Source organism: Leptonychotes weddellii, chromosome 6, assembly GCF_054177405.1.
Source record: "Leptonychotes weddellii isolate Sample4059 chromosome 6, ASM5417740v2, whole genome shotgun sequence".
NCBI lineage: Eukaryota > Metazoa > Chordata > Mammalia > Carnivora > Phocidae > Leptonychotes > Leptonychotes weddellii.
In genome coordinates this window covers 90,083,305-90,202,663 of record NC_138374.1, presented here as the reverse complement: position 1 = coordinate 90,202,663, position 119,359 = coordinate 90,083,305, and the positions used below count along the sequence as shown (strand labels likewise).

General features: G+C 36.3%; 1 protein-coding gene across 4 annotated transcripts; it reads right to left on the bottom strand.

The window, feature by feature from the left end:
• Positions 1–2,579: 2,579 nt before the first annotated feature.
• On the bottom strand, positions 2,580–87,728 carry SUCO (SUN domain containing ossification factor). Of its 4 annotated transcripts, none has more exons than XM_081824616.1 (24): positions 87,430–87,728; positions 64,513–64,621; positions 62,334–62,444; positions 60,077–60,231; positions 58,338–58,475; positions 57,961–58,111; positions 54,152–54,275; positions 53,253–53,389; positions 52,147–52,214; positions 39,352–39,459; positions 37,634–37,739; positions 35,482–35,502; positions 35,240–35,295; positions 34,659–34,750; positions 34,109–34,174; positions 28,111–28,179; positions 27,246–27,336; positions 23,485–24,648; positions 20,392–20,479; positions 17,396–17,500; positions 15,649–15,803; positions 15,083–15,174; positions 5,660–5,715; positions 2,580–4,612 (listed from the first exon to the last, which is right to left on the bottom strand). In XM_081824616.1, exons 1-24 carry the CDS (start codon positions 87,489–87,491, stop codon positions 4,169–4,171), a joined length of 3,768 nt encoding a protein of 1,255 aa, XP_081680742.1. In that variant the 5' UTR covers positions 87,492–87,728; the 3' UTR covers positions 2,580–4,168. The 4 variants fall into 4 exon arrangements, with proteins under 4 accessions (XP_081680742.1, XP_081680743.1, XP_081680744.1 ...); XM_081824617.1 differs by having other exon boundaries at positions 53,253–53,377; XM_081824618.1 differs by lacking the exon at positions 35,482–35,502.
• Positions 87,729–119,359: the final 31,631 nt, after the last annotated feature.

Here is a 119,359-nt window from a genome sequence, read left to right as displayed (position 1 = left end):
AAGAAATTAGAGAGGGAGACAAACCACGAGAGACTCTGGACTCAGGGAAACAAACTGAGGGTTGCAGGAGGGAGGGGGGTGGGGGGATGGGGTAACTGGGTGATGGGCATTAAGGAGGACATGTGATCTGATGTGCACTGGGTGTTACACAACTAATGAATTATTGAACACTACATCAAAAACTAATGATGTACTATATGCTGGCTAATTGAATTTAAATTAAAACTAAAAAAAAAAGAAAACACATGCTTAAGTATTTAGGGGTGAAGGGTCTTACTGTCCCAACTAACTTTCAAATGGTTCACCCAAAAGAATGTGTGTATTGTGCGTGTATGTATGCAAATAGACACACACACAGAAAAAAAAAAAATAAAAATGTTAACTGCTGAATCTGGGTAAAGCTGCACAGATATTCAACTGAAATTTTTCAAATTAAAAAGCTGGGGAAGGGGCGCCTGGGTGGCTCAGTTGGTTAAGCGACTGCCTTCGGCTCAGGTCATGATCCTGGAGTCCCGGGATCGAGTCCCGCATCGGGCTCCCTCCTCGGCAGGGGGTCTGCTTCTCCCTCTGACCCTCCTCCCTCTCATGCTCTCTGTCTCTCATTCTCTCTCTCTCAAATAAATAAAATCTTTAAAAAAAAAAAAAAAAAAAGCTGGGGAAAAGCATGAGGTTTTTTTTTTTTTCCCTAAATAGGACGAGTTTATTTTCAGTATTAATGAGATTAACAATAGTTCTCATTATTCTGACTTACCCATATTCAAACTCACCTGCTCAGAAAGTTGCAGGCCCAGTTTCTAACAAGTCCTACTAATCATTAAGAAAGGACTTACAATAAAGGTTATGTACATAGGAAAGATCAAAGAGTAGAAAATGCCAAACAGAGGTATCCAGAGAGAAAGAAGGCTTTCTGTGACTGAAATATTTTGGGTCCATGGTTCAGGAATAAGATGCTTCTGCTGGGAGCTGAGAAATCAAGATGAGAAACCTTTGGCATCCCAATTGGATGTCGGAGTTCTCTGCGGTGGTTATTTGTGGCTAGTTTAATGCAAACAGTGGGAGAAAGAGACCTGAGGAGGAGGAGGAAGAAATTCTCAACCTCTACTCAATCACCAGCTGCAGGGTGACTGCAGACTGAGAACCGACTGCGAATACACTCAAGGCCTGACCTTGAAGGGCACTGGGACAACTCGGAAAACGAATCACTTAGTACTCAAGTCAAGCCTGTTGTGAATGAAGGGCCAGCTCAGTTGCAGCCCAGGGCCCTTGTACTGGAGACCCTCAGAAGAATGGGCACCAGAGGTGAGGATGACGCAGCTAGTTATGTGATTTAAAAGGTAGTAACCCACAAGGATGGAAGTAATAGCCCTCACCACTATTCTGCAGATAATCGACAGGACTCCATCCTTAGGGCAACAGGACTAAATCCTAGTAATTTCATGTTAGGCAGGATCGTGGGTCATAGCTCTAAGTAGAAGCTATAGATTCTACTCTATAAAAATCAATGTACAGTATAGATCCAGGAGGCTGGGACACTTAGAGAGTGTGGCAGAATACATGGTCTTCAAAGATCTGCTTCTCTTTTGCTGGGAAGGTCTTGTCACAAACTGGACAATTCAAACAAAGGGTCTGCATGAGGTTCTTAATAAATCTGATGACTGACATTACTTCATATGCCATGCTCTTACGTAGATTTGTTCAAGCAGGTTAACAAATATCCATTTTGTATTTCATATATGTAAGCCTGTATCTTCAAATTGGGAACACCTCTAAAACTGGAAAACCAGTAGGTGGTAAAAGCAGCACACCAACTGGGGACAAGAGTTGCAGGTTGCTGTTGAGGAGCAAACTGTCCTTGGAGGGGCCCCCGGGGGCAGTGGCAGACAGTAGAGAACTCCTGTTTTCCCATGTAAGGCTTATCAAAAAGCTATTTAATTCCACAAATTATATGTAACACAGTACTTTTAAAAATCCAATTAAAATAACTGTTTTACTTGGCATCTTTGCTCTTATGATCCCTCAGTTTCCTTTTATTTTATGCTGTTTTAATGCTAACTTTTAGAAGAAAGAAGATGAGGCCAACTATCAAGCCACACTGAAAGCCTATTCTGCATACGCAGCTTCGCTTCCTACCAGGCACACGTCTACAACTGGCAAGAACTCTTTTTTTTCCTCATGTAAGTATAATCTCAGAGAGGAAAAATAAGCCCCAAATTGTAAAATGCTATGCTCTGGTTAGATGTTTAAAAGTTGAAAAGTAAATTGTAAAGCATTACACTCTATTTAGATGTGGAAAAACTTAAAAATTAGTAGTCCTCAAGATGACACCTGATAAGAATATACATACATGTATTCTACTACATAAAGATCAAAAACTCTCATTTTAGTGTTTGAAATGGTGAAATTACAATTGTATAGGGAACAAAATGTTTACGTGTAAGTTCAATCAGTTTAGAGTTGGCTGAAATGTGATCAATTATGTAATGAGATGTTGCTGTAGTTTTTAAAGTGGCAAAAACTTCATTCTATGTTCCGAGTAATATATTTGTAAGTTCTCCTTCAAAGAACAGAAGAGCCAGTAATTAATAAAGACAAGTGTTCAGATTTATTTGGAAATTCACAGTTTCTAATGGCGCTACAGCTCCGTAGTTACAAACTGAAAGTCATCTTTCCACAACCCTGGGTGCTGCACGCAGATTGTGTAACTCCCGGTCTCCCTCCACTCTCATCTGGACCTCTTCTCAATGATCCATACAATCAGGCCCTCTTGCTCTGAATGGCTAATTGTACAGACTGGAAAAAAATTTAAATCATCTAAAACATACTGTTAACCTAAAAGCAGCAACTTAAACAAAAAAAGGCTTTAAATAGGTCACATTACAAACAATACCCCCAGAAAGGTATTAGACAAGTTTAAAAAGTTATTACTAAAAGTGCTCAATAAGTTATAACTTAAATCTTACAACACAAAATGGTCAATTCTCTCCCTTTCAAAAAGAAACTTCCCACTTTCACTCATTACTGTACAAACACACACTAAGAAATCATTTTACTCAAATACAGTCGCTGCCCATTATTTTTAAAGAAAACAAAAGACCAAATGAAGACAGACACATTGACATCACATGTATACCTCTGCACATTTGTAGCCAATACAAAGCAAACATCAAGGAATAATGATCCCTTTAGACTTGACCAATTAGACGAGGTCTGGCAAACTCACTCACTGGTTCCGTGTTTATGTACATAGGCAGTGATTCTATCATATGAGACCTGGACTCATCTGACAAACCTTCAAATGTTCTACTTGTAGTAACAGGAAACAATTACCTAAAAGTCTGGAGGATTAGTGCTTATTGTGAATGTTTAAAATGTAATGTAGCTAACGAAAACCCTTTCAACAAGTGGTTAAATGTGTTTAAAAGGTGAATTTATAAAAAAATTTAGTTGCAAATACCAGTCATTTGCAAGAAAAAATCTTGTAGGCTTTTTTCTCATTGAGTCAGTAACTAGAGAAAAATGAGTGTGAATAAGTTAAATGAAAATATCAGTATTGCCGTTTACCCAAAAGAACAGAAAAAATTCCAGCAAGTTTTTGTTTCAAGTGAGTTTGCTACGCAGAAGTCTATTTGGCAAGTCTGCAGGATCTTTATACTGTCTGACCCACATTACTGAACTTCAGGTACAGATCACCTTAAAGCCTTGTAGTGTTTGCAGCTTCAAAAAACTAACAAAGTTATAAAAGAAATCAAATGACAGTATAAGTTCTCCCTCCTCTTCCAGTGGCATTATAAATAGACAAAAGGCACATAAATATGGGAAGGTGCAAGAAATAGGAACAAAGCTAAAGGAAGAGGTTTAGGCTTTCATTCCTATCCCACCCAAAGGAACTGGGCTTCCAAATTACGTTTGTCCCAGTAATTAATCTGTGAAAAAACATCTTTATAAAATGTCTACCATTGTCCTTGTAGGACGTGATCAGCCTTGTAAAACTGCAGCTCATTAACCAAGATTGACACAATCCCACCTACTTTTTTAAAAAGGCAGAAACCATAATTTCTGAATACTTTTCCCATTAATATTTCTCCCTCCCCCAAACCCTTCAAATACCACAGACTGTTCTTCAAAGAACAACAACAAAAAGTCTCCAGTATGAAAAGTTCTATTCATTTTAGATATGTCCCGAGACCGCTGTGACACCAAATGTTCCCACGGTGATCTCTTTGTTTCCTTTGATTATGTCATGCAGGCTCGGCAATGATCCTGACTTAGTCTGTATTAGAGTTTTTATCAATTTTCCTTGGTCTTGGACTTTAGATCGCCTTCGTTTTAAAGCCCTCTTCTCAGTTTTTGTCTTTTGGGACTGTCCATTGCACAGACTTGTGCAAGCGGAAATGCCACAAAAGTAAGACTCTTCTGACTGTGATGATGTTTCTGAGCTTCCTTCAGACGGAGGACCCTTGTAAGAAGAGTGATAAACTTCTCCCATATTAGAAAAATCTCTCTGGTTCATAAAGGGCTTCCTTCCTTTTAGGTCTCCATTGGCTACAGGGTGCAATGGATCTGCTGGCTTTATGGTTTCAATTTTTTCAGTCTTGTACTTGCAGCGTTTCTTCTATAACATTAAAACAAGGTAGTAATGAGACCTCCAACAGTTACCTCATCAAAACATCTAGAGAGCTGAGCTAATGGAGAAAAGTGCCAACTCCCGGTGAAAAGTAAAACAGTATTATGAACAGCATACATACTGTTACGTTCTGTATAGATATTACCATTACCTTCCCATTTTGTAAATGCTACTCAATCAAAACTCTTTACTTAGCTGCCACCTCTGAAAACAGATTTAGGGGGTGATAACTAACATCTGAGTACTAGTTTACTACGCATCAGGTATTATACTAGTTGCTTTCATGTGTATCTTACTTCCTGAGAAGTGAGTATTTTATCCCTGGTTACTAAATGAGAAAACCAAGGTCCAGAGGTTTGGTTCCCTCCCCAAGTTACAACACAGTAAGTGGTCAGGTTGGGATTGAATCCTGGGCTATTTGGCTCTAAAAGTCCAAGTTCTTTCACCTAGAGATCATTACCTCTAATCAAAATGAGTACAACTTACTTTGAGAGGCAAAATGGAAAAAGCACAGACTTTGTAACCAAAAAGCCTAAGTATATTTTGAGGTTTACCATTGATTTAATGAATCATTCAAAGACGGACGACATAAACCCTCTGAGTTTCAGTTTTCTCATATCAACTCGGGGACACTACCATCTCCAGGCTGCTGTGAGGAATACAGGAACAGCACACACACACACTGTGCCTAACACACACTGATACTCAATAAATAAGGACTATTAGCCAGAGTTCAGCAAACCTTTTCTGTAAAAGGCCAGGCAGTAAATATTTTAGGCTTTGCGGGTCTCTCTTGCATATTCTTTTTTATATTGCAACCCTTTAACGATAGCTCCAGGCTCATACAAAACAGGCCACAGGCCAGATACAGCCTGTGGGTCATAGTTTGCTGACCTCTGTAACATTTATTTATCATCATTACTATGATTGGAAATAAACAGTAAATTTAAGGACCACTTAAAGATCATATCAAACCTTTCTACTTAGTTCTTCATCTACTATCACATAACACAATACACTTAATCAAAATATTACCTTTTTTTCTGGAGAGAACTTGAGGGGTTCTACGATGTACAAATCATTTGGGTCTACTATAAGTAAGAGAAAGTAAAAAGCAGATGTAAACTGTAAAGTAGGTTATGCTATGATAAACATTATGAAAATATTATATATTGTCCCTTAGTGATTATTTTCCTAACAGATCCAATGAATTTATAATAATAGATTAAGCATATATTTATGCATTTTAAATTAGTGAAAAGCAACAAGGTGGTTCTTATTTTGGGCTTGACTGGTCTCCTTCAAATAATTTCCCTAAGATTTTAACTGACAGCTAGCCATCAGCCAACACAGTAAGCATCCTTCTTTGGGCCCAGCCCTACCCTCTTACCTGATGAGAAAGACACCACCACCAGGTAAGCTAATAACAAACCTAGAGATCATCTGAGTATTTCCCTAGAGAAATACTCAAACTAAACTACACTGTGTCACAAATGTGGGTTATGTGCAACAAGCAGTTGTGACCAGGTACAAAAGCCAGTTAAAGGAACATACACATAAAAAAGAGATTTAAGAAGTTTTTTCTAATTGTATTTTACTGTGACCAAAACTATGAACGCCAAAATCTAAAAACAGCTTGAACATGCAATATAAATGACAAAGCAATAATGAATAAACACTGCTGGCAAGGTGAGTAAATTAGAAATATTCGCTTTAGGTTTCTAAGATTTCATTACTTTAAGCACATTAAAGACAGCTGTATACCACTCCCACACTGACAAGATAAATGTCTTGACAAGATATCTGACTGACAAGATAAATGAGATTTCAGTCCTACTGAACCCATTAAAAGTAAACAATATGTGGTCTGACAGAGCCAGAAGTTTATAAAAGCTGCAAAATTCACTATAAAACTTTATGCTGCAAATTTACTAGTAACGTGATTCAACCAATTATAATTTTTTTGCATTATGTACTAGAAATCTGTTGAGAAAGTCATCAAATATATAAAAATATCTAAACATTCCTCTAAATAGCCATTTCTACCAGGGTACTAATCTCACTCAAATTGATTTAAAAAAAAATGACACTTCTAGGAATGGTTGTTAACTGTTACTCAGATCACCCTCTCTACTGAAAGCAACTAAATGTGGATTTAACAAGTCAGGAAATGACAGATGTTGGCGAGGATGAGGAGAAAGGGGAACCCTCTTATATTGTTGGTGGGAATGCAAGCTGGTGCAGCCACTCTGGAAAACAGTATGGAGGTTACTCAAAAAGTTGAAAATAGAGCTACCCTACAACCCAGCGATTGCACTACTCAGTATTTACCCCAAAGATACAAATGTAGTGATCCGAAGGGGCACCTGCACCCCAATGTTTATAGCAGTAATGTCCACAATAGCCAAACTATGGAAAGAGCTGAGATGTCCATCGACAGATGAATGGATAAAGATGTGATATATATACACAATGGAATATTACACAGCCATCAAAAAAAAAAAAAAAAAAGAAATCTTGCCATTTGCAACGATGTGGATGGAACTAGAGGGTATTATGCTAAGCGAAATAAGTCAATCAGAGAAAGACAATTATTATATGATCTCACTCATATGTGGAATTTAAGAAACAAAACAGAGGAGCATAGGGGAAGGGAGGGAAAAATAAAACAAGACGAAACCAGAGAGGGAGACAAACCATAAATGACTTTTTTTTTTTTTAAAGATTTATTTATTTATTTGACAGAGGGAGAGAGAGCACAAGCAGGGGGAGCGGGAGAGAGAGAAGCAGGCTTCCCGCAGAGCAGGGAGCCCGTTGCGGGGCTTGATCCTAGGACCCTGGGATCATGACCTGGGCCAAAGGCAGATGCTTAAGCAACTGAGCCACCCAGGTGCCCCAAATGACTCTTAATAATAGGAAACAAACTGAGGGTTGCTGGAGGGGTGGGGATGGAGGGATGGGGTAAATGGGTGATGGACATTAAGGAGGGCACGTGATGTAATGAGCACTGGGTGTTATATAGGACTGATGAATCACTTCTAGCTCTGAACTCTACCTCTGAAACTAATAATACACTATGTTAATTAACTGATTTTAAATTTTTTAAAAAATCACTAAAAGCACTGAAGAGCAGCCAAGATTAAGTAGGTAATCTCTAGGCCAAATCTGAAGTAAAAGTAGGAAGCCAGACAGTGAAATGGAACACAAAAGTCATTTTTGTCCTGACAGCATTTGCCAAAGCAGGAGTATGCGAACTTTAGCTCTGATGGTATCAAGGGAATGAGTCAGAAATAAAATCTCCAGACCCACCCAAAGTAGTAGTCTAATAAGAAACCTTCACTCTCCCCTCTGTAAGCTAGGACTCTAAAGAACTACCCTCAGAGAAAGAATTAACCCATGCAATTCAGGAACTTACAGTCCAAATTCCCATCATCTGGTGGTCCAACTAACCTCATGCTACAAACATAAAATATTCCTGAATATAAAGCAAACACAAATTTTCTCTGGAATAAGACCTACCTCCTAGCTCTCTAATTATCTCTACAAATAATTTTTCAAAGAGAAGGACCAACACACAAAGGTAACCAAGCACAGAAAGACACAAGGCATCTTGAGCAAGAGCCTGCAGACACAACCAATGAAAAGATTCATAAAAACTTAAGATATCAGAATTATCAAACATAAGACTATAAAGACAGTTATACTTACTATGTTTAATAAAAAGCTTGAAAATATCTGCAGGAAACATAAAACAAAAAAGGGACCCAGATGTTTAAAAAATACTAAAAGAACTCCTAGAAATGGAAAATGTAGTAACTGACATTAAAACCTCAATGGAAGAATTTAATAGCAGACTACAGATAGCTGAAGAATGTGTGGTCTGGAAAACAGTTTGGAGGAAATCACCCAAATACAGCACAAAAAGGCAAAAAGAATGGAAATAAGAGTTTAGGAGGATAAAGTGAGAAGGATGGTAACATACTGAATTAAATGGGGACTCTTAGAACGAGGCAGAGGGAATGTTTTTGGGGAAAAAATAATGGTTAAGAATTTTCCAATACTGATAAAATATACCAACTGAGAAATTCAAAGAGCCCAACAAATTTAAACAGGAATAAAGAAAAAAAGATAATGTTTCAGTATGAAGGGGAGTAATGGCATATGGAAAGTCTTAGAAAGCAGACCTGAAGAATTAAGAAATCAGTATATATGTGGATAAATGTAAATGAACATTAGTGTAAAAAATAATAATAGTATATCTTGTTGAATTACAACTAAGCAAAAAAACAGAATTTAAATACACAAAACATTAACATGTAAGTCAAGTTGGGGATAAAAGATCTTGGTACTGTCCAAGAAGAGGAAAAAGTACTGATTAACTGCCGACTTTGACAAGTATTTGTAAATTCTAAAGTAGGAAAAGATGTCAAAGATAATGCACAACTTCTAATGACAGAAAAAGAGAAGAATCTCTTCCTAGCTCCAACAAAAAATCTCTTTAGGAAAGGGAGGAAAAATAAAAAGAGTTAATAGGTAAAAGATATGTGAATACCTTTATGCTAATAAATTTTAACATTTATTTATTTTATTTATTTTTTTAAAGATTTTATTTATTTATTTGAGAGAGAGAGAATGAGAGACAGAGAGCATGAGAGGGAGGAGAGTCAGAGGGAGAAGGAGACTCCCCGCCAAGCAGGGAGCCTGATGTGGGACTCAATCCCGGGACTCCAGGATCATGACCTGAGCCGAAGGCAGTCACTTAGCCAACTGAGCCACCCAGGCGCCCCTTAACATTTAGATGAAATGGAAAAAATTAATGGAAATTTTTAATTTAAAAAATTTAATTTTTAATTTAAAAAAATCAGGTTCCTATAACCAAAACTCCTCTTACAAAAACAATTCTGGACCTATGTGACTAATAATTCACTTGGCATTATACTCTCCAGGTCCATTCATGTTGTTGCAAATGACAAGATCTCATTCTTTCTTAAGACTGAGTAATGTCCCATTGTGTATGTATATATATACACCACATCTTAATCCATTCATCTATGGATGGACATTTGAGTTTGTTTCCATATCTTGGCAATTGTAAATAATGCGGCAATAAACACAGAGGTGCATATATCTTTTCGAATTAGTGTTTTCATTTTCTTTGGGTAAATAGCCAGTGATGGAATTACTGGATCATATAGTAATTCTATTTTTAATTTTTCTGAGGAACCTCCACACTGTTTTCCCCAATGGCTACACCAGTTTGCATTCCACACAACATGTATGAGGTTCCTTTTTCTCCATATCCTAACACTTGTTGTTTCTTGTGTTTTTGATTTTAGCCATTCTGTCAGGTGTGAGGTGGTTATCTCATTATGGTTTTGATTTGCATTTCCCTGATGATGAATGATGTTAAGCATCTTTTCATGTGTCTGTTGGCCATCTGTATGTCTTCTCTGGAAAAATGTCTATTCAGGGTCTCTGCCCACTTTTAATAAAGAGCCAATAATGGCCAAGAAACCTGAAGCAACTGAAAATTCATTTAAAATTTTACATTGGAATTCCTATCTAACACCAAACACAAAAAAATAAATTCCAGGTAGATTAAAGACCTAAAAATAAAAACCAAAGTAAACATTTAAAAGAAAATATAAGAGAATATCATCCATAAACTTGGAGCAAAAAATTCTGTTTAAACAGGAGATAAAAAGCACTAACCATAATTGGAGAAAATTTATACATTTGATTACACTAACAGGAGCTTCTCTTATTTAAAAAACTCTATATAAAACACAAGTTTCAGAGCAAAATAAGATATCTGCAACATACTTAATCAATGACTAGGATCAAAATCTTAAAAATAATTATAAACCAGTACCAAAGAGATAAACAAACCAACAGAAGAACAGGCAAAAACCTTAAAATTGCCCAAGAAAGTCATATGACTAAAAGGCATAAGTATATTTGTTCAACTTCATTAGTAATCAGGTAAATGCAAACTACAACTGCACTGAGGTTAATGAATACCTTAAACCTGAGAATCCTAAGTGTTTGTTGGCAAGAATGCAGAATAATGGAAATTCTCACAGCACTGGTGGAAGCACAAACTGTTTTATGACCACTTTGGAAAAGCCTGCCATTATCTAATGACTTGCAGATAAGCATACTCTACAACCAGCAGTTTTACATCTAGGCAATATTCCTAGAGAAATTCATACAACTATGTTCCAGTATACAAACAAATGTTTACAGCAGCATTACCTGTAAAGCCCCAAATTGTAAGCAATAGTAGAATAGATATATACACTGTGAATTAGCTACTGAAATAGGATGGGACGCAATCGTGTATATGAATCTCCCAAGAGAACGCTGAAGAAGAAAAAAAAGTTTACATGTGGTATGATTCTATTTTATCAAAAGCTCAAAATCAGGCAAAACTTATACTGTGAGAAATCCAAAGACCAATGGTAAAACTATTAAGAAAATCAAGAATATGATTATTTCAAAAGTCAGGATAGCTACCTCTGGGAGAAGCAATACCAAGAGTGCTGATCTTGTTCTACTTCTTGATCTGAATGTTACACAGGCATTCACTTTATAATTACTTTGCAAGTTGTACATTCTAGTTTTATGCACTTTTTGGTTTTTTTTGTTTCCCTTATATTTCATAGTAAAAATGTGTCACAAAAATCAAAACAATTTTGATCCACCTAGTTTGTCAACAAAAATGAGAGTTGCAAATCAAAGTATAAACCTGATGAAAAGAGAGAAGGACACTAAGAAAAGAAAACTTATAATGAATTAATGTAAGTTACAACATGAATTATCTAAGCCCCATTATTACCTCAAATGCTTAGCAGGCAAGAGATTATGTAATTTGTCAATTTTGTATTAATTCATATCAACTTTGTACAAAACTCCTAGCTTTATATAAAAATAAGACATGGAGCATTACAACCAAGCCACAGAAAAATGATTATAAGAGACTACTATGAACAACTGTATGCCAAAAAATTGGGAAATGGATAAACTCCCAGCAACACACATCAAGAATGAATCATGAAGAGAAAGTATCAACAGATCAATAACAAGTAAGGAGACTGAATCAATAATCAAAACCTCTCAACTAAGAAACGCCCCAAACTAGACAGCTCCATCAAAGAATTCTACCAAACATTTAAAGAAGAATTAACACCAATTCCTGAAACTCTTCCACAAATTTGAAGGGAACACTTCCAAGCTCATTCTATATAGCCAGAATTACCCTGATACCAAAGCCAGACAAAGGCACTACAGAAAAACTACAGACCAGTATCCCTAATGAATACTGATATGAAAATCTTCAACAAAATATAAGCAAAGCAAATTTGATAGCACATTAAAAGGATATTACACAATGACCAACTGAGATTTATTACTAGAATAACAAGGATGATTCAACATATGAACATCAATCAATGTGATATACATTAAAAGAATGAAGGACGAAAGCCACATGATCATCCCAACTGATGCAGAAAAAGCATATGACAAGATTCAACACCTTTTCATGATAAAAATACTCAATAAATTAAGAACCGAAGGAAACCTCAACATATTAAAAGGTCATTTATGAAAAAGCCTATAGCTAATATAATAATGATAAAAGACTGAAAGCTTTCCACTAAGATCAGGAACAAGGCAAGGATGTCAGCTCTCATCACTTCTATTCAACTTAGTACTGGAAGTCCTAGCCAGAGCAATTAGGCAAGAAACGGAAATAAAAGGCATCCAAATTGGACAAAAGGGGGGCACCTGGGTGGCTCAGTCAGTTAAGCGTTGTACTCTTGATTTCAGCTCAGGTCATGATCTCAGGGTTGTCTCACAATTTATTTTTTTGTGTTTGGTGTTAGATAGGAATTCCAATCTCAGAGATTTGAGCTCTGTGTTGGGTTCTATGCTAGGCGTGGAGCCTACTTGGGATTCTCTCTCCCTCTCCTTCTGCCTCCCCTCCCCCACCCCTCCCCCCATCAATTGGACAAAAGTAAAATTATCTCTGTTTAGAGATGACATGATCTTATATGTAGAAAAACCTAAGAACTGCATTAAAAAAACTGTTAATGGATTCAGAAAAGTTGCAGGATACAAAATCAAAGCACAAAAAACCAGTTGCACGTCTATACTTCAGTTGCACGTCTATACTTTTAACAATGAACAATCCAAAAAGGAAATTAAGAAAACAATTCCATTTACAATAGTATCAAAAAGAGTAAAATACTTAGGGATAAGCCTAAGAAAGTGTAGGAAAACTACAAAATATTGATGAAAGAAATTAAAGAATATACAAACAAATAATAAAAGAAGACACAAATGGAAAAACATCTCACGTTCATGACTGGAACACTTAATACTGTTAAGATGTCCATACTACCAAAATGATATACAGATTCAGCACAATCCCTATCAAAATCCCAACAGTATTTTTTTGCTGAAATAGAAAAATACATCCTAAAATTTGTATCGATTCTCAAGGGACCTCAAATAGGCCAAACCATTTTTAAAAAGAAGAATAAAGTTTGAGGACTCACACTTCCTGATTTCAGAACATGTCACAAAGCTATAGTCATCAAAACAGTGCAGTACTGGGATGCTTGGGTGACACAGTCAGTTAAGCGTAGGACTCTTGGTTTCTGCTCAGGTCATGAGGTCAATCCTGGTGTCGGGCTCTACACTCAGTGTGGAGTCTGCTTAAGACTCTCTCTCCCTAACCCTTTGTCCCTCCCCACCACTATCTCTCTCAATTCTCATTCTTAGTTTCGGCTCAGGGTGTGATCTCAGAGTTGTGAGATCGAGCCCCACATGGGTCTCTGCATTGAGCAGAGTCTGCTTAAGCTTCTGTCTCCCTCTCCTTCTGCGCCACCCCCCCACTGTTTTTTTCTCTCTCTCAAATAAATAAATAAATAAATAAATCTTTAAACAAAGCAAAACAGTGTGGTACTGGTATAAAGACTGGTAAGTAGACCAGTGGAATAAAGGACCCAGAAACAAACCCTCACACATACGGTCAAATAATCTTCAACAAAAGTAATAAGACCAGTCAATGAGGAAAAACAGTTTCTTCAACAAACAGTCCTGGGAAAACTGGATATTGACATGCAAAAGAATGAAGCTGAACCCTATCCTTACACAATATACAGAAGTTAACTCAAAATGGATTAAAGATCTAAATGTAAGATGTAAAACTATAAAATTCCTATAAGAAAACAGAGGAAACTTCATGACATTGGAGAAATTAACAACAACAAAAAAATTAAATAAAAAATCTTTTAAATTGGGCAAAGGATATTTCTCCAAAGATGATTTACAAATGTCCCCCAAGCACATGAAAAGATGCTCAACATCACTATGTCAAAGTCAGAGGTCAAAACAGTGGCTATCCTGGGAGGGGGTGGACAGTGACTAAAAGAGCACAAGGAAGTTGCTGGGATGCTGGAGCATGTTCTCTATCTCAGTCTGGGTGTTGGTCACACAGGTGTGCTCATTTGGTTTATGAAAATTCATCAAGCTTTACATATAACGATTACACTTTTCTTACATGTAACACTTCAATTAAAAATTTCAGTTATAAAAGAAAATCAGCCAAAAGAAGAAAAAAAGAAAGAAAAAAGCAGGAAGGAAGAAGAGATTTACTAGTCCTAAGCAAGCACACATGTAATGGGTTAAATTTGTGAAGCTTTGTGATAACAGTAAACCAGCAATGCTCAGCAATGATTACTTGAATTATTTAATCAATTGGAACATGCTGCTGTTAGTAAATCCTGAAGAAAGAGAAGCTAACAATTATTAAAGAAAGCAATCCTAATTGAAATATACAATTAACTTGGTTATTTTAATACTGCTATAAAGTTAAGTCTCTCAGTAAGCGCTAATTATAAAAAAACTAATACAGAAAAATAGCTACTCAGTACAAATTCATTCATTTAAATTTAAGTATTCACTGAAGTGTTAGATGATGGAATGCTATTATACACCCTGGCCTATAAAAAAGAGAGAGACTAGATCTTTTTTTTTTTCAGAAAGTGCCTCACAGTCCTAAACTAGAGACAAAAGGGGTCCTACCTGTACAAGAGGAGGAGGCAGATAAGCACAGGATGCTATGGGAGCACATTCAGGTTTTCCAAATCTGTTGAACTTTCTCAAACATTCCTTTCTAAAAAGAAATACTTCTAAACAGGAGCATGTGCAAACAAAGCTACCAATGGCTAATTAAACTAAGCCCTCCTTCCCCACCCTCTGGGCTTTCAGGAATAAAGATAGATATAAAGTGTGAAAATGATAAGGTGGTTTTGGCATAGCACAAACACAAAGGTTACTTATACCCATTATTCTGTTGCAGATGGTTTTGAACACAACACTGACATTCTACTTCTGCCAGAAGTAAGCTGGATTCCTGTTTATATATATGTATATTGCATAAAAATCTACCTTCTTTGCCAGTTAACTGTAGAGACTTGGATCTGATGAGTGGGAATGAAGTTCTCCTTTTCAAATTCATATCATCATAGGAAGAGAAACATCTAAAACATGAAGAAAAATCAACATCGGGCACAATGAGTAAACTACATATAATTTACTCTGCAGCTGGGGCTTGATGGAAGCTATTGAGAACTGAACATGCCACAGAATACTAACCTCTAATGTAACACACCAGTTATTACTATTACATGTTAAAAAAAAAAATTAAGGATCATTGTCTAAAAGGTGCTATATTAAAATACCTATTATCCTCTCCCTTTGAACTCCACATTCAAGCATCCTTCACAACCAAAATATTTCAAGGGTTTATGCACTTCCTATTAATGTTTTCTTTATTCCAGTCTACAGAACCTCCCAGATATAGGACTATCTTGCTAGTTCCAATAATGTTTTAACACTGCAATTTTAAGATATCATACGGGGAAAAGAAATTATCTCAGTATTCCCTTATTCAGTCAAATTTCTCAAAAATATAAAAAAACAGTAAAAAATGTGAAATAAAATGCTGATATTACCTTTTAGGGCTTGGATATTGATTACTTTTAGGAAGTTTTGAAATATAATCTCCATCAAATTGAGAAGTGTTTCGACAGCGTTGCATACAAAGCATCAGTCCCAAGACAACACAGAGAACCAAAGATATGACAAGATAGCTTTGTCGATCTGAAACCTGAGAGGAGAAAAGGATTTAATTATTATATATTGTATATATTATAGTAATATTAAATATTACATTATTATATTTTGTTATTATAATTTAAAAATTATATTAGGAAAAATACAGTGGGATATAAAATTCAAAGGACAATTCATTTTAAACATTTTTTCATGTGTTTCAAAACCATAAAATGCAGGGCATGCTCTTAGAAAATGTACTACTGAGGTAATGTCTTACTCTGTCTTCCTTTCCCCCTCCAAATCTTTGAACATTTTCAAACCTATAGAAAATTTTTAAAAATAGCAATGAACATATTCATGCCTTTCACCTATGTTTACCAATAATTAACATTTTGTCACATTTGCTGTGTTTTCCATCTGTACTATCTCCTACTTGGGGAGAAAAAAAAAATCTTGCTCCTGCCTAGTCTTTGCCATCTTTTAATACTGAACCAGCAATCACCCAGTTATTTAAGCCAAAAACATGGGGGTCATCCTTAGTTCCACATCCCACATATCCAATCTTTCATCAAGGCTTGTCTTTCTCTTAAATATTTCCTGAATTCAACAACTTCGCACTGTTCTCCACTTCTAATACCCTAGTCCAAACCAACATCACCTCACCCAGGTTACTGCGACTGTATCCTAGTTGGTCTCCTCCCCACTTCTGCTTTTGCTGTTCCTTAAGAGGCAATTCTCCACAGAGCGACAAATGGGGAGTTTCTCCAAGTATTATCAATGAGATGACCCCTGTCACTTCTTAATTCTTTCCAATGAGTTGCAATGATTAGAATAAAATTCAAATTCTAAATTGCCTACAAAGGCCTACAAGACCCAGTTGCCATGATATCCTGAAGGTACTTCTTACCTTCCTTCCCCTCATTCTGCTCCAGCCATGCCAACTTTCTTTCTGCCCTCAGATATATTACACTGTTTCTAATCGTGGGTCCTTTGCCCTAGTGCTGCTAACAGGTTTGTTCTGACCCTAGGCCGCATGTGGCTGCTCTCCTCTTGAGCAGTCAAGTTCTAATGCCACTGCCTCAGATAAGCCTTCCAAAATCACTCTAGCTAAAGGAGCAACTCTTACCACACCACTCCACACACACACATTTCATTTTCTATCCCACTGTCCTTCACATATATTTACTATATTTATTCCCTCACTCCCCCAGAAGAGAGGCTCTGTGCGGCCAGGGACTACTCATTGTTGTATGCCCCAAGGACTGTACAGCTCACACCCACATACAATGGATGCTCAATAAATACTTATTAAATCAATAAAATTTTTTGCTTTGTTAAACAACTCAATAAGCCTTTGTGAACTGAAAATGAAGTATCAGTGGTTTGCAAAAGGCCTAATAGAATTGCTTTATAATCATATTTTAGGTAAGACCTAAACTATGAATGCCTTGTTTTCCAAAAAATTATCATAATTAGTATATTTCCAAAACTTTAAAATGCCACATTCTGGTATTCTAAACAAGTTCTCTATAAATGACCATTTTGTTTGGTTGAAGTTCTTAGATACCATGTTCTTAACAAGCCTGCCTTTATGACAACCTCTATATATGCAGTGTGTCTTACAATACCAGCAAATAACAATACCTCGTGTTTTAATTCTGCCACTGTTGTTGATAAGTTTGAAACAAGCTGTGTCATGTTGGTCAATTGTGCCTGTAGTAACTGGATGGCTTCAGTCTGCCGCTGATCCTATCATAAAGGAAGAAATATTATTTTTGTGTGTGTGAAAGTTTCATCTGTACATTAAATACACTGTAAGTTCCAGTAAAATTACTAAGTTCCTTAAGAAAAAAAAATATTAATAGGAAGCTTCTAATGAATGAATAAAGTGTGACCAGAAATTTAAAAAAAAAAACAAAAAATGAATCTGAGACTGTTGAACCCTCCTCTCCTACCCCTCCAAAAAACCATTTTGCCACTTACTGCTACCATTTGGATTACCATCTAATAGACATTAAAAAATTGCTTTTCAAGTTAATATGGGCTCTACATGTATAAACCAGCATATAGTCAGCTGTATGCAAAACAATCACTTTGTCAAATATGTATTTTTAAACCAAAGCAGTCAGCACAAAAACATGTTGAAAATTTTTGAAAAATGTTTTTGGATATAAAGCAGGCTCATACCAAGGAGCTTTTAAAAGTTCTAGTCTATTGTACACTAGGATGGAACTTAGGATGTCCCATAGTCAAAAACCTGCAATAGTTTATCTAGTCAACGTTGGATATCATCAACGAAAATAAATTAATCGAAAACATCCATCTTTCCAGCTTTAGATTTTTAAAACTTTTATAATCAACAAATATGCCTTTATGTAAAATATCTGCATGCGTATTTTAGGGAATTATGCATCATACTCATGGTCAGGAACCTATATTAATAGGAAGACTGTATTGAAAATTTCAACTTACTACTGAATTTGGGGAGGGGGAAGAGGGCAGATGTAAAGAAAATCTAACACTCTATGTAGGATCATTATGAAATAGCTATATAACCATTTATCACTTTAGACCTAAGTTTTTCAAATTTAGATTTAAATAAGTTTTAGGGGCACCTGGGTGGCTCAGTCATTAAGCGCCTGCCTTTGGCTGAGCATGATCCCAGGGTCCTGGCATTAAGCCCCACATCGGGCTCCCTGCTCAGCAGGAAGCCTGATTCTCCCTCTCCCTCTGCCTCCAGGCCCCCTGCTTGTGCTCTCTCTCTCAAATAAATAAATAAAAATCTTAAAATAAATAAGTTTTAAATCTCAACTCTGTGTGTGTGTGTGTGCGCAGTATGGATACATAAAACTGTAACAAAAAGTTTCACTTACATCCCTTACTGCAATACTGTGGTACTTTCTATCCTACTTCATCTGTTTCAAATGCTGAACCTGACTCATTAAACTGTTTCTTCTGACTCACATTTGACAAATACTGATAAATTCCAGATAGTTATAATCATTTAAAGAAAAAACTATGAAATTTAATAAGTTAGTCAACACTTCTAATCAAGGTTTACCTCCAATACTGTTAATAACACACAAATTATTTACAAGTATTTAAATAAGTCTTTGAGATGAGAAAATATAGAGGGGAAATCATTTTACCCATTAAAATTAATGAAGAACTAAATAACTACTGTGCTCATGGGTCAGAAGACAATATTGTTAAGATGTTAATTCTACGAACTGATGTATAAATTCAATAAAATCTAATCAAGATGCAAACAGGTTGTTTTTTGTAGAAATTGACAAGCTGATTCTAAAATCAATATTAGCCAAAACAATTTTGGAAGAGATGAACAAAGTTGGAAGATTCATACTATGTGATTTCAAGAGTTCCTATAAAGCTACAATAATCGCAACAGTCTGTTATCAGCATAAAAATAGATAAACAGAACAAAAGAGAAGCCCTGAAACAGACATATGTAATATATATATAGAGAGAGAGAGAGAGAATTGATTTATATTTTATTTATCAAAAGTGCAAAGGAAATTCAGGGGGGAAGGGTAGTCTTTTCAACAATGATACCGGAATAAAGGGAAATTTATTCACGTTTCTCTATCCCCCTCCCCACCAAAAAACTTTGAGCCATACTTCAGAACATGTAAAAATTAAAATAGATTATAAATCTAATGTAAAACGAAAACTATAAAACTTTTAGAAGAAAACTGAGGAAAAATTCTTTGTGACTCTGGGTTAGGGAAAGATTTTATAGAGCAAAGAGAAAATAGATAAACAGGCTTTAACAAATTAAAAACTTCTGCTCTTCAAAAGGCACTTTTAAGAGAATGACAAAAGAAATAATGAACTGGGAGAAAATATTTGCAAAGTATATCTCTAATAAAGGACTTGTATTCTGAATACATTTTAAATAACTCTCAAACTTCAATTAAAAAAAAAAAAAACTAAAGGAGGAAATCTGTATGGAACCACGACTGGATTGTGTTAGGAACTAGCAGTAAGATGCAACTAAACTCTGAAACCTCAGGCCTCCTCACTTCATCTCACCATCCCCTAGTCCCAGAAAAACTTTTAGCAAAGTATAAAATTTCTTCATCATAGTAACACACTGTAAAAACTTTTAATAAACATCTGGATATTGCAATACTGAAATTGTGCAATACTGAAATTGTTTCCTTAAAATCAAGAAGACAGGGTAATGGCCAATATTACCAGTCATACTGCATCACAGGCAAGAGATAGAGGGGGAAAAAAGAAGAAATGAAAAGGTATAAGGATTAAAAAGAAGAAACAGAACTGTACTTATTTGCAATCAATTAGATTATCTGTGTAGAAAACCACAAAAGATTTGAGTTTAACAAAGCTGCTTAAAAAAAAGCCACTGCCTTTCCACCACATATACACACACAAACTTAGAAATGTAATAGGAATAATGCTCAAGAAAATTTTCTCTAGAGGAGATATAGATGCTAATAGCTAGGTAATTTTCCAAACATGACATCATATAATAGGCTTATCATCACCTATCAGGGGAAAAAAATGAACCAACACTACTTATCCTTCTTACCAGCAAGAGCCTACAAAATTCAAAAGCAATTTATATAAAAAGTAAATAAGGGTTGAAGATGACCAACCTGCTCCTCTGCTATTCTTGAAGTATTCTGAAGTTTTACTATTGTTTTATTGAAAGCCTTTTGCATTTCTTCCATTTGTTTTCGGTACCTATGGAGTAAGAAAGGATTTATTAAATTAGCTTTAATTTCTTATTTCTTAACTTATTACTGGAAACACACTTCTGATTGCAATACAGGAGATAAATCTACTTTTTTGAAAATGACTCTTATTGAGGCCTGGAACACTTACAAAGGTAAAATAAAGAGATCCCTTGAGGTATTTGCTACCTTACTACTATGTAAGATTAGTCACATATATGATCAATCAATTTATGACAAAGGAGCTAAGAATATAAAATGGGGAAAGAACAGTCTCTTCAATAAATGGTGTTGGGAAAACTGGACATCCACATTCAAAGAAATGAGAGTGGATTGCTATCTTACACCATACACCAAAAGTAACTCAAAATGGATTAAAGACTTGAATGTAAGACCTGAAATCATAAAACTCAGAAGAAAACACAGGTGGTAAGCTCCTTGACATTGATCTTGGTGATGGCTTTTTGGACTTGACAACAAAAGCAAAAATAAACGAGTACATATCAAACTAAAAAGCTTCTGTATAGCAAAGGAAACCATCAAAAATGAAAAGGCAACTTGCCAAACGGGAGAAAAACTTTGCAAATCATAGATCTGATTGGAGTTAATATCCAAAATACATAAAGAACGTATACCTCTGAATAACAAAAAATTAAAGAATCCAATTAAAACAGTGGCAAAGGATCTAAACAGGCCTTCTCCACAGACATACGATGGCCAACAGGTACATGAAAAGGTGCTCAACATCACTAATCATCATGGAAATGCAAATCAAAATCACAATGAGGGATCACATCTGTTAGAATGGTTATTATCAAAAAAGATAAGACATAACACATGTTGGCAAGGATGTAGAGAAAAGGGAACCCTTGCTGGTAGAAATGCAAATTGATGCAGCCACTCTGGAAAACAGTTAGGGAGGTCCTCAAAAATTAAAAATAGAACTACTTTATGATCCAGCAACTCGACTTCTGAGTATTTATCTGAAGAAAATGAAAAACACTAAGTTGAAAAGATGTATGTACCCCGATGTTCACTGCAGCATTATGTACAATAGCCAAGATGGCAACAACCTAAGTGTTCATCGAATGATAAATGGATATAGTAAATGCGGTATCTGTACACAATGGAATATTATTCAGCCACAAAAAAAGAAGGAAATCTTGCCATTTGCAACAACATGGATGGATGGACTTGAGGACGTTATGCTAAGTGAAATAAGTCAGAGAAAGACAAATACCATATGATCTCACTTATATGTGGAATATAGTAATAATAATGATGACAGTAATACCCTCAAACTCAGAGATAGAGAGAACAAATTGGTGGTTATCAGAGGCAGGGGATGGGAGATGGGAGAAATGGGCAAAGGGGGTCAAAAGGTACAAACTTCCAGTTATAGAATGTATGAGTAATGGGGATGTAATGTATAGCATGGTAACTATAGTTAATAATACTCTATATTTGAAAGTTGCTAGGAGAGTAGATCTTGAAAGTTCTTGTCACAAGGAAAAAATCTTATAATTGTGTGGTAATGAATGTTAACTAGACTTATTGTGGTGATCATTTTACAATATATACAAATATCAAATCATTATGTTGCATATCTGAAATTAATGTCAATTATATCTCAATAAAAAATTAAAAAGAATCAGTAATTTCTGTGGTTCCCTTAGGGGGGCAATTAGGGTAGGGAGAAGCAGGTAGGAGGTACTTTTTTTTTTTTTTTAAGATTTTATTTATTTGAGAGAAGAGAGAGCACAAGTGGGGGTGGAGGGGGAAGGACAGAAGGAGAGGGAGAAGCAGACTCCCCACGGAGCAGGGAGCCTGATGTGGGGCTCGATCCCAGAACCCCGAGATCATGACCTAAGCCGAAGGCAGACACTTAACCAACTGAGCCACCCAGGCGCCCCAGGTAGGAGGCATTTAAGTGGGCATGCATGCACATGCACACAATTTGCCAATAAATTGTGTGGATTAGGAGGAAACCCATTAGGATATAATGATGACTTTAGTGACATCTCAGTAGTAGCATTTTAATTTAAAAGGAGTAGGGAAAGGTGGTGTTTCAGACATTCTGGACACTTAGTGCCTAGGTGGTTGCAAAATGTTGGAAAAGCCCTGAGGACACTGGACACTTAAGGGATAAAAAGAGTAAACAGGTATAAAAAAATGGAGAATTGTGCCTGGGGTCCCTAATCACTGCATAAGCACACTGGCACTTATGAACACAATAGCATAAATTATCACAACTACAACTAGGATTCTAGGACTTCTTTGAAAGACTGCAAATGTTGCCTAATCATCCAGTTCAGTCTACTCTTCACTTTTTTTTTTTTTAAAGATTTTATTTATTTATTTGACAGAGAGACACAGTGAGAGAGCGAACACAAGCAGGGGGAGTGGGAGAGGGAGAAGCAGGCTTCCCGCGGAGCAGGGAGCCCGATGCGGGGCTTGATCCCAGGACCCTGGGACCATGACCCAAGCCGAAGGCAGACGCTTAACGACTGAGCCACCCAGGCGCCCCTAGTCTTCACTGATTTAAACTCTTACTTGTTCTTGTCTAATTCCAATAAAAGCTTCACTATGTAATGTTTTTTATAGATATTACATATACAGTGTGTGTGTGTATATATATGTGTGTGTATGTGTGTGTGTGTATATATATATATATATATATATGTTATATAATACTATAATTTTCACATGAGTACTGTGGGAGCCAAACAGTAAAAGTGGCTCAAGTTAAACAAGAGAAGATAGGAAAAACTGATTAAAGATAATTCAAACTTGTGGTCACCCAAGTCACCACTATTTAAAGATATTACATCACTTAGTACTTCTAAAAAAGAAAATCAATTCTTTAAGTCATTGATCAACATCTAAGTAACACTCTCTCCAGCTAAAATGGTACTGATTACTACTATATCATGAGATAATTAATCCTCTACTCAGAAAACATACTATGCTACTTAAGTTGCAAAGGAGAATGTGCTAATTGATAATAAAGCTTACCTTTGGCTAAGCTCCTCCAGATAGCGGCCACTGAGAGACATGTTAACTTCTAAGGCTTTTATACGATTATTAAGTCTCATAAATACTGACTCCTTTTGGTTTGATCCATGTACAAGATTTCCATTAGTGTACCCTAGATCTGTCGAATTTTGCAATTCAGCATAAAAGTCTGTAGCCGTCCTCTGTAGCCCTCTTAAAAGGGCATCTTCCGGAGACTGTTCTTCCTCTCTCACTTCAGGTAATGAAGAAGAATCCATAACAGGAGTCAAAATTTGCTTTGGTGTGTCAGCTATGTTCATTTTGGCTTCCCCATCTTCACTGTCTGGCATAGTAGCTGTGTTTACAGGTGGCACTATTGTTTCAGATAGCTTTGTGATAATGTGCATGGAGTTTATATCTTCTTTTACAATATTATCCATTACTTCACTAAGTTTATTTGTTTCATAGATCACAGCTGGCTTCTCTATAGAACTAAAACTCTCAGACTTTTTTTCTGTCTCATTATCAAACTCAACAGAATTCTCTTGAGGGATCACTTGAGATGGTGTAGGTCCTGCCTCATATTTACTAGGCTCAGACACTTCTGTTTTAGGTAATGAATGGATTTCTGGAGTAACATCTAAGAGAAGAGACTGAGAAAGAGTTTGAGGATGGCTTGGTTCAAGTTCAATTGCATCTGCACTGTGATTAATCAAATCACCTTGGTGCATACTACTTAAGTCACCTAGAACAATAGTTTCAGCATCCTTTTCCTTTCTCTTACTGTCCAATTCTCCACTCGGAGGTTGCAATACTAAAATATCCACTGATTCTGCAGGAAGTGGTAATGGTGGTTGAGCCAACATGAGATGATCTTTTTCTTTACTCACAGCAGTTCTGCTACGTTGCCGAGAAAGAGCAACTCTAACTGAACACCATTTATATACGTATTCCGAAAAACTAGAAATACAACAAACTGTGGTCAATTCACTGCAAAATATTTGTGTCTCTGACTCAAACCAGGGTGATGATTCGTCCTCCTGTTCACCACTACCCAGAAGGGTCACTGTAGATGGACTTGCCTCCTCTTCTTCCTCTTGAACCAGCTGTACAATTGGACTCTCTTTTGGAGTATCGGGTGATGATAGCTCTGTATCATGTATGTGTCCTTCAGTGGTTACAAACCTAGAAATACATATGATAATTACATATCACTTTAATTAGAAATCTAAAGTTAAAATTATGCTAAAACATCAATGTATCATACATCAAATAAAAGGAAGACTAGAAATATAAAAGAAACTGAAATTTTTTTTGGATGAATTTTTCCCCTTTAAGTCAGTTTTATTATAAAAACAAGTATTATTCAGAAATGGTAACAGAAAGACCATTTATCAAGTGATCAGTCAGATGACTCAAATCAGTATTTACTAAATCAAACTTGCTTTTTAAAAATATCTATTTAAGAATTGCTTATATGCGGAGTCTAGGAACTAGAATCTGGGATTCTTAATATATGAATGCACTTTGTATTTGAATATCATACTTTTAAAAGGTAGCTAGATTTCTCAAAGAAAATTTTTCTGTGGATGACTTGAGGAATTCCAGGGTAGCATTACACATACACACATGATTATCTGCATCCCTCCCTCCCCAAAATAGTCTTAACATCATCTGGGCTAATTTTCTATTATTTAAAGCCAAATACTTAACAACTCTAATGAAAGTCCTGGCTAATAATAAATAGTGCCCCATCTATAACTTAATACCATCTGTAGGATCTAGAGTATGTATGTAAGGTAGGGGAGTAGGGGGATGGAGCTGGTAGGAATAGTGCTGTAAATTATAATGTCTGTGGTTCATTCCAAGATAAAAATAAATTTCCAGGTGCAACCCTTACAGTACAAAAGGTACAAACTGAAAAAATAAAGTCACTTGAATACCAAAAAGAAACATCTTCATATATAATTTTCCTACTCTGAAAAATTACTAAGAATGCCAGGAAATGTCTTTGAGTAAAGACTAATATCATAGTAGCAAAGGTAGGAATAAAATAGTATCTAAAAGCTAGATTTTCATCTTGTTGAGAGTAAGTAAATGGACAAAACTAAAACACAATTAGACTACACTTCTCTAAATAGATGATATATAGATAGATGGTCTCTAATAACATTTCTTACATCTTTATTGCTTACTATCTACAACATAAATTTAGACAGTAAAAGGAGCAGTGTCTGAAGAAAGGGAGGGAATTTGGTACAAATTAAGTTATATACCATCTATATATACCCTAATCAGAGCTATACTTTAAAAAACTCAAATGTAACTAATGATGTAATGTATGGGGATTAACATAAGAATAAAAAAAAAAAAAACTCAAATGTGGGAAAAGAAAATAAGTCATCTTTTCATAGGAACTTTAACAGTGACACCCTATCATGGATTCTTTCATTTTCATTTATCTTCTTCAAAGGATTGCATATAGTAATCAAAAAGAATTTAAAACAAATATAAAGAAACAAACTAAAAAGTAAGCAATTATATTAAAAAATCTATTAAAATCAAACTAATAGAGAAAAGTAAAAACTACTATATAAGCCTGATGTGGTATCTTTCAATAAATATTCATATGTCTATATGGAGGAGAGTGTGTATATATGTGTGTGTGTGCGCACATATATAAAGTGAAATCAGTTTCCTTTAGTTCTGAAAAATAAGACATACTATGTGTTGTTTACTGAAGAAGCCTAGTCCTAAAACTGGGACTAGCTGGCACAGCTCCACATAATTAGAAACAACACCAAGAATGTCCCTATCCTAAATAGATTTCTTAGGTTCTTCGAGGGCTCAATGACATAGAATGCTATATTTTCTCTCTAGTCATCCAATAAACAAATATCTTTAGTCACTTTCCAAATAAACACAGAATACAAGTATGTCACTGTGCCCTTCAAAGCACAAAAATCTCATTTTTTATTTAGTATGGTATTTAGGAATTACAGCTCAAACCATACCCACTGCACGTTTCATTACATATTTCCTGTTCAAATATCTCATCCTGTCAAGCAGAGTTCTGAGACAAAAGGCTTTCAACATTTTACAGAGTATATCTAATGAAATACACATAAACTTACAATAACTATACCCAATTATCCAGTCTATGAGCTTATCTCTTATAGATAAGAAGTGGCAAAAAACCTTAATCATCTCTGGTAGAAAAGACTAAAGAAATGAGGATATTTTATGTTAACTACATGACAGACATTCCTGTCCAAAGTGCCCCACTGTAATCCAGGAGAAGACGTCTATCTAATTCAATTTAAGAAAGTGAACACTGTAAGAGTTTGTTTTGAGACAAATACATAATTTAAGAATCACTGCTCTAGGAATATCAGGCACCTTTGTAGCTTTTGAGGCACAGCACAGGTACTTAATCAATGCTTTTAAATTTGAACTTAATAAATGCAAGCTTTTAAAATGTGTCCTCAAACCTATACCTGCAGAATTAGGCCAATTCTTTGCAATAAGAAAAAGATTCAGTATTGTGAATAATAGAAGTAATATATAATATCAAAACAACAAACATCTGGTCTGGAGTGAAGTGCATTCCTGGTACCCAAGAAGCAACTCAAAGATATTTTAAGTGGCTGTGGAATGCTTGCCCTATGATTCAGAGCTTTCTATAGATAATCATTTCACACATAAACCGCAAGTACCTTTCTATGTACTAGTACATTTAGCTCTCCATTTTAACAGAACTCTAATATCACAATATAACTTACTCAGGTGATGGAACAGGAGTTGAAACAGGAGCTAAGTCAGGCATTTTAGGTGCAGCTGTGGCAGTGGCATTCTCAGATATACTTTTATTTCCTATTTTAAGAAAGATACCCATGTTGAGTTTAATTTTAAAAATCTATGCCATGACGATATTTCACTATAACAAATAAAGAACTTTAGTTTCTGGGGGAGAAAAAAAGTCAAATAGGTTTGCTACTGCAGACTTTATTTTCTTTCATCAAGGTTCTTTTAGAAAGAAATGATCATACAAAGTCAGAACTACAAATAATGCATATTCTCAACTTCTCAGATAATTAAAGCAAGTCAATGACTATAAATTCTGTGTAATCTTACATGATTAACATGCCTTCTAGACACCTAAAGGAGTTACTAAAGAGAGTAAGAAGAAATGTATGGGTCATTTTAAGTTCACACTTGGAACTAAGTATTTTCTAAGAACAAAAAAAGGCCAGGTGGTTTCTCCTTGCTATTAATACTCTTATTTGGCATTCTGTAGAGGGAAAAAAAAAAATCACTTTGTAAATTGAGTAGTTATTTGATAAATAAAAGCATGCATGAAGTACCACTAGAAAACTTCAGGAAAGAGATAAGGGATAAAATTATTACTTCTACAGCAGGAAGAGTCAAAAAAGAAATTCATGAATTTTATATAGACAGGATCGTATTATAAGAGAGAACTTGTGAAATTCAAATAAACAATGAATAATAGAAGATTGGTAAGTCCCTTTGATTCATTTCTATATTTCTAAATGAAAATTAAGTTCCTTGGCTTATTAATTAATTTTCCTAACTAGAATGACCCTTGGAGTATCAGATATTTAAAAGACCCATAAAATGATTAGGTACCTTCTGTCAGGTCTTCAGTTTTTGCTCCCAGAATATTAGCGGCAATATTCACCATATTTAGAATGGCATCTAAAACAAAATTCAATCAGAAAAAAATACCAATACACCTAAAAATTCTTATATAGCTTAATATCAGATAGCCAAAAAACCATTTATAATGGTCTTTTTGCATTTTTTTTGGACTAATTACCTTTTTGTTCATCTTACTATGTAAGTCCAATATAGGACACAAATTTCAGCCAAAAAGTATAAAACATAAATCTGAATTTTTATGTTCAGAAGGAATTTAAAACTTAATTATACTTTTTTGGTTAACCTTCCCCAAACCTTTTGCTAAAACACTATCTTCAGCATATTACAAAATTCAAGTAAAATTCAACATATAGCCTCTACTGGGGCAGGGAAAAATACGTGACAACCAAAATTAGTATTTTACAGAAAAGCTTGTTTTTCTTTAAAAGTTTCTACCATTTAAAACAAAAACAAAAAAGTCTGAAGAAGTAGTTTTTCCTAAACAGGTGATTTTTATAGATATAAACAAAATGTTAAGATTATTATCCAAAGGAGTGCAGGAAAATTTTATTTTCAACTATGAACATATCTTAGGAGAGCAGGAAAATTTTATTTTCAACTATGAACATATCTTAGGAGAGCAGGAAAATTTTATTTTCAACTATGAACATATTTATTGATAATATGGTTAAATCCCAACTTGATACTGCACAGAATCAAATTTCTTTGGTAACTTTTAATGATGTTTAATGGATAACACATGACACAAAATCTTTTGTGAATTGGGTGGGTATGGGCATGGGCAGGTCATAAAAGTCATAAAAGTCATAAAACTCTCAGTGCTGTAGGTAAAGCAATCTGCATACCTGCAAATTCTGCCTCTTTCTAAAGAGGATACTTGGATGATGAGTAAAGTGGTACAAACTTTAACATCTGAATAAATAGCCAAAGGCACATGAGTATCACAAAATACCTGACTCCATAAAAAGCTGGTGCTGAGAATAGGTGGCTTCCTTCTATGATGTAATTTTAAGAGAAATTAATTTCCATCCCCAATCTAATCTCTAACATTCCACTAGAAGTTAACTCACCAGTTATCAGGTATTTCTCCTATTAAAATATTAATATCTGGCAAGGGCTACATATTAAGTCTCATCAGTTATTTCTGTCTTGTTTTCCTTTCCCAAGAAATCCATAGGGTTTTCATCACACTTTCAGTGAAAATCATAGATGTGAAAAGTAGGAAAGGCTCTAAGGGAGGAAAAGCTAACACCCTATTCAGAAAATTGAGAGGAAGCCAAGCACTGTCACCTGGAGCTGATCCTGTAGATACATGTTTTATAGTAGGAGAAAATACTAAGAAATTTTAGACAGTTTAAAATGATAACTGGTAGTCATAAATTTCGATATTTACAAAGTACAGGAATGGTACTTTGTTCCAATCACTGGTACAACACACAAAAGCTTTGCACTTGCTTTGTAAATGTCTAGGACTATAGGTCAACCTTGCCCCTCCTTTGACCAGACAAACTGGTAAACAAAGAAGCAGCGTTGATTCTTAGGCTAAAGCATGAGATAAAAACAAGAATGGAAACACATATTTCCACACAAACCAAAATAAAGTAGCAATGGAAACTCTTTTATTTCCACATAAATCCACTTTTAATGTCAATCAATACTGCAATAGTATCTGACCTGCCAGCTGAAGTTCAGTCAAAATGGACTGCTTCATGGAATCCAAATTCTGGAATCAAATCTATAGTCTGAAGTTCTTGTGCTTCAAAGGGCAATCTGACCTCAGATAACAAATTTTTTGGCATTTAAATTTTGGGGTATTTATTGTTAAAGAATTCAAGAACAGAACACATCTACAGATCTGTGTAAAGAGAGCAGCTTTAGAGTATTACTTTTTAACCTAAACATAAAGATTTACACCATCCTTCATTTAAAAATACTATTTATCATCATTTCAGAAGGCTACTTGGTAACAAAAGCAAAATTTGGCAAATTTCTACATTCTCAGTCCATCTAAAAATTAATTTTGCTTCTGTTCACAGAACACTGCCAAATGTAGTCTTATTTTGTCTTTTGAGAGAAAGCAACTTTGTGTATATTCTATTCTGACCATTCCCAATTTGCATCCAAACACATGATAGTTTGTCACAATCATAATGTGGCCACTAAAAGACCTTCTGAATAGGCTAAGGTAATAATTTGGAATATAGTACCAAACTAGACATTTGTCCTTAATTTCTCCCAGATTAGCCAACTCCTTTATCTTTGAGCTGGGCACTATTCATCCAATCTCATTCTTTTAGGAATGAAATTCTCCCCAGGGACCATCAACATGTTATACTCAGTCTCCAGCCACTAAGGCTCCTTTTGATATGGAAAACAAACTACCTACGCTACAACATAACAAGACAAACCACCAGAAGAACTATTTTCTACCACTTGTATTTAGATACCTCTGCTGCATGCCCACCCTCATTCTCACTTCTCCTTCTAGATCTATAAAATATATACATTCATAAAAAATACTCTGATGTAAGAGAACACAAAAACTGTATTTTGTCTTAAACATATACACAGAAACCTGGCCTTTAAGCGATTCTAACAAAATGCAGACCATATTTAGAAGTAAAGGCAGACTTGTAAGAAAATCCAAGTAGAGAGTGGTCTGGAAAATCCACATGACAAAGTACAAGGAAAGCAGAATGATATTAAGAATTTTTTGTTGAAGTAAAATATTTAAATGTTCTGGTTAAAGAATGTAAATAAAAGAATCAAGCAGAAGAGCTGCCATAACTGGCATGAATACAAAGTCAAGAATGCTGCTTTCCCCAACATCGTAGTTTCCCCCTTTTTGGTAGTTAAGAAAATTATATAATGTCAAGAATGTCCAAACATTCAGTATGTATGCTCTTTGACAACCAAGTTCCAACAGAATCAATGTACTCTGGTGACATATATTTCCTGTAACTACTAACTGCTCAATACCAAAAGGAAAAGGGAGTTTCTATTAATATTAAAGTCACAGGGAAAAAAAGGGTGGGGGCCGCCTGGGTGGCTCAGTCAATTCAGTGTCCGACTCTTGATTTTGGCTCACGGTTGTGAGATTGAGCCCTATGTTAGGCTCTGTGCTGGGCATGGAGTCTGCTTAAGATTCTCCCTCTCCCTCTGCCCCGGCTTTAAAAAAAAAAAAAAAAAAGATTAAAGCCATAGAATTCTTTTTTTTTTTTAAAGATTTTATTTATTTATTTGACACACAGAGAGAGAGAGAGAGAGAGAAGAGCAGGGGGAGCAGCAGAGGGAGAGGGAGAAACAGGCTCTCCGCAGAGCAGAGAGCCTGATGCAGGACTCGATCCCAGGACCCTGAGATCATAACCTGAGCCGAAGGCAGACACTTAAACAACTGAGCCACCCCAAGCCACGGAATTCTGTTTTGGTGCCACTATCTAAATTTAAAAAGTAAATCAGGTTCAAAATTGGCCAATTTCAAGCTAATTCATAAAGTGTGATGATGATAGTAAAATTCAGATATTTCAGTGCCAGAGACTAGCTCTTTGGCCTGATTCCACTCTGTTATTTACTCCTTAAATATTATACCACCTTAGAGGCGGGAGCAAAGTCAGGCTCAGAAACAGTCCCAGACTCTTCAAAAGGACAAGTACAGAACATAGCTGTGTTAGGTCATGTCTATAATCTTTATGACACCAAAGTCTTATCACTGCCAGCTACTATGGCCTCTCTTTTTTTTCTGAAACTTCAAGAGATGGAGATCTTTTTAAACCCTACTATATTTAGGCTTAGCTGACATCTTCCCACCCTCCCTCCCTCTCACTAGACAAATTTTGTCAACACTAGAACACTGAAAGGTAAATAGAGAGATCCATAAAAAGAAAAATAAATGATATGTTACCAAAAAACACATCTTTGAGGAAAAAGATCCCAAAAGTGGGATATAAAGAAGATTCTTTATCTAATTAATACAAATAATACCTTGGTCACAGAAGTGATTACAAACAGGGAAATGCCCTCCATTGTGATATAAACTAGGTTTTGTCTAGGAGTTAATACCGTAAGAATACAGAAAAAGAAACCAAGAATATTAACAGGATTTTCCTTTGCCTACAACTATGGTAAGGCATACACTTCCCTAAGGTGCCCCTTCCTCTCCAGCAACCATCAGAAGCTAGAGATCTTTCAGTCTGGGGCTATTTTCTGACTCCATAAAATAACAATGCTTCCACACAGCTAACTAATACAACATCATTGAGTTATGATGATTATTACATAGCACAGAATTTTTAATACATATTTAAGGACATGAACAATAGTATTAATATCCAGAGAGATAACACAGCATCATGTTTACACTCCTAAAAAACTATATCCCATAGCAGTGAATGAAGAACCTATTTTTAATACTATTATCAACTAGATAGCTAAGAATCCTACTTAAAAGTAGTCACTAATATATAGATAGTCAGTTGACTAGCAATAGAGTGAAACAAAATATATTGAGCTAATATGCAACGAAGTTACATATTATATAAAGGGTTCCTCTTCTACAGGTACTTTTAGCATTCTTCTCCCTATGCCTTAAAAAGCCCACTGAATACATTATATGTTAAAAAAAGAAAAGGAAGAAGACAGTAGGAAGGGTAAAATGAAGGGGGGAAATCGGAGGGGGAGACGAACCATGAGAGACTCTGGACTCTGAGAAACAAACTGAGGGTTCTAGAGGCAGGGGGTGGGTTGGGGGGATGGGTTAGCCTGGTGATGGGTATTAAAGAGGGTACATATTGAATGGAGTCCCGGGTGTTATATGCAAACAATGAACCATGGAACACTACATCAAAAACTAATGATGTAATGTATGGTGATTAACATAACATAATAAAATTAAAAAAAAAAAACAGCCCACTGAAGACTAGTTTTCTATGGAGAGGAAAAGGGGAAGAAGGGAACAGAAAAAATAAAAGATGAAAAAAACCAGAGGTAACTCCTAGCTCCATATACTGTAGCTATACAAAATATCTACCTAAGTATATATACTACTGATGGATTAACTTAAAAAGGTATAAAGACAATGTACACCATGAGACTGGGATTGAAGCAACTCAACTCACTAAGGGCAACAAGGGAAAGGGACAAGAAATTGGTCATTGATTTTACAAAGATTTACTTTTATTATAATCAATCATTAATCTCCAAATAAAAACAAAACTCCTTCCAGTATTTTATGTTCTTTATGAATAACCAAAAATAACCACCATTAAAATATACCTACCTGAATTATAACAATAAAAATTAAGTGTCGGTTGTTAATGGTCTTTCCAAGAGTCTCCTTAGCCAGCTTACCACTAGGTTCAGAATTTAATAGGCTGGCATGACAAAAACTAAACTACTAGTATCTTAGTCATTATTTCTTTAGTTTACAAAGAGTGTATTATTATTATTGTTCCTGCTCGAGAATCATTATTATTATGAATAAGAACAGCCTTTATATTTGTAATTAATTAGGAAACTAACCACATCCATAGATCAACGATTTCTTGTTTGCTAAGATTTCACTGATGCCTACTACCTCTGAACTACCATTCGAATTCCCTTCCCACTTAGAATGACTACCCAGATACTTCTACTCATATGGTCTGGAGCTCTTTAATAATTCTTTCCCAAAGTAAATTTATAGCCTATTCTTCTAAGGAATCTGCTTAAAAATATAAGCACTTAGTTAGGGTAGAAGAACCAACTTGTGCTTGCATTTTTTCCTCTCCTCTTTCTTTTCATTCACCCCTCCTATTTTATCCCTAAGGAAATACATTTCAATGCTAGTATCTTTGATTTCAACTCAAGTTAAACATTGGGAGGAGGAGCTTCCCAAACCATATACCACAACAAAATATCCACATATTTCAGGGGGAAAAAAAGGTTGGGAAATATTTTAATAGTGTCTAGAAAAATCCCAAATACTCACTTGTAGCAGAACCAAGAAGATTTTTTGAGGATTTATCCTCCACAGTATTATAATCCAACGGATAATCTGTTTAAAGAGAAAATGAAGGTAATTACACTGTGAACTACCTTCAGTAATATGTTTAAAAGCTCAAATTATGTCCTGTCGAAGTCAGCTGTCATTTAAAGCATATTTTATAATAAATATTCACTATACACCTAAAATATGTTCACAAAAAGAAAATGAGATTCAGAAGCCATTTATCAAACAGATGTTTTAAGCCAAGGAAAATAATTCCACTGTTTACCAGAATTTTAATCACATTTATGAGACTTTATTAAGTTTTCCATGTACTTTACCAACCCCTGATAAATATCTTCATTTCACTTATAGGAAAATTAAGGAAGGGAAAAATTCTCTTTTTCAGGCTATGATTTAAGATCTCTTAAAACAAGGACTTAATAAAGTAGAAATGGAGGGTGTCATAAAACCTTCTCCTATCCCTTCAGGCTATTAGACTTTAAAAAACAAAAAAATATACATAATAGTCACATGTCTTAAAGTCACTTACCATAGTCCTCATCAAATAATTCTTGACGTTCTGACTGATACTGGGAATCAGCAATCTCTTCATATTCTTCGACCATGCTAGTGCCAAATACCCTATTAACAACAATTGCATTAAAGACTTTCAAAATAAAACTAAATTGTTAAGACTCATCTCTTCATAATACATGACAAAATACATTAACTTTGGTCATTTTTTTGAGGGCCATTAGCTTTTGGACTCCAAAATAATGACTGTTTCTTACACTGTAGTCATCCATCCACTGTTTCCCTTAAAATTTTATCTATTTAAGGCATTTAAAATTTGACGGCCAGTTTTATCAGTCTAAGAATTTTCCATATACTATCATCATAGCAAAATAGCAAGCAAGCTAGGCCAGACATACATAATGGTTATTTTTTCTTAGAGCAAATTTTTACGTTTTTCTAAAACGGATTCAAGGACAAGAAGGGCTTAACAGCTTATGTTTCTATAGTATTAACTTCACATAGGAGAAAATTATTTCTTCACTTTAAATATGCTGGGATTTTTGTGTATCACTTTAAAAAAAAATCACTCAATAAATGTCTGTTGTTCTGTATTACCTTATAAGGCTTAATGGACAAAAGTGCTCTGATCCAAAATGTGATACCAACTCTACCTAAAGAATAAAAGCACAGCGCACATGAGATTATCTAACAATATATGCAGTTTCTTTCATTATAACATTTCTAAAAATAAAGTCCTCATTTCCCCAAAAATCAATAATTGTAAAGTTTTGCTTTTTTGCCATGCAGTAATATGCCATGCCCTGTTATTCAATATTGCAAAAGAGAAGGTTGCTAACCTTTATGTACTTGATGAACATCTGAAGCAAGAGAAAGGAAAAGAAAAAGAAATCAGTTCCAAAGTCTGGATAACATGCCATAAGCAACATTTAATATTTGTAAATTATATTGTTTAACTATAGAAAGCAATGTACTGTGATGGATAACATTGTAGTACTCTCATTTCTTTGCAGAAATCAAATCAGTGGTTTAAATTTTTACCATCACAGCTAGAAAGTATAATCTAACTGTAATGAAATTAACTTTAAGGTTAAGCTGAATAACCTAAAATTCATTGCTGCTGTTTTATTTATCTGTCAGGGATAAAAACATTCTAAAAGTAATAAAGAGTATCTAGAAACAACCTGTGTCTTATATTAATTCAATTATTATAGATATGTATCATGTATATACCTATATATAGATACATATGTGGATATACACATGTACATACATATTGATAAAAAGATTAACTAGCATAATATAAAATAGCATTTATTCTTGTACCATACTGTATACAAATTTTTTTAGGGAAAACATGAATTTTTTTGGATGCTATGTTATTTCAAGTATAACTTACAGAACTAAAAGATATATATCAATCCACTTTTAAAATATAGGCTATTAAAAGTAGACCGTATATCTGGGTTTAGTTTTGGGATAAGGAAAACCCACGTAAATTTATATATTTATCGACATTAGAATTAGAATTAAATGTTTTTTGCTTTTAGAATGCTACCAAAAAGAACTTTTTAGAATAATCATCAAGATGCTCTATAGTGTCCCACCATAAAAAGAACCAAGTAGGAAATGACACTTTTTATACCACCAATAAATTATGTTCTGCCATTATTAAAAAAGTAGATGGTATAAAGAATAATTCTTGGAACTATTTCATTAATAGGTGGGTTGCCTTAATTGTAAAATTAATTGTATCACCTGCCAAATAATTTTTAAAATTTTTCCTTATCACAGTGTAGAAACTGCTATATAAAAAGGTCATTAAACAATTGTTTAAAAGAAATGGAAAATATACCTTCATTTTTCTGAGCACTGCTGAACCATTAACTGAGAATATCAACTGTATTTTAAAAATAGAATTTAGCATTTTTATATTGAGACTAGGAATACTACAAGTTTACCCATTCATAGAAGCCAATTTAATACATGCTTAAAAAAGACAGACAGTAAAATCCCTGAGGACGATCAGGTAGCTATAAGTCCTCACATTTAAAGAAGAAAAGACAGAAATCAGAGCTGCTATTATTCCAAAACACAGTGGTACTTTAAGGTGTGCTATTATTTTAAAGAAAAAAAGAGGGGAGGAGAGGAGTAGGAAATTCCTGTATTTTGTCTAAAATCCAATTCAAGAGTAATAATTCTACTTTGGTAGATAATTCATTCTCTACATTGGTGGAGGAAGCAGCAGAAATACTGAATAAAAGTGTTTAAAAGTTTACTTGAAATTGGTATTTGGACAAAGAATATTTCACTTGAATATACAACAGAAAAGGCAAAAGATGTAAGACAAATAACTGGATATTAAAATTAAAACGATCTAAGAACCAGATTCTAATAAAAAAATCAGACCTGCTTTAAAGACTTCAGTGACTAACAATGATTTGGACTTTGAAATACAGAAAGACATGATACTATGAAGATGACATTTTACATTAAGACTCAAAAAAATATTAAGACATAATTTGAAATTTCAGGGATGCCTGGGTGGCTCAGTCAGTTAAGTGTCTGTCTCCGGCTCAGGTCATGATCCCAGAGTACTGGGATCGGGTCCTGCATCAGGCTCCCTGCTCAGCGGGAGGCCTGCTTCTCCCTCTGCCTGCCGCTCCCCCTGCTTGTGTCCTCTCTTTCTCTTTCTCTCTCTCCCCCTCTCTCTGAGAAAATAAATAAAACTTTTTAAAAAATTTGAAATTTCATCAGAGCTGCAAATATCAAAACGATTAGCCTAACTTTCCAGTTATACAAAAGGAAATGTATTAATATTTGTTTCATAAAATAATAAATGCAAGTGAGAATCATTTTATCAAAAAGAACACTGCATTAAATTTCCTCTTAAGTTTTATGATTTCTAAAAAGGTGGGGTGAGGTATAAAAACGTATGAATAGTAGGTATGTTTTCATTATAAAACATAGTCCTGTAGGTATAAACATTACCTTCACATATTTTGCATACATCTGTTCATCTAAAGGGAAACTCTGGACATTCCTCTCATCTCTACCATGAAAAGTACCCAGCTTAATCCACTTATTTGTGGGATATCTAGGAAATATAAATATAAACATTCTTTTTAAAATTTATAAACCACATATTGAGAGGTTCCATCACATCTTCAAAATATATCCTGTTTAATTTTTTCCTCTCCAGGTGCACACACTCACTTAACATAGTTTAAATAGTAAAATATTGAGTTGAAGAAATGCATTTTCTTTTCCAACTAAACTGTGACAAGTTCCTCTTTACAGGGAAAGAATATCTTGCAAAACTCACACCATTATCAAAGAGAAAACAAGAAGGAGAAGACAAAAAGTAGGACCAAAGTGGCTTCTTGGGCTTCCAAGTAAACTGGAGGTTTTAAAACAGAGTAGCCAAGAGATTGTTTTGGAAGCAGGTACTACTCTTCATGTACTAAGAAGTGTGTGATGATATAAAATAAAAATAAAAGTGCTGGTGGAAAGGGAAACAGAAAATATCCTTTACCATTAGACTAGAATTTCACAGATCTTACATAGCTGTTTCCCCATCTTTAAAAGAAAATCAAACATAAAAGCCTTAAAGTATTATTTTTGTTTACTACAGTGTTTTAAAAATCCCTCAAAGTAATGGAGTGCTATTAAAACAAAAAAACACTTTACTTGTTAAAGCTGTGTATGTCCACTTGACATGTAAGAAAATAACAGCTTAGAGAAAAAGAAGTGATCTGAGCAAGGTTATTAGGTGAAAAATGGATGGAATTCAAGAGGTCTTGAGAATTAATTTCAATAACTGCATATATGCAGTGCAGAGTGTGAGGTGGGAGAAGAGCATGAGAAACCATTAATGATCAACAACAGAAGAATGGTTAAATAAATAACAGCACTCTACATGCCACATCAGAGACACTCAAAAAGTATTTATTGAATGAGTAAACACCTCCAGTGGGGGAAAAATATAAACCATTCATTAAAAATGTATACTTAATGTAGAGAATTACTGAATCAATATGTTGTACACCTGAAACTAATGTAACATCGTATGTTAATTATACTCAAAAATTTTTAAATGGTGTTTAAAAGGCAAAAGGATATTATCAGGATATAAGCAGTAAAAGCTGATTTTTTTAAATAGAATTAGTAAATATATGAATATACAGAAAAGCCTGGAAGGAATATATTACAATGCTAATAAATTATCTTTGATTGAATGGAATGTGATTCTTTATCAAATTCCTTATGTTAATTCTTTCATAATCATACACACGTAACAAAGTTTTAAATTATACTTTAACAAAAATATACCTCATGATATATAAAATGAAGTATTCATGAAAGTTTTTACTAACTTTTTAAAGAAATGTTTGGCAGCAACAGAGCATAATAATTAAAAATAAGGACAGATCTAGGTTTGAATTCTGATTCTCCAATTCACAAATTATGTGACCTTTCCTTGTCTGTTTCCTCACCTTATAAAGGAATAATATCATATGATTATAAACACTATATGATTTAATGAAAGTAAGTTGATTAGCAAGTGCCTAATACTACCGTATTATTATATTCTTACAAATTGATATATTAAAATAAAAAATAAAATGAAGTTTTAAAAAGTGACCCATCTTAAAATTTTTATTCTGGAGATCCAACATAAACTTGTAGAAAGCAGCTTTAGCATTTACCTGTCACTGATAGAAACCAGGAAGTCTTTAGGAGTTGAAGAAAATAATTCATAATTTGCAATATCAAGCTGTTTTACTTGAATTGGTTCACAAAGTTCAATAACAAACCTTTAAAAAGAACACAAGACAATTACTGAGATAAGCCAACCAAAATAATAGTTCATATTAAACATAAACAGTTTGCATAAACTAGACTTCCATTAAGTCATTCATTATTTCCCAAGCATATCATTAGTTGGGGGGGTGGGAGAACTATAATAACACAAGATATTGCTTTTGTCCTACAATATTTTTTTAAAGGTTCTTTTTTTAATTCTTGGAGAAGGAATGACCTCACTAAGGAAAGCTAGCAAAAATGTAAAGTGACTAGCCTAGAGGGCAATTTGGCATATACATGGTCTCAAAGGGTACCACAGTCTTTGATTTAACAATACACTTTTAGAAATTTATCCTAAGGACATATAGCTCCAAATATTCACCCTTGTATATACACTGTAATATAGCAAGGCACAGTTTATAAGAGCAGGGAGAAATAGTCAACCTACATATTTATTAGCATAGAGGATTCAAGTATGGTCCACCCAAACAATGAAATACCAACAGGCATTAAAAATTTTACTAGAAACTATACATTCCGGGGCACCTGGGTGGCTCAGTCCGTTAAGCATCTGCCTTCAGCTCAGGTCATGATCTCAGGTTCCTGCTCAGCGGGGAGCCTGCCTGTCCCTCTCCTTCTGCCCCTCCTCCCTGCTCGTGCTCTGTCTCTCTCTCAAATAAAATCTTAAAAAAAAAAAACTATACATTCCATTTATATAAAAATCTAGAAAATGTAAAGTAATTTATAGTAATAGAAAACAGATCTGTAATTGCTGTAGGGGCACAGGAGTTAGGAAGGAAAAGTTACAAAGGAGGATGAAAAAACATTTTAGGACGGTGGATATGTTCATTATCTTTATTGTGGTGAAAGTTTCATAGATGTATAAATGTCAAATATTATCAAACTGTACGTTTTGACATGTTGCAGCTTATTTTACATGTGTGTATATATATTTTTATGTCAATTATGCCTCAATAAAGCTATTCTATAAAAATGATGCCAGAGACCTATATTTATGGACACAGAAAAATGCCATAAAACACTGTTTCTTAGGAAGAATTACAAATATGGTGCCATGTGTGTAAAATAAAACTGCACACAGCGTGGCATTTGGGAAAAAAAAATACTCATATCAAAAACTAATGATGTAATGTATGGTGATTAACATAACATAATAAAATTTTTAAAATGTAAAATAATAACAAAAAAATACTCATGACATCTAGCACTCTAATCAATACTTTCAAAAAGTAATTACTATACCAATATATTGACAAATAAATCAAGAGCATTAAAATTAACATATTGTGTTTAATTTATGAGAGCAAAAGAACCAAGTTCTAGCAGATGGCAAAAACAATCAGGTTTCAGAGAAAAGCTCATAAAGAGAAGCAAACTAACATTTGCTGAATGCCTACTCTGGGTCAGATACTATGTTAGATGATTTACATCCACTCTTTGACTTAATTCGTACAACCAAACTGCAAAGAACATTATCTCCATTTTATAAAACAATTCAATAAACATTAATTGGTTACTTCACATTCTCCTCGTCTGCCTTTTAATAAGAGGCCCCCTCCCACCACCACCCCAAATGTAGCTAGCTTATGGCCACACCTCAAAGACTGTGCTTCTCAGTCTTGGCTGTGTTATTTAGTTTGGGGTGAAGAAGGGCTGTGAACAGAAGTGTCAAGTGCAACTTCCAGGTCAAGCCCTTAAAAGGGAGCTGCTACTTCTCCATTTGCTTTCTCCCACCTTACAGGTTGGAAAGAGAATGTGGTAGGAATAAATCATTTCAGCAATGCAGGCAGGGACAACACCTTAGAGGAGGCAAAGGAACATGACAGAAAGTGTGTGGGTCCTTTAAGTGTTCTATCTATCTGGCTCCAAAGCTTAAACATATCCCATACCACCAAAACACCTTTGGGGGAGGGAACTAAAGAAAATCGAACTCAGACTTTGCTTGTTATTAACAACAAAGAAAATAAACCTAAAAGAGCATTAAGAAGAAAATAAAATGCTAATTCTCCCACACCTTTCTTTTGCATACAATGTTCTCCATTTCTAAGACATGAGCTATATATCAGAAAAAATGAGCTTTCAAACAAATGTATTACCAGGTATAAAAGGTGAATTCAATGTGATGAGCACTGCATGTTATACGCAACTGATGAATTATCGAACTCTACATCTGAAACCAATGATGTACTGTATGTTGGTTAATTGAATTTAAATTAAAAAAACACGAAAAAAAAAAGGGAATTCACCAAGATTTAACAATTCTAAAACTTGTATGCACCTAATAGCCTCATAATATATAAAATATAAGCAGGTATGTAATTATTCCTCAGTTAGTTGATTTTAAAATGCTCTTTCAGGGTGCCTGGGTGGCTCAGTTGGTTAAGCGACTGCCTTCAGCTCAGGTCATGATCCTGGAGTCCCGGGATCAAGTCCCACATCGGGCTCCCTGCTCAGCGGGGGGTCTGCTTCTCCCTCTGATCCTCTTCCCTCTCGTGCTCTCTCTCATTCTCTCTCAAATAAATAAAATCTTAAAAAAAAATAAAAATAAAATGCTCTTTCATTTTTTTTGCCTCATTTTTTATGTTTTCCTAGAAGCAAAGAATATTCTATGCAAATTAATAGAACTACATATAAAAGTTGACAAATCCAATTTCAATATGCTTCTTTTTAATTATTTATAAGTCAGGAATTTTAAAAGATCAGACAGAGATCTAAACACAAGAGTAGAGTGATGAAACACCATGAATCAAAATTTAGTTGATACAATTAGGAAGGAAATTTATAACCTTAATGTGTATATCTGAAAAAAAATGAAGTTCAATAGACTGAAGTTAAAGAAAATATAATAAAGTTTCAAGCAGAAATCCACAAAACAGAAAAAAAAGACGTGATAGAGGGAATCAATAAAGTCAAGCTGGTCTGTGGAGAGAAGACATAAATTAAAATATTAGGAATTTTTTAAAAAATCATTAAAACAATAAAAGAATACTACCAACAACTTTATTACAAAAACTTTGAAAATGGATTAAAGACAAATTCCTAGAAAAATATTATTTACTAAAACTAACTCAAGAACAGCAAACCTAGTCTTATAACTACTCCTTTTTTTAATTTTATTATGTTAATCACCACACATTACATCATTAGTTTTTGATGTCGTGTTCCATGATTCATTGTTAGCGTGTAACACCCAGTGCTCCATACAATACGTGCCCTTTTTAATACCCATCATCAGGCTAACCCATCCCCCCACACCTCTCCCCTCTAGAACCCTGTTTGTTTCTCAGAGTCCATAGTCTCATGTTCGTCTCTCCCTCCGATTTCCTCCCCTTCATTTTTCCCTTCCTATTTTTTTTTTTTTAACATATAATGTATTATTTGTTTCAGAGGTACAGGTCTGTGATTCATCAGTCTTACACAATTTACAGTGCTCACCATACCACATAACCTCTACTGTACGACCCAGCAATTGCACTACTGGGTATTTACCCCAAAGATACAAATGTAGTGATCCGAAGGGGTACGTGCACCCCAATGTTTATAGCAGCAATGTTCACAATACCAAACTATGGAAAGAGCCAAGATGTCCATCAACAGATGAATGGATAAAGAAGATGTGGTATATATATACAATGGAATATTATGCAGCTATCAAAAAACCCTATTTCTTTTAAAAGTAGTTTAAAAACATTCCCATCTACTCACACCAGTACAAAACAGTACATGCCCAAGCTTATTTATAAGTAACACTGTCTGCCACAGCAAAAGATTAAAACACCAAATATCCACCATCAGAAGTCTAGTTGAATACTGGTAAAACCATATAATGAAATTTTATACAGCTATCAAAAAGAATGAAAAAGTTTTCTATGAACAAAATAGAAAGATGACCAGATCATGATCCCAAGGTCCCGGGATTGAGCCCTACATCAGGCTCCTTGCACAGCGGGGAGCCTGTTTCTGCCCTGCCTGATGCTCCCCCTGCTTGCTTTTACTCTCTCCCTCTCCCTCTGTGTGTCAAATAAGTAAATAAAATCTTAAAAAAGAAAGAAAGGACGAAAGATGACCAGATATTGTTAAGTTAAAATTCAACTCTAGGGTGCCTGGGTGGCTCAGATGGTTAAGCGTCTGCCTTCGGCTCAGGTCATGATCCCAGGGTCCTGGGATCGAGTCCCGCATCGGGCTCTCTGCTCCTTGGGAGCCTGCTTCTCCCTCTGCCTCTCTAGCTCTGTCTCTCATGAATAAATAAATAAAATCTTAAAAAAAAAAAAAAAAAAAAATTCAACTCTAGGTGAAAAATAGTGTGTATAATATACTAAGTTCTGTGAAAAGAGGGAGATCAATAAAAATTTACATTTACATTTGCATAAAGAAACTAAAAAGATAACTAAAAATTTAACACTGAATAAGATGGATGACAGAGATTAGAAGAATATCTCTCACTGTAACTCCCCTACCCTTTTGAAATCCCTTTTTGGGTTTGAACCATGTGAACGTATTAGTTTTTAAATTATACCCTTAAAAGAAAATTAGTATCTTCCCATAGGCCCAGATGGTTTTATAACTGAGTTCCAAACTTAGAAGATACCTAATGGTACAAGATTAGAAGCAATGCCTCCAAAATAAGGAGTAAGATGACACTGACTACTATCACTGTTTCTATTCACGATTTTCTCAGGGACCTTGCCAGCATGTAATGACAAAAAGAAAGCAAAATACAGTGAAAAGGATTAAAATTTTTTTAAAAAAAAAATTTGTAGGGAAGCTATAATTTTCTACATAGCAATCCCAAAGAAAATCTACGTATTATTAGAAAAAGAATATAAAAAGATAGCTGGATATAAGATTCATTTAAAAAAACTAGACATCTATATACAACAATGTAATTGTAAATTGTAAATACAATGTAATTTTTTAAAAAATTTTATTTTATTATGTTAGTCACCATACATTACATCATTAGTTTTGATGTAGTGTTCCATGATTCACTGTTTGCGTATAACACCCAATGCTCCATGCAATGTGCCCTCCTTAATACTCATCACCAGGCTAACCCATCCCCCCACCCTAAAATGTAATTTTTTTAAAGATTTATTTGAGAGAGAGAGAGCGCGTGCACATGAGTGTGAGCAGGGGGAGGGGCAGTGGGAGAGGAGAGAGAATCCACAAGCAGACTCCTCAGCTGAGCGCAGAGCCCAAAATCAAGAGCTGGCCACTAACTGACTGAGCCACCCAGGCACCCCAAACCCAGCTAGTATTCTTATGACTGTTGTTCTAAATTCTTGTTCAGATACACTCCTTGTTAACTGTTTTGAGCAAATCCCTGGCTGTGATTTCCTTTTGTCTAGGTTTCTGTCTTTTGCATATTATGAAAGCTTGTAATGTTTCCTGTTCCTGAGAGTAATGCTATATTAAGAAGGGGTCATACACTGTCTGGGGCCTGGCACTTCAGGAAGTGTTTGTGGTGTATGCTGTGTGCACTCTGCTGCTGTGTTTGGCTGCTCTTTCCCACAGGTCAGTCCTCTGCAGAGTTCCTTCTTGCTTGCAGTGGGGAGTGCTTGGACCTTTAACTAGGTGTGCTTTGTTTGGTAAGATAAGCCTGATTTAAAAAAAAATTATCTAACAGAAAAATGGGGAGGGAAGAATGAATCCCTCCTACACACCATATAGAAAAAATTCCACTGGGATCAAAAACCTAAAGGTGAAAGGCAAATTTTCTCTAGAATTTAAAAATTTAAGCTATCTTTTTTTTTTTTTAATGTCGGAGAGAGCTGACATTTTTATTCAGTAGTTCCACACTTTACCTCTGATTTACAATGTACCTTTATCATAAAGTTTCCTTATAAGCATGGGTTTGTTTCTGTACTCCCTGTTCTGTTCCACTTTTCAGTTTATCACCACCTGCAGTAACACCACACTTTCATTAGCTTTATGGATCACAGTATCAGGAAGGGCAAGTTTTTGCATCATATTCTTCAGGACCATCTTGGCTATTCTTCTGCTTCTGCTTTTTTCTTATTAATCCCAGACTTAGCCTGTTGAATTCCCCAAATGTCATGTCGAATTTTGTTTGGAATTTTACTGAATATTCAGATGACTCAGATATCGAGTTTTCTTATGTATAAATAGGACATATCCTTTTGTCTTTTAATGTCTTTCAATAAGATTATTTTTAAAAATTTTCATGAAAGTAATATATATCTTGTTAAATTCATTTCTGAGCAGCTATTTATTTGTTGCAATTGTAAATATATTTTAAAAAATTGTATTTTGTTGGGACGCCTGGGTGGCTCAGTCAGTTAAGCAGCAAGTCTTGATTTCAGCTCAGGTCATGATCTCAGGGTCCTGGGATTGAACCCTACATTGGGCTCCGTGCTAAGTGGGGAGTCTGCTCTCTCCCTCTGTCCTCGCCCCACTCCCCTGTGCCTTCTCTTTCTCACTCTCAAATAAATTAATTAAAAAAAAACACTAGGTGGGCTTGAAAAAGCATAGAAGACACCAGAGAAACCTTTGTTGCAAAGATAAAAGACCTAAAAAACTAGTCAGGCCGAAAAAAAAATGCTACAAATGAGATGCTGCAAAACTGACTGAATGTAATCACAATGAGGATGGAAGAAACAGAAGAACGAACAGGTGATAACAGAAGATAAAATTACGGAAAATAATGAAGACGAAAAGAAGGAAAGAAAACTAGCAGATCATGAATACAGACTTAGGGAACTCAGCAATTCCATGAAGCACAATATCCGTAACATAGGAGTCCCAGAAGAAGAAGAGCAGGAAAGAGGAGCAGAAGGTTTATTTGAAGAAATTACAGCTCAGAACTTTCCTAATCTGGGGAAGGAAACGTATTCAAGTCCAAGAGGAAAAGAGAACTCCCCTCAAAACCAACAGAAACAGGTCAACACCAGACATATCACAGTGAAACTTGCAAAATACAAAGATAAAGAGAGAATTCTGACAGCACCTAGGGAAAAAAGGTCCTTAACCTACAATGGTAGACACATAAGGTTAGCAGCAGACTTGTCCACAGAAACTTGGCAGGCCAGAAGAAAGTAGCATATATTCAACGTGCTAAATAGGAAAAATATGTAGCCAAGAATACTCTATCCAGTAAGGCTGTCATTCAGAATAGAAGCAGAGATGAAGAGTTTCCAAGACAAGCAAAAACTAAAGGAGTTCATGAACACTAGACTAGCTCTGCAGGAAATATTAAAGGGGACCCTTTGAGCAGGAAAGAGAGACCAAAAAGCAACAGAGACTATAAAGGAACAGAGATAATCCACAGGAACAGCGACTTTACAGGTAATACAATGGCACTAAATTCATATCAATAATTACTCTGAATGTAAATGGGACTCAATGCTCCAATCAAAAGACACAGGCTATCTGAATGGATTAAAAAAAAAAAAAAAGACCCATCAATATGCTGCTTACAAGAGACTCATTTTATACCCAAAGAAACCTCCAGATTAAAAGTGAAGGGGTAGAGAACCATCTATCATGCTAATGGACATCAAAAGAAAACTGGAGTATCCATACTTACATCAGACAAACTAGATTTTAAACCAAACACTGTAATAAGAGATGGAGAAGGGCATTATATCATAATAAAGAAGTCTATCCAACTAGAAGATCTAACATCTGTAAATATTTATGCCCCCATCGTGAGAGCAGCCAAGTATATAAATCAATTAATAACAAACTTAAACTCATTGATAATAATACAATACACTATAGTAGGGGACTTGAACACCCCCACTTACAGCAATGGACAGATCATCTAAGCAAAAGATCAACAAGGAAACAATGGCTTTGATTGACACAGTGGATCAGCTGGACTTAATAGATACATTCAGAACATTTAATGCTAACGTAGCATAATACACATTCTTCTCAAGCGCACATGGAACATTCTCCGAATACATCACTTACTGGGTCACAAATCAGGTCTTAACCAGTACATAAAGACTGAGGTCATACCATGTGTATTTTCAGACCACGACATTATGAAACTTGAAGTCAACCACAAGAAGAAATTTGGAAAAGATCACCAATACATGGAGGTTAAATAACATCCTACTAAAGAATGAATGGGTTAGCCAAGAAATTAAAGAAAAAATTTAAAAAATACATGGAAGCAAACTGAAATGAAAACACAACAGTCCAAAACCTTTGGGATGCAGCAAAGTCGGTTGGTCATGAGAGGGAAGTATATAGCAATACAGGGCTTCCACAAGAAGCAAGAAAACTCTCAAATACACAACCTAACCTTACACCAAAAGGAGCTGGAAAAAGAACAGCAAAGAAAGCCTAAAACCAGCAGAAGGAAAATAATAAAGATTAGAGCAGAAATAAATGATACAGAAATTTTAAAAAATAGTAGAACAGATCAACGAAACTAGGAGCTGGTTCTTTGAAAGAATTAACAAAGTTCATAAAGCCTTGCCCAGACTTATCAAAAAGAAAAGAGAAGGGACCCAAATAAATAAAATCAGGAATGAAAGAGGAGAGATCACAACCAACACTGCAGAAATATAATTATAAGAGATTATGACCAATTACATAACAACAAATTGGGCAATCTGGAAGAAATGCATAAATTCCTAGAAACATACAAACCCCCAAAACTGAACCAGAAGAAATAGAAAACTTGAAGAGACACATAACCAGCAAAGAAACTGAATCAATAATCAAAAATCAACAAACAAGAGTCCAGGGCCAGATGGATTCCCAGGGGTTAATTCTACCAACCATTTAAAGAAGAGTTAATATCAATTCTTCTGAAACTGTTCCAAAAAAATAGCAATGGAAGGAAACCTTCCAAACTTATTCTACGAAGCCAGCATTACCTTGATTCCAAAACCAGACAGAGACCCCACTAAAAAGGAGAATTACAGAACAATATCCCTGATGAACATGGATGTAAAAATTCTCAACAAGATACTAGCAAATCAAATCCTACATTAAAAGAATTATTCACCATGATCAAGTGGGATTTATTCCTGGGCTGCAAGGGTGGTTCAATAACCACAAATCAATCAATATCATATGCCACATTAATAAAAGAAAGGATAAGAACCATATGATCTTCTCAAAGATCTTCTCAAAAATCTCAAAGATTCCACCCCAAAAATTGCTAGAACTGATACATGAATTCAGCAAAGTTGCAAGATATAAAATCAATGTACAGAAATCTGTTTCATTTCTATACACCAACAATAATGAAGCAGCAGAAGGAGAAATCAAGGAGCTGATTTCATTTACAACTGCACCAAAGACCATAAGATACCTAGGAATAAACTTAACCAAAGAGGTAAAAGATCTGTACTCTAAAAGCTATAGCACACTTATGAAAAAAATTGAAGAGGACACAAAGAAATGGAAAAATATTAGATGCTCATGGACTGGAAGAGTAAATACTGCTAAAGTATCTATACTACCCAAAGCAATCTATACATTCAATGCAAACCCTATCAAAATAATACCAGCATTTTTCAGAGCTAGAACAAACAATTCTAAAATTTGGATAGAACCAGAAAAGACCCCGAATAGCCAAAGTAATATTGAAAAAGAAAAGCAAAGCAGGAGGCATCACAATTCTGGACTTCAAGCTGCGTTACAAAGCTGTAATCATCAAGGCAGTGTGGTACTGGCACAAAAACAGGACACATAGATCAATGGAACAGAACAGAGAACCCAGAAATGGACGCACAACTATCTGGTCAACTAATCTTTGACAAAGTAGGAAAGAATATCCATTGAAAAAAAAGACAGTCTCTTCAACAAATGGTGCTGGGAAAACTGGACAGCAATATGCAGAAGAATAAAACTGGACCACTTTCTTATACCACACACAAAAATAAATTCAAAATGGATGAAAGACCTAAATGTGAAACATGAAACCATCAAAATCCTAGAGAACACAGGCAATAACCTCTTTGACCTTGGCTGTAGCAACTTTTTACTAGACATGTTGCCAGAGGCAAGAGAAACAACAGCAAAACTGAACTATTGGGACTTCATCAAGATAAAAAGCTTCTGCATAGCAAAGGAAACAATCAACAAAACTAAAAGGCAGCCTATGGAATGGGAGAAGATACCTGCAAATGAAGTATCAGATAAAGGTTTAGTATCCAAAACCTATAAAGAACTTATCAAACTCAACACCCAAAAACCAAATTATCCAGTTAAGAAAGGGACAGAAGACATGAATAGACTCTTTTCCAAAAAAGACATACAGATGGCTAACAGACACATGAAAAGATGCTCAACATCACTCATCATCAGGGAAATGCAAATCAAAACCACAATGAGATACCACCCCACACCTGCCAGAACAGCTAAAATTAACAACACAGGAAACAACAGATGTTGGTGAAGATGCAGAGAAAGGGGAACCCTCATGCACTGCTGGTGGGAATGCAAACTGGTATAGCCACTCTGGAAAACAATATGGAGGTTCCTCAAAAAAGTTAAAAATAGAACTACCTTATGACCCAGCAAGGCACTACTAGGTATTTACCCAAAGGCTACAAAAATACAGATTCAAAAGGGTATACGCACCTTGATGTTTACAGTAGCATTATCAACAATAGCCAAACTATGGAAAGAGCCCAAGTATCCATGCAACTGATGAATGAGTAGAGAAGATGTGGTGTGTACACACACACACACACACACACACACACACACACACACACACTGGACTATTACTGAACCATCAAAAAGAATGAAATCTTGCCATCTGCAACAACATGAATAGAACTAGAGTGCATTATGCTAAGCGAAATAAGTCAATTTGAGAAAGACAAATACCATATGATTTCACTCATGTGGAATTTAAGAAATAAAACAGATGAACACAGGGGAAGGGAAGGAAAAATAAGATAAAAACATAGAGGGAGGCAAACTGTAAGCCACTCTTAACTATAGAGAACAAACAGGGTTGCTCAAGGGGAGGTGTTTTGAGTGGGGATGAGCTAAATAGGTGATGGGCATTAAGGAGGGCACTTGTAATGAGCACTGGGTGTTATATGTAAGTGATGAATCACTAAAGTCTACTCCTGAAACCAATACTATACTATATGTTAACTAACTTGAATTTAAATAAAAACAAGAATAGTGACGAAAGTTTTGAGGAAGATGAGGTATAAACTTACTCTACCAGATATTAAGACTTATAAAACTACAGTAAGACTGTGTGGTCTTAATATACCTTAGGAGGATTAACCTACTTAAATCAAGTGAAATCAGTTAAAGGTGCTCTGAAGTTCAATTACAGTGAAAAGACACATATGTAAGTGAGCGAAAACTAAATATGCAGTAAACATATATACAGAAATGCATGCTGTTTGGCAGAAATGTTAAAATACAAATGGGTAGCTATGACTACTTCATATAACTTCATCCCAGCATGTCTCTGCTTGAAATACAAAATTTTGGAGAATAAAACTTGAGCTGTTACTGACTACAGAGGCTCCTACAAATAAAAACAAAAACCTCAAAATAACACTGTAATTATAATCTCAGATAATCATTTCCTCAAATCCAATCTATGAGATAAGGAAAAATACACTTTTAAATTATCCTTAATACCCTTAAATAATTTGTGGTGTAAATGTACCAAAAGGAGTGAAGGCCAAGAATAGAAAATAAGCATTATCTTTAAGGTTTAAAGAGTTTCTCCTCAAATTAAAAAAAAAAAAATCAATATATATATTTTTAGTAAATCAATATGATGGCAGTAATTTACCTCAATTCTTTTTTGAACAGCTGCTTTTGAGCAATTAAATCAAATAATCTAATAAAACTGTTGGTATATCACACATTATTTTCCTCCATAAATCTGTTCCTTTGCCTATATTCTTTCTTAGTTAATGGCAGAATTATAGATCCAAGTAGGAGTCAAAATCCTGGGAGATTTCCTAGATGACTCTCTCCACATCCAATTACTAACCAAGAGCTGCCAATTTTATCTGCTATAAATATCTTTCATAACGCCCTCTCTTCTGTATCTACACTGCCAACGCCTTAATTAAAGCAGGTTCCTAACTGGTTTCCCTGCTCCCAATTGCATTCTGCTGTAGGCCATCCTTTGAGGACAAGCCTTCTTAAAACACCAGTGAAATCATGTCACTTCCTTACTTAAAACAAACACTTCCCTCCATGGTCTTTAACAAACTTCAAAAAATTGTAAGTATACACAGCATTGGATGTGGATACCTTTATTCTTATCATGACTAAAATAACCTCTTCAGGCTGCTTCTACTTACAGCTGCCATAAGAAATATGTTCCTTTTAGCACTGTTCCCTTATTCTTACAGTTCCTGAATACCTCTCCCTCATTTGTGACTTCCTATGAATCCTTCAAGATTCAGCTCAGGAATTATTCTCTCACAATTAAATATCATCACTGTTCCTATCATAATCTTTCAGCAATACTTTTAATACTATTTCATAATTATTTGGCTAGACCTATTTTTTGCCTGTGGCTGTGACCTTCTCAAAAGGAAAGGTATTTCGTCTTCAATTCTGTGTCCCAGGACCTAAGGTAAGTACAGTACCAGCACCTATCAATCATAAATGCTTTTTAAGTGACTATAGGAACAAATCAATCTAATCCTAACATAAAAGCTTAACATAATATGTACACACATAGAATGCACTTTACTTACCAGATTTTAGTGCTGCAAGGATTCAACATATAAAGATCCATATTTTCTATAAGAATAGCAGATGTGCTCTATTTTAAAAAAGGGGGAAGGGAATAAATTACTTAAGGAAAAATATTTCAACTGTAAAGATTTCTATTTTTAGATCTTAAAATACTAAGATTCTGAAACACTCATCTGAGAAGAAGGCATAAAAATGGCTAAAATTTACTGGTTATGTCTATAGTGTTAAGTTAGCCTTACAACAAAACATTTTAAATTAAATGTCTGTTACTATAAAGGAAAAATGATTTTCTATTAGCTATTTTCTTTTTAAAATTTCAAACAGGTTTTAAAAGTTAAAAGACAGGATGAATGCCCTTCATTGGATGAAGAGATAAACTGCAGCACATCCAGACAACAGAATATCATTTAGCGCTAAAAAGAAATGAGCTATTAAGCCACAGATGAAACTTAAATGCATATTACTACATGAAAGAAGCCAATCTCAAAAGGCTACATACAGTATGAGTCCAACTACATGACACTCTGGAAAAGACAAATCTATGAAGATAGTAAAAAGATCGGGGGTTGAGGGGAGGGAGGGATGAACATGTGGAGCACAGAGGATTTTTAGGGCAGTAAAAATACTCTATGATACTATAATGATTGATAACGTGTCATTACACATTTGTTTAAACCTATAGACCATATGATAAGAATGAACCCTAACGTAAACTATAGACTTCAGGTGATAATAATGTGTCAGTGTAAGTTATCAACTGTAACAAATGTATCACTCTGGTGGGAAGTATGTTGATAATGGAGGAGGCTAAACATGTGTGAGAGTAAGGGTTATGAAAGAAATTTCTACCTTTCTCTCAATTTTGCTGTGAACCTTAACTGTTCTTAAAAAAACAAAGTCTTTGAAAGAAATAAAAAAGGTGCGATGTATCAACCAATATAACTAAGAATTCATACAAGAAAATGTCTTTAAAAGCATAATCTTACATTTATCAGTGAATCAGAAAAGTAGCTCATGTTAAAATACAGTTCTCAGCAAACTGCTACCTTGATTTAATAAAGTTACTAGTGTCCTACAAGTATAGAAGAATTTTATAGTTAAGTACCTTGGCTTCTGGATTAGCTGCCAAAATTTTGGCACCACATTCTACTGAGGCATAATTATTTCGATTTTTCTGCACTTTTTTTGTTGCATGTAGACCTCCATTAGAAGATGGATGCATTGACTGACCTGCAGACAAACCTTATTATAAACATATATATATGATGATTATGATTAAAAATACTCCCAACAATGATCTCAAAAGCAATAGCTGATGTGTACTGAAGAACAGGTTCTAATGCTTAAGAGAATGTTTTAAAAAACCCGTTAAATTCAAAATGCTTTACCTCATTGGCTTTAAAATACTCCCCCAAACCAAATTAACTACAAAAATCCACATTACTTGATTTATGTCTAAGTAATATAATTCTCAAAATAAAGCTTATCCATGAGAATCAAAATATTGTATATACATATTTTATTAAAGATGAATGCTGTCCTTCTAGCATTAAGAATTTTTAACTCTGAGACTTACTTTACAAAAAGAAACTGTAATACCTCAGTCCAACTCTATTTACAGTTTAAAGCTTTATGACTCAAAAGTTTCATTCATATCCCAGACAAGCCCCCCAAAAAACAAACAAACAAAAAGTTTCTGTGCAATTTTCCTTATAAACTGAAATGAAAACTACTGCTCTGCCTACTTTATCTTATTTTTTCCTCATTTAATAATTTATAAAATGGATTTTAATTAAGATTAAAACTATATAATTATACACAGGTAAATTACATAGGTTGATAATTATACATCTTAGTAACTTTCACCTTTAAAAAGCTTTCAAAGGTTTTATTTTATTTTACCAACTATGGAGAGAAATGCGTATTTAAACCAGGCCCCTCCCCCCAAAAAATAATAATTAATAAATAAATAAATAAATAAATGGAATCACAGTGTTTCCATACTTTTTTCTTTTTCTACTTCCATAACTTTCTTCTTCCATTCATCAAATGTTGGTATATCTTCTGGATCTTTGGGACTTGTTACAGATATATGGTCAATTTCCCCTGGTTTTGTATAATCAGAACTCTGAAAGAAATGTGAAAGAACAGAGAAAACAGATTAATAAATTATAAAAGTACAAATGTTTATGTGAAATTAAAGTCCAATTTTATAGTTGATAGATAATATTTCAAAAAAAAATGAAATGTAAAAAGTTTTGGTTTACTTAAAAGTTGAGTTTCTCTTGAAAAATTGAAATCTTCTACCTAAGCACAACAAGATATATTCCTTCACGTTAACAATATAAGTATAGGTTGTAAAAAAAAATTGTATTATATCCTAAGCAATTACTTACACATAAAACTGTACAAATCAATAAATACTACAGTTGTAATGCAACCATCTTAAAATTTAAGTTAAAATAATATAGGCATTAAAGAAAGCGAACTAATTTTAGACGTAGCATATAGTTTCTAAAAGATCCTTAACACGAATTACCATTCACATAAAAATTTAAGATGGATTTAAAAACATAAAGAAACACAAAGAGTCTAAAGAAAAACAAAGCTTTTTAAAGAAAGTATAGAAAAATCTTCATATATAAAAGGATTTAACAAGGTGAAGAAAGAATAAATCATAAAAAATTTTAAGTCTGATACATTTGGCTGGATTAAAATTTAAAATTAAATGTATCAAAAGACCATAAACTACATTGTACAATAAGCCACAAGCTGAAATAAGTAGTTGCAATATCTGCAACCAATAAAGGATTACTACCAACTACAGACTACCTACAATCAATAATGGAGGAGATAAACAATAAATTCAGCAAAGAGAAAATACAAAATGCTCAATCTCAGTAATAATCAGGGGAATGCAAATGAAAACTAGAGATGCTGAATAAATTATACCAATCTGATGGAGTTTGAAGTGTGGCATGTCTGTTGAACCATGGGACATCTATTAGACTGCTGAAGGGGGTTCAAAATTTAGCAATATTAAGGGTGCATGGCTGGCTCAGTCAGAAAAGCATGCAACTCTCATCTTGGCGTCCTGAGTTCAAGCCCCAAATTGGGTGCAGAGATAACTTAAATAAACTTAAAAAGATTTAGCCATATTAAGTAAAGATGTGCATACCCTATGACCCATTAATTCCACTCCCATGTATAAATATGAGTGAAAACATGCACATGTGCCTAGGAAAATATGCATGAAAATGCTTACTGCAGCATTGTTTGTAACATCAAAAAATTAGAAAAAACCTGAATTGAAGACCAGATAAATTGTGGTAGTGAAATACAACATTGTAAACAATGAACAGACAAATCTCAAAAACAATGGTGAGTAAAATGATATTTAAGGCAAGAATGATACCACTTTATATTGCTTCAAAATATGCTAAATAATAGTATGTACTGTTTATAATAATGCAGTTTTGGAAAAAGTTTAAAAACACACACATACACACGCTGAATTTGACACAGGTGTTCTATCTGAAGAGGAGAGAAGAAATATAACTGGGAAAAGGCACACAATTTAATTTGTAATTTTTTCCGTAAGCTGAATAATATATGTAAAGATGCTCATTCCATTATTTATTTCTGTATTCCTAAAACAGTGCATAACATATTTAGTAACAGTTCCCTGAGAAGTGCACAACATCTATTTAGACAGCTTACTCCGGTAAATAGCACAAGTCTCATGTAGTGTACGTGTGCTATATATAGGGTAGGGCACATTCTGAGAACTAATACTCGCTGTATTAAAGCACACTTTTTTTTTAAGATTTTATTTATTTGACAGAGAGAGAGAGAAAGAGAGAGACAGTGAGAGAGGGAACACAAGCAGGGGGAGTGGAAGAGGGAGAAGCAGGCTTCCCGCGGAGCAGGGAGCCCGATGCGGGGCTCGATCCCAGGACCCTGGGATCATGACCTGAGCCAAAGGCAGACGCTTAACGACTGGGCAACCCAGGCGCCCCTAAAGCACACTTTTAAGGACTGATACTAGTATATTAGAATTACACTAATACACTAGCTTATTAGAATTACATGAATTACCCAAATACACGAATACAAATACCCATAATCTCCCTCTAGGAAGACAGCAAATTGGCTCCCATACAACCTCCATCTTTTGCAGAACAAGCTAAATGACTAAATAATGTGGCTATTAAATAAAAACCTAGTTTCAGCACAATGAGAAAATAAGCAAAAAACATATATTTATAAAAATTAACCTGAGTACTTAAGAATAAAGCCCAAATACTAAAAGAAATACAACAAAAAGTAGAGGAACATACACACACTTTTTGAGGTCCAGGCAAAGCAATCACTATCACCTCTTAGTAACAAATAAGAGAACTAAACAATACAATAAAAACACATGATAAAGTACTGTCTCTCAGTATGGCAAAGACTGTCTTCCAGATTCTTGAGATAACAGGGATAACACAAAGATCTTTTGCATCAGAAAAAAAACTCTCTCCAGTCACACAAGCTTAACTGGGAAGAATTATCCTGAACTGGACAACACATAAAACTACTGGATATTTCATAATGTGCTTATTATCTGATAATTTTTCCAGGATTAATATAGTTAAAAATTATACCATTTTGCCTATTAGCACAAACTCAGAAACCATTTTTATATACTAGGTAATGAAGGGCAGTTTAAGTCTGCCAATGGTGAAGGAGAACAAGCAAAACTGGGACAAAACTGGCTGCCATGTAGTATCAGAGAAGTCTATGTAGTATCAGATGAATCTTAAATACCTCCAAAGAAGATATTTTTGTAATGTTTGTCTACTTTTATTTATGGCTGTAGACAACTGAACTATAACATATGCTTGATTTGGTTTCATTGGGAAAATTAGTTCCTTCAAGATGGTGGGCTACGAAATGTTGAGCTCCTATAATTGTAAGAAGCATCATAGAAACAGCTGGTAGTGATAGTAAAGTCTCCAGAAGGAAGTTTAGTTAGTTGTGAGTACAGATTCACTGAAAATATATGACAGAGAAGGTGGAGAACAGAAGATCCAAATTAAAAAGGAACAAATGTGGACATGGTACTCAGTACTTTGAACCTCTCTTTGATTCCGCATGTTTTACTTTTGTTAAGTTCATGGAGTGGACTTCATCTCTGTTACTCAGTTATTTCTTACCTGAAGGAGGCCTAGACTTCTCTGTCAACATTTCTTCAGGAAATTCTGCATTGGCCTCTATATGAAGTCAAAGCAGAACTCAAAAGGAGAAAGGAAAGTAAAACTGCTACATGGGGCTAGTATAATTGTAAAATTCATACTCTTCAATATAAGCTGTATTCTGCACACAAATAACAAAAGGTAAAAATGTCTCTTTAAAATAATTCTGGTTGAAAAGCCTAAATTTAACAGTGTATATGGAGTTAAACTTATTATTCTGAAGATACCTGAATTTAATAATCATAACTTCTTCTATATAGCTCTCCAGAAACTTCTTAAGTAAGGACTTTACGTATCTGCTATCAAACAGTTGATGGTAACAGAAAACCACTTAATTATATACAACTAAAGGCTGTTCATACTTGGAACAACTGTATGTATAAATAATATACTGGTAAGAGTACCCAGGAAGTAACCATTTGCTCTCAGGAAGTACAGCTCACCTCAGTTCCACATTCCTCATTAACTACTTAATCCCTAATTTTATGGCAAATATGGTTAGCAAATTGCAAGATTAGCTAATAATAAAAATGCATATAATAAAGTAGGAAACAGTGCAAGTATATAACTTACCTCATTTTTTAAATTATCTGAAGCGTTCAATGCAGATTTTGTATCACCACTAGCCTGATCACTTGCTGAAACTTTTGATTCAAATTCTGATTTTGTTATTTTTCCTTTGCCATGTGAAGATGACACATTTTCTATATGCTGGCCAACAAGGCTATTTGAAACCAAAAAGACATATTAAAAAAAATTAGCTGAATAACAAGTTTATGTAATCTAAACTGTTAAAATTATCATGTACAAAATAAACCAAGAAAAGAGCACAAAGGGATTAGCTTTCTCGCGATCATAAAGTGGAATTAGGCACACACCAAAGTCCATTCAAACATGACACTGCTATTATTACAGAATTATACAAAAGGAAAACAACAGCTCACACCCACCTTTCAGGTGGACTGACAAAGGAAGGCTGATCAACTGGAGTATTCGCTTCAAGGGCCTCACCAACATCACAATCAGTTTCAGATTGCTCAGTTTCACTTGGTTTTGCTATAGGAATAGTACCAGGGTTTTCTATTTCACTAAAAATAGAAACAAAAAAGACAATCTGGCAACTCAACGAACATAATGTGGCATAAGTTACAAATTGTATTAGTGATTTTCAAAACATAATCTAAACCAGAGAAGAATGCCTTACTGTTCTACAGGCTGTTTTCAAGAATTTACTTATTTTAAATCATGTAAAGTTAACTGCTGACTCTTGATCTGTTAATGGCTTTGGCTGTTAAATAGGTAATTACCAAATTTTAAAACAAAATATCATAGCTTAGTATTTGATCTCATAAAAAATAAGATTTTAAATTTATTTATGTATGTATTTATTTATTAGAGAAAGAGAAGGAGAGTGCACTAGCACATGCAAGTGGGGACAGGAGGGACAGAGGGAGAGGGAGAGAGAATCTTAAGCAGGCTCCATGCTCAGCATGGAGCCCGACTTGGGGCTCAATCTCATGACCCTGAGATCATGACCTGAGCTGAAATCAAGAGTTGGATGCTTAACTGACTGAGCCACCCAGGTGCCCTTAAAATTTATCTTAACTGTATCTTCTCTAATGTTTCTTTTCTGTTAGTACAATCTACCAGTATTAGAGTTGTTGCCTATAGTTATCAAAAAATAATCTATTATCTTAAAACATTTCACTAAGTTCTTAAGGCACTTTTAGAATTTCATTTTTAAAAATACTACCCTAATATTCTGTCCTACTCACTTCCAATTCACTAAGCAGTCATGTTCAGTACAATGGGAAAATAAGATGTACTGTTCAGATTTGTAATATCTAGCCTTAAATTCTTTCTGGAATAAGTATTTTTAAATTTTTAAATACTACCGTTACTTCTAAGAATGTCTTGTTTCTTTATTCCTTACCTAGGATAAACCCCTAAATGGCAACTCTAACATCTTTGAATACAACTCCTCTACCCCAGTCCCTTCCATTCTTGAGAAGAATAAGTGTTTAAAAAGTGCTGTGGGAAAAAAAATTTAAAAAGTAGTGAAGATAACAATAATATTAACTGACACATATATTATCATTATGTGCCAGATATTGTTCTATTCATTTTTAATATATATATTAACTCATTTGATAAAGGAAATGCTTAATGTAGTATGAGAGAAGGGAATTTTGTTCTGTAGTGTTGCTGTAAGGACTAGGAAAGTACACAATAGATTTTCTAAATTAAGGAACTCTTACAGCTACATATTCTGAATATTTATTATCAAGTTTGAAAAAGGTAGCTATTCACAAAAAGACACAATTATGAATGGAATGCTTCAGTAATACTTGATAGAAATGAATAATCTGACATTCGAATCTTTGATAATTAGTGGGAAGATTATTCAAATAAGTAGTTACTTAAACAAGTAGAACCTCATTTTTTGTGATGCAGAGATTTCATGGCTGAGATCTAATCAACCTCACTGGGTTTAGAAACAGAATAAATACTCCTTATATCAAAAGATCCTTACATTAAAATAAAATAAAAATGCAAAATAGAGGCATCATAACTTAAGTCTGCTATACAGTCTAAACTTCAAATCTGAGTTTCAAGCTGCCTTATCTTCTTAAGACATTTTTCTATCATTACCTAATTAGATTCTCTTTTTTTCTTTGTAATAACTTACTCAAGCTTTGAGATTGGAGTGATCTCTGAGGTAGATGAGCTGGAAATATTTTCAATGTTTTCACTGCCCACAACTCCACTGGAAGAATCTTCATGTAGATCAATTGTAGGGAGTGTCTCAATTACAGATGGACTTAACTTTTTTGACTCCATATTCTGTTTAAAAAAAAAAAAGTCAGTTATATTAAATGTTGAGATTAATAAGTTATCTCTTTAGCTATACAGGATTTTATAAAAGTATGTCTCAAAAGTGACAGTATCAAGAATGTACTTTTATAAAAATCCTATCTTCCAACAATACCTCCCAAGGAATATATTTCATATTAAAATACAAGCTCTAGACATTTTTCATGGCATTTCACAAACTAGAAAAAAGGAGCTTGCCTTTCTTCTTTCCTATTTTCTATCAGGACCTACATATATTTCCCTCTTACTTTAATTAATGCTAGTAGCAACACAGAAATCATATTTAAATATACAAAACAACACATACTTCTTGCCGCAGAGCAGTTTAGAAGATAATGTACATCAATAAACAACAACACAGGGCATGTACAAGTAACATTACAATGCAATAAATGATTCTCACTGATCCTTCAGTCCTTGGATGCTCTGGGCCATTCACTCCTCCAAAACACAATCTGAAATCTACATAATACCACTCATATTTGAAACCTCTATCAGCACATTCTCCCCCACTACCAACCTTAAATAGAATTAGCCATTCCTCTTCCTCTATGCCTCTACTGTTCTCTGTACAGACTTAATAGAGCATCTGTAAAACCTCAATTGCCTTATTTAGGTCTCCTTCTCTTTTTCAAGTATACTATAAATGTCTTGAGCAAGAACTATGTTCTCTTGATTTTCATGTTCCCTGGCACATAGTAAACATTTAATGCTTATTAAGTGAGTATCAAGTGAGGTACTCATGCTCAGTCCAAGGAAAAGAGAAACTATAGACTATTATGGACTAGAAAAACTAGGACTTTGAAGAAAAAAAGGACCCAGTATGAGAACAGAAAGAAAACATAAGATAAAGAGTCAGTGGAATATAAAATATGATCATTTGGGGAATTATTTACACTGAAATGAAAAATACACAAAGGAATACAAATAGTTTGCATTTTATGGTGGAGGCCTTGAGAAAAGGAGTTTTTATTATTATCAAATATTATCATTTTAATATGTATTCAGTATTAAAAAAAATGAGATAGTTTACTTTTTTTTTTTTTTACTAAGTCTCCAAAATCCAATATGTATTTAATACTTACAGCGAGTCTCAATTTGGACTAACTGCATTTCCAGTGCTCAATAGCCAAATGTAGCTAGTGGCTACTATACTGAACAGCAAAGATCTATAAGACGCAGTAAGCACTTCAAAGTACTTGAGCAAGAGTATACCATGATAAAAATTCTAGAAAATGAACAATGGCAGGACTGTTCGGGATAGTCATATAACTAGAAGGGCTACAGAGAACACTTTCTTACTCTTACGTAGAAACATTTGACAAACATCTTCTAGGATCCAATAAAATGAAACTCACTATTTGTACTTAGATAGCCCAATTAAGTCATAAAATAGCTCTAACTGTATTTAAAAAAAGAATTCTCCCTCATTTTGAGCTGAAGTTTGTTTTTGTTGATATTTGAGATACTTAGTTTTTCCTTAGTTCTTCGTCCTCCAGATCAAATATCCCTAGTTCCTTCAGCTATTCCTGATATTAAATGGGTTCCAGATGCTTCAGCATTCTAGTCAGTTTATAGTTTTTCACATCTTTCATAAAATCTGATGTACAAAATGGAAAATAATATTCAGAATGTAATATAAGAAACATATAAAACATACTTTAACCTATTATTAATTCATACTCCACACTGAGTGACAAAAGTTTGGTATCAAAATACTTTGTTTTACATACAAATACTTTCTTTTGTTGTAAGTTAGAAAAAATTTCCCGACATCTAAAAATCTGGAGACAAAGATCCGTTATAGTGAGCCAAAATGGAATCTACGAAGACATGAGAACTTACACCCAAACTTTTACTACAAAGAAATAGTCACATTTATTATTAAATCTGTAATTTTACATTTTCTCAAAAGCAGTACTCTTAGCAGGTGAATAGTATTAAAGCCAATTGCACAACAGTTCAAAAAGAAAAAGTAACAATACACAATATGGTGACCAAACAGAAGTTTTCTGTCTTGTGAAGCAGTTTTAAAAGACGTTATCATTAAAGATCAAAGCAACATAGCTTACCTGTACATCCACAATGTAGTCATCTTTTAATTTATGTTCTTCTGGAGGAATAGGTAAGTTTGAGCCCACTTTTTCCGATAATTCGGCATTGATAGGTCCCTCTCTTTTATCCTATATTGCAACAAAGAAAAAAGGGTAACTGATAAAACTGTTTCACAAAACAGTCCTAAACAATATTATATACTTTATAACACATTTGATTCTTACTTTTATTTGTGTACATGCTTATTGTCCATCTTCCTGCATTCCCTTCCTTGCCACCACTTAAAATGTATACTAAATGAGTTGAAGACCCTCATTTGATTTCTTAATAAGCACTTTAGTCCTACCATGCAGCACTATGTATTAGGCACACAGTAATAAGACTTCAGGAAATATCTAATAAATGAATGTACATACAGCTCTTTGTATCATCTCTCTTTTGACACTGACTTACAAGTTAAGATTTCAGACACCTTCAAGTTTAAATGTATCTTCTAGCATGTAAGTTTCATAAAAGCAAAGTTCATATTCTTTGTTTACGTAAGTCTTTATAACGTATACCAGATACTTAAATATTTGCTGAAAGAATATGTTTTCCCCCCGAATACTTCGCTTATATTCATTCTCACATTTAGTCTTCAAATTTTTCAGCAGAGATTAGATCAAAGTTTTACAGACCGTGGGTAAAAGTATAAAATTGTATTCTTTTTAAAGAGATATTCAGCAACAGTCTTCAAAATTGCTCCATCCCAGAAACAAATCCAACATAACTCCAAAATTTGAATAAGTATCATGCCAACCCCTCCAAGTATGTAATTATAAACTTATGTTCACACACATGCACACACACAAGCCCACATGCACACACACAAGCCCACGTGCACAAACACAGGTGAGAAACAATGCTAAAGTCTGTCAATAAAGAAATACATCATAATTTATACAATGAAATGAAAATGTAACCATCACAAGAATACAACAACATGAAAAGGTATCTATGAGATATTATTGGGGCAAAGGGGGAAGTCATTTGTAGAATATTTATAATATGACATTTTATGGAAAATAAAATACTAATTTGTGTGCCATATATAGATAACCAAAAAAAAAAGTCTCAATGTTTTCACAAGAAACAGTAAATTGTGGTTCCTCTGGGGAGGGGAACAGGATATAAATATGAATATTTTACAGTTAGTATAAATTACTTCTATACAGTTGATCCTTGAACAATGCAGGGGTTAGGGGTACCAAGCCTTAGCACAGTCAAAAATCTCCATATAACTTTTGACTCCCCAAAAACTACTAATAGCCTATTGTTGACCGGAAGCTGTACCAATAATAAGCAGTCAATTAACACATATTTTGTATGTTATATGTATTATTATACTGTATTCTTACATTAAAGTAAGTTAGAAAAAACAAAGTGTTAAGAAAATTGTAAGAGAAAATACATTTACAGTACTGTACCATAAAAAAATCTGCATATTAATGCACCCACACAGTTCAAACCCATGTCATTCAAGGATCAACTGTAATACATATATTGATGGGGGGGGAGCCAAATCTAGTCAATACTCACCTTCTATTATTGAGTGACTGATTGATTTTACTTTCTTTTTTTTTTTTTAAGTAGGCTCCATGCCCAATGTGGGGCTTGAACTCATGATCCTGAGATCAAGAGTCACATGCTCTACTGATTGAGTCAGCCAGGCACCCCACCTTTTATAATTTAAAATGATAAAATAATAAATGATTTAAAGACCATCTGGTCTGGTTTTTTGGACTCTGTCTATTCACTCCACCCAATTATATAAAAAAACTACATAGCCACTGACTGCAGGGTCTCCCTATAATCCTCAGTTCTAAGTGTTTACTTATAAGGGTTTCTTTCGAAACCTTTGAACTATTTAGAATATTAAAAAGTGAACCACTGGTTTTCAGTTCTCCGAATAGCTACTATTTTTTTCCCTACTCTAGGACTAACGATGTTACAACATTCCAAGAATAAACATACAAATATCTCAAAGATAGCTTACTTTCAGAATGACCTGAGTAATTCTTCCGATTACAGCAAGGAGAATTACAAATCACCAAAAACTATGTCATAGTATTTTTGAAATGACTTTTATTCCAAACGTTTTGAGGAAGTCTTAAAAAGCTGACACACAAATTACATTGTCAACTTTATTTAAGGTACCTTTTTCTGGAATTGTACATCTTCATTTTCTAGTGCACAATTGTCATCTTGAGAGTAATATGATGAAGCTGAAGAACTCTCTTTACAACATACACGCCAACTGGGAAGCCTGTAAAACATTCACCATCACCAAAAGAAAGAAAGAAGGAAAAGTTGTTAAGCCAACATATTCCCTACTATGGGCTAGAATTTTAGGCAATAAATAAATAGATGGCTCCTACCCTAATGCCCTCAAGAACTTAACAATTTAATGAAGACAAATGTACGTAAGACAAGTATTTTTATTTAATGCCCTAAAAACCCCCCATAAACTGTGTTATCAGCATTCCAAGTAAGGCATTATGAATTTCATGAAGGTAAAACAATAAAGATTTCACAAAAGGAGTATCTGATAATTATCACAGAAGGAAAAGTTTTCAAGGAGTTAACCTCCTCAGAAAGTATCAGATGCCAATAATATTCTAAATTTTACTAAATATTTAAGAACAGAGAATTCTAAAGCTGCCTAAACTATTTCAAAGCATAGAAGCTAAGTTTCCAAATAATTTTGATATAGGAAACAAAGCCGTGATAGCCAAAATTAAGAGAAATAGCACACACAAATGAATACTACAGGTTAATACAACCTTTGAAATCAGACACAAAAATTCTAAATAAAACAATAAAAAAGAAAGTCTCTAGGAACACACCAAAGAAATAATATACCACTGTTATGATCAAGTAAAGTTTAGTTCCGATATTCAAAAGTGGTTCAATATAATAAAATCTATTTATTTAGTCTACCATGCAAAAATATGAAGGAAAAATATCTTATGATTATTCCACAGTCATTGAAAGACATCTGATAAACTTACACATCCATCAAGATTTTCTTAAAATAGAGAATAAGCAGATGTTTACCATGGAAACATATATGCACAATACGCAAGCCTAAAAGTCAGTACCAAACTTAGTGACGTAATCTAAAAATAACCCTATTTAGATCTGAAACAAGACAAGAATGTCCATTACTGTTAGTATTATGTAATATGATAAAAAGTATAAAAATGGAAAAGGGGACAGAAAATGATCCTTAATTGCAGATAATGACTTTATATAGGTGGAAAATTAAAAAGAACCACCTCTTAAAAGAAGTCTTGGATATAAAAATTATATTCCTAGGTATAAAATTAGATTCAAATCAACTCTACTCAAACCATCACCACCTGTTACAAGATGAAACAGAAGAAAAGTCCCCATTTGCAAAAGAACAATAAAAACTAAAATACAAACTTAGCAAGAAATGTTCTATTTGGTTGAACTGTTCGAAATCGCCAATATTTGACAATTCTTTAACATGGAAAAGTCAAATTATACAATTTGAGCTAATATATACAGAAGATTTAAAGACATAAAGAAGATTTTTAAGTAGGTAGGCTGATATAAAATTTATATAAACAGTAAGAATAATCAAGAAGATTTTAATATGAGGGAACTACATGTCTATGAAACCACAGTAATCACAACAATATAGTATTGAGATGAGAGAGGGAAAGGGAATCCCCTTGGTGACTGGAAACAGAAATCCTAAGACGACAGCTATACAGAGAGAACAGGGAGCAACCAAGTCTAAATTGGAGGTTATCAGAAACTCTAGAAGAACCTTCTTTCAGAGGATGAAATTGACAGCACATCAGATAGGTCTTTGAAAATGTTAAGTACAAATCTATGTAACTGCCAGATAGTTCGTAATTAAATAAAAAAATAAGCAAACTTAGTAAGTCAAATATTAGTTCCAGGAGAAAAGAAAAGAAGTACAGAAAAGGAAAAGTAATCATGTTTTACTACATGGCTCAGCTGTGAATAGCATATATATGTCAATAATTATATAAATAATGAATATTGATCTAACCCAAATTATGACAGAATTGTATTACCAGCATATAGTAAAAAGAATCTGATCATCTGCACCAGAATACCTAAAACTGACATTAAAGCAATTATTTTAGAGACAAAGAATATAAAATTAATCAGCCAAGAGATGAAAGTGGTTTCTTTCAAACCAAAATAAATAAATAAATAAATAATAAATCTTTTAGAGCTATCTGACTTTCATATGGATATACTATTTTGATAAAATTAAAACTAAAAAAATAAAGGGGGAGAAGAGCAAGGTACATAATAATATATACATACTTAGTAGGCTACCATGTATACATGTGTACTAAAGGTATTTGTGTGTGCATCCATTTCTTTGAAAGATTTTTTTTTTTAAAAAGCACTACCTTGGTTGCATCCAAGGAGGAAAACTGGGTGGCAGAATCACAAGAAAAATACAAGAGCATTTTTTACTAAATACTCTATGTCTTCTGAATTTTGAACCACAAGAATATATTACTTTTCAAAACCTCATACTGATACATCATTATTTATTATGTACTTCTTTACTGACAGACTTTTACACTGTTTCTCAGGGGGGGAGGGGTGTTTCTCAGGGGGGGGAGGGGTGGTGTGTGTGTGTGTGTGTGTGTGTGTGTGTGTGTGTGTGTAGGTAGGTAGGTAGGTAGGTATGTATTTGGGACAACCAAAGTTTCAAATATCCAAAACTGTGGATATTAGCGTTTTGGTAGTGATATCCCCTTAATTTCTTATCCTTTTCTATAGTTTCTAAATTTCTACCACAAGCATATACTAGTTTTATCATCAGGAACTATGTGTGTGTGTATATATAATTCCTAATATCCACAGTTATTGTGAAGACCAACAGATCCTTGTTTTTAATATCATAAATCAATCCTATTACTCCAAGTTCTGAGTTTTTTGGAAATGAGATTAGCATTAGCATCAGTAGACTCAGTAGACCGCCCTCCCCAATGTGGGTAGGTTATGTGAGATTTAGCATTCAGGGTGGCTGGGTGAAAGGTATATAGTTAACTCTTCGTACTACCTTTGCATATTGTCTATAAATCTAAAATCAATCCAAAATACAAGTTTCTTTTCTTTTTTTTTTTTTTTTTAAGATTTTATTTGACAGAGAGAGACAGCGAGAGAGGGAACACAAGCAGGGGGAGTGGGAGAGGGAGAAGCAGGCTTCCCACAGAGCAGGGAGCCAGATGCGGGGCTCGATCCCAGGACTCTGGGATCATGACCTGAGCCGAAGGCAGACACTCAACGACTGAGCCACCCAGGCGCCCCACAAGTTTCTTTTAAAAATAAGCACAATCCATGGAAGAAAAAATTGAGAAACCGAACTTCAAAATTAAAAACTTCTGTTCCACAAAATACACTTATTAAAATAAGAAGGAAAGTTACAGACTGGGAGGAAATATTTGCAAAGCATATATGTGGTAAAGGATTTGTATCCAGTGTAAAGAACTCTCAAAACTCAAGTAAGAAAGAACCCAATTTTTGGGTTGCCTGGGTGGCTCAGTCAGTTAAGCATCTGCCTCAGCTCAGGTGATGATCCAGGGGTCCTGGGAGCGAGTTCCGCATCGGGCTCTTTGCTCAGTGGGGAGCCTGCTTCCCCCTCTGCCTGCAGCTCCCTTGCTTGTGTTTGTGTGAACACACATGCTCTCTTGTGCTCTCTCTCTCTGACAAATAAATAAAATCTTTAAAAAAAAAAAAGAAGAAACAACCTAATTTTTTAAAAACAGGCAAAAGATTTTCACCATCATATCACCAAAGACACAGGGATGGCAAATAAAAGTGAAAGATGCTCAACATCCTTAGTCATAGAGAAATGCAAATCAAAACCATAATGAGATACCACTACTACCTATTAAAATGGCTAAAATTTAAAAGACTGGCCATACTAAGTGTTGCAAAGAATATGGAAGGACTGAAACTTTCATATACTGTTCATGGGAATATAAATAGTACAATCACTTTGGAAAACAATTTGGCATTGCTTTAAAAGTGAAACACACTTATATATGATCCGGCCATTCCACCCTTAAGTATTCACTCAAGAGAAAGGAAAACACAAAAGGTCACAAGAGCTCTATTTATAGTAGTCAAAAACTGGAAAAAACTCTCAAATGTCCATGAACAGGTACATAGATAAACAATCCGTACTACAGACATGCAATGTAATACTATTCAGCAATAAAAAGGAATGAATTTGAAACACACAACACCCTCAAAATAATTCTTCTGTGAAAGAAGCCAGATCAAAAAAAAAAAAAATAGTATATAGTGTATGATTCCGCTTAAAAAATGCAAACTAAACTATAGCTACAGAATGCAAATCAGTGGTTGCCTGGAGGAGGAAGCGAGGAGGAAAGGATTACAAAAGGGCATGAGAAAATTCCTGAGGGTAAAGGGGATATGTTCACCAGTTGCTTGGATAGTTTCATGGATGTATACATATGCCAAGATGTATCAAACTGTACAATTTATGTAGTTTTTTGTAGGCCAATTATGCCCCTGATAAAGCTGTTTTAAGAAGTGGAGCAGAGAGAAATAAAATAAGATTGACAAAAGGCTAATAATTATTGAAGCTAGGCAACAGGTACATGCCTGTTACACTCTTCCTTCTATACTTTTTTGGCATGTCTTTAAATTCCCATAAGAAAAAGTTTTAGAATTCCATCCATTTTTAAATAGAAAATAATAATTCAGTTTTGTATTTACTTTCTACATATATTATTGTAATACCTGTCTGGGTACAGTTGCCAGAATAGAATTCTTTAAAATGGACAAAAAGCATATGGATAAATTATAAACTGTATGAGCTTAAAAGCAATAGAAATATTAGCAATTGTTGAGCACTCCATTTTAATTTCGTATTTGTATCATTAATGTTTCTTTTTTTTGTTCACTCTCCAAAAAATAGGCTTACCATGTATTAATAGAATAAATATATATTCATCTATTTTAATGACAAATACTTGTTATTTGCCTATTATTTCCACAAAAGCTCTTTTAGATACGGTCTTAATGGTTACTAGATGCTTAAAAAAAAAGTACCACAATGTGGAAGGAATGAATGTTCGTATCCAGATGACACTAATAGTTTTTTCTTGAAAGGTTTTCAATTTGAATGTATAGTGACTTAAGTTTTTCTTGCAGTGGGAACCTACAGTCTAATAATACTGCTAGGCACTATGCTGTTTTAAAGGGTATGTTAAAACTATATATTTCAAAAAATAGTGGTTAAAATGTAAATGTTAAGTAAAAGATGTATTAATTAGCTCTTACTGAAGAGAACAGGAGAAGGACTCAGGAAATTTTTTCTAGAGGATATAGCAACTGAATTAAGCCTTAAAGTGACAAAAAAAAAGATTTCATTAGAGAGAAAGTATTCTTTAATGTATAAGTGATTGAGGAAACACCATTTTTTAATACCAATGGCTTAGAATGAGAGTGTTTTACAACTGCTAGCTCAAAAATACAGACCTAGCTACCTTAAACAATTACTTTTTATAATCTTATCAAAGAAATTTAGCAAAATAATGCAATAATAAATTCCATTAATGTGCAATAAAGAATATAATATGTTAATATGCAAATGAGCCAAGCCTAATAATTGCAGGGAGAGGGCAAAACTAAACTGGAGTCTGTCAAACTTTCAAATGAATTAATGTTTCCCTCTGAGTTATACTGAAGAAACTCTATAAGCACTTAAGACTACCAATACTTACCAGATATTATGTTAGATACAGAGGCTTGTTAAGAAATGTTAGGCATAATTTTCAATTCATTAAATATTTGAGTAAAGATACATTGAGAAAACATGAAAAAAAATAAGTAGCAATTCTAATTAAAACAATTAAATTGATAAGCATTATGTCACTAAGAGATTTATTTATCTTAGTAAAAAGATATGATTATAAATATATATGCACCCAACAGTATCACTTCAAAATATATAAAACAACCAAAGCTACGTATGAAAACAGAATAATCAAAAATTATGGTAGCTTATTTTTTTTTTAAGAGAAAGCGTGGGGGTTGGGAGGAATGGGGCAGAGGGAGAGGGAGAATCTTAAGCAGGCTCCATGTCCAACATGGAGCCTGACGCAGGGCTCAGTCTCAACCCTGAGATCATGACCTGAGCAGAAATCAAGAGTTAGACCAACTGAGCCACCCAGGTGCCTTGGTAGCCTATTTTAAATTATCTCTTACAAAATAAGAGATGGACAAAAACTAAGGAAACATAGGATTTATATTATATATAAGAAACAAGCTTGATCAAAAATATAGAACTTTATAACAAATCAAATTAAACATTCTTTTCAAGCACACATGGAATATTTCCCAAATACTGATCATATACTAAAACTTCAAAAGAAGACTCAAATTCCAAAGACTGAAGATCTAATAAACTATACTCTCCAACCACATGGCAACAATATTTGAAGTAACAAAAAGCCAACATTCTAAGTCTAGAAACACAAATGATGCAGCAGAATAATCCTTCCATTAAAGAGGAAATAATAAGGAACATTATGAAATATTATAGTGGAGGACTACTGGTCAAAATTGGTGGGATGCAGATAAGACAATAGCAGGAAAACTATGCTTCTAAACACACTGGAAGACAAACCCTGAAAAAAAGAGCTAATCTTTCAACTCAAAGAGATAAGAGTGTAAATAAAATAAAATAAAATAAAAAGGAAGGCTATAAGGACAGAAAACACTGAAATAAAGAAAAAGGCAAAGATTCAGAAAACCAAAACTTGGTTCTTTGAAGAAAATGTTAAAAAGATAAATCTCTGACAAAACCGATCAAGAAGAGTTGGTGATGTGAATTAACAAAATATGCTACAAAAACATGAAATAACCACAGATAAAACAGATTTTTAAAATTATAAAATATTACAAATTATATAAATACCAATATATTTGAAAAGTTAGAAGAAATGGATTTGTCTAGAAAAATAGCAAAATTGGCACAAAGTATAAAACTAATGAAAATTAAAGAAATTTGAGTGGATTAATCAATACCTCACACAGAGAAGGGAAAAATCCCAAACAAGGTTTTGTTTTTGTTTTTTTCACTTTTTATTTGGGAATAATTTCAAAGTTTCAGAAGAATTGCCAGCATAGTACAAAGAACATACACAAACCATATCAACCTATTGTTAACATTTTGCCTCATTTCTTCCATCACTTGTCATTTGCTCATAGCACACTCTCACATCTTCCTTCTCACACTTTCTTTCTCCCACTCCATTTAATTTATCTCTAAATGCTTTACTATGTATTTCCACAGAATAAGGATATTCGCTTACATAACCACAGTGCAATTATCAACTTCAGTTACAATGACATAATACTTTAACCTATCATCCATACTGCAATTTTGTCAATTAACCCAATAATATCCTTAATAGCATTCCCCCTCCACTACTCCCAACTACAGAATTGAGTCCAGAATCATGTCCTGCATGTATCATGTGTCTTCAGCCTCCTTTAACCTGAAATAAGTTTTTGGCCTTTACCTTATATGGCACTGATATTTTTTAAGAACACAGTCCTTTAATTTTTTAAATAATATGGTCCTTATTTGAGGCTTATCTGATGTTTCTTCATGTCCAGATTCAGGTTATATATTCCTGGATGGGATCCTTCATAAGTGATGGTGTGTTTTTCTCAGGGTATTATATCCAGAAGCATACGATACCCAACTGTTTCAGCACTTGCAATTCCACTTTTAGGTATTTCTCAAGAGAAATGAAAACTATGTCCACAAAAAGGCTTGTATGAAAATGGCCCTAGTACCTTTTATTTCTAATAGCCAAAAACTGGAAGCAGCCCAGATGTCCAACAGCAGAATAAACTATAGTATATTCATAGAATGTACTAACTACTCCCAATAAAAGTAAATGAATTACTGACTAATGAAACAACATGGATAAATCTTAGCAACATTATACTGAGTAGCCAGACACAAGAAAATACTGTATAACTCCATTTAGATGAAGTTCCAGAATTAGCAAAACTAATCCACAGGTGACAGAAATCGAATCACAGGTTGCTTCAGGGGACTCACTAGAAAAGGACATGAGGAACATTCTGGGGTGATACAAATGTTCTGTATCTTGATGGGGGGGTAGGTTACACAAATATATGTATTTGTCAAAACTGATCCAACTACATATAGAACTAATATATGTGCATTTCATTGTATGTAAATTATCTCAACCTAAAAATTTAAGAAACAGAAAAGTTTGTATTTTCCTCCCAGCAGTAACCAAAAAGAAAATAAGCTATTGGCAATAAAAAAAAATATAAACAATTTAGAAATTAACCTAAGAAAAATAATACACAACCATTTATAGATAAAAAATTTTAACTCTGGTCATGATCATACAATAAAGAAATAAATACACAAAAAATCTAATATGTTCATAGATGGAATACTGGTGACAGCAATGTAAAGATAGCAATTCATCACTCAAATATAACTCTTATCAAAATACCTGAAGGATCCATTCATTCTAAATATGATACAGAAAAAAAAGTGGCCCATGAATAGCTAAATTAACAAAAAAAGCGAAGGCATGTGGTTCACCTTGCCAGATAATTAAATTTATTACAAAACCATTCTAACTAGACTACAGTACTGGGATAGCAAAAGACAAGCAAATGGAACAGAATACACCCAAATGCATTTATTAACATATAGTCTCTCGTTAGAAGCAGCCACACACAAAGTGCTGCTCAATGAATAAATGATATTATGAGGCTTTCCTGAGGGCATCTCCCACATCATTAACTACTTAAAATTCATTTTAATGATGGTTCTAATAACCAAAGCAATTAAAAGTGTTAAATGAAAAAAAGTAGAAAGAATGAAATTAATAGCATCATACAATTTATGTAAAATTTTATAACATATAAGCAAAACACGACTATTTGGGAAGAAAACATCAAATAAATACATGCAAGCTGACTAGAAAGGCTCAAATATACTCTAGGGTAACTGCCTAAAATGGGGAAAAGAATGACACTGAAGATAGAAGATAAAAGAGTAATCATGTAAAATGGAGTGAAAAAGGGGACCCATGCAGAACTCTGCATCGAGTATGAGCAATGTAATCCTAAGCACCTGATGTCTTGGGAAAAAAAAAAAGTTATGTTTTTAAACTAATGATGTAATGTATGGGGATTAACATAAGAATAAAAAAAAGTTATGTTTTTATTTTTTTATTCAGACTTTTAGATGAAAGTCTTAATCTAATTTTTACAAATAAAGAAGCTAAAGCTCAGAAATTAACTTGCCCAAAGTCATTCAATTTGTGACTGCAAGCCTAGATTATCTCTCTCCAAAGCCTATGATCTTTCTGTATTGCTATACTTCATATTTAATATTCTCTGGTCAACCGATCTGTTCACTCAAGAATTGATGGTATTAGTCAAGGCTAGTTATAGCATAACAAAAATATAAGAAATATCACAAAAGAGGAATAACATTTACCTCAGATTTAGATAGTGGCAACAATAGAAATATGAAGTTTTGTAACATAGTGGCTAGGACATGGAACTTCAGAGTCAAGATTCCCAAGTTCTCCATTTATTAGTTGTATGTTCTTGGGTAAATTACAAAACCTGCGTGCCTCAATATCGATACTCTAAAATGGAGTTACTTCGGGGCATGTGTGTGGCTTGGTCAGTTAAGCTTCTGACCCTTGATTTTGGCTCAGGTCATGATCTAAAATGGAGCCTAGCATCCAGCTTTGCACTGAGGGTGGAGCCTGCCTGAGATTCTCTCTCCCTCTGCCCCTCCCCCTGGCTCGTGCACCCATGCACACTCGCTCGCTTGCTTGCTCTCTCTCTAATAAATAAAATGGGAGTTACTATGAGGAAAATAAAATGATGCATGCACTGTGCTTAGTCTGACATAAAATATGCACTCAAATGTTAACTACTGTTATCAGCTATTGTCCTTTCTACCTTCTTTTACTTATCAAATTCCAGATTAGCATATACTTATAGTCTCAATTTCTTCACCTTCTACTTAGCCCTCAGCCTGCTGAATTCTAATTTCTGCCCTCATTAAACTACTGAAATCAGTATGGTAGTAGCAGGATTTACCTTTTTTGATTTCTCTGCTGTGTGTGGCACCTCTGACTACTGCTTCCACTTGAAACCCTCTTCTCCTTTGGTTTGTCAAATTATACAATTCTGTTTCCCATCTCTCTCAGAGTCTTCTGAGTCTCCTTTGATATGCAGCTGCAGACTGCAGCAGATTAAATTCCAATGCTTCCAGGGTTCTGTTCTCAGTCTTCCTTGTATACCTCATTTAAAAGTTCAATCTCCCCCACTTCATGTTCCAAGATATCTCCAAAACAACTAAATCCAAACTTGAACACAAAAATCTTCCTTTTTCAAATCTCCTCTTCCTATACCCTTGATCTCATCATGTGGTACTCCTATCCACCCAGTCCTCAAGTTAGAAACCTGAAAAACATCTATACTACTCCTTTTCTTTCATCCTCCCTCCACTATTTACAGTTCATTTTACCTCAAATTTCTGTAACCCATTTCTCCATCCTGTTATGACTGCCTTAGCTCAAGCCCTCATCTCTTACTTACAGCAACCTCCTAACAGAGTTCCCTAATTCCTATCTTACCACCTCTGCAAATCAACCCTTCACACTGCCAAGAACCTAACTCTAATTGTCAAATTACTGTTCTCCTTCTTAGAACCTTTTATCAACTCTCCATGACAAAATTCAAGCTTCCTTGCATATTTTAAAATATCTAAAATTTTCTTTTATTGGCTAAGTCTTCAGTTTCATATTTTCTGCCACTCCCTGCCTCCCACTTCATGCTTCAGTAATACAGAACTACTTGTAGTTGTTCCCTGAACACATACTATGCTGTCTCATGCTTCCACGCCTCTGGCTCATGCTTCTCTGTCTTCCAAGACTATTCTGCCCCTGCTCCCACTCCTCACCATCCAAAACCTGACTAAATTCTTACTCTTTTTTCTGGGGGCAGGAACATGTTAGGGACTAGGACACATTCCTGATTTCCACAATCTGGGGTTTGGCCACAACCCTTTGGCATATCTGAGCACTTACTACAACGCTGAACTGAAATTAATTGTTTGTATTTCTGTTCCTCACATAACGCTGAGCACCTCTACGGCAAAGAACTTACTGCCCTGTTCTCAGCATGGTGATCTACTGAGCTCTTCCTTTGACTATGGATTGGAACAGCCTGGATAAGAACTTAGAAAAGGGAGAGAGCCCAGTAATCACGGAATTTATGGTAAAAGAAAGAACAGAACTGGGCAATGAAGAATTGCTTCTTAACCACAAGTACAAATCTAATCCGTAGTATGGAAAATAGTGTCAGCCATTCAATTACAGCAGTGTGGTCAAAGTAATGCCCTGCCTACATCCCCCTTCACAAACAAACAAAAAAGGCAATCCAGGAAAGATATCTATGAAACATAAAGGTGGCAAAGTAGAAATTAACTTTCAGGTAAGAGTGAAAATTATGGTCTTTTGAACACTGTCCAGAAATTTGAAAAAATTTTAAGAAATTCTATGAAGTACAGGGAGATTTGTAGGAAATGGGTATAATAGAAGCCACTTCGATCAAAATCCAAGAGACCAAAAGATCACTGGGCCTCCAGTGCTTTCGCTTCATAAGCCCTCTACTTTCTTTAATCACATGTATTAAAAGACATATTCTTCTTTATCTATTATCAGCTTGGGGGCTCCTTTAAGGTTGCTTGTCTCTGCGAGGTCTACCTGCTGATCCATCACAAGAGGTCACACTGTGCTCGTTTCCCTCCCCAGTTTTTATTCTTTTCCGCTGCCACAGCAGTCTCCAGTCAAATCACATGGAACTGCAGAGCTAAGCTGAAGAAAACTCTGAATTCTAGTGTTTGCTTCTAATCAAACCTTTGAATTTCGAAAGTTCTGATCTTTAATTTTCACTCTGATGTAGGACTGGTCTTGTATTCTCTTAGCTTAACTATTCCATGTATCAAAATCTTTAGAGGATTGTTTCACTAAATTTACCTATAATTTCAAGGATCCAGCATGGGGTAGCACTTATTAAACAATATGGTATGTTCTGTTTTTACATATACCATTAGAAATTCAGCCAATACAATTGTTCTCAAAGCTGCTGAAGATAAACATATACTAAACTTACTTGATAATGACATATTTTAAGAAACTGCATCAGGTGTATTTAGCCTATAAAACCCAAGTCACAATACCTCGCGACCTTAATTTTCAACTCAAAACTACAAAGATGGTCCCCAAATAAATTACAAACAGGCTAACAGGTTATTCATGCTATAACAGAAAGCCTATCTAAAAAGAGTGAAAAATAAAGCTAGAAAAGTAGGTTTGGGCCAGACTTCAGACCTTTAAGGTGAGCGTTTACATTTTTACTCTTCAGGATGACAGGAGTCTTTGAAAGATGTTTTAGCAAGAGACTGACATAATCAAAATTGTGCATCAGTAAGATAAATCATGGCACTGTATAGAATGGGTTGAAGCATATAAGGGTGAGATTACTCTAGCCTCTCCTATCTCTCTGTCTGCCAATCAAATGTGTGAGAACTCATGCCTACCAAGCTCTTCAAGTATCTTCTATTTCCACTCCCATAAGCTTTTACCAATTACTTCCCTCTTCTGAAAACAAGACCCTTTTCTCAGCCTTATCTGAGACATTTTATATTGCTGCCACTCAAATGACCTCCTTAAACCTCTTCCCATCTTTCATTTCAAACCACTCTCCTTCCCTTCAGAGCTTTACTTTGCTTGGCATCTTTCTTTATTCTAAGTATCTGCAGAAGCTCCACGTTCAGTCAAACTTGTTTCAAAAATGATCCCTTCTATGAGGACAACTCCAGCCCAATTCTTAAATGCACTGAAGTCTGCATTTTAAAAAAAATTTTTAAAGATTTATTTGAGAGAGAGAGAGAAGAGAGCGAGAGAGAGAATGAGCACAATAGGGGGAGCAGCAGAGTTCCCACTGAGCAGGGAGCCCAATGCAGGACTGGATCCCAGGAACCTGGGATCATGACCTGAGCCGAAGGCAGACACTTAACCGACTGAGTCACCCAGTCTGACTGAAAATTAAAGATCAGAAGTCTGCATTTTTAAGTGCCTATATAATGTCCTCACTTGGATCATTCCACTTGGATCATTCCACTCATCTCAACAGCTCATCCTATTCAAATCCTCTGCAACTCTTCCATTTCTTTTTGTACATGTCCAATTCTTCTAGTTGCCTCAGTTAAAAACAATTAACTTTTCTTCTCTCTTTGAACTTTACTGCACAGATTTGTAACTTTAGATCCTAGCATTTATTCTCTCAACCAGTATACTCCAAGAAAGCAGCTAACTTTGTTTTATCTACCAGAATCCTATTTAGAACGTACCACACAGAAGTCTCAGTAAATATCTCTCGACATTGACATGGATGACAGAAAGGGAGTTCTGAAGAACAAGAGCTTGTTAGAGGCAAACTAAAACCAAGTTCTCGGGGCACCTGACTGGCTCAGTCATTAAGCGTCTGCCTTCGGCTCAGGTCATGATCCCAGGGTCCTGGAACCAAGCCCCACATCAGGCTCCCAGCTCGGCAGGAAGCCTGCTTCTCCCTCTTCCACTCCCCCTGCTTGTGTTCCCTCTCTTGCTGTCTCTCTCTCTCTCTGTCAAATAAATAAATAAAATCTTTAAAAATAAATAAATAAATAAAACCACGTTCTCTTCTGAATCCTAGACCAATGTTATTTCTACTATATTGCACCGTCAATGGCCGATCTATGTCCAAACCAGATCATTTACTTCCTCAAAATTGCTCAATGCACCCTCTCTTCATTTTTACTACCAAATACTTGTTATGATAAATGTCAATTATTTCAACTGCCTTTTTTTTTTTTTTTAAGTATTCATCCCTCCAAGTCTCTCTCTTCTGAAATATTTCTAGCACAATGATGTTAAAATAACATTCTTGGAACGCTACTTCTCTTGCTCGATCTTTACTGTCTAATTCCTTGGGTTAGCTTGTAAAACCCATTAAAATTCCCAAAATACAGCTTTTAGTTTCTATGCAAGCTTGTCTGCTTACTATCACTCCCACCTATATCAAGTACATTATCTCTTTTATTCTTTCTCCTTGACAATTAAGTACTATCTACCCACTACAGACAGACAGACACACACACACATACACCCCACACTAGGAAAAGACCATTATTCATATTAGCAGCACCAGTACATCTTATTTCAGTTCATGAAACATCTACATTCCAAAGAAGCAAAGTTTATAAGCCACACATTATTTTCTCTTAAACTTAAGTCAGGTCTTTCCTGACAACTCCAGGTCTAATTTTTCTCTTCTTTAAGCACCTGCTGAACAATTCAGCTTTTTGTATTGTTCACAAGTGTTCAAACCAGGTATCTTAGAATGTTAAATGTACAAAAAAAAAAAAAAAAAAAAACTCAGAATTAATCTAATCTAGTAGTAATGACTGGAATGAACAAGAATATCCCAAGCCTACTGAGACAGAATCCCCAAGGTAAGAATGCTAGGCATGTGTATTTTTTTAAAGCTTCATGAATAATTCTAATGGTCATTCCTAGTTGAGGCAATCCAGTATGCCCATTTTCAGATAAGAAAACTGACACACAAAGAAAAGGTAAAGAAACTTGCATAAGGCCATCTCTCAGACTACTGGCGGCATAGAGTAGTGATAAAAACACAGGCTCACCAGATGTCCATCGACAGATGAATGGATAAAGAAGATGTGTACACAATGGAATATTACTCAGCCATGAAAAAGAATGAAACCTTGCCATTTGCAATGACACGGATGGAACTAGAGGGTATTATGCTAAGTGAAGTAAGTCAGTCAAAGAAAGACAAATACCGTATAATTTCACTCATAGGTGGAATTTAAGAAACAAAACAGATGAACATAGGGGAAGGGAAGGAAAAATAAAATTAAGATAAAAACACAGAGGGAGGCAAACCATAAGAGACTCTTAACTATAGGAAACAAACTGAGGGTTGCTGGAGGGGAGTGGGTGGGGAGATGGGGTAAATGGATGATGGGCATTAAGGAGGGCACTTGATGTAATGAGCACCGGGTGTTATATGCAACTGATGAATCACTAAATTCTACCCCTGAAATTAATAATATCTATATGTTAACTAAATTGAATTTAAATAAAAAATAAGAACAAAACACAGGCTCAGACTCAGCCTACTTAGGCTTTGGCTCATTGCTTACTAGCTGTGAGAACTTGGGCAAGTAGGTTAACTTTTTTGTGCCTCTCTTTTTTCATCTTTAAATGGCGTGGCTCTCAAAAGAGTTGTAAAGAGAATAAAATAAGTCGGTGGACATGAAACACTTAGAATATAAATAAGCACCCAATAAAGGCTCACTATTAATATTGCAAAAAAAAGGGTTACAACCAAGCTCTGAGTTAGTTTTATGCCCTTTCCACCACACTAGTATGAATGTGTATTTTGACAACCAGCTTGTATACTCCAGAGGACCGAGCTCAAGTCTCCTGCTTCTTCAGTATTCCCCACCACAACAAATACATTGTTGGTAACTAAATAACATTTTGAATGAATTTTATGGATTCCTGTTTCTGAACCCTGACACCTCTGCCCTCCTAATTATACCAAAGCACCCAGAGGAAATAAAAAGAAATCTTATATAACAATGCTTACTATGAGCATGGCAGTTTTAAGCACTTCACATATTTTCTCCTGTTAGATTACAAATACTCTATAACAAGAAATACAAAATTAGCTTAGTACCTACAAGCCACAAAACATTTTCTAACAAATCTAGGTGTTACCTCTATGTAAAATATAAAACAATTTTAACTAGTGATTCCACAAAAATAAAGTCCTAAAATAAAATCAAGCTTTCAAAAAAATCTGCATTTATGAAATAAGTTTATCCCAAGGGATTAACAGTCTTATACTGCAAATACTTGAAAACAATTTCTCATATCCTTGCAACATGTACAATTTTATTTTTTGAAACTACTTTAAAATATGGCCTTAAAAGCAAACCAACATACAACTGGCACTAAAGTACAATCTGCAACATGTACATATATGTTTCAAATAAAGAGTTCCATTTATGTATAAACTACTAAACAAAAGTATTTCATACATATGTTTCTACTTGAAGATGGCTTGAAAGAATAATAAAGCACTTAAATTTTTTATAAATTTTTCTCTTCCCTTTCATTCCAAGCCCTAGAATGTTAGCTATATGTATTGACCTATTTCTCTATTCATGCAGTTGAAAAAAGTGAAAGAATAATTTCGGAGTTCATGAACAATGGAAAAATGAAATAACCGATGTCCAAAGGTATGTTTAGGTGTTAGTATCTTTTGTTTTTTTCATTACCAGCCAACCCAACTCCTGCCTCCATTCTGATATATCCTCAAATGTTTAATAATCTAAAGAGGTTATTATAAAACACATCCAACTCTTTTAAAAACAATTCAAAGGATACTATAAGTAATTTGCCACTTTTTTATTGAACACAAGTGTTGGAGTTTTACACAAAGATGTACCTCCCTGTCATACCTTCTTTCACAGACCTTTTCCTACTTAATAACTCAACACCTCTTTTAAGTACCATACACTTTCTTTGGAATGTATATCCCAGGACAAAGATAAACTTTTCTTCCCAAAGTTTTTCACATCAAGTTCCACAAGAAAGACTTTTTTTTAAAAAATTGAGATACAGGGGCGCCTGGGTGGCTCAGTCGTTAAGTGTCTGCCTTCGGCTCAGGTCATGATCCTGGAGTCCTGGGATCGAGCCTCGCATCGGGCTCCCTGCTCGGCGGGAAGCCTGCTTCTCCCTCTCTCACTCCCCCTGCTTGTGTTCCCTCTGTCACTGTGTCTCTCTCTGTCAAATAAATAAAATCTTTAAAAATAAATAAATTAATTAAATAAATAAATAAAAAATTGAGATACATCTGGCATATTATGTTTGTTTCAGGCGTACAAAATAATAATTCAATATTTGTATATTATTGTGGTATGTTCAGTACATCCATCACCACACAGCTATATTTTTTTTTCTTGTAATAATTTTTAAGATCTACTCCTAGCAACTTGAAGATATACAACACAGTATCATTACCTAGAGTCACCGTGCTAAAAACTGCATGTCCAGGACAAGAGATGATTAAAAAAAAAAAAAAAAATCATCAAATGATTTAAAGAAGAGGGATTACTTTATTATTTTATTTTGAATATTATTTTATTCAGAAAAGAGATTTATGGTCTTAAAAAAAAGTTACAGAAACACAACAAAGAAAATCATTTCTCCAAACAAAAGACAAAAGACAGAGTTAGGATTTTCAAGGATATTTCCAATTATCTTAAAAATGATATAACTGCTTATATATTTTTCTTGTTTCTTATATTTCTGCTCACTTATGCATATTGACAAATGAGCAAGAAACCAGCAAAATATCAAAGAAAAAGCGACATAAGGGCTATAGAAATAAAATCACAAGCCAAGAAATATTACCTCTGAGGTCAATGAAAACTAGGTAACATACTCAGAAAAATTACTACTAAGGACAAAAAAGCAAACAAAACAGACCCACCTTGATTTAGATATCTATCAAGTGTCTCCAGTGTGACTGCCACTTTAGGGTTTCCAGCCTCCAAAGTCTGTTCCTTCCAATCCATTCTATCCTCATAGTGATCTAATTAAAAGATCAATCTGACCTCATGCTCTTACTTAAACTACTGCCCTGGCTCATACTCTCAGCCAGGTTAAAAAATCAGAGTTCATTTGCATAATTATCAAGTCCCTTCAAAACCTGGCTCTAGCCTCCCTTCCCATCTCTCCCCACATATACTCTAGGAATCTTGCCTCTACCTGAAACAAAATTCTTCCATTTTGAACTATCCATCCTGCAAACCATTTATACAGATGAGTACTGAGACTCATAGAAATAACTCGTCCAAGAACATACAGCTAGTGATAGCCATACCTAGAATACAAATTCTACCCTTAGTGTTCCTAAAGATCTTTGTAATTATTTTTTGTGATTATTATACTTGTCAAATGTATGAGAACTGTTTAAATGTCAGGTTTTTCTCATTAGCTCTAAATATGAGCTTCTCCAAGATGATCCTATTGGGGCAAGAAGAATAGATTTTTTTTTTAGTCTTAAAGAAATAAACCACTCTGATAAGGGATGATGATTAGTGAGGAGGCTGTACAAAGGTGGGAAAAGAGTATATAGGAAATCCCCATAACTTCCACTCAATTTCAGTTTTGCTGTAAACATAAAATGGCTCTACAAAATAGTCTTTTTTTAATTAATTAAGCTTTACTAAGTTTAATAGAAGAATTTATACTTGTTCTGAAGGTCAGCTGGTCACACATCAATAACCCCAGGGACTCTGTAGTCAGAAACCTGTGGGAAAATGTGGAAGTCCCACAAAATGGTGTTTACTTCCAGCACATTGTGAGGCACTGGCATTTATGTGTGCCCAATTAAGTAGACTTAGGGATTATATTATTTAGTTTTAACTAAACTGACTCTCACAACATGGAGAATTAGCTTTGAAAAAATTCCTGCGAAGACTGCAAAGATAGTAACTACACAAGCACAAGTCAACAAGAAAATTGCAGGGCTAAGACTGTTAACTAGTACAAGCTATTCATCAATCACATCATGATGTAAAATAATCTAGTTGGTCAATCACAAAGCTCTCACCAGAAATTATTATTTGAGAGGGAAAAAAAGTACTATTAATAGAAAGTATTAGACTGTTCATTTTTCTCATCTTTTTTAAACATCTAATTTATGTAAATTAGTATACTATTATACTAATATCATATTGGCACATGCACATAACTTATAAACAATTAAGCACATATTAAAAGGTGCATACACATGGTTTTACTGACTGAGGGGGGGACACACTCAAAAAATTTTGATTATCCACTGCTTAAAGCACAGACCAAATCTTTTTCCTCTTTAGGATGATTGCTCAATCTTCCCAGTTTGCCAGGACTGAGGGTAGTATATTAGGCTGCATGATGCCTTCCAGAGATGCCCGAGTCCTAATCCCTGAATATGTTACATGTTAAAACAGTCTTTGCAGATGTGATTAAATTAGGGATTTTGAGATGGGGCTATAATCCTGGATTGTCTTGGTGGGCCCAATGTAATCACAAAAGTTCTTGTAAGAAAGAAGCAGAAGGATCAGTCATTTAGTCGATGTGAAGACTGAAGCTAGAGGTTAGAATGATGTGAGGAAGGAGTCACAGACTTCACGCAGGTAGCCCTAGAAGCTGAAAAGGTCAAGAAACAGATTCTTTACCTCAGAGACTCAAGAAGGAGCCAGCTCTGTTGACATCCTGACTTTAGCCCAATTAAGACTTATTCTGGACTTCTGACCCCAGAACTGTAAGATAGTAAATATATGCTGCCACTAAATTTTTGGCAACTTGTTAGCAGGAGCAGTAAGAAATAATCCCCAGGGGATTCCTGGGACATGGGACTTTCACTGACAAAACCAGGATAAGCTGGTCACCCGATTTTTAGGTTTTCAATGCCCATAACAACATATAATACATAATAAGCAGGAGAAAAATCCTTGTTGAATAATTTTATGATGAAATATATAGATTATATACCCTATTTATATTTTGTGAAATATAAAGATAATATACCCTTACTATTTTATAAAGACCTGTCATATGTATTATCTCATTTCATTCTCCTAACAACCCAGTGAGGTGTGAATCAATTAGTTTTCCTACTTCCAGGATACAAGAATTAAGGTTCAAAGAAATTACATACCATGTCCAAGGACACATACCTAGTAAGTGATGAAGCCATATCTAGAATACAGGTCTTCCGACCTTTGACAACAGTCAGGATCCTCTGCCACGAATCAGGCTGCCTAGATTCAAATCCAAGCTCCTAAACTTAATAGCTGCTTAACCTTGCCAAATTATTTAATTTACCTACTTCTTTAACTATAAAATGCAAAATAAGGTTAACAATAATACTTACCTCATAGGGTTGTGAAGATTTGAATGTACTAAAATGTGTAAAATACACACCACAAGCTAGACACAGAGATAGAGAACAATATTAATCATTATCACTCTGTGCTGCAGCTACAGTATGTTTATGCCTAAAATACTCTGTACTACTTGATAAAGAATCACATAAAATATGTGAAAGTAAAAAATAGCAACTAGAATGACTAATAAGATGGAAGAATGGGTTTTGTGTGAAAGCAATCTAAGGTTAGGACTCTAGGCTGAAAAGACAAACGGAGAGGGGAGACATAATCAAGATCTATAGAAGTGTGAGAGTATAAAAAAAGGGGTAAAAAAATTTCAGTAATATCGGTAGGAGAGAGGAGAACCTTAGAAACTACAGAACTGTAGTATGAACACACAGCATTCATAAATTACAAAATGATACAGCTTAAAAAAGAAATGGATCACAAAATTTGGGGACAATTTATAAATGTCAAAGAAGACAAAAATGGCTACTAAAAGGAGCTTTACTACTCTTCTGTAAACATCTAACCCTATAATGGTTTAACATACCCATTATTGGTAAAGGGAGAATGGAGATATTGGGAAATAACATACAGACCAGACTATAACAAGGACTAGACCTCCAGTTGAATAACTGCAGTAATTTCAATATTTCAATTCCCCAAGGAAGAGTGTCTCAAAGACATAACATACCCTCCACCAATCACTACCATGTACCACTCCTCTTCTCCAATCTCATCATCACCCTTCCAAGAAAATCTCAAACCTAAATATCTTCTTTTCAATGCCCTTTAATGGCTTCAATAAAGAATAATTAAAATGTCCCTAAATTTGGCAGTCCAAACCAATCTCAAAATATACTAATCCAATTATTTAAGCTGAAGTTTCTTAAACTTTTCACTCCTTACTTAAACCCTCAACATCCATTCTTCACTGTGAGAGTCAACAAACTTTACAGAACTTTATGACTACTACTTTCAATACTAGGCTGACTGATTTTTTTTCCTAACAGGTCGTGATCTTCTCACTATTACTAATGAATAAAGCTGAGAAACCATATTGAAGTTAGCCTAAGCAAAAGACAGCCAGAAGTTACACAGAATAATAGAAGCATGGTTAATTTAAATTCACAAGTGATTTTAGGAAATACCTCATAATGTTTGATTTCCTCTCCACCATCTACTTAAAATTAAAAAAAAAAAAATCATGTATAAGGGTACAAATTTTCATCCATTAGATAACTAAGTCCTGGAGTGATACGGAGTATAGTGCATATAGATAATGATACTGTATGACAATCACTAAACTTTCTATGAGACTAGGTTATAATTATTCCAACCACAAAAAAGAAATGATAATTATGTGACATGATAAAAGTGGTAACTAACACTACAATGGCAATCATATTACAATACATAAATATATCAAGCCAACATGTTATACATCTTAAATTTACACAATACCACAATGACATTTACACAATGTCAAATATATTTCAATAAAAAAAAAAATCAGAGATACTGGTACATTTTAAACTTGAATGAAAAGTGTAACCTCTTTGCCCTATGAGCCATTTCAGAAAGTGCTGGTGAAGAATAACATAATCTAAAGTTGGGCAAGATCAAGGAGAAAGAAGAAAGAAATGATATGTATCCTATAAATTACCAAGCAGCCCCCAGGAAAAGGTGGAAATGAACACAAGGTTTTGGTATCTCACCTACAAATTTAAATTTAAAATGGGGTGAGTGGACTCATCTCCTACATGCACTTCTTTGTACCCAACATGATACTAAAAAGTAGAAAGGGTGACAGCGGCCCTACTAAAAGGGCTTGGAATTAAAGTCAAAAGGCCAAATGTCTTGTTCTCCAAAACTTCTATCAATCTTCCAATCAAAATTCCTCAGCTAGGCAAGTGTTTTCCTTTTCCTCTCTTTTATTATTTTATGTAAGCAACAACTCCACAACTTCAATATCTTTGGAATCTATTAAGCACAGAAAAAATGAACACATTGTTGGTGTTTTCCGGAAATAAACAAGAGACTCAGTTTACCTAGACTTTAATAAAGAGCAAATCGCTTTGACTAAAGAAGCATCTTTTCAGTCAGCTAACGTCACACATCTCTAAAGAAATTCCCTAGGAGGGAAAAAATGGTTTTTCCCAGTATAATGATACCAATCCTTTTACTGACAAGGTCTCTTTGCGCCTCAAAGATACCCAAATGTGCCAGGGATCAACAGAAACTCCATAAACTTTATGAACAAAGCACTCTTCCCGCCTTCAAAATACAGGACTTAACCTCCCATTACTAAGGGACATTATTCAAGCCACACCACCAGAACCTACTGTACACACTACACCTAAGACACTCTACTAAACCAACGGCTTTTCATCATCTACCCCTTGAAAAGTGCTTCATAACGCCCCCCAAAGTTTCCAAGAACAGCAACCCCAAGTGTACTCGAGGCCAAAGACAGTAAGACATGCCCAGAACTACTGCTTGTACATTACTCTCACCCTCGTGACAATCACGTTTTTAAAATCGCACCTCGGGCACACATCACATCCCCTTATCACACTGAAAGCGAGTGGCTGGCAGTAAACCCGAGCAACTTACCTAGCATTTATCTGAGAACTACCCCAACACCCCACCGTCCCCAAGGGGCAAAGTAACTGAGTACAAAGGCACTCAGGTGGTCCCTTCCACTCAGGCACCTTTCCCTCCCACTTAGTCTCTGTAAATGCCAAAACACACCGTGGAAACCGCACAGAACGCAGCCAGGCCAGTCAGCGGGACAGCGCGAAGTAATCGGTATGTCGCTCCGTAAAGGCCTGGGAGACCCGCACCCTGAAAGCCAAGATGATCTGGGGGTGTGACCTGGGCTGCTCCCTTCTCCCCTCTTGGGAAACTCCCGTATTGTCGCGGCGACTCACCAGACCAGGGAGCACAGAGACAGGCAGGAGACCAGGGCCAAGGCCCGGCGGTACTTCTTCATCTTCTCCTCCTTCTTCCCCCTGCCAGAAGGCGGCACATCCTCCCGGCAGCCGCCACTGCCGAGGCCAAGATGGAGGAGCTGGAGCAGGAGCGAGAGGATGGGACCGAGAGTCCTAAGGGCTGCGGCGCTGGGGGAGCGGCTCCTCAGCGGCTCGCTTACTGGCCGCCCTCTCCGAGGGGCCCACGGAGGCGCCGACAGGGGCGCTTCACAGGAAGACTCCGGAGACTGCCGCAGCCGCTGGCTCGTTCGCTCCCGCCTCCTCCAGCCGCCGCCGCCGCCACTGACGCCCCATATCGCCCCCGCCCGGCCCGGCTCTCCCTCCGTGCTGCCGGCGACCAACGGCCGCGGCGTACTCCTCTCTCTACAGCCAATCGCCGGCGGGGCCGCGCCACCTCACACTCCGCTGAGCTGGAAGAAGACGCGTCACCCACGTCCCGCGGCGCTCGCGCCCCCACCAGGCTCCGCGCGGGCCACGCCCCCTCCGACGTCTCTGGCGGAGGAGCGGGGAGGACACAAAGCGCGAGAGCCCTGCCCACCTCAAAGTCCGCCGGGTCAGTGGCTCATGTTCAGGAAGTGGGAGGGGAGCCCCATGACCCTCAGCGGTCTTCTTTGCAATGGCCCGCCCCCTCGCCCAGGGCGCGCCGAGTCCGCGCAAGGCCCCTTGGGAGTTGTAGTTTGTTCTCCGGAATGCTCCGTTCCCTTTCCCTAGCCCTCCTAGAATCACAGTTTTGATGGAAGAGGTCTATAGATTCGCTTCACACCGCCAGAATGACCAGCTTTGGAATTGTTATATTCAGTTCTCCACTTTTGAGCACAGTTCGTGGGATGGATGGCCTAGAATGACGGTGGGGAAAAAAAGCTATAACTAATAAAATTTAAAAGGTGTTTTCCCGGTGTCGATGGGCGTGGCCCATCGAGTTAGGTGCTGATTGGTAAGCGGAAGGGGGGGGGGTGTTGTGCTAAGATTTCCTCTCACCTGATTGGTTGGAGCGGCAAGTCTCTCGCTGCTTCTCCACTGTGTCGGGGAGATTTTCAGCGCCCCTGATTCCTGTGTTGGGGTTGCCGGGTTTGGTCTGCATTCTAATAGATTCGTGCTTAGGGTGCACCGCAAAGGGGAAGGAAAGGAAAACTTGGGTCACGTTGAGGGAGCCTCAAGTCCTGGAGTTCACCGAAAGCGAGGAAGGCGGTCACGGAACACACGCCTATTGCTACTGTGCGGAGCAAAAAAGTGGTTCTCAATCTTTAGTAACGAGCAGTGTGCCCACTCTAGATTTTTATGCCACTGGGGTCCCTAAAGATCTCTCGGAAGCGGTTTCTGCCTGAAATGCCAAAATGTTTGACCGCTTCTCTTCCCAAGCTCCTCTTGTAGCTCTCTTAGACGGCCGAGAGTATAGAGGAAGAGGCGTTAGCTTCTGCTCAGAGAAGAGGTTTGGCCTCTGGCCTAATATATCCTCTGTCTCTGGTGATATATTCGTTTCAGACCCTGACACTAAGTTAGTCTCTACCGAGGGATGCTTCTTTTATTAGATAAGAAATATAAAAGTATAACTCAGTGGTTTCTTTTTTTTCTGTCTTGACTGTCGGGAGATTCAAAACTCTCTTCCCCAGAAAGCAGCCAGACAAATGGGGGAATAGAGGCTCCAATTGTCTGTGCTGTGGAACATGGGATATTGTTTAATGGGGGAAAAAAAAATGTTTGAAGCAAATAGTATTAGAGCATAGGTCACGTATTGCCCATGTGGCCGTAGGGAGATAAAAATAAAACACCTTAGTAAAATGCTTAAATTTGAAACGAAATTTCCTTATGAACCTTTTAAGTTGAATTGATTGGTAATTGTATTCCCAGGGACCTGAATGATTTGACCCATTCTAAGAGTCTTGATATAAGTCAACTGGATATATTTTTTAAGTTCTATAAATGATGATATGGAAACTAATTTTTCTGGCAATAATTAGGTAACAGTTCCAATGATCTGCTGATACCACTCTTAGTATATAACAATAAAATCCTTTCATCTCCATTTATCCTTGCAGTAGGCAAGCATTTGTCCTATTCAAGAGCAGTAGCAAATGATTGCTACAAAAATTAAAAAGAAGGTAGGGACAATAGAAAGATGGGGATTATTTGACATTCTTGACCATGTTGAGCACACTTTTCCTTTCATTCTAGGAATTACTTTGTTCAGGATAAGGAACAGGTGCTCCCCCGGTGATCCTCAGTGGATTATAGCCAAGGAAGTCTGATTAGAATACATGCTTATCTCAAGACCGGCAAGTTACCAAGCACCTTTTCTATTCCCTATCTTTCTCACTCCAAACCACAAGCCCACCCACTACTTTTCCACAAGTCCCTGTAATGATCTTCTGAAATATACAACTGGTAGACAGAATTTTTCTTTCTCTTTTACTTTCTCTCTCTTTTTCTTTCTCACTCTCTTTTTCTTTTTCTTTCTTTCTTTCTTTCTTTCTTTCTCTCTTCTTTTGTTTCTTCCTTCTTTCTGACTTTTTCCTACCATTGGGCTTTATTGATACCCCTGTGGCAAGGTTGTCATTCACCTATTCAATCATTAGCTTTCACTATTTCAATCAATAAATATCCTTTTTTTCTTTCTGCTAGCTTCATTTCCATAGTTTCATGTTAAGGTTTAGTCTTCAGTCATCTGAGCTTTTTCATTTTTCAATGGGTACTTCATAATTTCAGTTCATAACTATCCTTCGACTCCCAGGTCTATAGCCCAACCTCTCTTCAAGCAGTTGCTTGACACACATTTAGATATTCTACCGTCACTTCAAATCTTCCCTGAATATAATAGGACTCATCTTCCCCCTAAATTAGCTTCTTCACCTGACTTTCTATTTGTGTTAGTTCTTCCTTGTTTTAAGACTTCAGATAGTGAGAATAAGAGAAGTTCCATGGAGTTCTCTGTTTTCTACAAAAATGGATGTTTTTCTACATGGTTGTTAAACATAAGGGAGGAAAGTTTGTTACTCAATAGATAAATATAACAAGAAAATTAGTTTGAATTACAAAATAAATTTAGCATAGGTAAATGCAACCATATTTAAAGTATAACATATGCCAAAGAATGGCAAGAAAGAATATAGAAAATCTTTAAGACATGGGCTAAGAAACTACCATCCACCACCTCTTCACTATATCACAGTGGTTCTCAACCAGGGGCAATTTTTCCCCTTGGGGGGAAAAAATGACAATATTTGGAGACATTTTTGGTTGTTACAGCTGAGGAAGTGCCACGTCTAGTGGGTAGAAACCAGGGATGCTACATCCTACAATGCACAAGACAAAAAATTATTTGGCCTGAAAAGTCAAAAGTACAAAGCTTGAGGAAACTCTGCTATAACAGAATCTCCTAACTCAATAAAACCTATAAACCTATAAATCACTGACCACACATGTGCACTGCAGAACCTAGGATTATTCTGGAAGTCACCAAGGACTAAATTGCCTGACGAACATGAGTTCTTCATTCCTAAATGTTGTCCAGAAACTGGACAGCTCAAGTCTCTGCCCTGATAAAGATCAGATACCTGGGTGGTTCAGTCGGTTAAGCATCTGCCTTCGGCTCAGGTCATGATCCCAGGGATCGAGGTTGTGTTGGGCTCCTTGCTCATCTGGGAGCCTGCTTCTCCCTCTGCCTGCTGCTCCCCCTGCTTGTGCGCTCTCTCTCTCTTTCTGACAAATAAATAAATAAAATCTTTAAAAAGAAAAAAAAGATTAGATACTCTGCTGATAGTGAGGAAGAACCTGCAGATCTCAGAAAAGGAGCCAACTCCTCTGGCCATCTCATATCTTTGTCTTTTTTCACATGTAAATCATATTCAAGAAGCCCCAGAGGAAAAAAAAAATATCTGATTTAAGTTGGTGGTATTTGACAAGCAAGCCTTGACATATTTTGAATGAATCAAAATGTTATCTGCCTCTTTCAATGCTGAGACACTATGTATCTTTAAGAGGAACAGCTGAGGCTCAATGATATCAGATGTTTCCAAGGTAAAAGCCAGTTAGGACAAAAGTTCCCTTGAAATCAGTGAAAGAAAGGTCAGGGAATTGAGAAAGACAAATAGACAATAAAGGGGACTAAACCAGATGAAAAGAAGGATGAATGTGGCAATGAGCACTTAAGATGTTAACTACATGTACATATAGTACAAACAGAACTTGCTTCCTGTTTGTCCCCACTCCATTTGTTGTTGCTTCTTTGAGTTTGTGTAACTATATGCACAAAATAGCTTAAACCTGTTTTATTTATTATCCGTATATATAGGGATCCTAAACTACATTGTCAAATCTACCTCAACAGAGCACTAATAATATGGCCACTTCAGGAGGTAAAGGTAGAACTTGATGATAAGAAAATACACTTCTTCTCTAGGACAGCCTGAGAACTCAGTCCCTTAACAGATAGAATCAAAACCTGCGATGTTGGCTTGTTAACTTCTTTTTATACTGCAAGCAACAAAGTATAACATCTCCCTTTAAAAAATGTTCTACTTTATGATCCCAAATTTAATCTTCTATCATATATGTCTATTTTGAGGATACATGAGTTTAATAAGCTATTAATGGAATCAGCCAGAGGAAGGATAACTCAGTAAGTGGGTGATAGGAAGAAATTAAAGATGGTCTCGAGGACAGAGTGTGGTCATTACATGAATAAGAAAGTCAGGAGTTGCAGGTTCGCCGGGAAGTTTTGGTTGGAGGTATAGTATTGAATTTGAGGATCTGGTACAAGTATCTAGCAAGCGCTTACAAAGACAAGATTCCAAATAGGAAGAGAAAAGCAGCAACTGAAGACAACATGTTAGGCGTTCTAACTGCTGCGCCCTTCAGCACCTGCTGAATCGTGGTCTCAAATGAAGCTTCCTAAAACATTACCTACATCATATCCTTGTTTTGATGGAAAAATCTCCAAAAGGACTTAAATTCTTGTTGAATAAAGTCTTGCCTCCTTGGGCCGGCATTTGAAGCTTTCCATAATCCAACCCAGTTGAGGTTTCAAGACTTAGTCCCCACTATTTCCTTTCATGACTCAACCTCCTCACCAAACTATACTGCTTGCCATCTCCTGAAACACCTGCGTTCTCTGTCCTCATGATGTTCTGTCTCTCCACACAGTGTATGAATTCCTTATGCAAGAGGTCATGTGTTGTATATATAAAACCCAATGGATTTTTTTTTTATTACAGGGGCCCAAGAAGTATGTTTTAACTTAGCTATTACTTCATGTATCTACTCATACTGAATTACAATCTGCCCTATAATTTAAATTCCTGGGAGTAGCAAGCCCCTAGGATGTGAAGGTTTTATGCAATTAACTAACCCTGCCAACTATCTCTTCCACTACAAATAGCCAAATTAGCTTTTTTAGCATAACACTGTTTGACTTTAGCTAGAATTTTTCAGATTTAAATTACTCCTGAGTAACCTGGAGAAATAATGTGTTCAACAAATATTTGTTGAGCCTTTCTTATATGAAAGGCACTGCAACAGCTGTTTGGTTCCAGGAAACTCACAGCATCTTGGCAGGTTTCTTAACCTTCTTCCAGACTGTACCCCTTTGATGATCTGATGCTGCCCATTGATCCTTTCTCAGAATGTTTATAAAGGTATAAAGTAAAATAATAGATTACAAAGGAAACAATAGTGAAACACAACTATAGTGAAATACAATCATCAAAATATTACAAAGCAAATTTGTGATATAGTAACATATGTATTTTTTTAATGCTTTAAATAACAAGACTTAGCAGCAGGTCAGGTAACTTCAATAATTCCAAAGCATTGATGAGTATAAAAGATATTTCAAGAATCCTATATCCTAATAAAAATCTCAGTTTTTATTAGTGACAAAGTTATAGATATTGTTAATACTGTTAAGATTAGTTATCTTATATTCATAAGAGGTAATTTTTTTTTTTAAAGATTTTATTTATTTATTTGACAGAGAGAGATAGCAAGAGCAGGAACACAAGCAGGGGGAGCGGGAGAGGGAGAAGCAGGCTTCCCACTGAGCAGGGAGCCCGATGTGGGTCTCGATCCCAGGATCCTGGGATCATGACCTGAGCCGAAGGCAGATGCTCAACGACTGAGCCACCCAGGCGCCCATAAGAGGTAATTTTAAATTTCAGTAAAAGGTTGTGAAAATAAAGATGTAATTATTTTTCCACCCAAGTTCATGGACCAGTGAGTTGTATACATGGATCACAAGGTTAAGAAGCACTGCACTAGGGCAATGTCTTTTTAAAGATTGGTTTATTTATTTGAGAGAGAGAGAGTGAGTGGGGGGGGAAGGAGCAGAGGGAGAGGGAGAGAGAAAGAGAGAGAATCCTCAAGCAGACTCCCCCTTGAGCACAGAGCCTGCTCTGAGGCTCAATTCCAGGACCCTGGGATCATGACCTGAGCCAAAATCCAGAGTTGGCTCTTGAACCGACTGAGCCACCCAGGCACCCCCCAGGCAACGTTTTTTAAATCGTGGGTCACAGTTCATTAGAGAGTAAAGAAATCAATGTTTTGGTAGTCCATCAGTACTTTTTAAAAAGTAAAAGATTATAATTTAAAAAATATCAGAGTGTTTCTCAGTAAGGGGAAGTATTTTTCAGGTACTCTTGTTTCACTGATATATATGTGTGTGTACACGCATGCCTGTGTATATAATATAACATAAATTGTGGGTGTCACACGATTTTAGAGGAAAAGAAAATTCCTTTTTTCTTTCTTCTGAGGAAATTATCAGGGGAGACTTCAAGGAGAAGGCAGATTTGAGGTGGACCTTAACAGATGACTAGGATTTTCACAGAAATGTGAGGAGAAGTTATTTCAGGTATAAAGAACAATAAATCCTAGAGTCTAACTAAAAACTACCTTAACAATCATATGCTTTCTATTTTTGGTCTGCTTGACACTTACTTGGTATTCTATGTATGAAATAAACAGTGATGGTGAGCTCTAATCAAATAAAATAAATATATATTTATTAAACTCATATAAAACACCTCACTTTAAGTCATGTGATGATTTTAAAGAGCAGTCAAGGCATTGAAGAACATTAAAATAACAAAATGTGGTGCAAGTACAAAGTGATCGAAGAGAGTTCAAGATAATTAACTTGGATAGAGATAATGCAAGTGAAAATATACCATTACTTCTACTTACAAAACCCCATAAGACAACAGGAAAGGGTTTGTTTGTTTGCAGATAAAGGCACAAGAATGGGGCAAGCAGATGAAGGGACTAGAACACAACTTTGAAGTTGGAAAGCAGATAGGTAGAAAATGACATCCTAAAGTAACCATTTGCTCGTCTTCCAAAGACAGTCCGGTTTACCCCTGTTAACAGTCCTGGCATAATTAATAATAGTATCAACTTTTACTTTCTTTTTTTTTTTAAAAAAAAAAGATGTATTTATTTGAGAGAGAGAGAGCCAGTGGGAGAGAGAGAGAATTTTACTTTCAAATGTGTTCTGGCTTGAAAAATAAATAATATAACCATCCTCAACACAGCAGACATGAGAAAACTAAATCCTAATTTAGCAATAGGAAATGGCAAAAAATGACCCAGTTTGTGATACAGAATCCCCAAACAGCTCATTCAGGAAATGACACCAAGCACTCCTGGAAGTGACGTTAAAGGTATACGTGTTTGGTGGTGGCGATAGTGGGGAAAGGGTTGCAAATTAAGAAATAGAGACCTTCCTCCCCTCTACATGGCTAGATGACTACTCTTCTCCTACCTCTAGCAAAAGACTGGATTTATTATCAGGAGAGGATTGACTGGGGATCAATCCCCTGGATGGAGGAACACCTAGCATAATTTAAGGCAGGAATACCTGCAAAAAAATAAGAATATGTGGTTGGGGAAATTTGAATAAGGACTGATCACTAAATGATAAATTATTGTTATTTTTATTAGATATAATAATGCCATTGCAGTTATATAGAAAATGTCGTTATTTTGAGGAAATTTATGCTGAAATATTTGAGTGAAATGTCACGATAACAGCATCTTACCTTCAAAGGTTCAGAGAGAGGGGGAGAGCAAGAAGAAATGTGGCCAACTGTTAGCCATTGTCAAATCTAGGTGGAGGAGATACAGGTGGCCATTGTACTATCCCTTCAACTTTTCTATATTTTTTAAAAATTGTATAATAGCAATTTGAGGATGGAATGAACACACACTTGATTCTGAAACCCCAGCCCTTTTCCGGTTTTGGCAGCCAGTCTCTCCCTCTCCAGGCAGAAGATTAGAGGAGTCTTCTCTGGAGAATGTGATTATTCTAAGAGGGACCTAAAAGATACTGACACCTGAGTTTTCTCAACCAATTCACGCCATGGAAAGATCATAGTCAAGTCCAGCCATGTGCTCAGAGTATCCAATAAGCTTTTTAGTGCCCCATTCTTAAAAGGAACAGACAACTAATGATTACCAGCCAAAAAGAAAATGATTGCCAGCCGAAAAAAAAAAAATCTAAAACAAACACGGAAATATAAACTTGGAGTAGAAGAAAAAGAATATGCAGTGAGAAGAAACCTTAAAAAAAGAAATTCTAACAGTGCCAGACACTGCCACCATAAGACAGGAACAGGAGACTATAAAAAAGGAACCAGTCAAAAACAACAACAACAACAAAGGTCTTTTATAAAGTAAAGATGCAAAAACAAATTAAAAAACTCAAGAGAAAAACTGGAAGATAAAATTAAAGAAATTGCCCAGAAAGTAGGCAAAAAGGCAAAGGACTAATGAAGGAGGTCCAGGGTAGCTATAATAGAAGAGTGAAGGCATAAACAACTTCAAGACATTTTCCTAGAGTTTCCAAACTGAAAGTGCCCTAGCACACTGGATAAAAATGATCAACACTGGGGCGGCTGGGTGGCTCAGTTGGTTAAGTGTCTGCCTTCGCAGCTCAGGTCATGATCTCAGGATCCTGGGATCCGGCCCCACCTCAGGCTCCCTCCTCAGCAGGGAGTCGATTCTTCCCTCTCCCTCTGCCCCTCCCCCCGCTTGTGCGCGCTCTCTCTCTCTCTCTCACACACACACTCTCTGTCTCTCAAATAAATAAATAAAATCTTTAAAAAAAATGATCAACGCTGAGGCACATCTTTGTGAAATTTGAGAATATGGGAGGCAAAAAGGAAATCACAGAAGTTTTAAAGATAGGGGAGAAACAGACTATGCCCAAAGAATCATCAGTGAGAATAGTTTAGGACTTCTCTACATGTAGACAGGAAGTTGAAAGGCAGTGGAGCAATGTCTTCAAAATCCTGAAAGAAAGTCATTTCCAACCAAGAATTCTATGTTCAACGAAGCCATCAATGTTAGGGGAATAAAGCCGTTTGGAGATAGGAAAGATCTCAAGAAGGTTACCAGCTATGCACCATATCTCATGACAGGAGATTTTGCTCTACTGAAACAAGATAGGAAACCAAAAGAGAAGACACTTGATACAGGAGACATGAAATGCAACCCAGAAGAAAAAAGGTGAGGGGGATCCCCAGGTGATAGCAAAGGAAGAACCCAGCACGGCTACTGAGTACCCCGAGTAGGAAGCAGCCACTGCAGGTTAGAGCAAATCAGAAGGCACTCGGATAGACCTTTTCAGGAAGATGGCATCGATAGAACATCTACTGCATCTGAGAGATTTGTGAGGAAATTTGGACAATCATGGAAAGACAGCTGATTAGCGAAAATCATTTAGAAAACTAAAACGAAACCAAACAATTTAGAAAACAGAGCTATGTGGGACAGATTCATCTGTGAATAGTGTTTGCATGATCTCAATAACAATAAAAACTAATGTAACCAAAATTATGATATAACTACATCAGAAGGATGGGAGGATTGGATGGTCGTTGTTATCGGTCAGGGAAAAGGAGAAAGCAAAATCCTCAGCTTCCACGGCAGACGGCGAATCAGTATTGCCTGAAACTTGGAAAAGCCAAAACAAAGAATAAGAACACATGCAATTTAGGGCATGCAGGTAAACAGTATAACAATTGACTATAAGAGGGGGAAGCGGTGGGATTTTCTGAACAGGGAGAAGCAGGAGGAGGCCAGCGGGGAATCGCTATTTTTCCTAACTTTGTCTGAACTGTCCAACTCTCTTGGGCGTAGGTAACTTTGAACTTAAAAAAAAAAAAAATCGGATGCTTTATCATAATGTTGGTGACTTGTGGCAAAATAAGTTCATATTTTAAATGCTTTAATATTTTTTCCTTTCCATTCATCTATACTGAATATATGGCCCAAAGGACACAATCTACTGGGATGTGTCCATTTTCCAATTGTTCCGTTCAGTCACTAGACTTGAAAATCGGAAGAGAATGCAAGGAGATAATAAAATGAGAAGGTGTAGGGCGAATGGACACTTTGCTAAGGATTATTTGTCTCTGAGAATCCAAAAGTGTTTCTAGAACTCTCTTTGCTGCCGATGCCTTCAAAACCATCTAGTCAGGTTTATAATCTTTTCCTTGCCTGACATGTTCTCCTTCTCTGTTATCTGCATCTATTTTAAAACCATATTTCTAATGGTTCTACAAAGTGAAGCAATTATGGATAATTGAGGAACACTTACTTTATCTTGGTTATGCAGCCATTATCCTGTTTTGAGGCCTGAATAGTGAAAATCATTATATGGATCAAGTAATCTTCTCTCTTTGTATTGCACAGGGAGCTCATGTGATATTAAAGTGTGTCGGTCTGGAAATCATTAAAGAATCCACATGACCCGACATTCAGGTAAACTGGTATCCAAGAGCCTTCGTGTTTCCTTCCAGTGTGCACCTCTCAGTTCCTTACACTGAATTCACTCAAACAACTTAGTTGAGCTCACTAGGAAAGTCCGTTCCCTAGGAAAGCATTAAACATGAATCATTTCACATCACCAAATAATTAAGGAAGGGTAACAGTGATGCTTCTAGGGGAGGCTGAGAAACTGTTGAGAATATGGAATATAGAAACGTTTTGTAGGCGAGCTCCAAAGCCACTATCTCCATGAAGTCTTTTCCCATTGTCCAACCCTCTGCAAGCCCTCCGCTTTGTGATCTTCCCAAGCTTGGATGATTACCTTTTTACTTGCACCGCAGTTAGCGTGTCCTTCCCTGGAGGGACGGGAAGTGTATCTTATTTCATCTCTGTGTCCTCCACAGCATTTGGCATTATTCTTGGCACAAAGGAGCTATTCAATCAAGTGTAACTGTGAGGATGATCATGACGGTGATGGCGAAGATTCATGAAATGCGATATTTAAATGTCTCGAGCATCTTCTACACAGAGGTCGAGCTTTTGTGTGCATTCTTTCATTTAACACTAAAACAGACCAAAGAACCCCAAGTCTAGGGGTGAGCAGTATAATCCTCATTATATAACGTGTGAGATGGGATATGAAAGTCTGGCTTGTTTTGAATGTTTGTAAACATTCGGCCTTAATTGGACTTTAGAAGGATTGTCAGTATAGTCCCATTTCCCAATGGGAAAGAAAAATTAAGGACTTTGAAAGGAAAAATGCTTATTTTGAAGAATAGGGATGAAGAAGAAAGTGATTTGTGATCACTATAACCAGAATTTAAATTTTACATTCTTTAAGGTAATTTTGGTTAATTTTAAATATTACATGTTTTCATTTTTTTTAAGTAATCCCTACACCCAATGTGGGGTTTGAACTCACAACCCCAAGATCAAGAGTCAGATGTTCCACCAACTGAGCCAGCCAAGCACCCTGAAACATTACATATTTTCAATCTTACCTTTTTTTCAGAACCTAGTTATAGACTAAAAAATTAATGAGATGCATTTATTTGCACAATTACAATAAGCTATATCTACTTTTCAGTCAGAGACTCACATTTGCTGAAAAAAAAAAACCTTAATAGGTGGACAGAATATTTTGAAGTAATTTCTTTTTTGTTAATTTTATTTTATTAATTTCTTTTTTACAGTGCAATGTTGTCAGTGTAGACTCAACTTGTGAAAGGTGCACAAAGTACCTAGTTAGCTGTGCTTCTGTTTTTCTCTTACCTGCTGGAACAATTCTTTGGGTTTTCACTCCTCTTTGGTCAATTGCAATTTCTCCTAAATCTCAATTTCCCAAATTTTCCTTTTAATAGAATCCTCTGTGAAAGTATAGTTTCCTAAGCCTACCCTAGATAAACAGAATCAGAATGTTTAGGAGCAGGACTGGGAAATCTGTACTTAATAGATGACTTTTATTGTCAGATAAATGAGGAAACACTGTTCTAAAACATTCCTCTCGGGGCACCTGGGTGGCTCAGTCGGTTAAGCGTCTGCCTTTGGCTTAGGTCATGATCCCGGGGTCCTGGGTTTGAGCCCCATGTCGGGCTCCCTGCTCAGCAGGGAACCCTCTCCCTGCTCGTGCTCGCTCTCTCTCTTGCTCTCTCTCAAATAAATAAATAAAATCAATTTAAAAAAATAAAACATTCGTCTCTGGGCTCCTTGAGACATTTTCACAAGACTAGATAAACATGTCCATTGTTCTGTACTAAAAGTGTGGCTCCAGGAAAACTTGGTAAACATTATTTATTCTGATCTCATTCAGTGTTTAAGCTGTACCACTGCTCTGATTGACAACTCACATTCACATTTTAGGGTGAAAAAGTGAAATATATTATATATTTGGTTCTCCTTTGACTCCCTCGCCCGACAAGGACTCTTTGTGATAGCAGAGTATTATGTTTTCATCTCACCTATACTTCTCACAGACCTAAAGTAGGCACATAATAAGTGTAAAATACATATTTCTTGAGTTGAAATTAATCAGATTGTATATTAGTGACAAAGCAGGAAGCTGCTGATAATTATGGTGGCTTAATTCATTTTGTTGTTGCCTGGAGGTTATTCTGCTATCTTCTGCCCACCAAGACCCAACTACTATCATCTAAGATTTCCTACATGGCAAAGGTGAATGGAAGATACTAGAAAAGCTCCTGCCACCAGTCCTCTCTCCCTCATGTACTAGCATTCCTTCTCTCCTGCTTTTTTTCCCCAAATTCCCTATGTTGAGTCTGTTTTGTCCTCTCACACCCAAGTAATGACTTTCTAGCTTTATTTAGAAATACAGAATGTCAACTTCAATGAGACTTTCTCAGCAGAACTTTCTTGCCTTGGTCAGCATATTAATAAAATAAACAGTGGTTCCCAGGCTATAAACCAAACCATTTCAATGATAAAGTCATTCATTCAATGACTTTACTTTCTCTAGTGGGAAAGCAACTTGCAGCAAACTCCTGGTATCATTCAAACAAAGAGTCTCTTGCCATCTGAAATAGCTCTGGGCCTGAAAAATCTGTGGCTCATCTGCCCTTTTCAGCAATAACTGGGGGCAACTGACTTGGTTGCAGGAGAAAGTGTAACAATGGCTGTGGTATATTGTGTTTTCCAAAAAGTCTCACCAGAACTTATCTAGTCCCATAACCTCTTCTGGAACCTTGTCACCACCACCACCCCCTCATCAAGAGACAGAGTCTATTTCTACTCCCCTTGAAACTAGAGGGGGGCAGCTTGGGCTTTGTGACTCCCTTGACAAATAGAATGTGTCAAAAGTAAGGCTGTGTGATTTCCAAGGCTTAGTCATAAAAGATACAGACTCTGCTTGGATCTCTCTCGTTCTTGGACACTCACCCTTTGAACACAGCCTCCATATTATAAGGAAGCCCAGATGACATGGAGAGGGGGTATTCTGACCGATAGCCTCATTTTATATTCCAGTCAACAACCAATAAATCTTCAGCTATTTCCAGCCTCTGGCTGTCAAGTTACCCCAGACCATTTAATCTTCGAGCTGAGGGCTCAAACATGATAGAGCAAAGACAAATCATCCCCATGTGCCCTTCTTTATACCTGATCCACAGAATCCATACACATAATAAAGTATTGTTTTTACACCACAAAATTTTGGGATAATTTTATCACACAGAAGATAACTGGAATAATGGCTAATTTGATAAAAGAAACAGTACAAAGGCTACCTAACATACTGAACAAAGTATTGATCATGGAAATTTGCCCCCACATTTCTGTGAGAAAAACAAAAATTATAATCTACTGGTCTCTTGTAAGCATAAACTAGGAGAGGTAATCCTGTACAGCTTCCCACCAGAAGGTTTGTGAGCAGAATGCCCATAGGAAATTGATGCATTAATTTTTAAAGTGTTATTAGATATCATTTTTTAAATACTAGTGATACTTAATTTGGAAAATACAAACACCAAGAAAACAGTAACTCAAACAATACTTCAAAGCCAACCACAATGAATAAGTTTTTCTGTATTTCTTTTCTTTCTCTAAGCATCTGGTTTTAGGCATTTTCAAGATTCCATTACTGATACATTTTAATCACACATACAGTCTTTTCATCTACTGCTTAGCTTAGTTCCCTCCTTCAAAAGGGTCCTGTGCTTCTCTTTCCTGCCCAGCTGAAGCTCCTCCTCCTCTGGGAAGCCTTCCAGGACCACCCAACTCCCAGGACCACCCAACCCACAGAGACATCTACCTCAAAATCATAGCACTTCTTGCTACATAATCACATAGTGCCTCATGACATTTTATGTATTTATCTTTTAATGTCTATCATTCATATAATCTTTGCCATTACACCTTATCTCCCCAACTAGACTGAAAGTGACTTCAGGGCAGAGGCCAGTTTTTTAACCTTTCTATTCCCTACACCATTAAATATATATGTAATAGACACTAAATATTTGTTGAAAGAAAAGAAGAGTAGAAGGAAGGTTTTACTTCTAATACTTTCCATATTTATTTCAAAATTCTTTCATCTCAAAACAACACAAGTTGTTAATCATCATAAATTTGACATGTGTGTGGCTATGAATATATATATGAATATCTTTCAGATTTTATCTGGAAAAGGTGGTTTATAATTTTTCCATTATCTTTCACAGATATATATTTGTTATATATCATAGAAACAAGCTCAGGTATTCACAATCACTTTTTAACACTCACATTTTATCTACAGAGCATATTATTGCAACATTCTAAAGGTCTGTATGTACATGATGAGGCAATAAAGGCTCTTGGAGGTTTTGTTTGATGTATCAAAGGTTTCAATGTACACAACAAACTGCAGGATGAGATGGAGACTGTCTGAAACTGTTCTGATGCCAAGTTAGAACTTTCAGGAAAAGGCTAGAGAAGGGAAGGGAGGAGACTATAAACCATTCAGCTTTTTGCTTTGGTCAAGGACATACAGAAGGAGCCTAAAGCAGCACTTAGGAGGTTAAATGCAATTTAGGGGACATTTTGACATTTTGGGTGTAGAGTGTGTGTATTTGTGTGTGTGTGTGTGTGTGTGTGTGTGTGTGTGGTGCTCTCTCCAAACTGAGAAGATGTTTTGTAAATATTGAACTGGAGTTTGGGAAGTCTTGGTGAGTTTCTAGCCTCTGTAAGACTGACGGTTGCAGGATGAAGGCCAAAATGGAAAGAATGGAAAATTAACACAACCGTGTGAGAGGCCTAGTGGAAATGGGTTCTGTAGGATACATGATCAGGACCAGAAGGTGGTATTTTATTTTCATCACCTCACTTTATTATTCTCTCTGTATGCATCATCTCTGCTCCCACCCTCTCAGTCATGCTGTCTGCCTTTAGCTTCACTAACACACAGACACACACACACACCCCACTTTTTCAAAGCCCTGCTCGATTTATCAAAAGCGTCATATCTGGTTTCAGCTCTGTGTTTTCAGGATGGCGATTAACTCTTGCCCGACTCTTGAAGGTGTTGAGAGGAGAAAGGGAGGGATGGAGCAAGTTGAGCTCCTCAAGGGAAACAAAGGAAGGATGGGCCTAGGCCTGGACCTCTAAAGGACAGATGTGTTTCTTGACACATGAGGCAGCTGAGCTGCTGTGTGAGTGCCTGTCATGCCTGTCAATGGTTCAGGTGCAGGATGATGCCTTCTAGACAGTGGGAAGGGCAGACAAGCTAAGGTCTGGAAGCATGCATCATTTACCAAGAGAAAAGGAAGCTCCATTTACCTTGAGAGAAGGCTACACACATGTTAGGGGGTTGAGGGGGTTGTAAGACAAGGCTAAAAAGGCAGTTTGGGGCAGATTACAGAAGTCCTTGACTGCCCCATCAGCTCCTCATACTAGTCCTGCTCTCTCCTTGTTCAGGGACGGCGCCCTTGGAAGAGCTGTTTCTATTTCCTTCTAGGGAGGAGCCAATACACATTCTCAGCAGAAATCTTGCAAAAAAGCACCTCATGACTCTCTTACCTCTCAAAGACCAGCAGATGGTTACTGTGCTGGAGGAGAGCTTATTTGCCTGACTGATGAATGGTTTCTGCCCAGAGAAGAAATTAGTAATCAGAGAACTAGGAAATCCAAAGAACCTTCCTCTGAGGTCATCAGAAGACTCAGACATTATTTCTTTAATCTTAATATCCTCACAACATTAGGGGCGCCTGGGTGGCTCAGTCGGTTAAGCAGCTGCCTTCGGCTCAGGTCATGATCCCGGGGTCCTGGGATCGAGCCCCGCATCGGGCTCCCCGCTCCGCGGGAAGCCTGCTTCTCCCTCTCACACTCCCACTCCCTCTGCTTGTGTTCCCTCTCTCGCCGTGTCTCTCTCTGTCAAATAAATAAATAAAATCTTTAAAAAAAAATATATCCTCACAACATTAAAAACCTGTCCAGATGAAAGGACATAGGGACATAGGGGTGGCGGGGGAGTATAAGCAAGGTGCAAGGAGAGAGAAAGAGGAGAGAAGGAGGAGCTGGGGGAAGGGAGAGAATGATGAGGAACATGACAAGTCCTGCTGCTTTGCAGTCATCGTGCTGACCCCCATGAAGCCACCTCTCTGTCCTCCCTCATGTTCCAAGAAAATCGATATTTGAAGGGTTGACTGATAGTGAAGGAAGCCCAAAGAACAGTGGAAGAGATCCTATATCTTTCTCCTTCCTCGTGGATTTTAATGGCAGCAATGAATGTGCTGTTTTTGGTATAAAGAGGGATTTATTAAAAATGTAAAAGCAAGAAGCTGAGTTGTGATAGGGGCAATGGGCTGATAAACATACCACATCATAGGAAATAGGCCTAGTCCCAGCCTTCCTGTTGCAGTTGCTTAAGAAACTTAAAATGTGTAATCAGGAATCAGGAAAAATGGGTTTTTCCTTTTGTACCAGAAACAACTGGGGGGGAGGCAGGCCTGCAGAGAAGTTGTCTTCCTTAGCACACTTGTTCTTACTATGTTTGTTTGAACACAAAGACACCACCAGGGAGTATATAAGAGGACAAACAAACACCATGCAATCATGCTCCTGAGGGCCATAGTCTTACAAAATAAAATGCGAGCTCAGGTAGTCCAACTCTTGTAAATTGTCATTTATCAAGAGACCAATGGAACCAAAATGATGCATTCTAAAGACAGTGATGTCCTCAGGTAAGGTCTAAACAAAAGTGAGATTAGCCTTGTTAATAGGGTGACGTATTTAGGGATAATTGATTTTTGTTCTTTAATAATCCACTTGATTATTTTAATTTCAGGTAAAAATAACAGCGTGGGTCCATCCTGTGTTTCCCTAAGAGAACCTTTATATTTGCCAAAAAGACATTTCATGTGAAGCTGGCAAATAGTGTACTGATTAGGACAGGCTGTGCAGGGGCACTTCTTATCTTTAGGTCCCACATGGGTGCATGACCCTCTGATATCACCAGTGTGATGTTGCTTCTGCCAAGACATAGTTGTCTTTGAACACATTCTACATAGGGCTTTTGATGAAATTCCATGAGCTGGGGGACAGCCCACACCTATTTTCTCTGTAATTCTAATCTGCTGTGTTCACCTTTCACACCTTTCTGTCACACAGTGAGCTTGTTTACACTGCAAAAAGGGAACACTCACACACATAAAAGACATGGGTTTTATATCATGCCATGACTCATGACCACTCAAATTATGGGTTGCTCTATTCTCTATTATTTCTATGCAGCTGCTTATTATTTGTTTATAAAATTAAAATTAGGAAAGAAGAATATTTTTCTTCTAACCCTCATTGCTATTTATTTATTTTTTTAAAAAAATTTTATTTATTTATTTGAGAGAGAGAGAGAGAGAGCATAAGTGGGGAGGAGAGGGAGAAGCAGGCTCCCCGGGAGCAGAAAGCCCGATAAGGAGCTCAATCCCAGGACCCTGGGACCACCACCTGAGCCAAAGGCAGATGCTTAACAGACAGAGCCATCCAGGTGCCTCCTTCATTGCTATTTAATATCTAAGTGTTGATAAGACTCATTAATTCTGATAAAATGGAAACAAGTGTCAACAGTAGGAACACAGGTCATGGTATCAGAAAAAAAAAAACCCAGACTACAATGCCAGAACCCTAGCCCCTCACTCAACACTTATGAGGCCTTAGGTAAGGCTCTTCATTTCTCAAGTGTCTGTAAAATGAGAACAGTGAGACTCCTCTGGAGGAGAAACAGGAATCAAATGAAGTAATAGAAGCACCCGGCAAAGTGTCCGGACACAGGGCAGTCACTCATGAACATTAGTTGAATCTGATTCTGAACCAGTGGGTGGAAGAGAACACAAAATACTTCAAAAACATCCATTAGGACTATTTTTAGTCCTAAAAGCAGTTCTGTTAGTTGAGGAACATATTTTCTTTGTTGTACTTACTAATCTGGAGGTCACTAGTAAAGTCCCTTCAATTTTCTCAACAATAAATCAATGAATTGTTGATTTTTTTCTCATGAATCTTTTTGGCATTCAGGCTAAGATCTGTACACAATAAATCAGACATAAGCATTATTCTTTAAGTCTGTGTTGCCTTCCTGCATGTATGCATACTTCCAAGAACTCTGTCTGTGTGATCATCCTTATGTTCTGCTTTACTTCTAAGCATTCAATAACTACTTTTGCAAATTCCTTTCATTAATGAGAAAAATATCCTTAAGCTGTGTGAAATATGCGAATTCCCTTAAAATAGTGAAAGTCAAGAGATACAAATTGGACATATGATATCTATATTCTAGGGTGTCTAGATGTCCATATTCTCTGGGCCAGGGAGGAAGCAAGTCCTCACTTTCAATGAACCATGGAAGATGAAATGATAGCTCAGAGGCTGTGTCAGCTGATCAACTGGAGTGCAAGTTTCAAGTTTCCCGTTTCTTAGCTCACTCACTCTGACTCTGCAGGCAGGGCTCTCTGAGATCACCATGAATAATCCAGGTGAAGACAGGCCTGAAGCAAGCACAGTCTTGCTGCTCCAGGGTAAATTTGTTACGAGTATTTCCCTACCACTTTAGGCGGGGAAGGGAAGCTGCCCCTCGCGGATGCACCTAGAAAACTTCTAGTCTAGCACACTATTTGTCTACAAAAAATGAAATTGGAGAACAGCAATAATCGCAACAAAACTCAAATCCAATTCTTAACACAGTAACTGGAATAATTTAGTACCAAGATCGGTAACAGAACTGTATCTATTAGTTCTGACTCACACACAGTCTATTTTGCCTCTGTGCTTCACTCCCCATCAGTAAAAGAACTGACTCCAGTTATGTAGATTTTTATTATTTGTTTCTGACCATCAGGACTTCTTTCTTCTGAAATAGCATTCCCTTCTTCCTGAGAGTCTGAAGCCCCCCACTTGGCACCTTGCCCCAGGTGGGAGCTGACCTTACCCTCCTGGTGAGTGGTTAGTCCCATGTGTGGGCACATGACCTGGTTGGAACTTTCTGAACCTTTCCCTGGGAGTTTGGGAGAAGTGGCTTTTCTTGGTTTGTTTTTTCTGGTAGAGAAATGATGGCGACTGACTAGGGGCTGCTTGTAGCCTGGAGTAGGAGCGAATGAAGTCAGCAGCAGACAGAAGCAGAAATAAGGGATGGAAAATCCTGCTGAGAGTCCAGCTTGGGGTTTCAGTTTTCCCTAGGTGGTTACATCCCTCTCTTTCCTAAGGTCTTCCTGTGTGAGACAAGGCAATCGTCTCTTACCTGAGTAGTTCAAGTTGGGTTTCTGACCGTTGAAATCAAAAGAATTTCAATTTACATGCCCTACCTATCCTGAAACAACCTGAAGAATATACTTCCTCAGATGAAAGGAGCAATGAAAATATTTGACATCATAGAGTACTGATAATTTTTTTCAGCATTATAATCCATTTCTCAAAATTAGATTAGAAATGATGAGCAATGCTGTTGTTGAGTCTACTTGACAGGGTGCACAACTCATAAAAGAAATAACTGAATATTTGTTAACTGACTTCCTCTGTGAAATCCAAGTTTTAAGCTATTTCAAACCAAATTATTTCCTAATCATTGAACCCAGTGACTATTTTCTTCCTTCTCTGTTTCAAGTTAACTTGTCCAGCTGTGTCTGTAGAGTCCTTTCTGTTCCATGGGAAATTTTATCCCATCAGCTACAAGTTTCCATCCACTAGACTCATCGTTTGTATCTTCAGCCTCCACCTCCATTGTTCCTTTCCCATCTGCTCACACGTATCCTTATATCTTCCCTGCTTTAATAAATATTCCCCCTAATCACATTCTCCACATGAAATTCAGATAAAACTATTACTTTCCTCTGAAGCAAACAAACCTAGAGTAAGAGGCACAATAACCTGAACAGACCTAAGTTTGAAACTGAGCTTCATCAGTTTCAGATTATCAGTAATGGGATGTAGTAAATTAATGTGCATAAACTATTGTCCAGTCTGTGTCGCAATTTGCTTATGGGTAAAATGGGGATAATAATAGTACCTACTTAATAGGGTCTGTGCAAGGAGGTAAGACATGCCAACTGTTTAGTGGAATTCTAAATGCACATCTGAATGAAGTCACTTGTGCTAAATCTCATGTTTGCAAACCAAGACTCAGTACCTAACCCAATTGCACAGCTCCCTTCTTTAGCTCTCTTCTTAGCTCTTAAAAACTTCTCTGTCTCTTGACCAGCTCCATTTTCTTCTTCAGTGGAAGCTTTACTGTGGTTGATTCATGGGTTCTCTTCTTCAGTGAAGAGCAGGGCCATGTTGAAATTGGATCCAGAACCCAAGTGCTGAAGGTGTGTGTTAGGCAGGGAGAGGTTTATGGACACAGGTTTTTCACCAAGGTGGCAAGTTTTGTTTGGTGCCCAAAGATATACTGGAGCAAAGGGTTAAAAGGGGCTGTAGAAGAAGGTGACAGACAAGCCTTTATCCATTCAATATTCAATATCATCAGGCTTAGTCTTGACCAAATTATAACTAGACACTATAAAAGAAGACTTAAACTTAATAACTCACTGATCAAAAACTTGAGATCCATCCAGTAGTTAGCTTTTTACATCTTTTATTTAGATCACCTTCACCCTAATTAGTAACATAATTGCTGCAAAGTGAATACCTAGCTTATTTGTTGAGTCCATCCCTCATTTGTTGACCTATGATCTCTCTTCCGTTACAAATCCTCCTGAAGTTACCCATCCATTTCTGTTATTTTCCAGTGTTCTCTCTATATTTTTTATTTCTTTTCTATGTCTTACTTCAACCTTGATTATTCTTAGAACCTCACATCCGAAAAAGTTTGGGAATGAAATCCAAGGCATCTCCTAAGTGGGCAAGGAGCTCCATTATTCTGGGTGATCTATTGTTTCATTCTATAAGAAATGAGGCCTCATGCATCTTGTCAAGTGATGGGAATAATTATTCAGCCTTTGTTTAAACATGTCTTCTGAAGTTTCTGAATTAATCTTCATCCTGATACAATGAACTAATAAAGATCTTCCTTCCTCCATTGTCTGTCTTGTGAACTATTTCTCCTTGAAGCCTCTGGTAGGAGTCACTTCCCCTCTGCAATTTTCCTTGAGAGTAGGAACTATACCTTTTTCATCTATGAAGCCCAATGTCTTTCATGAGATAGACATTTAATACATGTTTGATGTTTGATGTTCTAGGCAGAAACAGGGAAATATGCTACAGGGTTTCTTAAAAACCTGCTTCTGTTGTAACAAAAGCAAATGAACCACTGAGACTTGTACTTAGCGGGACAGTGAGCCAGTGAAACCACCTTACCTACCTCTTCTTCCTCTCTCTTCACAGGGAGTCACCAGAATAAAGCAGTCTTCTCTCCCTCTGAACAGGAGGTGGGGACACTGATTACCAGGTAAGGGGAAAAGACAGTATCTACATTGTCAACTCTCAATCTCATTTGGTCATCTCTACCACTTGGTGAAGTAGGTAGATTAGATATAACCTCATTTCATAAGCAAAAGAGTCCAGAACTTAAGAAGGTCAAGAAAATTCCACTACATTACTTTTAGTGGCTATAAGCTCAGGCCTCCAGACTTGTATCTAATCACATGAAATTCCCACTGTCGTAGATCTTTAGATGTGAGTGTGTAACAACAACAGTTATGTTTTCCCTTTACAAATGTAAAGATACTTTCATAAATATTATCTACTGTCAATACAGAAATAAGCCATCAAGATTCTATGCCACCAACAGTACCAGTTCTTTCTAGTAAGTAGACATGCTTACCTGATGTATTCATTCTGTATCTCAGTAATTGCTTTATAATTTCCCTAAAATTTTAGGTGAACTTCTTTTATTAAAATAAATGTATTTGTATCCAAACCTCACAGCAGGAATTTGAACCTCCAAGTAGGCAACCTCAGTGGCTGGATATATTTTGATTTGAAATGGAATCAAATGACTTTTTAAAATTGAAATATAATTGATATATAACATTGTGTAAGTTTAAAATACACAATGTATTGATTTGCTGCATTTATATATTGCAATATGATTACAACCTTAGATTAGCTAACACCTCTATCATGTCACATGATTATTTCTTTTTTAGGTGGGAACAATTAGGATCTAGACTCTTAGCAACTTTGAAGTTTAAAATACAGCACTGTTGTCTATAATCTCTATGCTGTGCAATAGATCTCCAGGACTTATTTACTAGTTGCAGGTTTATACCCTTAAACAACATCTCCCCGATTCCCCCACTCCCCAGCCCCTGGTCACCACCAAATAACTTTTAAAGTAGAAATTCCACTAAAGTCTCCAGTAGGCTATAACCCCTTCAGAGCAGAGAAATGTTTTATTTATCTATATCCTCAACCCCCTAGTATTCTGCCCCGCAATACTATATATTCAATAAATGTTGAATAAATGGATGAATAATTTTAGTTATGTTCTATAAAAGTTCACTCCCAGATTCACCAGTTAACTACCTAAGTAATTTCCAAGCTTGGGGTTTCATAATTGTCTGTAATCTTGGAGCCCATATGTAAGATTATTACAATTCAGTAAGGAAAATCTAAGAGAGACATAATGGCAAATTTAGGGGGCAATATATTAGAACACCAAGAAAGATTTCATCTCTAACAAAGACCATGGTCACAAATACACAGGCTCAGCTATGACTAGAAAACATGTTATTTATCTAAAGCCAAAAAGCACCAAGGGAAGTATCCTGCCTACAGAGAAGATTGGAAAGAGAGGACAAGCACCATAGCAACTGGTATGCTCTGAGATTGGTGTGTATTTTCTGCTCAAGAAGAATTGGGCAGTTTTAGTTAGTACATAACCTCTTATTTTGCCCAAGTGGGAAAAATTGCATTTTTGTGAATTTTGTCAGTACCTATTTGTGCTTAATTTTGATGAAAGTCAGTGCTAAAAGGAGGTTTGGGACCCAGCCAGGATGGGAAATTCAAATTCTGTGAAGAATCAACAAAGGTATATTTCTCTCATATAGGAGGAATTTCCCCAAGGAACAAGAAGAAACAATCTCTTATTTGACTGCTCAAAAAAGAAGCTCAGGGATCGTGTTCCTTGAGCTCTGCTCTCTACAGAGAAGAGCCATTGTGTAGAAGGTGAGAAGAACTTGGTGGAGCTGGTAGATTCTAGTTTAGATACTGCCACCAATCTTCTGGTGGCCAGGGATGGTTTACCAGGGGTGGCTGCATGACGTAGTGGAGAGAATCAGACTTGTGTTCTAATCCTGACTCTGACTCTTAATAACTGTATAAATGTGCACAAAGCCTTTCTAGGCCTCTTTCCAGGTTCTTTGAAGAAAGTGACCTATTCTTTCCTCCTTCTCCAACAGAGAAACTGATTCAAACTTGTTCTGAGCCCCAAACTACTTTCTAAGTAGCCTGCCTGGCTGAGGTTAGCTTGTACTGGGGACCACTTGTTTATTGTGCAAATAAGGCCAAGGTATTAGCCCAAGGTCCTGCCTCAGCAGAATGTTAAACTCTGTTGAGCCCTTTGTGGAAGTTTTGGAGGTAAATACAATTTATCTGTATCCATTTCATCACTGCATGCTTGACCTCCTTTTTATAACTATCTATCCCAGTAACTCAGCCCAGTCCAATTATGTCTAATATAGTCATAGCCGTGTTACAAAATATTCTCTTGCTCCTGTCCTTGAAGTATCTTTTTACTTCAAACTTAACTGATCCCCCCAAATGATTATCTAAGGCCAGGAAATACATATTGAGATTATCAGGACTGAGTTAAGGCTGACTAAAGTGACAATTCATTGCCAATCATTCATTGATTTATCAAACACATTATTGAGCACTGCTACAAAGGAGACAACACGTCCAAAATGAAGTCACTTGTGCTAAATCTCATGTTTGCAAACCAAGACTCAGTACCTAACCCAATTGCAGTTTCAACCCACCTCCCCCATCCTCAAATGTAACCTTTAATCAGTCAACATGGAACAACCTGGTCAGCACCAGTGAGATAATCCGCCCAATGGACCCCTTCTGTTCCTGTAGGAAAGCAACTTTGCCTGAAACAATGCACTGTTTGCTAATATTTTCCTTTTCCCACCCACTTTCTGCCTTTAAAAACCTTTTCTTTTCTACAGCTTTGTTGAACTTCTTCCTATTGCCAGGGATTCTTCCTGATTCATGAATCATTGAAAAAAGCCAATTTGATCTTTAAAATTACTCAGTTGAAAAATAAAACAAAATAAAATAAAATAACTCAGTTGAATTTTTGTTGTTTAACAGCATCAACAAGGAATTACTTTATTCCAGGCACTGTGCTAAACACAGGATACAGAGATGAAAGGTGTGACCCACGCCTTCAAATTGTGTACAGCCCAGCGGGGAACTGCACGTAGTGGTGAAAATCATGGTGTAGTGATGAAAAATCAGACTTAGAGTCAGCACACCTGTGTTCTAATCCTGACCCTGCCTCTTATTAATTGCATAAATCTGGGTAAAGCCTTTTTGAGCTTCATTTTCACATCTATAAAATGGGAATAACACTACATCACAAGGTTGGTGTGATAATTAATGACATAAAGTATGACTGTGGAACATAGTAAGAATTCAATAGATGGTATCTATATTATCATTGTCATCACCATCCTGGGGACTGCCAAGAAAATTGACAATTACAATATCACATGTGACGTTTGAGGATAGGGAAAAGGTACTATAAAAACATTATCTGGGATGGCAATGAGGAAAAAGATTCATAGGAAGAGAAGAACTGATACCTCACTGAGCCCAGAGGATAAGTAGCAGGAGGTCAGGCAGGGGAAGGCATTCTAGGAAGATAGAATATTAGCATTACAAAAGCCTAAAGGAAAAGAAAAAGCAGGCACTTTAGAAAATTGCAAGTTGTTCTGTGTGTCTGGACCTTGGAGTATATGTAGAGAAATGGTGGGAGAAGAGGGAGGAAGGGAAGGTCCATGCTGTCACCCTTGCAGTTGCCAGAGGGCCTTACACTGTGGGTATTCAACCACTGCTCCCCATCTAAATACCAGATGGTCCCATGGTTCTAAGGACCATCTTATTTGGGCTTAGGCTTTAGAGGTATGGGTGTTTCTTTCAGTTTTTCATTTCTTCCTATGCCAGTCAATGTAGGTGTCATAAGGGAAGAGCAGAGCTCTGATATAATCTTCAGAGGTTTCCCTAAGAGGTGTGACCCACTTTCCAATACCAGAGCAGCCTGTAAGTTCATTCAACTCCAGAGGTAGGAGGAAGTCCTTACATCTGGGAGAGCTGGAAGAAGAAAAGAAGTATCAACTAATGTTCAGCTACTGCAGAAACCATTCCTACAGCTGGTGTCTTTTTCTTGTTGATGCCTTTGACCTAGATACCACTTGGAAGGATGAGCTTTAACTTTCCTAAAATGTCCTAGGGGCAGGTTCAGTCAAATCAAGTCAACAGGCATTCATTTTGCATGTACTTTGCGTCTAGGACTCTGCTAAGCACGGTAGACAAAGGCTAAAACAGAGTACTGAGACTCAAAGGGGTTACCTAAAGGCCAAGTCCATGGTCCCAAACAAGTAGGCATAGCAGTCCTGGCAACCCAGGTCTGTAGTACTCCACAGTCCATCCTGTTTCTGATACATTATGCTGGTCTTTTGGCATTAAGCACAGCCAGTCTAGCTCAGGGAGAGCTAGGAAATAAAGTACAAGCCATGGCCAATCATGGTATTGCACATTTGAACCTGAATGAGCCTGACACTATAGAGGTCTATATCCAATCAATGGGAGGAATACTGATCGGCCTTGCAAAGCAGGAAGAGGTGCAATATGACCAGGGTTCTTGGCGCTCAGGTGACCTTGAAGTAGTCAAAGTATAGGCTGCTAATCAACTGAGGTCTGGGCAAATCAGGAGAAACCACAACTGACCCCTGCATCTGCCCTCAGGGTAAGTAAAATGGTCTCTAGAGAGCTCTTGGGCAGGAGATCAGTCTGCTACGGTAGGGAACCTGCATTAGACTAGAAATTTACTTTAAGACCCATGTGTCATTTGGCTCTGTTACCTTTAGACACAAAGATTTCATTTCCAGTATCAGTGAGAAATACTTGTGTTAACACTAAAAGAGAAGATATAACTGGTCCATCTTACCAAGGAAAAAGGTAAAATAGTTTGAAATCCAGTTAGTTTCCTGGAAGTGATCTACATCTACAGACTTACACAGAATGGGAATTGGGACACACAAGGATTGGCTGTAGAAAAGATAGCTGAGATGGAGTACTGCATTTTGGACCTAGGACTCCAGCTGGTTCACCACAGGGATATGGAATTAAGACACTCTTACTCCATTTTGGTTTCCCTACCTATATAATGGAGATGATAGCTTCCCCAACCTGCCTCATAGAATTATCAAGAAGATGAATAATGCAGCATATTAACATGATTTGAGACCTTTCAAAGACACCTTTTGTAAGTGCTGGCTATGATTTTGTCATTATCATTATTACCTTATCATTGCAGAAAATCATTCTTAGAGAAGTGTGTTGGCCATTCGACATCAATTTATGGCCAAGCTCAATTCCTCCCTGAATTTCTTTCCATGCCAATGGACATTAAGCCAATCTAACTGGCCTACTCAACCTCCCTAACACATCATGAGCATCCTGACCTTTGATTCTCTGCTCACATCATACCTCCTGCATTTTCTCTCTGTTCCTCTCCATTTTTCTAAACATTTTCCCCAAGGTCTAACTTGGGTTTCCTCTCCTTTGTTAAATGATTCTCTCTTTTTCTTATTCTGCTTCTCTAGAGAAATAGCACCTGTAGCATATACATGAATACAAAGAAAGAGATTTATTATGAGGGACTGGTTCATGTGATTACAGAGACCGAGAAAGCCCACAGTCTGCCATCGACAAGCTGGAATGCCAGTAGTGTAGTTCTAGTCCAAACCCAAAGGCCTGCGAACCAAGGGAGCTGATGGTGCAGGTACAGGTCTGAGTATGAAGGCCTGAGGACCAAAGGTGCCAATGTCTGAGGGCAGGAGAAAATAGATGTCCCAACTCAAGCAGAGACCAAATTCACAACCCCTCCACCCCTTTAGTTTTATTCAAACCTTTTTTTAAAATTTTTTATTGTTATGTTAATCACCATACATTACATCATTAGTTTTTGATGTAGTGTTCCATGGTTCATTGTTTGCGTATAACACCCAGTGCTCCATTCAATATGTACCCACTTTAATACCCACCGCCAGGCTAACCCATCCCCCCACCCCCCTCCCCTCTAGAACCCTCAGTTTGTTTCTCAGAGTCCATCATCTCTCATGGTTCATCTCCCCCTCCGATGTCCCCCCTTCATTCTTCCCCTCCTGCTTATTCAAACCTTTAATGGATTGGATGATGCCCACCCACTCTAGTGACAGAGATCTTTACTCAGTCTACCGATTCAAATGCTAAAAACTTTTGGAAACACCCTCACAGACATACCCAGAAATGTTTTTACCAACCATCTGGCATCCCTTAGTCCAGTCAAGCTGACATATAAAATTAGCCATTAAAAGCACACATAGTCAACAAACATTTGTTGAGTCCCTACATATACTTAGGTAATGCTCTACACACTGGGGATATAGCCCTAAAAAAGGACACTGTCACTGTCCTCAGGAAGCTCATGGTTTCCTTTAGTCACTTTCAAAATTTCTTGATGTAAGAAATATATTTTACATCAAAATCCACCACACAATCTTATATTTGTGTCTGTATACACACACACATTTCACAGTGCAGTATTTATGTATGCTGCCTTCTAATATCTTCTATTTTGTTTTAAGTGATGCTGGTTGTGACCCACTGCTATGACTTTACAGCTTCCTAATGAGTCTCGACTCACAGTTTAAGTAACACTGGTCCCACTGAGATATAGACAGGGAAACAGTCATATAAATAAATGATGAAGGTATTGTGTTAGAAGCATATACTTCTTTTTATTGTTCACCACTGGATCTATGGGACTCATGTTACCTATTCCAGTAGGGACTGTGGCCTATATATCTTTGTATGCTTCTTCTTTCTCTCAACCTTGGTATAGTACCCTCCACAGGGAATGCAATAGATTTTTCTTGTTAACGAGAAGAGTATATTGCTGTTATTAATGATTGTGCTAGCTCAGGTCCTCTTAGAAGCAGATCCAAGAACGAATTACAGGTGTAAGAAATTTATTGGGGTCAATGCCTATGAAGGATAAAGGGGGAGGTGCAGGAGAGCTTTTCAGGAGAGCTCTCAGGCCTGACAACTGGACTAAAGCACAGTTCCAAGAAAGGTTTGGCTAAGCTGATGGGGTGTCCTTGAGCCAGAGTCACCTATTGGAAGAGTCCCAAATGTTGCAGGAATGGGCCTGTCTCAATACTCCTGTGGTTCCTCAGTGGCTACCAGCAGCTACAGGCCTCAGTGTGAATGTGTGGGGAATCAGGAGGGTCAGCAGCTGGGGTTGTTGGTCAGTTTTGCTCCCTACAGTTATGAGTGATGATAGTTCTTTTTTTTTTTAGGATTTTTATTTATTTATTTGAGAGAGAGCGAGAGACAGAGCATGAGCAGGGAGGGGGGGGACTGAGGGAGAGGGAGAAGCAGGCTCCCTACCAAATAGGGAGCCCAATGTAGGGCTAGATCTCAGGACCCTGAGACCCTGAGATCATGACCTGAGCCAAAGGCAGGCGTTTAACTGAGCCACCCAGGGGCCCCATGAGTGATGGTAGTTTTGATATCATGGGCTAAGTTTTCCTTTCAACTGGAAGCAAATGATAAAAAAGTTTTAGATAAGTATCTGTCATTTTCTATCTGTACTTTGTTGTGGGTTCCTCCCTCCCAGACCCTTTTGGCTGTAGAGATGAGGCCGTCTCTACCTGGCCATGCCCCTCTCTAGCTGCCCTGCCATAGGAGAAGTTTTAGGAGTTTTTTCCCCAACCCTGTTGTTCCAGGTCAGTGTTCCTTAGAGGTAAGGTAGGGAAAGGGAGTTGGGGCTCAAAGAAGCAGGTAACGGGGGAAACCTGAGAAAGACTGCTGACACCAGTGGGTCCTACACAAAGAGGCTGGATTTTTAAAGCCCCAAACCCAGAGACTCAAATGAATTATCCCCAATTAGTGACTCAGTTCTCTCTCTCTCCACTCCCTGTCCCTTACATCTACTGTAACTCACATGGCAGATTTAGGGACCTTGAAGAGGTCTCTCCACACATTTTAACTGAAACACTGCAATTTGTGCAATAAAACTTTCTTATATCTTCAACAGACTGTGAAGTTCCTGGGGAGGTGGGATCAGCTCTATTCCTTCTAGTCTTTTCTACTGTCTTGAGACAGAGCTTCCCAGGTTAGGCCACTGCCTGGACACCATCTGATGTCCTCTCCCCTGCCCACTAGGAACAGGTCATCTTAGTGATCTGAACTTAAATGTAATATAGCTTATTCATAACTGTCAGAGCAGACTGGCAAGATCTACGTCTGTGCCCACATTTTTAGGTAAAGGAGGACTCACTGACTTTTATGGCTGGATAGCTCATAGCTGTTCCAATTTCAGGCCTAGTTCTCATGATATCACTACTCGTGAGTTAACTATGAAAGGAAATGTCAGCTGGGTTAAGTAATGACTGTATTCTGTTTGCTCAGCATTCTACTTAGCAGGACTCAAGCCCTGTACAAGGAAAATCTCGTTAACCCTCACAACAGTTCTATAAAAGAATTGGCGGTAAGTCCATTTTGCCCATCTGGGGAAAGGAGACTTGCAAATTAAGACTGACTCAATCAGTCGAATAATGGTCAGGCACGGTTAGTGACGGTGCGGCACTTGGGGAATGGGAGGCAGAGACTGAGTCTGTGAGTGCATCCCCTCCAGGCCCAATCAACTTGGCAACTGCTAGACTTTGCCTCTGGTCATTTAGAAGACCATCAAACCGAAATCTAATCCATACATTCTTCCCTTAATTTTGATAGACAACTAAGCCCTCTGTCTTGCTACCTCCATCAAAGAGTCAGAATTGAAACTGCGTACACCGTGGGCACTATTGTGGTAGTAACAGGGTGGCTTTGGGGACACCGAGCTTCAGAAGAAAGGCTGATCTTTTTAGATGTAGATAATGGCTGCTGCAGAGTAGAGAAGTCATCTGAGCTACCTTCTTCTTCCTGAAGTTGGACAATATCCTGGCTTATTGTATCCCAGGAAGTCTGCAAGGACCTGTTTCAGCCCAATCCAACTAAATCTCAACTTGGACTTATGGGAAATAAAGTGATTTGATATCAGTGGACTAAAAGGCTCTATTCCATTCCTTCTTTTCTCAAAGATGGCCAGTTTAATGGCCATGGACTTCCTAAAAACATATCCCAAGATTTCTATAAGACCCATTCTACATCACATAGGCTGCAGCACACAAGATGATTCCCAAAGTGCATCCTTCAGAGACCTGAGCCTGAGCTAATTATCATCATACCATCCATTGGGGAATTTATTGTTGGTTCCGGTTTCATGATTTGGAAACACTTACTTTGGCTTTGCCCAAAGGCCATTGAGGCTTCTGCAGTTCATTGGCCTACACTCCCCTGTTGTTTGCTGCCCACATGGCAGGCGGTGTAGTGTGAGCTATTGTTGCAGTTTTGGATAGTTTCTTATTGCCCCTGAAGAAGATGACCTTTTGACTTTGTACCCAAATGTCATTATGAAAGGTGCTTTACATCTGTCTGACACATTTGGAGGAAACCTCCAGCCATTACATGGAAGTGCTGAGAAAGGATCATTCAAATTCACAAGACAAATGCAAAGATGTGGGACAAGAGTGAGAGATGGAGAAGGTGGTCCATCTTTTAAAATCCTGTTCTTCTCCCAAGATCTTTATCCTCCCTAGCTAAATTGATTTCCCTCTCCTCTGTATTTCTGTATACTCCATACTTCTTTTATGAAATTTACCAAATTTGTTGTATCACCAGTAATTTAATAATTTATTAGTAATTATAAAAACCTTGCATTTACATGATCTTTTATGGTCTCTGAAGCTTCCATAACACACACTATCTCATTTGACCCTTCTAATACCTTGGACAAGTTACTTAATCTCCATGAGCCTCATTTTTTTTCCCTTTGTAAAAAGGAGTTATATCACCTTTTCTTAAAAGGATTGGCATA

Excerpts from the sequence above, each read along its gene's own strand:
- SUCO (XM_081824616.1), bottom strand. The coding sequence starts at position 87,491 with ATGAAGAAGTACCGCCGGGCCTTGGCCCTGGTCTCCTGCCTGTCTCTG. Across the intron at positions 35,296-35,481 it reads TGTTCATCAAGTACATAAAG|GTAGAGTTGGTATCACATTT; the intron begins GTTAGCAACCTT and ends TTTATTCTTTAG. Across the intron at positions 20,480-23,484 it reads CTGGAGGAGCTTAGCCAAAG|GTACCGAAAACAAATGGAAG; the intron begins GTAAGCTTTATT and ends CTTACTCCATAG.